A 144179-nucleotide genomic window follows, 5' to 3' on the forward strand; every position below is an offset into this window, starting at 1 on the left:
AGAAAAAGTGGGGGCCGTGAAACTTTTAGGGTCTTCATAAAAACTTCTAAATGTTCTGCTTAAAACCTTTATATATAAGAATTTTAGAAAGTATTTTGCATCTGTTATTTCTGTTTATATATAAAAAATCTGTTTCATATATTTTGTCTTTAATTGTGTAGTTGCTCCCAAAATATCGGCCTGGCTTGAGTACGACGGCAGCAAAACGGTGGCGGTCTGCAGAGCCGAGCAGGGAAACCCCGCCGCCAACATCAGCTGGAGTCCTGCAGAAAACAAATCTGTGATGAGCATGAACCCGTCCGATGGGTTTTTTAACGTTGAGAGTCGTCTTTCTGAAGAGGAATTTCCAGAAAACTTGACCTGTATTATCAGTCATCAGCTGTGGAATCAGGACAAGACTTTGGTACCAGACAGGAGCAAAATGAAGGCTGCAGCAAAAGGTTTTTGCATTTCATTAGCCATTGCTTCCATCTCCTGACTACCATAAGAAACTCTACCATACGAAACCCTAAAACCTACAATTCCCAGTGCTCCACCCCTTCACATGATTAAAAATAATTCCCGTTGAGGTGTGCACAGAAGTCTTAACGGTCCGATGCAAAGTCTGTTCATTTCAGATAATGCTTATCCTGCCTATAACATGGTCACTCATGAAAGAAACGTGTATTCAATCAATTCTTAATACTTTATTCTTGTTATTTTTTTAGGTTTAAATCGATTTTCCACAAAAAAGCGGACTATTTGGTAATATGGTGTGACACTATATCATGTTAATGGCCTCGACTGCAGCGGCAAAGGAAAGCGATATATATGTTAAAAAAAGCATTGGTTCAGAGAGAAAGTTGACCTCTTACCGCTTGTTTTCATCCAGATGATGAAGCCAAACCTCACTTCAAAGAAACAAAGTCTAAATAGTTCAATTCCTCCTCAGATCTTTTTTCTCTCTTTATGTTCTGTGGCATCCCGGTCTCAAAATAATCAAACTAACCAAACAGTAAACTAAAGTAAACTATAAATCACTTGTCTTTTCTACTGTCTCGCTGATGTGATAAACTGTGGAAAAAGGTATGACAAGCTATGTTTTTTTTTTATGTATAACATTTGGGCTACGTGACCGGAACATCTTTCTTGGGTGTGCATTATCACTTTTTAATCAATCTGCCAATCAGAATCAAGTATTCACCAGGACCACGCTATAATCAGGTCTAGAAATATTCTTTGCAGAGGACAAATTTGCATTACTGGTAGTCAGGATGTTATTTTGAAACCAATAGTTTGTTTATTTCTTTAATGACATCACGGACAAATCTCTCTCCAGCTCATTTGGCCTTGACATGTACGGGAGCTGTTGGGGTCGCACTTGTAATTTTGGGAGGATTAGTATATTTTGCACTAAAGAAACCAACTTTATTACCGTGAGTAGATCATTCAAATCAGTCATTGCATGTTTCTTTTCTCTTTTCCGTTCACTTACAAAGCATGTTTGTGTTGTTTCCCCCAGGTTCTGTCAACAGACAGACACCTCTACATCTAAACCACCTATGGTGAGTCACCGGATCTTCAGGTTTCCTTTTTTTTTCTGTTTGCGTCCTCATTTGTGACAATCTGTTCCTTTGTCTATGTAGACATCAGAGGATGTGGAAGAAGTGGAGCCCTATGCTAGCTACGTTCAACGCGTGAACTCGATCTACAACTAATTTCGAAGACGCGTTCGCACGAAAACCCTGCACATTAACCAAGGTCACACATCTAAATGCACTTCTTGGATTTCTTGAGAACCTGATGGCTGTGAAACTGAGAAGAGGTGAAGTAATACAGAGAGGAAGAGACGAGGACAAGATCAAAGGCGGGTTTGATATCAACCCCGCCTTGGAAAACTGCACAGACACACACGGAACAGGGGATGTACAAAACGGCACGCTTCATCTCTGTTCAGGGCACAGGCTGCCCACGAATACTACAAATAGCATGAGTCATCAATCAGGACGGAGAATGTAAAGACTACAGAACTGAAGACTTTTACTGTTGAGGAAGGAACCAGTACACTGTATCGAGAAAAAAGTATTTTTCAATCAACGGTATAAAAGATGCTCATCAGAAAAATTAAATTAAATGGTGCAATTCATGCAAGCAGTTTCTTTGGGATAGTGTAAATAATTATATTGCACAGTGTAATAAAGGATATTTAAACAACTTATCTCTGCTACTGTCTTTGGAAGAAACATTGACGGTACAAGAAAATGGGAAAAATCAGATTGAATTCAAACTCAGATGGTGTTATTTGTGTTTTTTTGATGATCATCTTAAGTATGACTCTAACATGGAATTTGGATAGAAAGAAATAATCGGGCAAAAAAGACAACTGGCTACAGGCCTTCTTTTAATCACCTGCTTGATTGTTGACAGTGTGAAACTCAAAAAGGTAAGCTTGTTCTGCCCTCTGCTGGTGGACAACATTACTGTGACTGTCCTACCGTAGAAAATGTCTATTTGGTTTGTAAATTTAGTTTAAAGACATCAAAAAACTAGATTGTAGATTATTTATTTCATTTATGGTGATATGAACTTCTGCTGAGATATAATGAATGACTGTTTGCTTCATCCATGAAATACTGTAGTCTGCCATGAAGGTGATCACTGGAAATGCTGAGGTGCCCTTATATTCCTAATCTGGGAGTTGGTGCTTTGTAGCTGTGAGAAGAACCCAAGTCCTGCTGGAAAATGAACCACATCAGCGGAAGGAAGCATACAATGCTCTTAATTAAAGGTCCTCATAAAGTGCTGTTTGTTAATCCTTGTGCGATCTTAACAGTCTGTTTACTCCCTCTTGTTGTATGGGTCACCAAAGCCCCAAATGAAGCCCTTTATGTTTTTTTGGTCACCCAATACAAAAAGACGATCACCAATGAACATTTATGCACTTTTTACAACACAAACTTCCTGTCACAAAGTTTTTTTTTTTTAAATTATCATTATATAAATGTGTAGTAATTAGGGTTCGACTCCGGGTTGCTCCCTGTTCCCTTCTCTACTTCTGTGCCGGTCCCAAGTCCGGTTGCTTTGAGAGGGTTGCGTCAGGAAGGGCATCCGGCGTAAAACATTGCCAAGTTTACCATGCGACTCATTCGCTGTGGCGACCCCTGATGGGAAAAGCCGAAAGGGAAACAAATATAAATGTGTAGTAATTACTTGCAAATTATTTGTATCGAAATAGAAAAAAACTGGTAAACAATCTGGAATTTCGTTTAGTTTAGTCTTTTATATGTTGTATGAAGTGAATAATAAGTCTCAGTGCCCCACCCACCATGTACAGTAGGACCACTTGGTGGGGGGGATGTGTGGACATAACTGCCAGCAACCCGAAGATTTCCGTTCAATGCCCTACCTGCCAATTTTGACTGCACCTTTTGTTACATGCATCCCTTACCCCACCACACTATATACATACACACACACACTCACACCCACACACACAAGCACACACCCACGCATGCACGCACGCACACACACACACACACCCACACACACACACACACACACACACACACCCACACACACACACCCACACACACACACACACAAACGTCACACAAGGAAGGTGGGGTCTCTCATCTTTTGTCCACTACCCATCCCTGATGGGGACAACAGGCCCTCAGTAGTGATGGCAGTGTCCCTTGGGTGCTGGCTCTGGTCCTTGCCTCTGGTGATGGGCCTCTTTAAAATTCCAACAGTGGGGGAGCCCGGTCTGCCCATTTTTACCACGCTCCTTGGGGACCCCCACTTCTCTTGGGCGTCTGCCTCTTGGGTCTGGGGGAAGTGCCCCCTGGCTTGCTCTCTACTGGACTTCCAGTGGATCGAACAGGTGGCTGCCTTTGAGCGTGGGGTGGATCCCTCTTAGAGGACCCCTGGTTCACGCCTGGAGTTGGGGTGGACGGATGGTCTGGATTCCCGGGTGGTGGTGGGCTGCTCATCTGGTGTTGGGGGGGGGGGGACTTTTTCAGGTGGAGCCTTGTGTACTGGGACCCCTGGCACAGTGGGAGGGCTGTTCTCTGGCTGGGCTGGAGCTTGCATTCTCCCTGCCCATGTGCCCCCCTGCTCTCTGGCGCTGGGGGACCCTGTGGGGGATCCTTTCGGCCCTGGCCTGGGTGGTTGACTTTGGGTTGCCTGGTGGGCAGATTCCCTCGATCTGCCCCAATGTTGCACCAATGTCGCCTGAGACACCAGTGCTGGTGTCTTGGGCGCCCTGGCTGCTGCTGCTGCTTTTTTGGCGAGGGTCTTGCTGTGGGGGTGACTATGCATTCCCCCTCTTTTTACATTTCATCAACCACCATAGTAGGACAAAAACACACACCTGAGCACAGGTGTCAGCTCACTGTTGCACTAATAGTATGTGTGAGAAAATGATATACTGTATGCTTTACATGTGTTTCTTTGTATGCATAAGTATGTGCGCGTGACCTGTTTCGTGTACATGCTGACATGCTTGTGTGTGAAGGTTTTTGGATTCAACAGGTATGCCTGTAATATTTGAGTGTGTCTGTGGACAGGCCCCGCCGAATGGACTATAATTTACAACTGACAGTAATGATGATACCCCCCCACATACACACACTTCTTGAATTATCCTCCAAGTTCCTTGACCCCCTTTTTCTCCCCTTTCTTTTGCACCCTTATCCCCATCTTTAACACACACCCCCCTCCCGTCTGGTACACAAATATTAGTAAAATAATTGAAGTTTGGCCTCAAATACAAAAGGGGTTTATACAAATATGCACCACATGTGTCTGAAGATTGAGAACCCCCTATTGCAACCCAAGAGGCCTTCTGCACTTATCCGTTTGCTCAGCTAATGCAAATTTAAAAAAAGTAAGGAAGTGGATAAAAAAAGTACCTTTCTCATAACACAACAAAACAACAAAATGTTGCTGTACTTTTTTGAAAAAGTTTTAATATCATGCATTTATCATAATGACAATAGATGTGGTGTGTGTTTTGAGATGTGTGTATGTATGAATTGGGGAGAGTTTGTGTGTGGTCTTTTTTTCTGGTTTTCAAATGCTTTCATGATTCATGGGTCAAATATAACCTAGAAGACAATCTTTTTACCACATCACATCCACCTGTAAACATAAACAAGAACATCCCTTTTTCTAATGATGCATTTCATCATTTCTGTAATGTGTTTGAAACACCTGTGTGATTTTTTTTATTGTATTGACAACAGTTAATGATTGAAATATAAATAAATCAAATCAAATCAAAGTCTTAAAATTTCAAGAAGGAAAGATAGATTTAGATAATTTTCTACAACTAAACACGGTAGTAGGTCACTATTTACAGCACGATTACACACAACGATTAATTAAATCAATCAAATAGCTCAAATTCTTTGACAATATTTTTATATAGGTTATGTTTTAAAAATAGGTTATGTTTTTTAAAAATGTTTATAGGTATTTGCCATCTGCTACTTTTAATGGCATTCATTTGCAATGGGTTGTAGATTTGTTCCAAAACCACAACGGTTGTCATAGATGTTGTTCTGGGTAAAAACTGTAGATGTTTTGTGGCTTTATGGTTTACTTTCGAATTCACCTCTCATTTCTCGCCAGTTAATTTGAACGCGTTCCCATCGAGTTTTTATTAGAGTTTTCAAGTAATTTTAGCGATGCAGCTTTTTTTTTTTTTTTGCAGTAAATCAATCAACAACAGTAGTTTACACACCTTTAATTATAATTAAAAAAAATTCCACAAGGAAACAAAAACAAATTCCTAACGTCACGGGATTCAAATGAATCCATTTATAAATATTTCTAAAAATATAGAAGTAGCACACATAAACATTAGGAGCCATATATAACCATAATACATTTACATACAGGAAGAGTATGTGGTTTCTGTTACGCCTAATAAATAAGGGGGCTGGAGTTTACGTGAGTTCTGACTGCACAGGTCTTTCTTTTTAGTCCAAACGTGTTTATGCTACATTATAAACCATAAGTGGAGACTATGGGCTACGATGTTGTCAAGGCAACTGATCATCAAACTGCTTAAAAAGGCCTCAAAACTTTAAAAGAAAAAAAAGCAAAAGGCAGAAAATGATTTATCTTGAGAAGCCGCAGAACGCGGTAAAGAAACATCAGGTGCAAAAAACATGGCAGTTATCTTTTGCGTCGTCTTACATGGTTTTCTCCAGCTGTTAAAAAATTTATTTTCCCTCCAAAAGAAATATTATTTCCTTAAACCAAACAAACTCTTAAGCATTCAGCTATCAACATATTTTGTTATAAGCTTTTCTGAGGAGTATTCCAAACAAAACAGACCTTTTTAAAAAAAAAAAAAAAAAGAAATTTGGTACATTCGAGTTCACACATTTGTTTTTTAGGGTTTCTCTGCCTCCAGGTTGCACATTAGACGTCATAGTTTCTCAGGAATTACAATCATCCAACTGAAAAGGATTTGGTCCAAGGGTAGAGAGTCTCTTGAAAGGCCCTGTCTTGTTTTCATGCATCTTAGTGGCCACCTATTTCAGGTTTTCCAGAGTTACTTTGAACAAAGTTCAATCTTGACTCAACTGCAAACAAGCTCTCTTGTTGCATCAGACAATGTCAGGCCCTTTGGTCGGACAATCTCTTCGTCCAAATCCACTTTCCTCTCGTGCGTTTACTCCATGAGCACATAATCATCTGTGCATTCCTCTTTGGAAGAGCAGTTGGACACCGTTTCCGGCACAAGGTTTTGTGGAGGGCCAACAGTTGCATAGTCACAGTTATCGTTTTCTATAAACCTTCTCTGTGCTTGCATGTTTTCATGGTTAATGGAGGCATATGTTACATCCTCATTAGGCTGTAAGGAAACAAGTGCAAGCTGTTAGAGCAAATAATTTTATCATCTACAGTGTTTCTACTGTCAACATGTTTCTGGATGGATCCACGTCATTCCTCTAAACAATGAGAGACTCACTGTTTGACCAGTATGCAAATCTAGTCTTTCATTCAAAAATTCAGATACACAAAAACCATACAAGAGAAGCTGCAGCCGACGCAAACTGAAAGTAAACAAAAAAAAGAGAGGGGGAAATCTACCTTGCCATCGATGCTTTTGTGAGATCGAGTAGAAGCCCCTGAAAGTAGAAAAAGTCAAAATGTCAAATGCTCCCATGCTTTTCAGTTTGTTTCTTCTTCTTTAATAGGAGTGTTCGTGCACTTTTACCTTTCCTCTTCTTTTTTGCTCTGTCACAAAAAAAGGAAACTGCAGTTAGAACGTGAATCCCCATGATGCTGATAGAAATATAATCAAATTCAGAAAGAGTAATTTATTCAAAGAGAGATCTTTTTTCACTTTTTAATCTTTTGTTTAAGTTTGAAATAACAAAAAAAAACAAAGAGAATGCATTTGAGCGATTATTGCATGAACTTGTCAGAGGTCTCTTTTACCCCATGTCTGCATTTCCTTGACAGATGAACAGATGAAGCAAACGTTGCAAGAGGAAGCAGTTTAACTACACGCAACTTTTGACTGTGAGCCGCGGCCTAATGAAGGTTTAACGTTTTCTTCATCGGGACCCTAGATAAAGATGGAATCAGCGATACAAGAAAATGCGCATTTGACTTGGCGCTGCCGCACATACACACACAAACTGAAACTATGTCTATTTTTATCAACCAACCGCTGTTTCCTTGTTAAGGAAAACGTTGAGCTGCTGCAAAACTAACGGGCAACAACATTTTATTAATTCAGGGTTTAAATTATGCTGTTTTGGGTTTGATGTTAATTTGAAAAGTTTTTGTTCCTCTAAATGCTTCACTTCAGCTTAAAAGTACATTTTGCAACTTTGAAATAAAAAAAAAAACAGTTATGGAAGATCAAGTGCACACCTGTTGGGTACAAAAACCCTACCTGGAGGTCAAGCAGTTTCCCATAGTGATCCCTTAGAGTTTGTGAGATGTGTGAGGAAGAACCCCCAGGAGCACCGCTGTGGCAGCTGATGCCTCTGATCACTCTGAATCAAAATGAGGTGGCGGCAGCGAGGAAGAGCTGACAGAGAGAGAGAGAGAGGAAGAGGGAGAGGTTTATGCAGGACTGTTGGCTGCTATTTTTACACCTGTGTTTGTGGGAAGCATTGCATTCATTGAACTCTCACACTTCATCGCAGAGATGTTGAGTGGAGAAATTAAAAATTTGGGATAAAAATCAAACCAAACAATACATATTTACATCTTTAAATTACCGTGTGATGATATGTCCTTTTCTCATTAAGCTAACCTAAGCATCTCACACCTCAGGCCGACCTAAATAAAGGTGTGATCCCCTGTTCTGAGGTGTTTACATCAGGTGTTGGACAAAAAAAACAACAAGTTTGGTCTTCAAAACTGTGCGGTTTTGCAACTCTAATCCCTCAAATATCAGGTGGTACAAAATCTCTCCACTACGATCTTCTTCCTCGTTGTCAAAGATGCAGATGGTAGCAGGTGTGACTCATTCCTGTAAGATAATATTTTGACCTTGTTGCTAGAAGGTCTTATCTGGACGTGTGTGCAAATTTTCTCGCTCAGGAACTAATCATTTGTCGTGCAGTCGAGTTTTTTGCAGTAGTTGCAGGGAGTTGCTCTCTGCATTGTGTGTTAAATATGACTGAGAACAGCATTTTTGTTTAGTTTTTTTAGCAATATCATGTTGTAGGAAAGTAATGTACCAATACAGGGGGCTTTTAAAAGATTTTCATTGTCAGTTAGAGAGGCATTTCCAGAAATGGCTGTGGCTAACCTTTTATTAAATTGTGGTAATTTTACTAAAAGTACTTTTTAAGATTGTTGCTGCCTCTGATGTAAAAACATTTTAATAACGTAAAAATTGAATGCATTAATGTTTGTTAAATCTCATGTGAACTGGCGCCCCATAAATGCAAATGTTGTTGGGAGCAGAAATTCCAATTTGTAGATCATTTTGTTGTTCAGACACAACAGTTCCAGGTAGTGATCTTCAAATATGCAAATTCTATTTGCATGGAGGCGGAAAAATGTAAGGCTGAGGTCATAAAAGTTTTTTTTGGCGTCAACAGACTACACTTTATTGTCTTGTAAAACTTACGAGTCACGCGTGCTGTAAGACGCGTGTTTCACAATAGAGTAAAATGCTCTTGTGTGCAGGATGTCTTTAAAAGGCAGGTTCGAGAACAGGAAGTGGTGAGATGGCCACAAGAAGGCCTCTGCAGCGAGTTTCCCAAAGCAAAGTATTGCCCATGTAAGATAAAAAACCCAAGGAAAGGAATAATTTGAAAAACATGCGACGGTGTATATTGCTTTATGTTTATAAGTCTTCATATCAATACTTTGAAAGTCAGTACTTTTAAGCGAATAAATGATGAAACTCCTTTACTTTTCAACAAATACAACAGCAACCTTCTATCTATGATTATGATTAAGAAAGTAAAAAAGTTGCAATTTCACAGTCATCTCAAGCTGCTGTAGTAAAAAAAAAACACAAGCAGTGTGATATGGCCTGCCGCCACCATACGTCTTCGCCCTTATGACCCCCTTTCCCCTACCCTCACTGGCTGAGCAGCCGCTCTACGACCCTCGTGACCAACATTTGCTTTGTTTGCAAATATACTAATATTGCTAAACATGCTAGCATCACATGCAGCATCTCAGAGAAAACTTTACCAAAGGGGCTAATAATGCCAACTTTGCTAATGTTGCTAAAAGTGCTAACATCATCCAATATTTCAGAAAAATGCTAGTTATGCTTATGTGGCTAACATTGCTAGGATCGCATTCAGATTCATCAGCTATGTCAAAAAACACATTGCTGAAGATGCTAAATTTGCTAGCAGCTCTAATAGTCAGTATCACATGGTGGCGCTATTGTGTTGTTCATAAAACACGTCTCCCAAATCATTGACTTTCCATGCCACGTTATGTGAGTTATGTGACTTGGAAGCCTTACTGACTCCACCCCTTCTGCCTTCGCCACCCTGGTCGCACCTGCAGGTGACAAATTTATGTAAAAACACTTTTTTTTTCAAAATGGCAGCTTTTCTGTTGATTTTATCTCTTTTATCTCGTCTGGTGGTGACGAACAGGTCTATGTAATTTTTTTCCTTGACAACAGAGGCTTTTTGTTAACCACACCCATATTCCTAATTTAGTCATATTGTATGTATATATTGTTTTGATCATCATGAGCTCACAATTCATGTATTAAACTCATACAACATTCCAGCCAGAAATGCATGAGCAATAGATGTACGCCACTTTTGCAAGCTCGCCATGCAAACGTTGTTCAAAATCCACAAATTTTATATGTATTTATTACATTTTTTCCCAAGTAGCTTTCCAATGATGCTTGAGGAGTTATGAGGCGACAGATCAGAAGGTAATATTTTAGAAAAAAATAAGATGGGCAGTCTCTTTCTGAGGTCTAAGGTAAACAAAATGTTGGTTGTGGTTGTGGACATCAGCTGTGGGCGTGTGTCCTGGGGCCATTCCATAATCATTTTTAAAACGCCCTCTGGATAAATGTGCGTTTTGGTGTCAGTACTTGACTTTGATCTGTCTTTCTTGAGCACCATGAGAGATTTTGGCCCCATTAACAAGCTTATATTTTTTAATAACAGTTATTTGGCCTCATTATTTACATCTACGTGGAAAGGAACTCCAGAAAGTAAGGAAATAACATAAACTTCTGTCTTGAAAATAATTTATTTTACACTAACTGAGCTACATCATAAAACCTGAAGTTAGGTTTATTTCTGTCCTTCCCCCCATGAAGCAATCTACCAGAGACTTTTAGAGACTGCTGTGCAGATGCAACCTTGAAAAGCCACAGATAAAAGTGGAAACCACAAACCAGTGAGCTCTGAAGTAAGATGCTCTGTAAAAGTCTACAGGTCATACCTTAACATATAATAAACTGCTAGGCTGTTGTTTAGTCATCTCAATTGATCCTTTCTCTTTATTCTTTTATGTCAGAAGTAACTTCAGATTGAAATGTTTAAAGTCCCACTCTGATCATCTTTTTACGGTGTTAAAAGCATTCTCAGTGGTCTTTTTTATTCTGATTATACCGTTTTTAGCCAAAATAACAGAAAAAGATGTCATTTTCTTGGACCTAGATTCTTCGGAGCTGCAGGAGTTCATTAGAACTCATTGGAACCTCTTTCACACTTCCCATCATCCATCTGTTCACACTCTCTCCCGCTAGCTTACAACCCCTCACACCCCCAACCTAACGTTACCAGTGCAACAAAATGGCGAGCAAAATTGGAGATATCCAGCCAAACAGCTTTGATCCAGATGAATGGATCGTGGATCCACTCCCCTAAAAGTGGAGGCCTCATAATGAAGCAGAGCAGGGAGCTTGTGGGCCGCAGATTGTAGTTTGTATGTATCTTTTTCAAAAGGGCATTTTTTGTCTGCTCCTGGTTCACAATGATTTAAATTAAGAAATATATTTATTAAGAAGCTTAATCTTTTTGATAAATGTCTGCCATCATGAGAAAAATGGAAATAAACTCTGTAAATAAAAAGAAAAGCTGCAAACAAAAGAAACACTGCTGCAAATATATGCTGCAAGCAAAAAAACATGGGTAAAAAAATTGATATGCAAAAATAAATAAATAAATTAATAAAAGTCTCGGCAAAAGTGAATTTTTTTTTTTTTTTTTTTTTTTTAACTTGTCCTGTCCAACAGCTGGGCAGACAGATGAGAGCTGAGGGCCTCTTGTGTTGGACATATTTTACTTTAACAAGAGGGGTTATTAATCTTCAGACAAACCAAAGGTATGTCTGGATAAACCCCTTTTGTAATTGAGGCCAAACTTTATTAATTTCAATCATGTCTGAAAATCTTTGGTGTTGGACCGGACGGAAAAGGAAAGAGGGGAAGAAGAGAGAGGGACGATAGAGAGAGGGGGGGTAGGGGGTGATAATAGGAGGGGAAGGGGGATAAGACCATGAAGCAGCATAAAGCAACAAGTTTACTGGTTGTTAATCATTATGGTAAGGTTCAAATGTAGTACAATAAGGGCGGAGCCTGTCCACACACACACTCAAATGTTATAAACACATCTGCTAGCTGCAAAAACTGTCCACCTGTCGACATGTATACAAAACAGATAGTGTTCACACGCATACTTATGCCTTAAAACCAACTAGTGTGAAATATTTCAGTCATTCAGTCATGCAAACTGTTAGTGCAAAGGTGAGCTAACACCTGTGCTCAGGTGAGTGTTTATGTTCTTCTAAAATGGATGGTGGAACGTGGAAAGAAGGAGGGAGAGTGCCCAGCCATCCCCACCCCAAGACCCCCACCGCAGCAGCAGCGGCAGCCGGAATCCCCCCAACGCCACACGGGAACCGGCAGGGAACAACCGCCGCCCGGGCGACCAAGCCCGCCGCCCAGGCCAGGGCCAGCAGGACCGCCGCAAGGCCCCCAGAGCCAGAGAGCAGGGAGGCACGGAGGGAGAGAGAGCGCCGCCCCAGCCCAACCAGGAGAGCAGCCCCCCCGCCGCGCCGGGAGAACCCAACGCAGGGCCCCACCGGAGAAGGACGCCCACAGCCCCAGACGAGCACCCCACCACCACCCAGGAGTTCCGGGCATCCCCCCGCCCCAACCCCAGGTACGAGCCAGGACCCCCCAAGGGAGACCCGCTCCGCACTCCAGGCAGCCATCCGCCCGGCCCACGGTTGGTCCAGGGAGGAGCGAGGCAGGGGCCCGCCGCCACCGCCCAAGAGGGGGGAACCCCGGGGAAAAAAGAGGGCCCACAAGGGGTGTTGTAAATATGGCCCGACCAGGCTCGGCCACAGTTGGAAATTTGGCGGGGCCCAGCGCTCAGGAGCAAGGACCAGAACCCACCCCCCAGGGACACGAACACTCCCGGCTCAGATGTAATGTGAACCCCCCCGCCGTGCGGAGAGAGCACCGCCGGGCCCAGGAAGCCGGCACCCCGGGGACACGGCCGCCGTTGCAAAGGGGCCCGTACCCCCCACCAGGGAAGAGGCAGGGGACAGATGGTCCTAGGTCCCACCTTCCTTGCAAAATGTGTGTGCGTGTATGTGTGTTTGAGAGGGTGTGTGTGTGTATGTGTGTGTGTTTATGTTGGAATGTATATATTGAGGGGGGAGGGGTGTGTGTGCTAAGGGGGGTGCAGTTAAAATTGGCGGGTAGGGCACTGAGGGGACATCTCCTGATTACTCACAGTGACGTCCCCTCACCCTCCCCACCAAGGGACCCTAAATGTCTAAGGTGTGGTTAAATTTGGCGGGTAGGGTGCTAGGAGGACATCCGCTGCTTGCTGGCAGTGATGTCCAAAGTGAAACTTTTTAGCCGTCAATTGTTTCTACTGAGGTGTGCTTCTGCTCCAGGCTCTGCGTACCTGTTGTTAGTTGTGTTTGTCTGGGTAGACACTGCTCTGGAGTGAGACCGTGCAGTGGTTCATGTAATTGTGTTTTGCTGCATATTGGAGTAAAGCTACAAAAGTTGATTCTCCTCTTGTTAGTGTCTCTGCACACTGAGCTTCTCCTTGTTAGCCGAAGCAAACAACAAACCGGCATCCTCCAGTTTACCTCCTTTACTTAGGGCTGCATGGCCTAACCAAATACCACATTAAGAAGCACACAAAGTGACATTCCACACTAATAACTTCACGTGCTTTCTCATTAGTTTCCTAATTCGTACTCCTGCTCCGTTTTTCTCCTTCTCACACCGGTACATCAGCAAAAACATTCCCTGATAACCCACTTCCGTTGGGGCTGTTTTGATTGTAGCTATTCTTTTTCTTTGCATCCGCATTTCTGTTTATTTGCAGTGTTTCCTTTATTTGCAACATCATTTTTTAAACTGTATTAGTGTTGCATTATGCAGCGTTTCCTTTATTTGCAACTTCATTTTTTTTTTAACTGTATTAGTGTTGCATTAGTGTTTCTTTTTTATGTTAGCTTACCTACTTATTTTGCTGCGATGGCTGGTCATATGTAGAAACAGAGAACTCCCTGATCAGAGTGCCGGTCTGTTCCAGGGCCACACAATCACATGCACACCTAAGAGACACCTTAGAATTATTAATAAACCCTGTGAGGCATGTTTTTGGACTACAGGAGGAAGTGCCTGGAGAAAACCCATACATGCAAACAAGAGCACCAACTACTACACCACTGTGCAGGCACACTGTTAAAAAAGTTAGATCTTCAAGCCCCCGTCATAAAGCTTTTACCAAAAAAGAAACCCTCTGAAATTCTGCAACATCTTAAAGTAAAAAACAGACTTGGGGTTGTTTTAAAAAAAAAAAAAGTAATAAAACCAAGCAACACATGAGTAAAGTGCGAGCAGAATTAAGGCGATGAATGACAAAATGACAACATCACACCTACAAGTAACTTGTGAAAACAGCAGCGTCCTGTGACAAGTTACATTTCACTAATGTAAAATATACATTTCACTGCATATTATATTATGTTTGAATTTGGACTCATCCATAAAAAATAAAATAAAATATTAAATAAAAAACAAAAAATAAATACATTTGGGGGGAAAAAGGAATTAAACATTTTGTAATTGTGTGCAATTTTTATTCGGCCCATGTTTCTTCTTGCACTGTACCAGTGGTTTCTGCCCTTTAGAAAATAACACAACAGTTTAGAAAACACTTGAGGAAGCTCTAGAGCAGAGATGAAGTAGCTTTTAGCAGCACCTCTGTTTCTAATTCAGAAAAAGGAATAAACCTTTATGATGATTTAGGTTGGTAAAAAAAAAAGTGTCTGTCCAAGGAAACTAATATAACTCTTTCTGGGATTTTCTTTTTAAATGAAAAAGAAATCAACTGGAATTCCTCTTGAGGTTAACAATCTAAGAAAGATCCTGTTTGAAAGATCCTGTTCAGGTTTCTATGCAATGGCTGCCCCTGACTTCAAGCACCAGATGGGGCTGTTGATCCAATCTGACTCGGAGAAAACAGCGAGGCATAAAGGCTTCAGCTACTGGTTTCCCAACAGGAAGGAAAAGAACAAAATAAAAACAACTTGACAAACAGCATCTGCATCTACTAATTATTAAAAAAAGTCATTTGATTTCCTCCCCTTTGGATATTTCATCTTAGTTTCCTCCAAGCTTTTTTTTTAAAGTTGGTGTGAACCTTTGTGTTTCTACGGGCCTTGCGATGGACTACCGCACCCTTCAGGGTGTACACTGCCTTCGCCCAAGAGTAACTGAGATAGGCTCCCTGTAAACTTTCATCTACCGTAACTCTTCAAATGTTTCTGAAATTAATCTGATTCCAGCTGATTCTGAATAGAGAAAAGCAGCTTTGCGCTGATATACAACACTCTGAATTGCCTCTAAGTGTGCATGTTAGTGTGAGTTTTTTATAAAAGACAAACCTTCTCCCAATAGAAATGCTGGACTTGGGTTCAGTCTTCTCTCCGTCCACAACCGTCTCTGGAAACAGAATGAACTAATTCAACCCAGAGGGGTAGACTAGGAGGGCTAATGACCGTCTCCCTCACTCCAGCTAAGAACAAGAGAACTTTCAACAACCCAAAACCACTTAGACCTGTTAGATCTACAGCACTTAGACCTATAACATGAGAGGTCATGTCTTCAAGTCCCACTTCAATTATCTTTTGATCTATTTTAAAAGCGTCCCCAGTGGTGCTTGAAATATATTTATGCAGTTTTCAGCTAAAAACTTGTGTTGTTTTTTTGGGACATAGTTTCTGCAGAGCTACAAGAGTTCATTAGAGCGGTACTGGAACTATCCTGGCGTACAGTTTTGAGCCAGATGCCAACTCAGACAAGGAAAGCAAAGACGGACATCAGGGATGTCAGAATCCGGGCCTCCAGGATCAGGGTCCAATATGTTTTTCAAACCATCCATAGAAGCTCCTTATTGGTTAATCCCACCTGATCCAGGTAATCGGCAGCAGGAGGGATTTCTGGAAAACCAGCAGGAGGCCAGCCTTTGAGGTCTGGAGTTTGACAACCCTGACGTACATGGATCTAGTGGATGCATCAGAATGGAGCAAAGGGAGCCTGTGACTTGCCGACTGTAGCAGCTGTGTCACTAACACAGCTTTTTCAAACAGTCTTTTATAATCTGCTCCTGATTCACAGCAATTTAAATAAAGAAATTCTCAGAAAGGCTATTTTATCCTTAATTTTATTTATAATAAACAATAAATAAAAAGGAATGGACAGACTATTTGGAATGATTTAATGAGTATGCATAGACAAAATATGACTAATACATGATTCAGATATTTTTTAGGCCTTGAAGGCCCTGCATCACTTCAATACGTGTATCTTGGCAACAAATAAACGCTTGAGATTCAGTTTTGTTGAACAAGAACATAAGCTTCGTTCTGCATGCCCCTCATGTGAAAGTACAGCACTCTCTGAAATGAGGTTTGCATACAGGAAATGTTCTCATGACAAACAGACAAACACACGTGTGCATGACGACTGCACAGATTATGTGGGACGTCGGAGGTGGTTGACTTCTTAAGACCCAGAAAAGCTGCTGTTGTTGCTCATTTCAAAACCTTCTGAAGATAAGATCAAGCCAAATGGATAAACAGAAACGGTGCTTTAGATTCATCTGTCTGGTGAGGCGATGAAGGTAATCGTTTGTGTTCTTTGGGAAAGCAAACACATCAGTGAGTTAATTAATGAATACTTGATTTAAATGTGTAGATTTGCCCTTTGTTGGAGGGCAGGAAGTTCACCACTAATGTGTTGATGTTGCCTCAAATAATTTTATATTTAATGTTCTGCAGCCGTTTGTACAGATTCTTGGTTCAATTTTGCATTTAGGTGGATTTTAACAAGAGTATTAAAAATAGAAAAAAATATAGTAAAATATTGTTATGAAAGTTCACCACATATAAACATGGTAAACTGTGACCATCAATACTACTGGAAAGAAAAAAAACATACAAAACACAAGTTTTTTAACTTTTTCCATAACTGTTTTGATTCAGCATAAAACAAAAAGTCTTTAACTGTAGACCTTCATGTCAAAAAGGATAAAGTGTTTTATGGACCATAATGTCAACCAAAATGAACTTTTATGACATAAGGATTTTCTGTTTTCCTCTTTGTCGTATGTTAACATGTAGTTATTGATATGTTAAATGACAACATATGCTTTTATCGAGGGTAGCCAGCCTGTAGATCAGGTATAGATTTCTGATGCTCATCATATGACTACTACTACTAGTGTTCTGAAATGTTGTGGAAGTGGAAAAATAAACTCTGTACTATTTACAGGCTTTTACTTGTGTCTTGTAGAATGATCAGCTGTCCTAACATTGTGGACAGATGCTAAATATTGCAGCTGTTAAAAGTCAATTAGAGAATTACACAAAGGAAAAAAAAACTGTCATGTTTGATTTTTAAGCATGTTTCCTTCATGATGACGGCTTAATCAGATGTGAAAAACAGCTGTAGAACTGTCAGACATCCCAACAATTTCTCACTCTCAGGTATGCAGTATATTTTACCCCAAATATCCAGATATTCATGTATGATACCACAGTGTTCATGTTAACTGAGACTGCTTTTTGTTTTCCAAAGACATGCCCCAAGACATCGAAGAGAACAGCTTTAACAATGAAGGTACAGCTTTTTTCCGTCATTCAGATGTGTTTGATTCAGCTCGGGATTGCAGATCTGGTTTTTTTTTTTTTTTTTTACACCAGACTGACTCCTGGTCCTGGCTGGCTTACTTTTCCATGTGTGTCAGCATCGTTGTTCTGCTGATCTCTCTGACACTGATAACAGTCCTGTGCTACCGGTCGTGGGGCGGTAAGATCCTTCACCTGTACAGCAGTATATTTTGAGTTTTTAACTGATCAAAGAAATATTGAATGTTTTTTTTTTTGTTTTTTACAGGACTACAGACCTGCATACATGCAAAAAGAAAGGTGAGATGAAAACACTCAGATTTTGGATAATTTTCTAGTTTTAAGAAATAGGAAGAAGATAACCAGTTTTATTTTCATACGATGCTGGCCAACAAAACAAAGTTCCAGTCTGATCATCTTTGGATCTATTTTAAAAGTCTTCCCATTAGCTTTTTTAATGATGATAATACCAATTTTTAGCCAAAAAAAAAGTGTGAGTTTTGCAGTGTAAGCCCTTCCCTTCCCATTCCCCATCTGTTCACATTCTCTCCCGCTAGCTTACAGCCCCAAACAAACCCAAACAGTAGCGGTGCAACAAAAATGGCGAGCAACAGTGGAGTGATCCAGACATACAGTTTTGATTCAGATTCCATTTAGAAATAAAAAAAAATAATTTAAAATAATAAAATTAAAATAAAGACGTTCATGGATCTATTTGTCTGCAAGTGGATGCATCAGAATGGAGCAAAGCAGGGAGCTCTGCTCTCCATGACGTATTTTCTACGTTACAATTCAGAACAATTTGAATGCAATTTTAAGCTTCATTTCTGTAATATTTGTCCTCAAGCATCAGTCAAAAAATTCTGTTTAAAATGGCTTGTAGCTATTATTTAGGTGCTACAATCAGACAAATAGATCTATTAATGTCTTTGTTTTCCTTGTCTGAGCTGGTATCTGGATCAAAACTGTTTGGCTGGATTGCTCAACATTTTTGTTGCACCAGTAATGAATGGTATGTTGAGGTTGGAAGGGGCTGTAAGCTAGCAGGAGAGTGTAAACAGATGGATGATGGGGAAGGATTACTCCTGAGTAACTGTTCCAAACAACTCAGAGGTGAATTTTTAATAATCTCTTGCCTCTCTGCAGACACTATGTCCTAGAAAACGACACAGGTTTTTTTTATTTTTTATTTTGGCTTAAACTTGCATAATCATAATTAAAAGACCACCAAGAATGCTTTAAAAATAGATCAGAAATGATCAGAGTCTGACTTTAAAAACACCAAAAACACAATTTTCATAGGAATGGGTTTTGAACTAACACAATTAAGTTGTGTACTTATTTTGCAGCAGGGGATGTCAAATCAAATGATACCAATCCTCCCAAAGATGAGCTCTCCTCCAGGCCTCCATTCCAGCTTCTCACTTCTGTATGACGCTCACTGTTCAAACTCTGCAAGAGCAACCACTGTGTCTTTCAGCCCCACGGAGAATCAGCCCGCTGCTGCAAACAGTGACGGTAAAACCAGAGTGTCAGACACAGTGATCTACTCTGTCATCACCATCAGAGGAAGTGGAAAACCTGTTGCCGCCTCACAAGTCGAGAGAACAGAATACGCAGCAATCAAAGTGACAAACTTCCAGGAAAGCTCGTGATGGTTCTCTCATGAACACAGTTCTCCTTAGAGCTCCTTAGTTCTCTCATGAACTGTGTTCTGCTTAGAGCAGAGTTGTGTGCAAATTTCCTGTGCCCCAGTTTCAAGACAAGACGACTTTTGCACACATATATTGTAAGCTTTACACATTTCTTGCATGCATATTGATGAATAGTGTAATGACTATGTTTTACTGTATATTAGATCAAATTTATTTGAAAGTAAACATATGTACCAGTTTTTCTTAACTAATGTGTAAATTTTTTTGTTTAACGCGACTCCCACCAACGCATTTCCTAGTCATTTTTTAAACAATTCGTCACTTTTTCTTTCTGTCTTACTCATGTTTCTATTTCGAGTTATTGTTTCCTTTAAATGGAAAAAACGCCAGCTCTTGTGTGAGTCAATACAGAACGAGTTGTCTTTGTTTTCCATGCAGCATTCCCCCCCTCAGTGTGATTTAATATCAAAAAGTACAAAACCAACTTTACCCCATTTTGGAAACATTAAATGCGTTGTGATTTACAGTGATTTGGATATGATTTAAGTTTAGATAAAAATGTAAAAAAAATCAGGCCTAAAATTTATTATTGAATATATTATGAAAGGAAAAAAAGACCACTTTCCTGTCTACCCTTCCCCCAGACCACAATGGAAATTTCCGAGATGACATGACAGAGACGTGAGGCGGTCAGGAAGCAGAAAGGCTCAACAGATGAACTCTGGCTCTTGAAGCGTGGGGATTCTGTTGGAATGAAAACGCACAGTCGGGGATTTTCCAATTCAAGCCAAAGATTTATTACCCTAACAATATTTCTAATACAGATATCCAGGCTCAATCAATTTCCCTGAATGCCTGCTATTCAAACAGGGCTCACAGCAGGAACACAAAGATAAGAGTGCAGTTTCTTTCCCTTCCCAGGGATTTATACAATGTATTGATCAATATGTACTGTAAATTAAGATAGGAGGGTGAAGAATTCACCTGGTCAGTGGTCTTCCGTTACGTTGAACCCAAGAACGTTAGCTGATACGTCACCATCTGCCCAGAAAGAATCCACAACACATCCTGCAAACAGCCTCCCCCCACATCATGAGAGCCTGGCATCCACCTCCACAACCTATCCCCCCATGTGTCTGCTCCTCTAATCTGCAGTGGGGCCTCTCACATGTATGATGTATGATCTGATGAAAATGATTCTGAACCAGTTCTATGGGTTGTATAGTCTTCATTCTCTAGCTTCACTTTTTTCTTTTAGTTAACGCAAGAGGAACAAACTGTTTATAACTGCAACAGAAAACAGAAATTTTCCACTACAGATTTATTATGTCTGTGTCACATTGTATAGACAGACAGACAGACAGACAGACAGACAGACAGACAGACAGACAGACAGACAGACAGACAGACAGACAGACAGACAGACAGACAGATGCTCTTAGGTCAAGGCATCATTTGTTAAAACTAAATAATAACAAAATAAGAAAATAGTGCATCATTTGGTCGCTGAAAGACAAAAAGATACAATCAATTGTTTTACAAAAAAAGCATCATTTGTTGGGTAGTTGCCTCAGTCACTGAAATCAAGAAGTTACAGGTAGAAAAGAGTGGTTACACTTTTAAAACAAGCATATTAATAATAATAATGAATATGAATGAACACTAGGCAACCCCGACACCAGCTATTATCCAATTATATGAGCTAATACAGATGTGAAAATACAGATAATACAGATGTGACCAAAGCAAAGATCAAATATTTCATGTCATGATGGCAGCCAAAAGTATCCGTAGTTCTGACTCTCCAAAACAGTTTCTTCTTCTCTCCCAGCGCAGACCCAGCTAACAATTGCAATTTAAGATATATGTTGTTTTTTTCGAGTTTTTCTCAGAAAACTCTTTCATCTTCCTTTCATTTGAGCGCTCCGCCTTTTCCCATATGGACCTGTGCAACTCTAATTGAGAGACGGCATTAAGTGTTGCTGATCGATGTGACGTGAATAAATTCTGTCTGACAGTGACTGGAATCCATGTCTAAGAGGAAAAGGGTGAAAAGTTTAACTGCTGTTGAGCAGGAATCCCCAGTCAGGGGACCACAGCGTGTTTCTGAAAGGACATTTTTTTATTCAGCCAGTTGGAGTTCACACACAGTTTATGGGCTCGTATTTTTTTGCCTAACATAGGGAGAATTGCATTATTTTTCTTCTCTCTGGTGGACAAAGCCTTGATTCAGATGGCAGAGTGACAGCATGGAGGCGTGAGCAAAAAGCCTGATTAGATCAAACCCAAAGTGTCTTGGAGATTGAGTTAACCTGCAGCACTGTAAAAAAAAAAAACTCTCACAAAGGGATCTGAGCGCTCATTGGCGGCACCAAATCTCCATCTGTAGATAGATGTAATCCACCTGAAGTTTGTGTTATTACTTGAGTATAAGTATAGCAAGTATACCAGAATACCATGTGTATTTCGTGTAAGAAGTAACTGAATACTTCTTCAGACTAAGTTGGAACATATTAAGTTTAAAATACATAGAAAGTAAAAAGTAAATGTCCAATACACGGTCACTTTTCGTATAAGCTAAGTTGTTACACCCCTGTCTAGGGGCTTGTAAAAGGATGAACAAATTAAATACCACTACGACTCAAAAATTCTCACAAACAAACCCAGGCTTAAAAATAAGCTGGGAATTTATACACACAAAAACTCAAAACTATTAAAAAAAAAACAATAGACAAGGACCATAGCCTGTAGAGAAAAGTGTGAAAATGTTTGTCTGAGAAAAGTCTATAAAGTGTGTAGTGAGGACTTTTACAACCTTAAAACATCTCTAATCCTAGTTTGCAGATTGAATCTATCTGGGTTACTTTTAGAACGTAACTCCAGCGATAAATGGGGGAAACACTGCAATCGGGCATTTTGCATATACCTTAGGATATCAGAAGAGCATCAAAGATTAATATATAGCCATAATATACTCTGTGTAACCCTTGTGATATCCTAGGCACTTTAACGTGGGGAGTTGGGTCATCTAGACCCACTAGACAGTGCTCTGAACCTTTTTTTCTTCAATGAGTTGTGATCTTCACTGGTGTCCATGGATTACATAAAATCTTTCCACCTTTATCCCCCTTTGTCATGGTAGGGAGAACACGTCAATGTAAGGGTGGGGTCATCTAAGATAGCACAAGGGATAATAGTATTTTGTAGTACCCCTCAAATTTGAAGACTGCATTTTGTCCATTAAGATATTGTTGAGGCTGGGGCAACTACAAATATCATATTTTGTAACAATTAAGCGAAAGGCCGCTATCTTTAAAACTGGACGCCATTTTGGACTTTTCTTGTGGCAAGTGTGCTTTTCTGAAAGTGGGAATCCTGAGGTACATCCATGTCAAATTTGGTGTTTGTACCACAAAATGCAGTATTCAGTTAGTATATTTCCTACACAACATGTTCATGGTCTATTGTATACTTGTTATACTTATACTCAAGTATATTCAATACTACAGGATAAACGTCAAGGGTTTTTTTGTGAACAGGGGATTCTTGGGGGATACTTGTCCTTTTCCACAATATATCAACATTAAATTGAAATGTCTTTATTATCCATCAGAAATATGTTTCAAAACTTTCACACTTTTTTGACACATTTTGTGCCCAAATAAATCAACATTTTTAAAGAAATTTTGTAAACATCTTTTAGAAAGACATTTAAAATTTGAAGCCCAGGGAAGAACTTCTACATCTAAATGTTTCTAACTCATTAAAACTGGGTTGGGCTTGAAATAAACTTTGTTTTCTATTGCTGTATTGATAGTAATGTTTGTCTTCTTGCTGTGTAACCCTTGTGCTATCCTAGGCACTTTACCATTGGGAGTTGGGTCATCTAGACCCGCTAGACAGTGCGCTGAACCTTTTTTCTTCAATGATTTGTGATCTTCACTGGTGTCCATGGATTACATGAAATCTTTCCACCTTTATCCACCTTTGTCATGGTAGCGATAACACGTCAAAGTAAGGGTGGGGTCATCTAAGATAGCACAAGGGTTAATGGCAACAGCATTAACACTTCCATGGGAAAATATGTGAGCCTCATGTTATCCCATAGCTTAAAGTAGAGCCCAGAGCTGATGAGCTTTTATTGTCTCTGCATGAAGATATGAGCATATTTTCCAAATCTTCTTTGAAGCTGTTTCTCGTTTGGCTGGGAATGAAAAGGCCCCCAAACAGCAAACATCTGGCAGGCAGATTTGACGTATTTCAGAGGAATTTACTTTAAAAGATGATATTGTTAAAAACTATTAAAGTTGTTTTGATTTTTTTTAATTTAATTTAAAGATTACATCTCTATTAACTTTGAATACAAAGTTAGCACTAAAAAATAACCAAATTTGATATTGATTTTAAAATTTGACCGGAATGCAGCCTATTGAGACGACTATTGTACTGCGTTGTAATATAATGCTATAGAAATAAAATTGAATTGAATTTTCTTGTTACATTTTTCAGGACAATAACAACTATTTGATTATTTTAGTGTGTTTTGATTTGCAGTTTCTAATATTTGACTTATTAAATCATTATAAAGGTACATATTGTGCCTTATTACATCATTTTGGTTTGTCTCTTTGATTTGAAACTAATGAAATATCAGTGACAGGAGCTCCTCTCTGATATATTAAACCTGCAAACCACTGATAGTTTTTCCAAGTATGAAGAAGGAACAACCAGTAACAGGACGTGCATTCTTCTCCGGGGCACCTAAAAGGTTTCAGCGTTGCTTCGTTAGCAACTGATTCAAGCCATCTGACCGTGGAATTTAACCTCCAACCAAAACACACAAGGACATCAGAAAGTAACACACAGAATAAGTCATGCTAAAATATTTGCAACAATCATGACACAAACAAAGCCCTTTTAGCTTGTGTAAGAACGTCTGTAATTTCCCCAGTGGTACAATAAAGTTTTATTTCTTGTGCCAATCAAGTTGGTTATTAAAAGGACACATCTTAATTTTTCTTGCTGTTATTTTACACAAGTTCACAAACATCCCAGTTCATGTCACAGTTTTTATGATCTTTAAACTGGATTCAGACAAATACGAAAAATATAAAACCAGTCAGGACAGACAAAAAAAAAAAAAGAGTTTTCCAGACTCATAATCATTTTATAAACCTCCGTAGAGATCCTGCTGTTCGGAATGCGTGGCCCTCATCAATTACAGAGTCAGGAGAAAAGGAAAGATCAGCCAAAGTGCTCCACTTAGACACCATGTGAAAGCCAGAGCCTGGAGGCGATGCAAGAGTCAAAAACAGCTGCAGCAGAGCAGAGGTAAACGCCGCCGTCCAGGTTGGGCTCATAAATAGGATTGTAGTGGACACCCCGTGGTCGTGCTTCATCTTCCTCAGCTGGTCCTATGCAGCCTCTAGAAGATTAATCATCTGAGAAAAATGTGTCAGGGGAAGATAAGTTAACAAAAACCTCATGAGATCACATGAAAACATTTACTTATAGGAGCGTTCGAGGAGCGTTTGCCAATTTCAAGCAACAGAAGATTCTGCCGGCTGAATGATGCAAAGGTGGAATCACACATGACTGTCATCAGGGAGGCGTATCCGTCTTCACGTCCCGCAGCAGCCCTGGACTGCAGGGACCAGCTTCTTCTTTCTTACTGCGCATTCAGGCAAAGATTTAGCTCTACCAAAAAAATCTAAAAATTATTTTCATCTAGCATCTGGTGAAAAGGAATTTTGGGCATATAAATCAAGTAACGAAACCAAAACATGCATCAGGGATATTCAAAAGAAGTTTTGAAACGATTATGGGATGACTACAGTAAAGAATATCTTTTGTTTGAGCAATCTTCATGAAATTTCACACACACACCACCAGCTTTAGTCTACAATAACAAAATCTTGTTGACCTTTTCCAAAAAAAAGACTTTTAGTACCAGATACAAATTTTAACTGCTCCAGAGAATTTCAATCTATCGTGCCTAACTCGTTGAGCATCTTTGGGAAGGTACTTGGGACAAATGTTAATTTAAAAGTTTGTGGATTTTGAACAGCGTTACCATGGCGAGGTCGTGAAAGTGGCGTTTCCTGTTGCTCGCAAATTTTTTACTGAAATATTGTCCAAAAAAAAAAAATACATGAATATCTACCTCAAGCTGAACAAACATACAATATATAAACATGTTAGGAATGTGGGTGTGGTTAAAAAAAACCTCCGTTGCCAAGGAAATACAAAAGTTTACTTTAGCAGATTCTTCTAAAAATGACAAAGACCTGTTCGTCACCCCCAGGCAACCAAACCATAAAATGGTTGCTATGGAGATAAAACTAACAGAAAAGTCACCATTTTGAAAAAATGGCTGTAGCAGCCGCTCAGCCAGTGAGGGTGGATTAAAGGAGGTGTGAAGGTTGGGTGACACCTGCAGGCAATACGGCTTTTATATTTACAAAAAGGAGGATATTTGTGTCTTCAGCTCTTGATTGAGATGTGAAAAGACCTCTGGTATGGGGCACATGTGTAAACAGCATGACTCCAGCAAGAAGGCATCCAACTCCTGAAGAATAACCATTTACTGGATTAAATCCAGTGAAATCAGATTCATAGGGAAAATTGAACAATCTAAAACTTAGGAATCTGAGGAACAGAAGCAAACATTAAAGCTCAAACTAATTTTGGATTTGCAAAAACTAATTTAAATGTTTATTATTTGCTTGAAGGTGATTCCTCTTAAACCAGCTCACAGAAGAATGAATCCATCTTGGATTGGAAACACCTTCAGTGACCCTCCTTGACCTGCCACACATAACGCCGGAGTTTTACAGCAAATCTGCTTTTTCATTGTGTTTTCAGCCTTAAAGCATCTCACCAGAAAACACACATTACTGATAAATCATTCAATACCAGGGTGTTGACTCTAAAGTCAGCTTCGGATCTGCAAAGCATTTTGGGCCCTTTTAATTTTTTCTTCTACATTTTCAAAATATTTACATTGGACAGTTTAGCAATAATTTTATTAATGCCGTCACAAAGGTTCTGACGAATTGGTGGATAAATACCGGGGTAAATGGTTAAAAAACAAACTTTGACAAAGTGAAATCATGAAATAATACCTGAGACTCAAACTTACTTTCTTTGCGCAGGAAACATTTCCAAAGGCAGAAGCAGAGCGACATAACCAGCAGAGCTGCTACGGTGGTGACAGAGATCAGGATGGTCAGAGCTGTGCCAACTGGGAAGGAGAAGGAGACGATTCTGATCAGGAGAATTTATTATTAGACAGTTAAAAATGGAATATTGGTGCCAATTTGTGTGTCAATCTATTGCACACTGCTTTGTTTTCTCAACATTGCTTCTCCGTTGTCCTTGTAATCTACGATGAAGTTCAGTTGAGTGCGTTATGCTCTAACTTTTTTCTAATCTAATTGATGATTGAGGAAAAGTCAAACCTATATAAAAGCAAAGTATTGTGTACCGGTAAAAGACATCCATGTCTCTTATATTGTGAAACTGATTGTAAAGTATGAATAGGGGCAACCTTTAAATATGGACTTAGCTTTTTACCACAGATCTGGATTCAAACATTTGGAGTGAAGTTTTACTCCCACTGCGATAGTCTGTATAAAGTATCAAAGTCAAAAGCCTTAAATAACACATTTCTAATTCTTAATCTTGAGTGAAAACTTAACTGCAGTCATTGCTGAAGAAAATCACAGAATTTAAACTAGGACTCTGTTTGGCAGAATAACTAAATAAAGAGCAAAGTAATGGTTTTATTGGGAGGAATTTCGGCTCTTTCATCTTTATTACATTGAGGTTTTGGTGGTGCGTATGGTTTTGCAGCTCTTTGAAGATCTCAAAATACAGTTTTTGTCAACTTGAGATCCACTTCTTTTGTTTTTTAGCCATTCTTGTGTAGATGTGTGGCCATGATCACTTTATCATTGTGCTTTTGCATGATCCAGTTTCCAGTGAAGAGCTTTGCTTCGATGTTTGCATTTAGGCTCTCCTTAAAAAAGCAACAGAAGGAAAGCTGATAGTTTGTTACATAAAAAAGCCATGCCCCATATTTCTGTTTGGATCCACTTCATTATATTACTTATTTACCATATTTTAAAGACAACTTTATAACTTTTTAAATATCTGCATTTACTTGATCTTTTGAGGGACAGTCAACATTTGATTGTCATATTTTTTCCAAATACAGCTGGTATATAAGACTTTTACCTTTTACCTTGGAGACCAAGATAATCGTAAATTCATTTACATTGCACTGTTTTTTCCAGACCATTGTAGGAGGAAGATTAAAATATTGATGTGAATTCAAGCAAAAAAAGTAAATATAGTTTTAGAACAAAGTATACTTTCATATTTAGAGACATGGAGGGAACCTAAAGATCTTTAAAAAGTTTAAGCCCACCATCTTGTGGGGTCTAGATGACCCAACTCCCAATGTTAAAGTGCCTAGGATAGCACAAGGGTTAATCCAGCGGGGTTATTAGGGCACATTTACACTGCAGGTCTTATTCCCATCAGCAGTTAAAAGTCTTTGATTTACTGACTTTACTTGGATCCAGGGATACAAGAGTGAACCACAAATTAATCTGAAAACATGCAGATGCTTCATTAGACACTAGCCAATCTTTTTGTAAAATTTCCTGGCCAGAATTTGCCTGGTGCACCCAAGAGAACAGTTGATGGATCACATCGCCTTTTTCCCCCAAGGTTTCAGTCTTAGGTTAGCTCCAATTAGCATCAATTGAGAAGTAAATCCAAGTTAATTAAAGGTGTGAAAATTCCCTCCTGATTTTAGCAAAGTTGGACTGTGACAGTCCAATCGTGCAAACTCACTCTTAGTGTTCATGGATACAGCAATAGGCGTCTCGAGTCCTTTGTGATGCACCAAACATTTCACGGACACGTCCTTCAGTAGCCCTGACCGAACGGTCAGCGTGCTGACGGTCAGGGTGGTCCCGTCATCCTGGAGAACCTGCGTGTTCAGCGGGGCGCCCATGGTGCGGTTGTCTGTTTCCACGTTCCACACAATCTCCACAGGTGGCCGAGACACAGAGGTGCAGTTGGCCTCAATCACACCTGGGGAGGTGGTCTTGTAGCTCACTTGAGGTTTTGGAAGGACTGCAAAAAGTAGAGCGAACCCTTTTAGTGTTTATAAAATGCACAACCTGAAAAGATCTAAAAGTGTTGAAAGTGAAAAATCGTGATTAAAATAAAGCCGCAACCATAAAACAGAAAATTAAACCTTCGGATTTTCTTGGCAACAAAGGATTTTTGTTAACCACGCCCACTTTTTAAGATGTTCATACCGTATGGCATATCATTTTGTTCAGCTTGACTCAGGGATTCGTGTATTACATTTTTCAAAATAATCCGGAAAAAAATCTGCAAGCAATAGATGAACACCACTTTTGTGAGCTTGCCATGCTTTTCTCCGAATGATGTTTGAGGAGTTATGAGGAAATGATAGATCAAAATACATACCATTATGTAAATCTGAAGCTGATGTATGAGGATGTTTTTATTGGAAAAAATGTAATCTCCCTGAGGTCAAAGGTCAACAACACTTTGGTTACCGTTGTAGACTTAACCTGGTGGCGTTTGTGTTAAAAAAGATCTTTTCCCCATGTTGCTCGAAAATTTGAAAATAACCAAATTTCCCACTTAGCCACAAAATGGTTACCAAGTCATAGATCCAGAGGCCATCCCATAATGAACCCATAACTTTTAACCCCATAAGACATTTTGTCCCCACTCATTCTTTTGATGGTTTCTCCCACTGTGATTGCTTTTTTTTGGGTGGTGGTGGTAGTGTAAAGTGTGTGCAAATATTCGCTCAAAGGCGCAGTAAAAAAAGAAAAATTGCCAAAACAATGTGGTCCGGCTGTGGCATGGACTGAAAGATGAAGCGTGGTGTTTTTCTGTAGGGCGTGGTGAGGAAAATGTTTCAAAACAAACAAATCAAACCCCTTTTTTTCAGGAAACGTTATTGTATCTGTATGCTGATACTTGGGATAATATCTTCAGTTCCCCAGACTAGTTAAAATATGTGAATTCCTGCATTGATGCATAAATCTGTTACTGTTTAATTCCCGGCGCCCTGACAGGAATGCGCTGCACTGGAACTAAGAGGATTTTTGTTGGCAGGTTCACGTTTCGCCACAGATATTTGCAGATATTTGGTGTTCATGCTTTCATAACTTCTCAACAGCTTTTGGGATTTCAGCCCCCCCTGTACTGGATCATGCAGGATAGTAACAATCCTCAGCTCATAACAGGGTAAAAGTACAAGGAAATACTTTGCCTTATATAACAGTAGATTCCAAAGACGATGCACACACAATGATAGGAATTTAATCTGTCGAAATAAAACGTTTTTGGGAAGCTTTCAAAAATCACATTTTTTCTGGAAGAGTTAAAAATGTTAAATTATAAAGAGGTTCTAAAGGAAAAAAAAGTCCTTATTTGAGAGTTTAAACCTTTAACAGTAGTAAAACTGAAATATTGATGCCATTTCAGTCAGACAACTCTTGCAGTAAGAAATATTTATTTGACATTTTTCCACATTCTTTAAGTTGGCATTCACATATTTTCGTTTGGCATAAGGCTCCGTTCAATTCCATAAAACTTCCATAAAATTCCATAAAATTTCCATAAAACTTTCGGGTAACAAAACCCCCCTTTACGGAGCCCACAGGTGGAAGCCGGGGAGGAGGGTGGGGCGAAGAATGAGCGCTGAAGGTAAGAAAGAATGAACAACTGCGCACCTGGCTTAAATAAGACGCTGAGCAGGTGAGTTAATTAACTGAACCGCCCTGGGGTATTTACCTGAAAACACTGCTTCGAGTATCTGCCCGAAATACGATAAATCGTCATTTCAGTCAGACAACTCTTGCAGTAAGAAATATTTATTTGACATTTTTCCACATTCTTTAAGTTGGCATTCACATATTTTCGTTTGGCATAAGGCTCCGTTCAATTCCATAAAACTTCCATAAAATTCCATAAAATTTCCATAAAACTTTCGGGTAACAAAACCCCCAACACTAAAATCATCCAGAAGAAGAGAAAATGTGAATGTATAATCAGTGTGTAATAAAATGGGGTGTGTTTTCGGCAGCATTCCATTTTCATTTCATTTCCCAGTATGACTGCTATGTGTGACCCGGCACCATTGACCGTTTGGGCCGCCCCCGTTCGAGTACAGCGCCACGAAGGGAACATGCTATCTAGTGGATCTGCTATGTGTGACCCGGCACCATTGACCGTTTGGGCCGCCCCCGTTCGAGTACAGCGCCACGAAGGGAACATGCTATCTAGTGGATCTGCTATGTGTGACCCGGCACCATTGACCGTTTGGGCCGCCCCCGTTCGAGTACAGCGCCACGAAGGGAACATGCTAACTAGTGGATCTACTATGTGTGACCCGGCACCATTGACCGTTGGGCCGCCCCCGTTCGAGTACAGCGCCACGAAGGGAACATGCTATCTAGTGGATTTGCTATGTGTGACCCGGCACCATTGACCGTTGGGCCGCCCCCGTTCGAGTACAGCGCCACGAAGGGGACATGCTATCTAGTGGATCTGCTATGTGTGACCCGGCACCATTGACCGTTGGGCCGCCCCGTTCGAGTACAGCGCCACGAAGGGGACATGCTATCTAGTGGATCTGCTATGTGTGACCCGGCACCATTGACCGTAGGGTCGCTCCCGTTCGTGGAAACCACTAGAGGAAGATACTATCTGAAAGAGAGAGGGAAAGAAATAAAAGGGGAGCCAACATAAAATTACTTATACGTGATCTTAGAACGTAAGCTCACTTCCGCAAAACGCTGTGCAGAACTATAATTTAAACCGCCAAACAACCCGTATGATACACTAACTTAACATCCAATCCAAAGCTTCCGATGGCGTATGACATGCTTAACAGCCATTATTGGAACTTCTATTAAACCAAGAACAAGTTTGATGGCCATAAACTCTTCCATTTTTGGCAACTATATATACACGCGCTTAAGTAACATCCATTATTTCGAAGCTCCCAACGACAGTACCACGAACGAGCTTAATAGCCATAATTTTCTCCATTTGGCATACCAATTATAAGCGCTCAAGGAACATCCATATAATGAGGTTCCATCCCAATATTAAGAACGAGTTCAACGCCCATAATTACTATGCTTCTTTGGCATACTACAAACAAATGAGCTTAAGAACCAGATTCGAGCTCCTCGCAGACTATGATACAACTTAGAGCAACCTAAATTTTGAGGCTTCCACCTGGCTATAATTTGCTTTTAACATCTATAATCGAAGAATTTACATTCATTCTGCGGTTGACATTGATTAATTAATTCAGTCAGAAGGGTTATTGGAATGCAGAGGAGGTCCAACGCCCCGTCACTTTCAGTGCAGCAATAGGTACGTCGAGCAGTCATCGTTGCAGCACCAGATCAAGGGAATGCATGGGTGACATCATTTCCTGGAAACGGAGAAGCTGATCGGGGCGTAGGTGTTCGCAGGCTCAGGATGCGATGCATAGATAAAAACAAAGCAGTATTAGTCTTGACAAGAATATATAAATAACCCAGAAACTGATCAGTTTCAAAATGATTGAGATAAATTAAATAACAGTGCTTTTAAAAAACAAATCTGAGAAAGTGAAATTTAGTAGATAGTAAAGGTAAAGACCCATTGTGGATTTATCGCACCCTAGGAACCACCATAATTACAAATTCCAACAGTGAAATGATAGTGAAATATATAACCTGCACGAAATCTTAACACCAATTTTTTATATATTCCAATGATGAGAAAAGTAACCTTTGACAGTTTCAGAGGGACGCACCTTCAGGAGGCCATCGAGGAGTAGTAGATGGGAAGAGTAGCCAAGGAGATTTGTAGATGAGGAAGGTCAACATCCCACGTGGCAAAGGATTACAGCTCGGCTGGATTTGATGCCTTGTAATTGATATAAGTGGTTCTCAAATTTTTTTAATTAGCCAAGGGCGACTGGATACTGCAAAAGAGAACTTGAGAGCCATGAGGGATCATAGGTTTTGATAGTATTTTTTGCTAGACTGAACCTTAAGCATTTAGAGGCGGAGTATAACAAGCCTCTAAATGGGGATGCATCTAGCAGAGTGCCATCTGCTTAAAAAAAAAAAAGCAGATAGAAGACTGACTTGCGGACACAAGATTTAACTCTTGAACTAAGCTTGAGAGCGCAAGTGATATATATTTCCTACGGTCAGGGTAGAAGTTGCTCAAGGTGTTATTTAAACATTAACCAAGTCAACCGATGACACAATACTATCATTTAATATTGAAACAGCCTTAATATAATCTCCAAGGATGAAATAACCAGACGACCCCTTAAGAACCATCAGAGCCGTAGGTTCTGGCGGCCGGACAAACACAAACCACTCTTCTTAAATCCTTTTCCCCCAAACCAGAAGGCGCAGACTCAGGAGAACAAGTGGAGGGAGCCTGAAGACACAACAGGTATCACAAAACCACTCCAGGCATGGAGAGGGAAAGATCAAACAAAACACGAAAATCCAGAACAGGAACACGTGGCCCAGGATCGAACAACCCAGAACAAGAACACAAGATGAACGGATGACCATAGGACCAAAGCTACAGCAAATGTCAGGTGGCCCAATCATTGACGAATCATATCCAACCAAAATTTGAATAAACGACATGCTGCACAAAAGCTAGAGATGACATAATGGGGAGAGACAAGCATCAATGAACCACCCAAATCTATAGAAGAAAAAGAAATCCGGACGGGTGGAGGACCGTACATTATAGATAACGTGGAAACCCAATTTTTGAAAATAATTTTAATTTTTTTTTTTTTTTTTTTTTTTTTTTTTTTCACAGAGATTCAAAAGACCAGGGATACAGAGGAAAGTTGGCCACCAAGAAATCATCGATAACATGCAAAATGAAGGGCACCCATCGCCTACAAATATCCAGTACAGGGCGATAAAGTCGATTTTATGAGGACTGCCACGACAACGGAAAGGTAAAACCGGCAAACACCTCGAGCGCCAACTGAAGGCCAAGAGACGCAACTGAGAGGCATAGAGGCAGAACAGTGAGACCATCAGTGACAGTAATCCTCAGCCTTATATCGCGTTCGGAGGAAAATCGTGGAGACAGCATGGGGAGCTGAAGAAAATGTATACTAATCCTGAAGGCGCATGGGGAACCAGGCCACTGATGCCCAGAAGATTAACTGCGAGGCGCTAACAGGTCCAGATCAAGTCACGTCAACCTGAACACTTCCTAGGGGCCACCCTCAGTGGCGGCTTTGAAAACGATGCCCCGGAAGAATCCATCACATAGCCCCCACAAACCTCCAACCAAACTAGAGAGAGAATAACAAATTAACTGTCCAGCCGAGAAAACAAGGCCGCGACGAGACCGACACACTCACTAATGCGGCCGACGCAAGTCCCTGAGGACAGGGCAGGACCCACTGGGGTACACAGAGCGGGGAAAAAACAGGCGAAGCAGAACCAGATGCAGAACGTGCGGGGGCAATGAACGAGGAACGCTGAGTGAATAAAATGAGCCATAGACGCTGCATAAGAGAGACCAATCATAGGGAAAAATGTCCACAGAGCAGAGACGGGTCCAAGAGACACTGATTCACATTCTAACTAACCAGCAGCTACAACAACGAAGAAAACAAACAGAAGAAACGCCATAATAATAAAGCCAGCATCAAATTAAAGATAAGATTTACACACAGCTCCCAAAGAACAAATGAGCAACAGAAAACAAATGCTAAAAGCCACGATAAATTCAGCCAGCATGAGAAACTTGTCCAAACGAGGACTGCCAGCCTTCACAACCACAGAAAGGACCCCACAACCCCTGAAAAAAACAACCGGACGACACAGAACTACGCAGCAGAAAAGGAATCAGAAGCGCATCATGAAGGACCCGGAGTCAAAACCACAATTCCCAGGGTCCTTAGGGGCGTGACGTCACCGAAGTAAACAGGAAGTGAGACGCAGCCATAGAAAACTACACGGGAAAAGTATTGCATGACGCTCACCGTGGATAATTGGGGTGACCACGGCAGACGAGACGACCCGGACTACCCCTGATCGGGGGGCACGGACATCCAGAACATCGCGGAAAGCACACCCCTTGCAGATGCACGCGACTGCGGCGAAACGAACGCGCTGTGCGCCGTCAGCCGCCCGCGGATCGGAGGAGAAATTAAGGAGAGCAGACGCGGCGAAACGAAAACCCCACATCAGAAAGATGGGGATCATCCATCCGAAGGACGTGGGAACACAGCAAGACGCCGAAAGAGACGGAGACCCGAGGCCTCGGAGACCGGCGAAGAATGAGCGCTGAAGGTAAGAAAGAATGAACAACTGCGCACCTGGCTTAAATAAGACGCTGAGCAGGTGAGTTAATTAACTGAACCGCCCTGGGGTATTTACCTGAAAACACTGCTTCGAGTATCTGCCCGAAATACGATAAATCGTCATTTCATGTAAAACCATCACCACAGTTCAAATGGGACATCTTGTCATGTCGTAATGTGTTGTTGCCATCAGTGCTAATGCAGGGGCTGCAAAAGATTTCACTTGCTTTCATTCAACCCTATTGCAGTAACTACCTTTATGTCCTCTCACATCCGAACTTTAGCCTTCTTTTAGGCATTGTTGCTGGGTTTTCCTCATGTGAGTTGACTGGTTTCTAGCTTTTTGTTAGCGTTCTGATCAGGTTCACCTCTTAGGTCTAAAACGACATGATTCATAATTAGCAAAGTCGCCCTCTGATTTGGCTTTTATCATTTGTACATTTTTACTCTACCTCTTCAAAGTATTAGCTACAGCATTTCCTTCCATTTCATGTCTGTCCTTTGATTGTTGTTGCTTTGAATCTATTGTGCTTTATGACTTTTTATTGTTTTAATTCATGTTTATGTCAAGCAGCTTGTGTTCTACAGCATGTTGATGAAAGGTGCTCTACAAATCAAGTGATTGGTTTGATTTGATTCGTTTGATCGATTGATTTTAATGACTGATTTGATTGAGGATGAGATTCCAGTGCAGAAACCATCCTGTTTTTTCAAAAAAGGTTCACTATATCTGAAGTCCACAAAGTAGGACTACAGATGTTTCAATGCAGTAAAATTCATCGCTACACACATTTTTAAGTTTTTCTATCTTGGTTGAACTCTCAAATTTCAAACTTTTGTGGAGAAATTCATCCAGTATTATAGAATGAAACCAAATATCTGCTCTCGTTCTAAGATTTATGTAACTTTGGCGAGCTGGTGCTGCATACACAGCGACTGTACAGGAGACGCAGCATAATAGAGATTGATTTATAAGATCAACAGCCAATCAGGATGCAGAACACAGTGCACTGTAGAGAAAGAGAGAAGGCATTTAAAACTGCACGAAAAAACAAACACACAAAACAGTTAGACCACTAAAGGTGAACCACGATACAGCGAGGGAACGCTTTCCTGTGATAAGAAGTGAGACTATAGACCGCTAGAGTCTAAAGTTAAGACCAAGTTTAACTGCTTCATTGCTTCTGAAGCAACAAATCTGACTGTTTGAAGCTATTTTGAGATTGAGAAGATGCAGATAAAGTCACTAAATACTTGTAATTTATCTTACACAGTCAAGATTATTTATTGAAGTTTTCTGTTGTTCGATGATGTTGGTGGAAATGGGAGGGGCTTAGGAGGGTCACCGGAAGCGGAGGCGAGGAAGGTGAAGGATTTTTAGTACTTGGGTCAACAGTCCAGAACAACGATGTTAACAGGCCGAAACAAGAGAAAGACATCAAGTTGACAACAAAACTAAAAGAACGGTGTAGAGGACTGTGATGGGAGCAGCCATGTTGTCGGTTTAGAGCCTGCAAGCTGAGCCAGAGTTAGAGCAGAGATGATGCTGAGGTTCTCTCTGAGAGAGAGCAGCATGGATAGAATCAGGAATGGAGCCATCAGAGCAAAAGCTCCTGGAGCATGTTCTGGAGATAAATGCAGGGAAGCAGACTGACAGACAGACAGTGATGTTCCTAAAAGAACGCTGAGGTCGGAGCTACCGAGAGACCTATGGATGACCAAAGAGGAGCTTCATGGATGTAGAGGAGGAGGACACGATTATGGCTCATATGAGTGAGGAAGATGAAGAGGAGTGGGTTGAGTTGAAGCAGATTTTCACTGTGGTGACCCTTAAAACGAGAAGTCAAAGTTTGAAAACAAGAGCACGAGCAAACATGGAAGCAAACCCAAAAGCATGACGTCATTCACATAGAAGGTTGTGGAAGATTCCTGCTGAAAAAATTAAATCTGTTCCTGTCTTAACACATGGGGACACCTATAGCACTGTGGAGTTCAAAGGCAAACAAAAGCACATCTGTTTCTTGGAATTACTAGGATAGAAGGGCATTAGGAGAAAAGTGAAAACGCAAAAAGGAGAACAAAGAGCAGCAGACAAAGCACAGAGGAAACCCTGTCTGCTGTGGACACTGCCACAGTCATGAAGCAAGATCTCACTCCCTGCCTCCATCATTCTTTCTTTCCAAAGCTCCATTCTTCACATGGACAAACTTGCTCTGTGTTTGTGTAAATGGGCTCCACGGTCTTGGTGCTTTAAAACATTAAACAGCTAGAATCTTAAGAAAACATCAGCATTCCAGTTTAAATCCTCGGGTTGCCGGTCTCTCCTGTCTGCAAAGTCCAGGTTAAGGCATGAAAATCAGACACTTGTGTTTTTTTCCTCTTGTTCTGATAGATTAAATCACAAGTTCACCAGTAAAAATGCACTTTTACACTAAATTACACAAAAAATGTGAGACTTGATCACTGTTTTAAAATTTGCTGAGGCTTCCTCCTATTTTCACTGATCACTTTCAAGAACTTCCAGACTGCCTGCAGTAAAAATAAAGACTTGTAATGCAAAATCAAACATAGTTTGGTGAGACTAAAGTGATGCAGTTCACGTGTTTTAAAAATAGTGGGGGCAGATTTTTTTCTCTCTCTCGTTTTTTATACGCTTAGTGTTTAACATTAAATCTTTGTGTAAAATCACAGATAAAGTGGACTGTAGTAGAAACCATTGTGGAGAAAGATCAAAAAGTGAAAATAAAGAAACATTGATTGCTAAATTGAGCACGGTTTGTTTTTGTAGTTTTGAGATTTGGAGGGGGAAAATGCGGAGTAAAACTCCAAAAAAACCTCCTGAAACTCTTTCCATTTGACACACTGCAAGTCAGAATTCTGATAAATAAGTCAGAATTCCCTCTTGGTTTTATTTATAATTTTGTCGTTTGTAGCCAAAATCCAAAAAACCTGTGTTGATATTTAAGGAAATGTCAGCAGTTTATTAGAAATTTGTCTCTGAGTTGCGTGCGGGACCCTTAATGCAGACAAGCCCTGCCTCCCCTTTCCTCTCCCCACCAGTGAAAGCACTGAGCACGGAGCTATCAGCCTGCCCAGCGAATATTCAATGACAAAAATACGCTCTTTTTAAAATGTTTTTTTGTTTCATTTATTCCTCATTCACAAGGATTTGAATAAAGAAATGCTCACAAATGCAATTTTTATCTTCATTTTATTTTAATATTTGTCCTCCATAATCAGAAAAATGCCATAAGAGCATGTTAACAAAAACACGATTTTCATAGGAGTGAGTGTAAGCTCATAATTGTCTCTCTGAGGATTTATTGATATTGTTGTGAATCAAGGACAGATGAAAAAATACAGTTTAAAAAGAGCTTATCTGTGACGCTCCCTGCTCTGAGCTCTCAGCAGTGGGGAGGAGAAGGTGAGACGGCGCTTGTCTTTATCAAGGGTCCCGCCCACAACTCAGAGACAAATTTCTAATGAACTACTGACAATCTGCAGAAACTATGTCCTAGAAAACAACAGATTTTTATTTTTTATTTTGGCTAAAAACAGTATTATCATAATGAAAAACGCTTTGAAAAGAGCCCAAAAGATGACAGGAGTGGGACCGTTCTGTGTGGAGTTTGCATGTTTTCCCCGTGCATGCGTGCGTTTTTTCCGGGTGCTCTGGTTTACTCCCACAGTCCAGAAACATGCTTCATAGGGGTGGTTGGTTACTCTAGTGTCCCTAGATGTGCATGTGTGAATGACTGTGAGAGTGATTGTGTGACCCTGGGACCAACTGGCAACCAGTCCAGGGTGTACCCCGCCTTTGCCCAACAGTAGCTGGGACAGGCTCCGCCCACCCCATGACACCAAAAGGGATATGGCAGGTTGAGAAAAAGAGGAATGGATGAATGCATTCCTCAAATCGGACAAAATAATTATAAACTGGCAGTGTGCACATCAGCCAACACAGATAGGAGCTTAAACGTGAATCAAAATAGACATTTACCGTAGGTGGAGAGACAAACAGTGGAGCTCTTTGGTCCATCAAGGTGTGTTTCAAATAGGCAGGTGTAGCAGCCCTCATCTTTGATAGTAACAGGCTGGATGGTGAGCTCACTGTCTGACAGTGATGCAGTGAGCCACACTCTTCCCTGATACTGCGGCTCGATCATGGGGTCGCTCCGCTTCGCAAACGATGCCACGTCTGTGAGGTCGCCAAGCGCAGAGGTGTGTCGCCACACGACCTGCTGCACCTTTTCAGGCAAAGCATAGGAGCATGACAGAGAGGCCTTCTTCCCACTCACTGCTGTTTTGTTTCTCTCAGAGGTGACTTGGGCTGTGGGGGGGTGAAAGAGAGTACAAACAATGAGGAGGGCTGGGTGATGTTATTCAGAAACACGATGAGGAGAGCAGCCTGTGGAATCTGCAGCAGCTGTTTCTGTTTAGGAGGACAAGCGCTTCTCTCTGTGCCACGGCGCCCTTTATTAACATGACTGGCGGAGCCTCAGCAGGCTCATGAGGTTAAGTTCAGAATTTAACTGTGGTCAGGGGCAGCACATATCTTCAGTTTGAGCGGTTGGGTGCAAAGGGCAGGCATCCAAAAATCAGTCATGAAACAGAAATGATTTTTAAAAAAAAGCAAGTTTGGAGGAAAAATGTGGAAACATGGATTTCACAACCCAATGTGGAGAAAGCAGAACACAGGGATTCCCATGTCTTTCTGATAGCACAAGTCATGACCCTAGAGAAGTACTTCAAAGACCCACTTTGATGATAAATGTCTTTTTTGGTGTTTTAAACATGTTCTTGTGGCATTTCTCTGATGATGGAGGACATTTATAAGCTAAAAATGTCATTCAGAGAATATCTTTATTCAAATTGTTGTGTTTTAAGAGCAGAAGATAAAATGTTGTTCGAAAAAGAGCTTATTTGTGATGTAGAAACTACGCTGGACGGGTCACAAGCTCCCTGCTCCGCTCCACTCCCAGCTTGCCAGCTCAGACGAGCTCAGACGAGCTGGCAAGCTGGTTCGCTCAGATATTGGCTTCCCCTCCCTCGGAAGGGGGGCGGGGTTGCTCTGTGCCAACAGTCCCGTCCTCAACTTAGAGGTGAATTTCTAATAAACTCCTGCCACTCTGGAGAAACTAGGTCCTAGAAAACAATAGAGTTTTTTTTAGATTTTGGCCAAAAATGGCATAATCCTAATTTAAAGACAACTGGGAATGCTTTAAAAATAGATCAAAAGATGATCAGAGTGGGTCTTTAACTTCTAGGAGACATCTTGACCCAAACATTAATGCATTTTTTTCAAAGAAAAAAGATGCTTATGCATTAGGGCTGATCACTTTCTATTAACAAAAGCGTGAAGCATCGTTAACTTTAGTAGGTGTCTAACCCTTAGAAAAGTTTCTGGTATTAATAACATGAAAATATATTTTTTTGACTCTGTGGGTTATCTTACACTTTTACTGACAGCTTTAAACATAATTGTCAGGATTTTTAACCTGTGAAATAGCAAAGGCTAATTGATATTTGTATAATGTAAAGCAGAGGTTTAATCTTATGCTTTAAATAGATGAGGGCTCTTCAGCTGTTCTGTCTTTTTTCGCTCAGTCCGGCTTCATGTCCTTCACTGGCTTTAAGATTTCTACGTCACAATAACAAAGATTTTCATGAGGCAGAAAAAAAAAAGGTTCATGTTAAAGCCCCCCCGCCAATCCTCTTTTGATATATTTTCAAACTTTTTTTAGTAGTCTTTTAACTATAATTATGCTCTTTTGAGAGAAAATCAAAAAACCTGTGTTGTTTGCGTCTGAACTTTGGGTGGGACCTTTGATGTGGAGCAAACCTGACCCCACTTCCCCTCCCTGATGCTGAGAGCTCTCTGTTTACATTCTCTCCTGCTACCTTCCAGCCACACACAACCCTAACCTTGCATTATTGGTGCAACAAAAACGGTGAGCAATACTGGAGCTACCCAGCCGTACAGTTTTGAGCCAAATGCCAGCTCAGACGAGGAAAACTAAGACGTACTTGGATCCATTTGTCTACAAATTTACAGTATGCATCAGAATGAAGCGGAGTGGGAAACCTGTGGTCCACTCAGTGTATTTTCTACATTACAAATATGCTCTTTTCAAGCAACAATTTTTCTTTTGTTTCTGATTCGCGATTTGAATGAAGTAATATTCAGAAATGCAATTTTAAGCTCTTTTACTTATTATTTGTTCTCTATTATCAGAAAATGCCACAAGAACATGTTAAACACGTCAAAAACTCCATTTTTATCAGAGTGAGTCTTCACAATTTTGACTCTTATTTTTAGGTTAACTTATGGTTTTAAATCATCCTAAACAGTGGCAAAATTACAAAATGCATGTTTTAATTCCTTCATGCTGTATATCCCAAATTGACAACGTACCGTTTAATCCACCTTGGATGGAAAAACTATCTATCTCTCTATCTCTCTATCTATCTATCTATCTATCTATCTATCTATCTATCTATCTATCTATCTATCTATCTATCTATCTATCTATCTATCTATCTATCTATCTATCTATCTATCTAATCTATCTATCTATCTATCTATCTATCTATCTATCTATCTATCTATCTATCTATCTATCTATCTATCTATCTATCTATCTATCTATCTATCTATCTATCTATCTATCTATCTATCTATCTATCTATCTATCTATCTATCCATCTATCCATCTATCCATCTATCCATCTATCCATCCATCCATCCATCCATCCCTCTCTCTCTCTCTCTCTCTCTCTGTCTCTGTCTGAAGTTGTCTGAAGAAGCACAATATATACATAAGATACTTGGAACCAAATTCAGGCATTAAGGGGCTAGACCTTGAACTTTGGTGGATGAACTTAATTTAAAAGAATAAAAACAAAGTGAACAAAAATGTCTAGTTTCCAGACACACTGCCTGCTAGCAAAACCTTTATAAACAGTTATAGAGAGTAATGGCACACTTTTAATTATCCTATCTGATTAGTTTTGATTTATGATCTTATGATCTTTTTTGTTTGCTTGTTGATTCTTAATACAAGAACGCTTGCTTAAACTCTTGGCTTCCCCATCATGTGTGGTTTGATTGCTGACAGACCCCAATTTAGATGGAAACCTGGCAGAATATTGATCAATAGTTTCCATTGTTACCTGTAACGGTGAGGCACGTCTGTCCCTGCTTTGAGCCAGAACGCTGTAGCTCGAATATGCAGGTGTAGCAGCCTTCATCCCGGAAGCTCACCCTGCGGATGATGATCGTCGAGACGTCCTTGGGCGAGGCGGCAAGTTCCACATGCTGCTGTCCACTCACACTGTCCTTGTTTCCCGGCTGATATTCCAGCAAGGTCTGGTTCTGGACGTCCAGCCAGCGTACCTGCTTTAAGACTTCAGCACGATCCCTGGAAATGGTGCAAGTCAGGGTGAAGGGCTTTCCCACAGGAGCGTTCACCTGACCAGGTGCGGTTACTCTGCCTGGAACATCCACCACTATGTTACATAGGACAGAAAGCTGGTCTAGTTTCATATTTTCCCTCTTAGTTGGATTTAGGATACTCACATTGTCGCTGCCCAACCAACAGAAGGAGTAAACACACCTGCAGACTGTTCCAACAAGATGCCGGGATCATCTTCTTCTCTGCTCAAGGCCAAGACCAAGAGGAGATTTTATGATTCTATTAGCCTTTCCAAAGTGAAATCATCAGCTTCTTTGACTGGTGCTCCAACTCTGCATGACTTCTGAAAAGCTAACCCCGTTTCACCTTCATGCAGAGTAGACTTTGCTCCTGAAATAACCCAGAAATGCACCGAAGGGCTCCAAAAGACAATTTTCACATTGTTTTAAAATAAAGTTTGGATTGGATAAAGAATGTAAGACTGGCACAAAGTGTTTTTTTTCATAAAATTATTAAACAAATAAAACAAGTATAAATACGGTATATTTTCCTTTGGTTTCATAATTATTGGTTGCAAAACCCCATAAAACAGTTATACTGTTTTACAATTTAGGCTAAGAGCACAATTTTGGCAAACAAATAGTTATTTTTAAAGACAATTATCAATAAAATATCACTCAAAACACTTTACAGGGTGTAAAGCTACATTCAATTAAAAACATACATGTAATAACAGGATAGTTTACCAAGCTAATGATTAAATATCAGATTTTACTTAATCTTCTTTATTAAAATTTTAAGTAAGGATACTAAATCCACCCAATTTTTTTCTTTTGGTTTTAGTTGAATGTGTATTCAGTAAAATAAAAACTCACCTTTTAAGTTCTGAAAAGTTAAAGCCAAAAAGAGTTTTTGAGATGATCTACCTCCTTAACATCTTTTGCATCCCAATGATTATGATCCAGCAGCCTTTGGGCACATGAAAAAGGCAAGAAGGCAGTTGCATTCATCAAATCTTCTCTTCTTTCCACGCCACAAACTCAAAGAAGGCTGATCTGAACGGAAGGAGCTGAGAATGAGGACAGAATGAGTGTTCACAGCACTTAGGGGACTTTTTAGCCCTCTGCTGGTGACACGTAGACACTGCGTCCAGAATGAGATGAGTCTGTGGAGCTGCAGTGGATTAACAAGGTTTTGGAGGACATGATCTTAATTAAAAATGAGAAATAACTAAAAAAATAGAGAGGTTGTTCGTTTTGAACTACAGCCATTACTATGACTCCAAAACAAAACATTTTCTATAATGAATACAGCAATTTATTTATAGGTCGTAAGCTTATCTGTACAAGAAAAACAGAGGTCAGCCACATAGAAAGATTGCCAAACAAATATAATGATGACGCAAGAAGGAAAAAAGCCCAATAACGATTCATTCATATTGATATTTTTTATAGCATACGGTCTATTTGAATGGGCTAAAGATAGCTCAAATAAAACAAACAAATGTGAAAAAAGGCAAAATGGATGTATTAAAGCAACCAAATAAAATAATATTTATATTTAATATTATAAGTAATAATAAAAAATATTTATCGTAATATTAGTAATATTTGTTTTTAGATATTTATAGATATTTATGTTTTTTTTTTAATTTTTATCTTGGTATTTATTCTTATCCTTTTTTTATTTTATTTACTTTTAATTACCTATATACTGTACCTCAAATTGTGTATTCTGACTGTAATTTTTAATAAAGTGGGGTCTGTGTACTCCTTTTTACCGATTGGATCATGAGTCTGGAATAAATTCTATTCTGTTCATCTATTTTGATTCGATATTGCGATGACGTCAGATTCATGCGCCGGAAATACTCGTTGGTGACGCATTTAGTTGCCGCGGTTGTAGCGAAATGCTAAACTGCATTAAACTAATTTTAAATGAAAATTTCACAATATTTGTAGCAAATTGTTTACTTCTTTTGGTCAGAATGCACTGAAATGATCTTCGTTCTTTCTATTCGCGGTTTATAAACGTTCGGCGTTTATTCATCATGTCGTTTCTGGTGGACTCTGTCATCATGTTTACCTCTCAGGTAATTTTTGTTAGCATTCACTTAATTAGACCCGTTTTTATTTAAGAAGTTAGGACGTAAATAAATTAGTACTTAGCAGTACGTAAAAAACTGCGTTCCCAGATCACATTGTTGTAGTACTTAGCAATACTTTTGTGTTGTTAGCATGCTTTATTACAGACCTTTTATCTAACAATATTTTTAGTTCTCATTCTTTGGAAATGAAGTACACAGAAGGTCCCGTAAAGAGTTTTATTTTTAATATTCCTGATGCTTTTGAGTTTGTTTTTGTAACTTAAAAAAAGCAGAAGATCTTGGAATCCAATGATTCAAATTCCAATAGGGAATCAATAATTAGTCACTGAAGCAAGCAGATCATAAACTTATTTCTTTCTGTCAGGCAAACTTTAAGCTAATAGTAAAAATTGTAAACTCAAATCAAAATGAAAAGAAATACATGCAGTTAACAGGCTTTCTTACATTCAGCTTAAGGAACAGTTCTAAGCCTGGACTTCCAGTTTTTTAGTTATATAAAACCCTGTTTTGTTTTGACTTTAAGCACCAGAAGACTGCCTGAGAAGGTCCATTAGCTTCTTATAGAGTGGAGTAGAGTCTTATAGAGTTCTTATAAGTGGTTGATATTAGATCTATAATTTTAAGGTGTACTTTGGTGCTGAGCCATGCAGAGACCTGCACACTAGCAAAACTGTTTAAAGTTTGTTCTCTGAGCAACAGGAAGTAATACAAAACCGCCAAATGTAGTGAATATTAATGGAGAAACAGCCTGATTCACTGCTCTTTGACCATGCAAATTATAGTTAAAGTTTGAGATTCAGTTTTAAAATTTTCCTTAATAAATGTAAAACCTCTTAGCAGAAAACGACATTAAATATGTTTTTGCATCGCTTAATGAATTTGTTTTTCTGTGGTATTAGAAATGAATGATCTAATTTAATATGGATTTTTTTTTTTTTCTGAAATATTTCTTTTTGAATAAAACAGGTTCTATTCTTTGGGTTCGGTTGGTTGTTTTTTATGCGGCAGCTATTCAAAGACTATGAGGTAAGCTTTTTGTAGATTTTGCATTAAATGCACTCATCATTCATTTTGCATTGTAATTTTTTATCATACGTTGTGTTGATCATTGGGTGAATCCCGTACTGACTCTCTGTTTTTGCTTCAGGTGCGGCAGTATGTAGTCCAGGTGGTTTTCTCTGTCACATTTGCATTTTCATGCACCATGTTTGAGCTCATTATCTTTGAGATCCTGGGTGCCTTAAGTAGCAGGTGTGTTCTGTAACTATTCAATTCCAATGTGCATGAAAAGCAATGTATAAATTATAATTGTTCTCTAACAGTTCAAGGTATTTCCACTGGAAGCTGAATCTGTATGTGATTCTGCTGGTTTTAATCTTCGTGGTGCCTTTCTACATCGGTTACTTTGTTGTCAGTAACATACGCCTGCGTGAGTACATCCTGTTTTTGAAACTAAAGTAATGGAATGATGTTGATGACCACATCCCATAATAAGTGCTTTACTGTTTGTCCATCTAGTGCAGAGGCAAAGACTTCTATTTGCGTGTATGGTGTGGTTCACTTTCATGTATTTCTTCTGGAAGTTGGGAGACCCGTTCCCCATCTTGAGTCCTAAACATGGTAAGAGTTTATTCATTTTTATTTTTTAAGCTTCTTAAATTTAGTCCAAATTTAAGTCGAATGTTTCACAATTAATAACAAATCATTCAGACCTCAAATATAGGTGATTAGAGCATCATTTAAAAAATAAATGATGCTCTTTTTTATGAAAAAAAGAAAATAAGTATTTCTGGTTTTGCTAAATCCTTACGTTTAATGAAATTTGAGTATCTCCGGTTAGCTGTAAATGATCATTTTTGTAAATAGTCAATAGTTGAGGTGGATGCAGGAGGAGAGTTAGAAAGAGGTGTGTGACTCACTGTTATTTTGACCCCTGAAGGAAGCAGCAGAAAAGCAAAGAAAAATATGAAAAAAGCACAGCAGACTTTTTTTTTAAAGGTTTCCGAAGTGACCTTTTGCTTCGTTCTGCTTTAGAAAAATCTGCACTAAATCAATTATTCTTATAGTCACAAACAATAAAGGCTCATAGAATCCATTTAATTTTTCTACTGCAACATTTTCTGTGGGCTCCAACTAAATCTTTGCATTAATGAACTTAAACTAACTTTATTGACAAGGACGATTGCAACATATGAACTAGCCTCTGCCCAACAGTAAATGTAAAAATAATAACTTTAAATGTTGACAGGAGTCAGGAGAGGAGATGTTAGTTTTAAATATAAACTATAATTAAATAAAACCTTGGTCACAGCCGCCCTTATGGGTGGATTTGGGCTGTTTGGGCGTGAAAAACGGGCAAACTTGCACAAAATGTCAAGGTTGCAGAAGGCTTTGTGAGCCCGTAGAGAGAAAATATTTGAATGCATATTTTTTCCTATGAGCATGCTGCGAGGGACAGGTTGTAGGAAATATTCAAACAACACAAAGCGCAAGTAAGGCTGAAGTAGGCGCAGATGTGTTGTATTGATTTTTCATTTTTTCACCCCCCAAAATCCTGCGCTTTGTCCAAGGCTCCCGTTAGTGCTGCTCAGAATTTGAAATGTTTGTGTGGGACGAATAAAGGGGTCATCTTTTTTAACCCTCTCTTATCTCTCATGTGATAGGTGCGTATTCATTAGACAATGTAGTTTATGTGGGCATCCCACAGGGGTCCTAGGGGCATTTATTAATCACTTGCACATCTCATGTAGCATTTGCACACAGTCAGTGCAGAGCTAGCATGCGCACCTTGGGGTGTGGTGTAAGTGCACCGTACGACATCATCACCCGTACGTCACTAGTGTGGGGAACTTAAATTGTCCTTATTAATGCCTTTTTTTTATTTTTTTTTATGAACAAATATTGCAGATACAAAATACCAAACACAAAACTCCACAGTGTGCAAAATACAATTTTCACGTACGCCAGGAAAATGAACAAAAATTCTAAAAAAGTCCTTATAAATACCTTATGATGCACTTACCACACGCATGGCAATGGTACGTTCCATTTTCATAATGGTCCTTAAGGTGAAATGCAAGAAACACCTTCAATCCCCTTGAGACGTGGCTACTCTTCTCTATGACCCTCCATGGGCCCTGACAACCAAACAAAAAAGCAGTACCCATGGGGGTCAACGCCTGTACGGTGCATATGACTAAGGCATTAAGTCTTATTGTTTATCTCATAATTCTGAAATTTTCTTATCCCTGGAGAACCCACAGGGTCAAATTTTGATGTTTATTTTAACAAACAAACAAACAAACAAAGGTCAAATCAACTTTAAAAAGCCCTGAAGAAAACACACATTTATGCTGTTGAAAAGTAATAGTAGTAGTAAAAGTAGTTTGTCGTATCAGAAAAATGTGTGTTTGCCTTTGGGCATAGGAACCTTTTCATGTGGAAGTCAAACGTCTTTTACTTTCTCAGGGATTCTGTCCATCGAGCAGCTGATCAGTCGTGTGGGAGTCATAGGAGTCACTCTGATGGCGCTGCTGTCGGGGTTTGGTGCCGTCAACTGTCCATACACGTACATGTCCTACTTCCTCAGGTAAGGCCAGCTGGTTCTTTTTGCTTTTCTCTCCTCTGTTGTCATCAGGAGCCTGAGCACCAATGGGGTTCTGTTTATTATTCAGTTAGAGTTTCTGGGGACACTATGATGGCTGAGCTGCTTGCTTTTGTTTTGCAGAAATGTAACAGACGGTGACATCCTCGCTCTGGAGAGGCGGCTGCTCCAAACAATGGACATGATTGTCAGCAAAAAGAAACGGTGGGAAGCAATACTTTGTCTTTTCAGTCGGTGAAGGTTTATTTTTTTTTCTTATCGCTACTTTTATAATTGTGCGGTTTGTGAAGAATCGCCATGACGAGGAGGCAGATGTACCAGAGAGGGGAAGACCAGAACAAGCAGACGGGATTCTGGGGGATGATCAAGAGTGTCACCTCTACACAATCGGGCAGTGAAAGTATCCTTTGCAGTTTTGATTTTTTTTAAAAACATTTCCAAACATTTTGAAGCTACCTGAGGATTTATCTTGACTCCGCCCCCCTAGATCTCTCTTTGATCCAGCAGGAGGTCGATGCTCTGGAGGAGTTGAGCCGACAACTCTTCCTCGAAACAGTAGACCTTCAATCTACCAAGGTAGAAGATGCAAGCACACGCTAGGCACAAAGGCATTGTGGGAAATATCTCTATCAAACTCAAAACATTAAAATCGGATCTTATCCTCAGCATTCCAGTCTGTCTAGCTTTTTAAAATTCTATTTGTAAAATAAAAAAAATCATATTAAGGTATAAAAGTTAGCTTTTTTGGCGTAATTCTAAACAGCTATATTTGAACTTCCAACCACCACTCATAGTTTAATTTACAGGAACTTTCATAATTTTTATTTATCTTTCAAGTCATGGTACATGATTATTTATTTTGGATAAATAGCATTTATTTCAATGGTTCCAGATTCAAAAAGGTTTCTCTCCACTTAAAGTCCTTCTCCGATGAAAATCATGTTTTTTCAGTTTTTGGCATACATGCTGGGTTTTTCTTATGAAAGAGAACAAATGTAATTTCATTTTCTGAGTATTTTTCCTTTTTACATTGTTGTCAAACTGTCACAAAGACGCTCTTTTTGAATAAATGAGCCATTGTGATGTCACAACGGCCCAGGAGCGCACGCACAAGCTCCCTGATCTGCCCCGCCCAGCGTGCACATCAGCTCAAGTGCGGAAGAAGAGAAGAGGGTACATCACACATTTTAAATGCGTCCCAGGCCGCATTTTGTTTGTTGGCCGAATGTATTTAAAATTACAGGTAAAGTCCAGTTAGCTGTCCAGCTCCTAGGTGAAATATGTTCCCCGCATTTGATCCATCCACTGGAGGAGCAGTGAGCTGCAGAAACAGCTGCGCTCAGGAACCATTTGATGCATTAATCCCAACCGTTACTCATAATCCTAATCTTAACCCCCCCTCCTCTGCGTCGGTGTGGCCAAGAAAAAAGTTCAGCACTGGCTGCACGTGTTTGGAAAATTACTTGTGTATAGTCTCTTTCTTTATGGTATTTTATTTTCTTTGCTGTGCAAGTTAATTCAACAATCTGCATGTCTGGCATCAAATCCCTTCTGCTGCTTGCAGTTTCAAATTAGCCTAAATTATAATGTAATTCATAGCATTTTTCATGTTCTTATCAAAGTTCTTTTTGTAGTCTTGTTAAACAGCATGGTCTGATACACACATTTGGTTTTTTTATTCCACACATTGTTCAAAAAGTGTCGATTTGGAACCAGAAATATGTCACTTTTCACCGTTTTTTCATGGCTAAAGGTGACGTTTTGAGAATAGAGACTGTCAGTCTGTGTCGTTTGAGCCCCCCCCCCCCCTTGTGTCAAACTCTGCACTCATGCAAGACACAGCTGTCATCATCAGAGAGGGGGGATCATGTGAATGAAATATGTTCCATACATGTTTAAAACACCACTGTTGTTTTTTTTTGGTTGTTTTTTTGACGTCATAGAGGGACTTTAAGACTGTTCGGCCTCTAGAGCCGATTCAGCTACAGTGAAAGGGAAACATGTTTATTATTCATACAAACTGTCTTTCCTTCCCAAATCTAGTATCTCATAAACTCTTTATTAATACTTTTCTTGATTTTCAGGAGCGAATCGAATACTCAAAGACATTCCAGGGGAAATACTTCAACTTCCTTGGCTACTTCTTTTCTATTTACTGTGTTTGGAAAATCTTCATGGTACGATCGTTCACACAACTTTTATGAAGCTCATGTTGTTTGTTAATGATGTGTGTTTGTTGTGCGACATGTTTGCTAAAAAAAAGTAATTTTTTTTTGTTTTTGTTTTAGGCTACGATAAATATCGTGTTTGACCGGGTTGGAAAGACCGATCCAGTAACCAGAGGCATTGAAATCACTGTGAACTATTTGGGCATCCAGTTTGATGTAAGACAATAACCCCCACACACATTTGAAGCCTTGGGTGACAACTGCCCTTAAGGGTGGATCTGGGCTGTATGAGGACAGAAAAATGGGCAAACTTTTCTGGGTCATGCAGGGCTCACCAAATTTTAAGATGGTGGAAAACCCACACAGTGAAAATGTTGATGCACATTGATATCCTGTCTTCCATGTTTTTTAACAGCATTTTTTCGTCTGCTCCCGATTCACAGCGATTTGAATAAAGGTAGACTCAGAAATGCCATTTTAAGCTTAATTTTCTTAACATATGCCACCCCCCTCCCCCTTGTACCAATTAAAAAAAATACAATCAGAAGACATCAAAACAGAATTTTTGTGGTGCTACTTTTGCCTACGACCCTCCACGGCCCCCAAACAACCCAAACAGCAAGCAGCACCAGTACGGGTCAACCCCTCGTATGGGTGCATGTCACATCATAATTACTTATGATGCTAACATTTGTAACCTCTTGTTTAAGGTGAACATTAAAAGCTGCCACTCTCTGAGTTTACAGACAGTAAAATCCCCGCTTCCTGTGGCTTATTGTTTTTTTTTTTCTTTTTTTTTTTTTTTTTTTTTTTTTTCTTTCTGTGGCTTATTGTTAAATGTTTTAACTTAATTGTTTTTTTTTCCCAGGTTAAGTTTTGGTCTCAACACATCTCTTTCATCTTGGTTGGAATAATAATCGTAACGTCCATTCGAGGCCTGCTCATCACTCTGACTAAGGTAAGGCTCTCACAGCATTTTTGTTGGTGTCGCTAGCAAAAGCTTTCTGAATCATTCGTGGGAAAGCAGTAAACGTTCAGCTGATCGCTGCTGAGCTGTGGAGTTCAGGGTCGTCCCACGAAAAGTGCTGCTCACTCAGTGTGTCATCACAGCCATGGGGGACTGTTTGACCGTGAACGTTTTAGACACGAAACGTGTTTTAGAAACGTACTCTTAGACTCTGAAAACACAGTTTCCATGGAAACCTGCCATCATGTTTACAACTCGTACTGTGGACCATTTTCCATTTCTGCTTGGTTCTCCTGTACAACATTGATCCAAAGTGAGACACAGACATCAATAATCTGCATTGACTGTCAGATTTGACTTCTGTTGTAAATTTGCTCAAAGGCTGCATGGCGGCCCTATAAAAGACTATATAGAGCGAGTCTATCTAGTGTTCAGGATTTGAACGCACTTTGGACACATGGTCACTTCTTTTATAACTTTTTTTCAAACATCAAATATCACATCAAGCATTTGCCAAAGTAAAAACCTAATAAATATGAATATTTTATGAAGACTATTTAGAAATCCTTTGGGTTCTGGTGATGAAAACTTCATTTATGAAAATAAACTATAGTAGGGGTGTTTTTCAAATTAAAAAATAATTCAAACCCAGTGATTTGTGGTTTATATTTGCTAATCTAATGAGTAACAATGGAGAATAATTTTTCACAGACTTCTAGGAAATTTTGTGGTGCACTGGATTTTGGAATTGTAGATTTGGACACACCGAAAAAATGATGAATGCCATATATCAGAGGTCTGCAACCTGATGCTTTTCGATCCCTGTTGGCTTTGAGGAATAATGCTGACAATCTGAAATATTAATATTAGTAAAGTTTTGTCATATATTTTTAGATTTACATGAGTAAAAATTAACTTTCTATTTTTTTAAACAGACTTTAAAGACATCACTGTCAACTTTCCCATTCCTCCTAAATGCACACATGTTTGATAACCAACCAACTTATGGTAAAGAGTTGGATTTACTGTCAAAAGGGTCCATAAATTAAACATGTTTGCAAATAAATCTACAGCAGCAGGATCTTGGTTGACACAGGATGTGTTTTATTTTGAAAGAAACTTGTATGTGCTGCTGTTAATAAATAGAAATATAGCACTGTCACATCTTAACCATTGTATATATTTAAAAGCTACATTTTATAAATGTTTTTTTTAGTTAAAGGCCGCAGACTCCTGCCTGATATAGTGCACTAAGCAGTGAGTAGTGAGGGAATTTGGATCCAACTTAACCTGTTTAAACTTGTTATTTGTCAGTTCTTTTATGCAATATCAAGCAGCAAGTCCTCCAACGTCATCGTGCTCGTCCTGGCTCAGATAATGGTGAGTGTTTCCTCACATTTAAGGAGTAACTCTTCATCTTTTCTGTTGGATCTGAAATCGTTCTCGTGTTAATGTAACAGGGAATGTACTTTGTATCATCTGTGCTGCTGATGCGCATGAGCATGCCGCTGGAGTATCGCTCCATTGTGACCGAGGTCCTGGGAGAACTGCAGTTCAACTTCTACCACCGCTGGTTTGACGTCATCTTCCTGGTCAGCGCCTTGTCCAGCATCCTCTTCCTTTATCTCGCCCACAAGCAGGCTCCAGAGAAGCACATGGCCCTCTGACGTTCTCCTCTTCATCTAAAAGAACTCTGTCTGGAATCTACAGAAATCGCTTTATTTACAAATGCATTCCTGAATCAGGAATGGCAGACTCTAGTTCATGAGACATTTGATTAAATGATGAAGATTTTAGTTTTACACACCATAATAACATGGACATGTTTCTTCTTTTCTTCAAATTATTCAGTTTTTTTCTTAATTTTCATAAAAACACGTTTCTGTTTTGTCTACACTGGAGCAAAAACATTTTTTTTATCCTGTTTTTCATTAAAACAGGAAATAACAATGGATACCATGTTCATGACTGTCTGTACTGTCCGGCAGACGTCTGGTTAGAAACAAATAAAACAACGTGTACTTCAAAGTTAGTCAGTTCTGTTTATTTGGGTTGCTTCTAGTAAAGACAGGAGCAGCTGAAGTCTTGAGGCTTTTTGCAGGCAAACATGAAGAACTGTTGATTGCATGGATAACATTTAGCTGTTTAAATAGCTTTTTTTTTTCTTCTTCTAACATGAAATGAAATGAAGTGAGATGAGGTCATAGGTGGGTGGGGCCTGAGTGCAGATCTCAACTGCTTAGGTATGGTGACTAAAAACGCACAAAAAAAAAATTGACCTTTGTGTTTTCTGACTATAAACCTTCATTAAAGACTCGTCATGCGACAGTTTCTTTGAGTATCTTTCATCCCATCTTCTTAATAATGTGATCTTACTGAATGTTTAGGTCTACCGCGTAGGGAAGAGAAGTCCTGCTGTCGATCGTCTTAGGAATGTTATAATTTTTTTTAATTGTCTATGTTTGGAAGTCCATAGTAATGACTTTAGCTGGAAGTGTGAGCCTGTTCTTAAACATGGCCTCATCGGGTGGGTGGGGGGTTCTCAGAGTCTCTCATCAATGCTTTCTGCAGATGAAGATGATGAAACAGATGGAGTCTGGAAGAGGCAAAAAGAAAAAACACTTATTTAAAGCCAAATTCTCAACATGGACAGTAATGCTAGAATATTTTGAACATTTGGTCATTTTAAGAACAGCGTGGAGCAAAAAGACAGGAAGTCAGCCAATAATGGTGTATATGTTTACCCTGTTATTCTATGTGAAACAGAAGAATGGGATTTTCATATTTCCTTTGTGATGTGATTAAAATTCAGGGAATACGATCTTACAATTCTTGCGATGAAAAATGGTTTCTTCCCATGTTTGTCTTTGGACATACCAGAAAATATCTAATGACAGATTCTTGGTCTCAGTTGTTTTTCAGTTCATGTCAGGTTTTAAACGGTTTGAAGTTTTTTTTTCTTTTTAGGTTTTTAACCCTTGTGTTATCTTAGATGACCCCACCCTTACATTGACGTGTTCTCCCTACCATGACAAAGGCGGATAAAGGTGGAAAGATTTCATGTAATCCATGGACACCAGTGAAGATCACAAATCATTGATGAAAAAAGGTTCAGAGCACTGTCTAGTGGGTCTAGATGACCCAACTCCCAATGTTAAAGTGCCTAGGATAGCACAAGGGTTAAAAACTGATAAAAATGTCTTAGTTTAGCAGATCCTAAGCCTGAGTTCAGATGAAGAAAATGGACAAATTGTAGATTATTCTGATCTTTGTTTCAAAATCTAATCAAGATCCTGCTTCTCACTTCATCTATGTTTCAGGTGCTGTAATAGGACTGGAATTATTATTTTCTAGGATGTTATCAGGTCATGTGGGTGGATCTCTAACCCTTTTGCTGTATTGTGGGGTCCAGATAACCCCACCCTTACATTGATGTGTTCTCCCTACCAAGACAAAGGTGGATAAAGGTGGAAAGATTTCATGTAATCCATGGACACCAGTGAAGATCACAAATCATTGAAGAAAAAGGTTCAGCGCACTGTCTAGTGGGTCTAGATGACCCCAACTCCCAATGTTAAAGTGCCTAGGATAGCACAAGGGTTAAGGATGTGCAGTTCTAAATTCCAATGCTGTTATACCTATCGGACGTGGATTTCCAAGAAAGTTCATACAGGAGGCAAACACCTTAAAGAAATCTCACAAGTTCTCGAGAACACCAAAACAATACTGGTGGCCAAAAGTTGACGGTTAGCTTTTAAATAAAACACTAAATTTAAAGAGCTACAATGGGCCAAAAAGCAACAACGACATTGTCAGTCATCCGTTCCACAAATGTTTCCCACGTATTTGCGGTGGGTAGGGACCAGATACATCCCCAAATACCGAGAACCTGAAGCTTTTATTATAGATCATTTGAAAATTGCTCAACATAGAAGATTTTTTTACATTTTTTTATTCAGAGCTATTGACTGTACTGTTGTGTACTTTAAGCCGCACATTAGGAGTGTTACTCTGTGCCTTAAAACCAGTAGCCTGTGCTTCCGTCTTCATCAGTGCGTAATGGAGCAGATAACAAGTATTTGTTTGATAACAAAAGTTCCCCTCAGCACTCTGTGATGTAATCCTGGTTGTCCATTACATTACATTATCAAAGGTTTCCTGTGGGTCTTCGACATGTTGCTGTTATTTTGGTCCATTCTTCCATGCAGATCTTCTCAAGAGCCGTGATGTCTTGATGCTGTTACTGGAAAACATGGACTTTCAACTCCATCCGCAGATTTTCTTTTGGGTTAAGGTCAAGTGACTGCCGTTCCAGAACCTCTAAAGCCTTTTCATGTACCGGTAGTCATGCCTTTGTTGTGTTTGGGATCATTGTCCTCCTGGAAGATCCAACCATGTTTCATCGTCAAAAACTTGATGGAAGGAGGTTTTTGCTCAAACTCATTTTTCTTTTCCTTCAACAGATCAGGTATCCTGTTCACTTTGCAGAAAAGCAGCCCCAAAGCTTGATGTTTCCACCTCCATGCTTCACAGTGCTTCACATTCTTCTTGGGGTGTAACTCGTGGACCATTTTGGTTTCATCTGACCACAGGACATTCTCTAAACAAACCCTGCAATATCTATTGCAGAGTATGTTTATCCAATAAGGAGCTTCAATGGCAGGATGGTTGGAAAACATGTAGGACACTGGCCCTCAAGGCCTGGATTTGGGCACCCCTGCTCTAGACGGTCTCTGGAGAACTTTAGATGTTCCTGGACATGTGCTGACTTAAACATGAGTACCTATTGGGGCTCTGCAAGATTCGAATCAATGGCTATGTTGTCCGTTACTATGGTAACCTTTATTACTGTGGTCCTAGTTCTCTTCCGATTATTGACCAGCTCCCCGGTGTAGTTCTGGGATGTTTCCTCACCGTTCTCAAGATCATTTAGTCTCCACCAGGTGAGATCTTGCTTAGAGTCACAGTTTGAGGGAGATTGTCAGTGGTCCTGTATTTCTTCAATTGTTTTTTAAAATTGTTTCAGCAGTTGATCTTTTCTCATCAAGTTGATTGGTTCATTGCAGTTTTGTTCAGGTCTACAGTCTTGTCTCTGGTGACCTCTGACAGCTTTTTGGTTGGAGAGACAGGTGTCTTTTGTACAGATAACCAGTTCAAACAGGTGACAGTAATACAGGTAACCAGTGGAGGACAGAAGAGCTTCTTAAAGAAGCAGATCAGGTCTGCGAGGGACAGAATTCCTGCTTGTTTGTTAGAGTTAAATCTTTATTTACCACACCATTAAAAAATACAAGTAATTTAAAAATCAGACAATGTCATTTCATGGATTTCTTTTTTCATTCTGCCTCCTACAGTTAAAGTGTTTCTATGATGAACAGCACAGACTTCTTTCAGCTTTTTAATTGGGACAAGTTGCTAGAATTGGTAAATGAAAAACACAATTTTCCCTTACTCTATAGAGTCTACATGTTCATTCAATTGACATGTAGCATTTTTTCACACCAAACAGCTCAAGTTTTCATATAGACTGTTAAGTATGATGATGTTTTGTAAAAAAAACTAATTTAGAATAAATAATAAAAGGTAAATTTACATTAATTTGTCAATCCTTTTTTGTTATTTATGAATAGATTCCCTTGTTTGTAATACAATTGGCCCATTTCTATTTTAGGGTTCTTTTTTTCATCAAATATGGATTATTTTCAGTCTTCCAATTTATCTGATACAAAAGAGCAAAGAAAAAATTATACCGCTACATATTTTATACAATTTAATGAAGATATTAAAACTGAGAGGGACCCCTCAGGACTTAAGTTTGACCTATTTGGACCTAAAGGTTTGCGAAAAGAGAAATAATTGATGTTATTTGAAAGCAAATGGATTTGTATTATTCTCTGAAATGCTACAGTGATTCAGTTTTTCATTGTCTTGTTTATTCAGCAAATGTTACCAAAGTCGTACCACTGGATTCATGTTTCCCTGTGGAAACTGTGAGTTTTAGAATCGAAGGCTTCAAATAAATGTGCATCTAAATTTCACCCAAACCTGATGAAAATATACAATTTAGTGAAGACAAATATTTTGTCCTAAATAACATGGCTTCTTCAGCTTTTGCTGCTAAAAAAACATCTAAACCAGGTTCTTGGTTCAACATTTACGTTTCTTAGCGCCAGGGAAAGAAAATCTTGACCCAGTTTATTTGCTTGACGCTACGATCCTTTCAGATTAAAAGTATTTTTTCTCATGGAGTATAAGTAAATCAACATGATCTCTTCTTTTTAGATGTTACATAGACTCACCCTCTGTTTTGCAGGTTCAGCTGGACTCTCTGGTCTTTCTATCTCTTTCTTGCTGGTTTCTGGACTGTGTTCTTGACTCTTGGGTTCTTGACTCTTGGGTTCTTCCCCAAGCAGCATGCGTGTGATGCTTACTCCTTTGGCTTTGAGCTGGTCATAAACACTCTTCCTGGCCACCAGCATCTCCAGTGAGTTGCCACTCCTGCGGATCATTTCCACCACCTCCTGGTGTCCACTTTGCTCCACATTCACTCCATTTACCTCCACGACCATGTCGTCGTCCTCCAGACCTGCTCTGTCAGCCGCTCCTCCCTTCACCACCTAAAACAAGGGAGGTTTTATCACCTGGTTTTTTTTATTAGTCATGGAGGAACCTTCTTGTTAATCTCACCTCCTTGATGAACTGTCCAAACACGCCTTGAATGCCGTTCAGGTGAAAGCCATAGCCGTCAGAACTCTTCTCCATCCTACACAACTTTGGCTTCAGGTCTTCCTCCTCTTTTTCATCGGGTTGGGCCGGTGTCGCTGTGTTCATAACCTCTGTGTAACTGGGGGGTAAGTTGGAATCCTTCATCTCCTCCCAGAAGAGCATAGGAGAAACTTTCCCCTGTGACACACAAAGCATATTACTAAAGCAGTTTCTCTCACAGGACAAACACAGTTGAAGATGGAGAACAACTCACCAGTTTATACATTTGGTCTGTTTCTTGATCCACCACAAGGAGGCAGCACTCACCACCACCTTGCCTGAACATTTCCACCACCTGCTCATGGCTGCAGTTGTCCACCTCCTTGCCGTCCACTGCAACCAGTCGGTCCATTTCTTTCAGTCCTGCTCTTCCTGCTGGACTGTCTCTGTCTATGTCCTTTATGAAGTGTCCTGTATGGAATCAAGGAACAAATATCAAACCACAACTTCCTTCTTTACCCCTTAAACTTTAAGTTAAAATCCAAAAGGTAAACCAAAGTCCATGAAACCAGAATATACAATGCATGTTCTGGATGTCTAGGTATCATTTTAGGACTTTATTTATTAAATTTTTTTTTATTGGGGATGATTATTTCTGCGGTTCTTTGGAAGCACAGGCCGGCTCATATGGCTTAAAGGATTAAGCTATAAAAAACATTATATTATTGTGGCCTTGCCTGCTTGTTTGGGCTCCTCTCTGAGCACGAAGCCAAATCCGTCAGGTCCTTTAGTCAGGTTGACGAGACGCGGTTTGTGAGGGAGAAACTTGACGGTGGCCAACCGCGACCCCATTTTTGCATATTGGCTCCTGCAGACCTTGTCTGCGTCCTCGTCGAGCAGCAGAAACATAAGGGTGTTCCCGGCTTGTTTGATTTTATTCACCACCTGTTCGTGTGTGCAGTCTTCCACATTCTCTCCGTTAACCTCCAGCAGGCGGTCTTTGGCTCTGACGCCTGCCTTGTGTGCCACGCCTCCTGGGCTCACTTCTGTAATGAACAGACCCTCCTCATCTAGAAATCAGTGTAAAAACAACAACAAAAAGCAACATTTTAGCCACCATTTAGACAGAAAAAGACTTGTTGGGATGCTAGTGATACTTCACAGTACATTTCTCTTTCCACCTTCCAGCATGCTCTTTGACCTTTTCAGGTCCTAAAAATGTTTTGCAGCAGTTTGACTTTCATCATTAATACAGTTAGAAAGGCTATATGTGGATTCCCTCTCTACCCCCTAACTCAGGGGTGGACAAACTATGGCCCGGGGGCAAATATTTAATCTGGAATAAATTATTTGGATAATCCCAGGCCTGCCCAATCCTGTTCCTCAAGATCTACCATTCTGTCTGCTTTGCAGCTCGTTGCACTTTCTCCCTGGCCCAGGTGTTCAGCCAATAAGAATAAGGTGACACCTGAGTCAGCTAATCAGCAGAAAGCAGTCAAGAGAGAACTGGAAAACACGCCGAGTGGTAGATCTCATGGACCACCATTGGGTCGCTCTACATGGTGCACAACAACTTCATTGACCTTTGTTCAGGTCCAGAAACCTATTACTTTGCATTCATGTGGTGTTGGAAAATTGGTTGTTTCTCTGACATTCATGTGTGTTATTTTCCGATCGTTCCAACACGACTTAAACGCAGCATTTTTCTCAGTTTGCGTTTTCCCCTGAGGGGCATCGACCCATTGGTGCAATCACCACTAAAATTAGAACAAATAACTCCAAAAGGCTTTGTTTAGAAAAACATATACACTGAATGTCAATCATGACAAAAGCATGTTTTTGTTCAGTTTCCATGTTATTTCTATATATAATTAAGTGGATCACCAAAACACTCCATGCATCTGCTCCTGCTTCGGCCCTTCTGTCAAATTATACTGTAGAACACTTTGTGGCCCAGGGGTGAAAAAGTTTGCCCACTCATGCCCTAACTTCTAAAAAAGATGTCATGCAGAGATTTCTTGTGCCCTGGATTTGAAAAGCGATCCGAAAACCATGTGTACTGAGTAACGACTTCCCGAAGTAAAAACCTAATAAATATGAACATTTTACAATGAATCCACTGTGTTCTGATGATGAAAACTTCTTTTGTTTTGAAATGAAAAATCTTTCAAACGCAATGCATTATGGTCTATATTTGGCAACCTAGTAAGAATCGATCTGCACTAGTTTTTTGCAGAGACTTCTGGGAAATTACTAGAGCACTAAATGATGGAATTGTAGATTTGGACACCCCGAAAAAATGGCGAACACAACTATACAGTTTACTAAATAGTGAAGGGACTTCGGACATAAACATTAGCTTTAGGAAAGGCACTTCCCAGCAGTGGAAGACCTCTTTTACCAGCAAACACTGACACCAGCACAACTGGATGTAATTTCGAGTGATCACATGGAGGAGAAATGACAGCAGTGTGGCATGAAAGCAGCAACAACATCTGCTCATGAAACTCATCAAACACATGACCCACATGCAGCACTGACACCCCCTCTACTTGTTTCAGTAATTTACCTTTTATAAACGTAAAGTTATGTATCTACAAACAAAAATGTTTGTCATTTGTTTTTTTCCAGTTTATACAACAAATATTTCCTTTTTTGGCGTCTTTAGTTTAGTTTGTCTGCAGATGGTTATTGGTATTGTTCTTATTGCATTAATTATGCGTAGGAACCGGGGCAAATGTTTTAAAGATCATCTTTTGAGTTATTTTCAAAGTGTTCCCAGTGGATTTTTAATCATGGCAATGTCCAAATTCTTTCACTACTCTGTTCTGTTATTAAGTCTGTTCGCCATTTCGTAGTCTGTGAAGAAAATGTATTCAAATTAATTTTTGAAATAAAAATGATCAACGTCTATTCTATTCTATTCTATTCTATTCTATTCTATTCTATTCTATTCTATTCTATTCTATTCTATTCTATTCTATTCTAATCTAATCTAATCTAATCTAATCTAATCTAATCACCACCATGCACCTAAATTCAGAAAACTGGATTTCTTTCTAACAGATTAGATTTCTTTCTTCAAGTTAAGGTAAAATTTTTCTATTTACATTTTCTTTGGTTAAAAGTAAAAATTTGTTTCTAGAAAAAAACTTTAAGTATAATTAAATAAGATCAAAACAATTTACATTTTTATATTTTTCAAACTTTCATTACCTGCTGTGAAAAAATAAAAAAGGACTAGATGAAGAAAGAATTGCATCAAAGTCAATTCTTTGTGTTTTCTGCTGGTGGTCATGAAATGTGTGGACTATTACTGTGTTATAATGAAGATCAATAACATGGACCATTTAATACTAGATGATTGGAGATCATGCTTTACTCAAGCTAAAGATGTTTCCTACAGAATCACCCTTCTGTTACCCTCACTGAGGATACGAAGGGGATTTATCTGAAGTTCCTGATTCTGAGCTCACCGTTACTCGTGAAAAGAGAAAACTCGAATCCTGAAGCCGATTTCACCAAGTAGCAGAGTTTAGGTTTTGGATCCCCTTTGGCCACTCCGTTGGCAATGACCTTTGACCCCACTGTGCTGTGTTGTTCAGAGAGGTTGACCCCTTTTGCCTTTGCTTCCTTATAAGTTGACTCGTCCATAATGTGGAATGTGACTGATGTTCCGCTGTTTTTCACCAGCTCCACAACCTGAAAATAAAAAAAAAAGGGACAAAGGAAGACGTGTTTGATCCTGGATTATCAAGGAGACGTTACGAGGAGCTCACCTCCGTGTGGGACAGCCCATCGACAAATGTTCCGTTGACTCGGATGATGCGGTCTCCGTCTTTGATGCCCGCCAGTTCGGCTGGGCCTCCCATTTCCAGAGAGCGGATCAGGTGACCCTCCTCGCCAAGCTCCATCCTCAAAAAGAAGCCGAAGGTCTGTCTCGGCTTTTTAGTCAGAGAAATCACCCTTGGCTTGTACGCGGCCATGTCTGAAAATAAAACAAAAAACATCACTCATCAATTTAGGAAAAACATAAATCGTGAAACCTAAGCACATGAAAACAAACTTTGAATCGACATTTTTAGTTCATTGAATGCTCTAGCATTATGAAAAACAATAATAACAAGTTTGGTACAGCTAATTATTCATCTGTTTTCGTAACCCTTGTGCTATCCTAGGCACTTTAAGAGTGGGAGTTGGGTCATCTAGACCCACTAGACAGTGCGCTGAACATGTCAATGCAAGGGTGGCGTCATCTAAGATGGCACAAGGGTTAAACTGCTATATCCCTTTCGGGGTCATGGGGTTGCTGGAGCCTGTCCTGGCTGCTGTTGGGTGAAGACGAGGGACACCCAGGCTTCAGAGTAACCAATTAACCTATGAAGCATGTTTTTGGACTGTGTGATGAAGAAAAAACCCATCAAACTCCAAAAAATAAAAGTGCAAACTCCACACAGAAAGGACCCAGCTGGGATTTGAACCAGTGCCTTCTCACTGTGGGGCAAGAGTGCCAACCACTGCACCACTACACCACTGAGGAGCCTGATCTGTCTTACTGATGCTAAAATCATCAGTTTTTATCTGCTCCCACCCATGTGTCATTGGTTTAGTCTTGTAAACATAACTAAATTACCAAATAATCCTGGACATAAAGCTGCCACAGAAGTGCTGATAATTCCAGATGAAGAGTTAATCTTCCATGAAAGCTTTGGAGCGCCGGTTAATAGTTAATGGGAGGCACAGCTGTCTACGGAGCATGCAGCACTCACATGGACATGCATAACAAGGACTGTCAGAGTCATTCCCTTTGTGTGCTGCTATGTCTGTTTGGACGGGTAAAGTAAGAAGTTCACGCATGCTAAAGACAGTCATCGTCACAAAAAATGTTTCCTTTCATTTATACAAAAAATTTTCAATCTTTTGGGGTCAAGATGAACATAAATGCATTTTTTTTAAATAATATAGTATATAAAGGAAAGTTGTGGCTTACAATACTTATCATCTATCATTTTTTAAATTAATCTAAGGACATTTCTGAATAGAGTCAGTGTACAACACATAAAATGTACCAAAACAAAAATAATCAAACAAAAAATCGGATCCAGATTCGCCATACAAATTACTTTAAAATGCATTTTTTAAAAGCGTGCTCACTCACCAGCTCTCACCTGTTCAGTGTCCAAGTCTGAAGAGAGATTCCACCTGTCACCGATTACCTGTTATTGTTCCCTCGGCCTGTCCCCGACCCTCCTCTTCATCTCTGAGCGGGGACTTTGGCGGGCCAAAGGTGGACCTAAAGGTTGAGTTATTTAACAGTGTCTTGTGTCGTGAATGTCTGGAGAGGCAATGGTGCTGTTCAATCTGCGCCTGCAGAAAAGGCAGTCACCTGCTCTGTGGTCAAAGGTCCACCAAGTGGGCGGCAATTAAGCAATTACAGTTCATGCATCACAGAAAACATGAAGTGCGTGCCATCCGTTTATAACCATAATAAAAGATTCTTTTTTACCAGCTGTTTTTTTGAATGCGCTTTAGGAACATAGTTTAATCCCTTAATCTATAGATTACTAGTAGGTTAAATATAAACCATAAAAGTTGTTTTTGTTCTTATGTTTTTAGTCAGAAAATAACAAAAAAAACCACATTCAATTCAATTCAATTCAATTTTATTTGTGTAGCCCAAAATCACAACAACAGTCGTCTCGATGGGCTTCAAAGTAAAACGTGAACTCAAAAGGATCACGAATACAAAGCGTTCAATAGGAAAATACTAAAATGAACTAAAAAAACTGACTAAGCTAAACTGGCATCCCTGCCCTTAGACACCCCCCACATGGACTCAGCCCTGCAGCAGCTCTATTATAAATCCTTGTTTTTGTTTAACTTTAACTGACTAACTTCATTTTTTGAGGAATTTCTTTAAAACACCATTTTATTTTATTGTTGTGTTTTGAGCAACTTTGCAAAGGACAAAGCAACAAAAAGCCACATCCTCCCTTTTTATTTTTTGGAAGAGTTGGTCCTCACTTGCAGACTTAACCAGATTTTGATCTTTCACAGAAACAACCTGCAGCTTAGAAGCAAAGGCTGCACTTAGGACTTCACTCTGTAAAGTCAGGACTTTTTCAGCAACATTAACATGACGTCCAGGTGAAGCTTGGGTGGGGCCTCCTGTTTATATGGTTATTGCATTCCGACAACAGTGTTGTGCAAGTTACTTCCAAACTGTGTTACGTAACAGATTGCTCGTTATGTAAAAGTAATTACTTATTTTTATACTGTCTCCGCATTGTATTGTGTGCATTAAGTTTGTTTCTTTGTAAAATCTTGAGATGTGGAACATTAAATCTGAAGCTAAAAATGTATAGCAGAGCAATTATTTTATAGTCACGTAAGGAGCAATATGATTTAATCATGAATAATGATCATTTATTTTTGGTCCAATAAAAGCACAGGAAAAACCCTCAGCTTTAAACATCTACATTGAAGAATGAGGGGGAAAAAAGAGACTAAAGGGAGAATCTGAGGCTTTTTTCCCTCAGAAAGGCTCAAACAAATTCTTCCTACTTAAGAAAATTGAAACAAAAGTGGATGAAGGCCTCTTGTGTTAGACATATTTTACTGTTACAACATGGGGTTATGAATCTTCTGACACACAAGGTGTATATTTGAATTAACCCCATTTGTAATTTAGACTAATTTTTATTTATATTAATTATATTTGTGTTCTTTTGTTGGACCGGACTGAAACCTGATGTTCTGTAACAACAGGACAGACAGATGTTAGCTTGGTGGAAAAAATCAGAATGGTCGACGCCTATACAGAGCACATATATGAAAGAAAGTGTCTGGGTCTAGTTTAGATAACCCTTGTGCTATCTAAGATGACCCCACCCTTACATTGACGTGTTTTTCCTACCATGACAAAGGTGGATAAAGGTGGAAAGATTTCATGTAATCCATGGACACCAGTGAAGATCACAAATCATTGAAGAAAAAAGGTTCAATGCACTGTGTAGTGGGTCTAGATGACCCTACTCCCAATGTTAAAGTGCCTAGGATAGTACAAGGGTTAATCAGATTTGAGAGGGACCATGTACAGGAGCATCAGTCAAAGAAAAGGGACATGGTACCAGACCATAGCTCTCCATCTGCAGTCCTCAAGACGTACAAATACAAGAATTAACAATTAGCATAAAACAACACATGGCAATTACCTAAAAGGTACAATCATTTCGTAATATAACAAGACAAAACAAAAACACTACTTCTCATAATACATTATTTGAGATCATTTATAGTTTTGTAAATACTGTTTTACTTCTTAAAATACTACATATTTAAAAATGCTGACATGTCTGTTTGTTAAAAATAATTGCTTCATATTCGTGCCAAAGGGAAGTTTTGAATCATTTTAAGTGCATTGGTAGTTAGTAATAAGAAAATGCTGATTGGCCTGGACAAGAACAGTCCTTCTTTAAGGTATCCTGCACTGGATCTTGTTGTTCTGCTCATTTCTTCGGATGTCAACCTGGCCAAGGTTTTGAGCGCTGGAGGAGCCGTTATCTAAAACAACAGCCGTAAATTTGCTGTTTGTTTTTTAAAGCTTAACATTTGAAGTTTGATTAGTATTTTTGCAATGATGACGTTGTCGTGATTCTCCATCAAGAATCCTATAAGTGCTTGTTTATTGATGGATGCTAGAGGCTTAATCGTTGTTTTATTTGCTGTCTATGAAACTTTACAAGAAATTGGGTTCAGTAAGTTTGGCCAAAATGAATAAAAAGCTTGAATTGAATTTAAGTGATTAAATACAAACTTTGAAAAATTGCCTTTTGGATGGTTAATCTATTGTAACACACACAATAGTTAACCTTTACTCAAAATGCATTATTAATACCCTACAGTACTTTTCTACAGCAAAACTGACTGTAGTATGTTACTTTTGTAATGAGTTGCTCACAACAGACTCATCTGGTGTCATTAGAAAATAAATGAAGGATGATAAAATCTATAAGCATCACATAGAATTGTTCCAGAAATATGGGTTCTTTTATTGGAACATAAAAAGTATGTATTACAAAAAAAGTACTATTAATTTAGAAAATGCAGGCTATTTCTTTGCTCTCAAATGAACTTGCACATGACATCTATGTCACAAATGGTAAGCATATCCATGATCTCTAATGTTTCCATTTACAAAACCTTTTAACGTATGCATTGAATCTGCGTGAACGGCCTTCACTTTTCTGCTTCTTTCGTGGCACTCTGATACTTTTTTATGGCACAAAAATTCTCAACAAGAATAAATCCAAATACTGTAGTTCAGGCTGGAGATGCATAGATTCCTTTCCCTACATTGGAGACGTGAATCATCTGTGGCAGCAGCTGGAAGGAACGTGAATCCGGTTTTCCCCACGGATCTCCTGGTACTTTTGATGGAGAAGTTGAGCTCCAAACAGCAGGAGAAACATTTGGTTGCATCAATTACCCTCACAAACACACAAAAACATGCCTGAGCTGTATGATAAAAATGCATGTTAGGATATTATTGCACAGAACTTACATTATACGAGCATAAAAATCTGAGAAAAAGGTTAAAACACAAGTTATTTAAATTTTTGGGGCCTTTTGGTACCTAAAAAACTTTTTTTGAACACTTATTCTATTATTCCTTTCTCAGCATTATATATATATATATATATATATTTTTTTTTTACCATTTACAGTTGATTCTAATAATGTACCTTTACATTTTTTTTTATTTGTGGTGATGCATGATCCCCATTTTTTTGAAGAGTAAATCCCAGCTTCTTTTTTACTGATGATTATTTTGTTGTTCACAATAAATCTGAATTTGTGCCAAAAAAACCTCAAACAGTCAATTTCGAGTCATGCATTTTGTCATTTACCTGCAAAAATTACAACCATTGAGATCAAATAGTTTTTATGTTTTGTCACAAAGATCAAACGTGCACAGACCAAATAAAAGTGATCAAATCCAAAAACATTGCAAAGAACAAGTGAACAATGAAAGTAGAAAACTTCCCCCGTACTATATTTTCTAAGGATTTCCCCCAAAGAGTGTCATTATAATGTGTCATAAAGCTTGTTGTGTTTATTTTAAAACAAAATTTTCAAAGCCACTAACCTTTTTGAAACCTTAGTGTTAAGAGTCAGTGGAGAGGAGTCAGTGCCTCACCAGCCGTCAACCTCACCACACGTCACTGTTTTCTATTGCTCAACTTTTTTTCCCCAAGACATTAACTGTTTATTTTGCTGTTTATTTTTGCACAACGATTCTTTGAACTGATTTAGTGAGTACTGTAATATTAGTGTGTCTCTAAGACTAAAGATTTACTTGATCTGCTTTTCTCAAAAGTTCAAAGGATTTTCTAATAATTAACTGCATTTTTTTCCCATTGTCATGTGACGCTCTGAATAATGCAGGTTAGCAAGATCTAAGATAAATGCATTTAAAGTGTGAATAGACTAACAGCAGGATAAAGAGGCATTCTGAGCTTGCTGGAGGGCATCTGTCTTTCTGTTTATCAGATATCAGAAAGCTGTGTGCACCTACAGAGCAGGCACTTTAGGGCTGTTTATGGGTTGGTGTTTCCCCATTAACAGGCACACACACAAACTTTAACTTTATTGTTGCCTCACACTCACTCTAGGCTCGGGACAATGCTCCAGCAATCAGCCCCAGGGTTCCAGGAAGCAGAAGAGAGAAGAGTGCAGGAAGACTGAAATCCTGGACAGCTTGGCTTAGCACTGATGCATTACCATCCATTACCTGCAGTCATCAGCGTTTTAATGTCTTTCCACTACAAGGACCGCCTATTAATGAGCCCTCTGGAGCCACTGTTGTTTTCTAGAATCTATAGCCTAATCTCAGCGGTGATTACAGAAAAGAATGTATAGCTCTAGAAGACATTGACATGAGCTGAGCAGTAACCGTCCCCGAGGTGGCAGTCTCTAATTTGTTCTCATCAGCAGAGGTGCATCAGTAATCAACAAGCTGCAAGTTTGAATTAACTACACCCAACGGGGAGCGCAGGTCTTCCTCCTTTTCTTCTTGTGTATCTGGGTTAAGTGGCTCTACACATGACCTGCTGAAGCCCGAAGAGGAGGCGCCTGAAGGAAATGTAGATCTTCACTTTAGCTCTGATGTAAGGGGAAAACTTTTGTTTTTGAAATTATTGAATTAGTTTGATTTGCTAAAACGGCAAAGGCGCTCCTTGTGATCACGCACAGCACAATTGGGACACTCCGATTATCTTTTAATTGTAAAAGTGTTCCCAGTGGTCTTTTAACTATGATTATGCTGTTTTTTTTGCCAAAATCCAAAACCTACCCTCCCCCACTTCCCAGCTCTGTGTTTAAGTGCTGCCCCACTAGCTTACAGCCCCTCACACCCCCAGCCTAACATCACTGGTGCAGCAAAAATGACCAACTTCCTTTGTTTGTACATTTTTGTCTTAACACACAAATATACATTTGAACAAAAGTAATGTTTGAAATAATTGCTGAAAGTTTCCGTGATCTCAGCAGCAGTTGAATGAGTAATCACATTACACTAGATGGAGATTTGCCAGCCGCTGCAGAATCTACGCACGATCTAATGATGTCTTTATGCAGATTATAAGACCGCGCATGATGGACTTTATGATTACTTTATGGCACAAAGTGAAAGTTAATCACTAGCAAAGAGGGGCCAACCTTTACTCTGTGGCGCTCCTTCGCCCTTAAGCGGAGGATGTTCTCTGACGCACCACCAGAGGGCGACTGTGAGCTGTTTGTGTCCCTGTTTGGAAGGGCTGACTCTTCTCCAGTTCCGCGTAAAGAAGCACACGTCTGCTTGTGCAATTAGATCTGTAACCATCAGGAAGTTCTTGAAGTTCGATCCTTACATCAAAGGGGTTGTTTCGGAATGAAATATCCAACCATGACGATGACAATGCAGTCCATCTCTTTGCTTCTCATTCATGATGCTCACAATGTTCTTAAATAATAATATATATTTTTAAAATGTAATCGGAGAAAATACATTGGCGGCTCTGAGTCCTTCTGGTTCGTTAAAAAGTGAATTAAATCGATGCGTAAAGGAGTGCGAATCGGCATTTTACCATTCATTGTATAAGCAAGTCTCTGTTTCTCTCTGCCCTCACCCTCACGCGCACACGCATGCACCATTCATGACATTAGAAATCCACTTTCCTCTCTCTCGCCCTCTTCTTTGGCAAAAGCGCAGCTGCGCGCTTCGCTTCTTGTCTCTCCTGGAGCGCAAAGATCCACATGACGACAGAGCGGGACGCGTTTGGGGGGATATAAAGACGGAGAGCCAAAGACAGCCTGGACAACAAAGAAAAGAAACTGTCTTCTCTTTCTATTTTTTGCAACGTAGTTTGTCAAGTGTGATGGACCATGGCTGCAGATCTCACCTTTTCCCAAAAAACTAAATTGACTTAAATATTTACAACAAAATCTTTTTTTTTATTCTTACAATAAAACTTAAAGACATGGATACTTTGAGAAACGAGACAGCATCAACCATCGAGTGCGTCGCCGGCGCGCTGATGGAGCAGCTTCAGAGCAGAGCGGCTTACAACGGGAGCCTGGAGACTGAGAACATCTCCTGCGTGAACCCGTCCACGCTTCCAACGCCGCAGCGCGTGAGACACAGAGGTGAGCGTGCGCAAACACGACAGGAGAAGCGCAGCAGTCAAGAACTGGTTTGGGAAAATAGCGCAAGAAGCTGCGTAAAAGTGTTTCTTGGGAATGATATTTTATTGAATCCAGTGGGCTAGAGGGGGTGATCCTTTGGTGGGTTCTGATAAAAGTATGAACCTTTAGAAAATCACAATGAAATATGAAGAAACTGACCATAAGAATAAAGACTGATTTCTTTTCTTTTTTTAAAGAATAATCATGAGTTCTCAATGAGATCTTGGAGAAAGCTATCTCTGCAAATTATGACACTGAAAAAATCTTGACACTTTGTCACCTTTTTCTGTACAAAATAATACTTATTCTATGAGATTCTGATCATCATCACCCTCATCTTCCTCTCCCATCATCTCTATTGTCGTTGCTTCCACATCATGCGCACCCAAACCTGCAGAGAACTCGGTACCTAATTAGGTCTATGAGGTTACTGTTGACTAATTAACATTCCGAATGAGGAACGAATTTTTTATACCTGCCAAACACGTGGTCACGTGACTGGCAGAAATGAATTGCCCCTCGTTCTCGCGCATCATTACATCTATAGAGCGCAGGGATAATTTCCCACGCTGAGACGCCATTGTGATGAGGTTTCCAAATCTGACTGCATCTCAATTAATCAAGCCATTGTCCCATAAACACAGATGCAAATACAAGCAAACGTGAACCACAAATTCTGAAATTTTTAGATCTTTTTCTCTAAAGTTGATGGTTTGATAGATTGAGGAACAGGAGACAAAGCGATCCGTTTATTATCATGAAGGATAGTTTAATCAAAAAAAAATGTTATTGGAGAAATGGTAAGTTTGTGAAATAAGTTATTGTTGGCAGTTGTATGACATGTCCTCTCATTCTTATTAGTTTAAACCTTGTGCTATCCGAAGCACTTTACCATTGGGTGCTTGGGTCATATAGACCCACTAGACAGTGCGCTGAACCTTTTTTCTTCAATGATTTGTGAACCTCACTGGTGTCGATGGATTACATAAAATCTTTCCACCTTTATCCACCTTTGTCATGGTGAGAACCCGTCAATGTAAGGGTGGGGTCATCTAAGATAGCACAAGGGTTAATACTCAAACAAAAAACTACAATATACATATAAATATAATATGTAACCCTACATATTTACAAATTTGGCAAGTAATAAAGAAATCTTCTTTCAAAGGGGATTTCTTTTTCCCCTACAGAAGATGTTATGATGGATGAGGACCACATGCTGTAACCTCTGCATGCAGTACATTTTGGGTTTTCATTAAAAACGTTTATTACTGCTAAAGTCTTAAGGTGGTAAACAAAGACTTTAGACTGAATTTTGACAAAATGTAAAAACAAAACCAAAACAAACTTTCTAAACCAGAGTAACATCATAAACTTCTGCTCGGCTTTAAAAAGTAAAAATAAACACCCGCAGAAGCTTGATCAAAGCGTCTGTAGGAAATTTTCATTTAGAAGTTGGAAATCACCCAAAAAACAGCAATATTTGATGGTAGAGTCATTCATTCATTCGTTCATTTTCTAAACCCTTTTTATCCCTTTCGGGGTCACAGGGTTGCTGGAGCCTATCCCGGCCATGCGTGGGCGAAGGCAGGGGGCATCCTGGACAGGTCACCAGCAGGGATGGTAGAGTTATGTAGGGTGCAATAGGAACTTTTGAAGGGTGATCAACAAAAAGCAGCTTTAATTCTCAACTAAAAAAGAAACAGATGTGAAATATTATTATTTGAACTTTTATGGCCATTACTTTGACAGAGTTCATTCATAATAAAGTCACTAGAGAGGGAACTTCTGCGCAAGGTCACATTATCAATGAAAACGTAGACTATAGCTGTAATTTTGAGATGAGATTGAACATCTAAAACTGTTACATGTGAATAATTTTGAAGACATGATTACAAACTGTCTGTTTTTCACTAAAACCGCTAATCTTAGTGAGGAACAGAGGAATTATTTACTTAAATGACTTTGGTCCGCCCTGTGACAGACTGGCGATCTGTCTGTCCCCTGCCCTCGACCATGAGTGGCTGGGATAGGCTCCAGCAGCCCTGTGACCCTGAAAGGGACAACATGGGTTTAGAAGATGAATGAATGAATGAATGAATGAATGAATGAATGAATGAATGAATGACTTTGGTGCTATTGGCAAAGGAAAAGAAAAAAAATACAATACAAATCTTTATGTTAACTTCCACATGACAGCATGAAATGAAAATATTGGATTTTCTGTTATACTGACAAAAACATCTAAAAGCAGTTTAAATCAAAAAATAAATTCACGATGACAAAATGTCAGATATTAATGGCATGTGTGAGCAAAAAAAAGGTTGAAAGCATGCCGATCTTCATGCTGCCTTTGCATTAATGACTTTCTGACCCTTTTAAAACTGAGACCGCATTTCCGTTTGGATTTCATCACTTTTCAAATATGTACAGCGTTCCTGAAGAAAAAACAAAAAGAAATTCCAAGCCTTTTATTTGAGCATTAAACAAAAGAATTAGACTAAACAGACAAAATACTTCTTCGTGCCACATTTTGTTCAAACACAAATTTGATTTCTCAGTTGCAAGAGAACAAAAACAAATTTCTAAAGCAAATTATGTTAACAAGAAAAGGACAAAAAAAAAACTGTCTCACAAGTTTTTAAGACTTTACAGAGTTGGAACAAACAATGTCCCAAACCCAAACAGATTTTCCTCAAAGACATGTCAGAGGAGGGAACCAAATACAGAAGAACTGTGCTTTGGTTTCTGATCTGCCCCAGTCGCTACTCACATATTTACACAGATGAGGGACGAGAACGGTGCTTCTGTCTTTAACTTAGAAGTGAAAGCTTCATTTATGGCTATGGATCATGGTTGTGATGGTATTGATCCTCATAAGGTATCATTCCCGACACAACAAACAGGGTTTAGGGGAATGTCGTCTGAATGTGCTTTAACGTCAGCTTTCATCAAACAGGGTCGATCCCTCCCCATGGCCATTGACAAAAGGGACGATCCAAATCACACAGGTGCACTAAAGGAACCGGATCAGCGTTTAATCTCACTCAGACATCCTATCCAAACTCCATCACATTTTCAGAAACGTAATCCTTATCTTAAAAAGATCAAAGCCCACGGATGCATTATTTTCAGTCAGAGGCGGCAGTATAATCCAATCGCTTTCTCTGTGGAAAACAAACACTTCTTCTTTTCGTGTTTGGATGGAGTGAATGAGACGTTTTAAAAGAATATACCTTTAAATTTATTAACACCAAGATGGACTGATTAAAAAAAAGAGTGCAGAATGATTCGATTTTCGTGCTTTGATTATGTAAATGTACAGATAATGTTGCACATTTAGAGGCAGTGTGACAGAGTGCTGAAAAAGAGGCTGTGTTTGTGGGATTTCGTCCAAAGTGACAAAGTATGAGCATAATAGAATAAGGTGTGCAATAGGAGTAACAAAGGACGCAAAGGTGGAGCACAGATTAGCTGTGGGGATGGACAGACTAACAGATGAGGAGAGACAGGAATCTCTGTGGATTATGATGTTTGCAGATGACACTGTGATGTGTAATGAGAGCAGGGAGCAGGTGGAGGAACATCTGGAGCAGGTGGAGGTTTGTTCTGGAAAGATGGGAAATGAATAAAAGACTCATGGAGAAAAACAGAGTCCATGTGTGAATCAATGTGAATGACAGTGAAGAGACAGGTGAAAAAGATGGATTGTTGGTACCTGCAGTCAACAGTGCAGATCTCTAGAGAGTGTCAAATAGATGTGAGGAAAGATGTGCAAACATGTCTGCATGAAGGAAAGGAACAGGAAGCAGAGTTGGAAGCAGCACAGCACGGAGATCTGCAATGAGGCAAATTTTGGAGAAAAGAACTCAGGCTGAGATTATTGGGACAAGAGAAACAGGAAATACATTTTTGTAACAATGCAAGAGTCAGAACTACAAGTATATAACATCCAGGATAAGATTCAGGGATTTTGGGTAAAGCGGTGAGAGAAGAATTTGTAGGAATAATGATTTACTGGCAAGTAAACTGTGAAGTAAAATTCATTACAGTGGCTGATAATTTAAGTTGTTTCTAGTCAATTTCTACGAAAAACAAGGCATTTTTTGCCAAAATCAAAATAGTGAATTTTTTACAGTGCATTTAAATGCAGAGTCAGACTGAACACTTTGTAAAGGTGAACATAAACATTTATCCAAATTCATGCTGTTTGGGTAAAAACGTACACTTCTTTACACTAAATGCACTTTACACATGGGAGGCCTGCAGGCTCTCTAGAGTTTCATAGTTTTAACGAGAATGAGAGAAACTCTATGGTGGCCCAGAAGTGCAAATCACATCAAAAAACTTGACAAAAACATTTCAGAGATAACAAAAAGCAAAACAAACACTAAAAACCAGCATTACATTAGAGAAAAAAATTCAAAAACGTACAAACAAACAATAAGCTAATATATTAGAAATTAAAATGAAATGTTAAAAAAACAAACACAATGAAAAAACTGGAAAAGGTAGGTACTATGGGACATCTCTGATTGGATGACGATGTCCAGAATTGCTTTATATCAAATAACCTTCTGTTGAAATGATGGACAAACGTCATCATCCAATCATCGGTATCCCATGGTGCCTACCTTTCCTGGTGTCTTGTTGTGATTCTTTTTTTTTTTTACATTTCATCTTAAAATTACTTTTGCTTTCTGAAACGTTTTTTCATTTTGATTGGTGGAATTTTGCTTTGTTGTCTAGAATGTAATGCTTTTTTTAACATTTGTTTGCTTTTTTATTGTCAGCGTGATCTTAAAACTGTTTTTGGTTTGAGGGATTTGTTGATGTGATTTGCACTTTGGGCCCACCACAAAAAGCAAAAGACCCAAACAACATTTGTCGGAAGTTGGTGTCATATTCATCCATTGATTACAGGAGTTTGTCTGCCCTCTGGAGGAGGACATTGATAAACAATGAAGGTGCAGTATCTGTCGCGCGCAGGAGCCCAGCTGGATTCGTTAACCTGCTCACGCTCAGAGGTCATTCAAGAAAACTGGCTCCTAAAAACAAAACCTCAAACTGTAAGACCCTTTTTTCTTGGCTGCTGACTTGCCCTCTCTCTAGCTCCATTCTTTGCACTTTCCCTACTGGTACAACTCAGTATATCCATCACTCGCACCCTCTGGTGTCTCATGGAGCCTATGGAGAGCTGAGGTGTAAAAAAAAGCTTGCGCGGAAGACAAAACCTCCAACAGAATGTTAACTTTGCTGACTGCTGTGACCAAAACCTCAGTGGATCATGAGCTTTGGTCTACGAGTCAGTAGAAAAAGCTTTTGTTCGTTGCCTCCATCAACTGGAGGAAGCAGGTTTGGCTTTTCCCTCATCTGGATGGCATCACAAAAGCCATGTGACAGATACCTCTAAGGCATTAACCCTTGTGCTATCTTAGATGACCCCACCCTTCCCTTACATTGACGTGTTCTCCCTACCATGACAAAGGTGGATAAAGGTGGGAAGATTTCATGTAATCCATGGACACCAGTGAAGATCAAAAATCATTGAAGAAAAAAGGTTCAGAGCACTGTTTAGTGGGTCTAGATGACCCAACTCCCAAATGTTTAAGTGCCTAGGATAACACAAGGGTTACAAAGAAGTGGCGGTGGGCGGTTAATTTGTAGTTAATGGTGGGGCCAAAGTGGAACCACTTTGCAGCCTGAGAGGATTATGTTGGAAACTGGCCCAGTTGTCTTCAGCGTGGATAAAACTGGATTCAGAAAAAGGCTTTACTCGTTGCTACTGAGTAAATTTCTCCTTTCTAAGAAAAATGACAACATTCACAGTAAATAATCAACATAATGAAATTCTTTCAAGTAGAGAAATCAGAGGGTAACCATGTCCACTTCTTAAAAACAAACAAAAAATAATAATTTCATATTTCAAACTTTTCCTAAAAAAACAACAAACAATGTATATGACTTGGTCCATGTTCTTTGCTCTGTAGTTCATCATTGTTCTGCTGCTCGCTTTCGTAATTTTTTTCTCCAATCTTCTGCTGTCGTGTTTTGCCGGCCGGAAGTGACCCAAAAACTTTACCTTGCTAAACATTGTTGTAATTTTTATTGTAGTAATACAATGAAAAAATGCTTTTGGACTGTTTCATGTATTGACAATGTCCACATAAAGAAAACAGTAGTAAATAGCATGATTGGTTTTATATCACGTCCCTCTCTGTTAGAAGCTTTGTCTCTGCTTTTGTTCTTGTGGTTCTGGATTTGGTATAAATGGCGTATACTTATATCGCGCTTTACTACCTACAAGGCCCAAGGTGCTTTACATCATAGACCCAGTCACACACACATTCACACACTGGTGGAATGATTTGTGATCTTTACTGGTGTCCATGGATTACATGAAATCTTTCCACCTTTATCCACCTTTGTCATGGTAGGGAGAACACGTCAATGCAAGGGTGGGGTCATCTAAGATAGCACAAGGGTTTTAATACTCAAACAGAAAACTACAATATACATATAAATACAATATGTACCTATACATATTTACAAATTTGGCAAATAATTACGAAATCTTCTTTCAAACGGGATTTCTTTTTCCCCTACAGAAGATGTTATGATGGATGAGGACCACATGCTGTAACCTCTGCATGCAGTACGTGTCTGGCACCTCTTGGCCTCCGTAGATTAGGGTGGGAATTTGGGCACAGCCAATATGTAACTCTCCAAGTCTCCTCAAACCCTAAATGACTCTCCATGTGCATCCATGTTAAACAGATTAATGTAAATGTATTTACTGAACTGTCAGGCTGAATCATTGCAAAACAGCACATTTGAAAGTGTTATGTTTTTTTTTGGTTTTCTCATTGCAGGATGTCTGTGGTCTTCATGACTGGTCACAACTGCCTGCAATTATCTCACTTTGATTCATTATCTGAGGAAGCTCCTCACTGTGTTTGTTGTCGAAGAGTCTTCTGTGTTTGGTTGTTATGATTGAAAACCTTGAACTCATCCAGTCTGGTCGAGTCTTTCTGCTCCTGGATTAATCTCTGCAGGATATTGGTAACAGAAAGTATGATATTTAATAAAAACACAATCCGAAAAACGGTTTCTGCTTGTCTTCTGGTTGAACTTTGGTTAGTTTAAGTGGTTAAAAAAATGATGGGTTCACACAAGCAGGATAAATTGCCTCCATCACATGAAAATTTGAATTTAAAATCTCAACCAATCTTTTGGTTACTTTTAGGGACAGAGAAAAACGTTTTTTCTGTACAGGAAGACCTAAACTGAATAAAGAATAGTTATATACGGACAATGTAGATAACATTGTAAACGGGAGCTACTGACAATGTTTTTTGATTTAAATGCTGTTTAAACTTTGCTTTTTGGCGATGATGGGTTCAGGACAGACACATCAGGACAAATCAAAAATACAGTAAATTAAAAATATCAACAAAGTCAATCAATTGGAGAAAAAGTAACATTTCTCCTCCTATTTGATGAGTTAGAAATAACGTATTCTCAAGCAGTAAGATACTTCTCACAACTTGGTTTGAGATGTTTGAGCTACATAAGGGAAAATTCAGATGGAACACCATATTAGAACCTCTCAGCTCTCACTGTTGGTCTGTTAAATCATTGGAAAAATATTCGGTTGGACCTTGAACCTAAAATTAAAGATGCCTTCTTTTATTATACGTGTTCTAAAAAAGGTCTTCTGGGGAACTAAAACTGCTGCTTTTTCTCTCTTAACCTCCCTTTTGACCTGTTACAGCTCCATCTCCTTTTAACTCAATCTGCCTGTGTAATCGGAGGCACATCTGTTACTTTAATATTACTAAAGTAAACATTCTGTAAATATATAAATGCTTCTCTGTATAAGGACTTCTATAAAAGTGGGTTCAGATTGTAAATCTGAAGTGGTGACTTGTTGATATTCAGCCGGCTGATTGTGAAATTGGTGACACCAAAGTCTGGTTTTTATTCTAAAACACAAACACTCTGACAGAGTGCTGTCATTTTATGGCTTAGAAGTGCTCAGTGGCAGCAAGGACAAGAAAGTGATGAGTGAAAAAATAGAAGGAGTGGGTTTCTCCACGACCAGCTGCTCAGGCACTGATATCATAATCTTAACAGTTTAACCCTTGTGCTATCCTAGGCATTTTAACATTGGGGGTTGGGTCATCTAGACCCACTAGGCAGTGCTCTGAACCTTTTTCTTCAATGATTTGTGAACCTCACTGGTGTCCATGGATTACATGAAATTTTTCCACCTTTATCCACCTTTGTCATGGTGGGGAGAACACGTCAATGTAAGGGTGGGGTCATCTAAGATAGCACAAGGGTTACACCAAGAAAATAAATAAATAAAACATATAAAAACAATTGAGGCAGGACAACCAAAGTCCTGAAGATTACTGAAAGAGTAATTCATGAAATGGGGAATTCATGCAGCTGAGGACAACAAAAACGTTAAAACAATCAACTGGAAGATGACAAAAAAAAGGTTAAACCAACATTTTGAGCAGAACCACACACATACTAATTAAATAAATACTAATTTATTATCTACATGAAAAGCAAACCCAACAAAAACAGACACATGTTGTGACATTACACCAAAAAGCGAATGTCAAGCTTAGGTTTTCATCCAGGATTCGTACTTTTGTTAGGTAGTTTTTTGAACTTCCTCCCACTTGTTCTTCCTAAATTTGAATTAGTAGTACCATAAGTTTAGCTACTGTCAAAGCTACAGAGTGTAAACAAAAACAACAAAATGTTTGCTGCTATTCTATTTAACTCTGCAAAGACTGAAGTAATTGTGACAACACAACCCAGAAGTCTCATGGAACTTTCACCTCATGTGCTTTCTTTACACATGTGCAGAAGTAAAACTGCTAAATATATCAAAGATGGTGCCATGAAATATTGTTTTTCCTTTGCATTGCAATAACAGTCCCCCCTATAGAAAATCAGCCAACAATTCTTCAAATAATAAAAAAAAAAATCAAGAAAAACAAACAAACAAAACAATCTTCATTGGGATATAAGAACAATGACCTTATTCTTATTTTCTGTTCACTAAGGCATATTTTCCTAAACTATGATTGTTTTGCTGTTAAAAATATTGCTGATTAGATTTTATTTATTTGCTGTGTGGGGAGAAATGGCATGTGATAAAATGACACTTCATTATCAAAAGACTATTGTTTTTGCATTAAAGGCATTGAATGATCTCCATTATGTGGTATTTACAAATCTGATGACTAAGTAAGTTTGATCCGATTTTGGCTCATGCAGAGATCTGCTGGAATAACTTGATGCAGATGCATAGGATAGCACAAGTGTGCAAGTGTCACATTCCAACAGCTGTAATTTTCTAAATAAGATGATGTGCAGTTCTTAAATGGTTGGATGAGTTTTCCGTTGCTGAAGGTTTGGCGATAGCGTCCGTGGTGATTTCAGCTTTTGAAGAGGTGCAGGTTTACTGCCTCCATACCTACAGTTCATGATTTATGGTATGTTAGCCGACACTATGAAGCCCAAATGTGCCAGAGCGAGAAATGATCAGGCATTCCCAATCACATAAAGAAGCCTTTCTTTACTGACTATAAATGTGATCTAGCTAATAAACATTATGACTCCTGCTGCTGCTCCTGCCTCTACATGACAAAACCCTCTATGGCTTGGCATCTGCACCTATACCAACTTTATTATTTGAAATACCAACATTTGATTTTATCTGCACATCATCAGGCTTTTAAAATGTTACCAACGTTTTTTCAGTGAGATGTTAAAAACTCATTAAACAATGTTAATGTCTGGTCCCTGGGCTTTTTCAGATGAGGGATTTGTCTGTCAGTTCAACTCCACTGGAGGTGATCCAGATCTCCAAGCAATTTGTTATTGGCTTTCCAGAATTTATGGACTCACAGTTCATAAATGTTACATTTGGCCCAATACTCGCATTTATCACTTGACACATTATTATCTGTTTTACTGCAAAGGAGCATTTTGAAGCTTTTTGGCTAAAAGTTGCTTTCAGCTTTCACTGTGAAGATGTAATGAGCCAGACGCATTTATTCCTGAAGAATTCCTCGCTTCATGTCACAGAGCCACTATTTACATTTAGCACATAATGCACGGAGGAAAATTGGTCATACACAAAAAAAAGTGAGAAAGGTTGTGGTCTTTTAATTACATTTTCACAGATGTACTACGAATGACTACAAGAAAACCACAGAAGTACAAACAAAGCACGCAAAGAACACATAACTCAACGTAAAAGCCACACAAGATGCAAATGAATTGAGCGCTGGTAATATGCAGTTCATTAGGGATTATGTGCCAATTACGTCATTTTAACGTGACATGTGCGCCGTATATGTGACATCAGAGTTATACATTGGTGGTACTGAAACCCTCAACGGACATCTGTGCACATCGATGAATGCAAGAAACACTCATGAATTATCACGCATATACCATGAAAGAGCAATGACTATATAAGTATTAACACACTCATTTGTTTAAAGGGCCTACACCATGCAAAATCAATTGTTTGAGCTTTACTGTGTGTTAAAATCTTAATTCCTCACAAAAACCACCCCAATGCTTTAAATTTTTTTGCTCCATTCACGCTGTTCTGAGTTTTCCTCAAAAATCCTGAGTTTTGAACACCATCCCCTCCTAATCCAGGAAAACTACTGATCCATTTGCATTACTTCGGGGTTGGAAAAGAACTCAGCAAGAACTAATATTAAATACAACATTTTTTCTTTTGTGTGCTAAAGGTTAACATGGATGTTGTTTAATACAAATGGCTTACGAATAGCATGATGTAGAACTTTTAAGTCTTTTTTCGACTAAAAAAAGCACAACCCTCTGTAAGTATGTTGAGTGTTTTTCCTTTCTGATGTCTGATGAAAATCGTTTTTTTGGGTGTTTTTAACATGATCTTGTGGTATTTTTCAGATGATGGACAGCATATTTTAAGAAAATTAGGCTCAATATGGCATGTCTGAGTATTTCTTTATTCTTATCATTGTGAATCAGGAGCAGATGAAAAATGCCTTGTTTCGTAGAAAACATGCAGTGCGGATCGCAGGCTCCCTGCTCTAAGCCATCAGGAGGAGGGACGTCCAAGGGGACGTCCTTGGACTTTGTCAGACATTACATCAGAGTCTACAGGAAAACTGAAATCCTGGTGTCAAGTATTTCAGAATTTTAGGGCAAAATGGAAAATAAAAGTTTGTAAAAAATCACTTTGGAAAGATTGGAAAAGATTTGGAATCGGTTTATTTCAAGCAAGCAAAACACAACAAAATTAAAGAAAATTAAAGAAAAGGAAAATGAGTCTTGAATTGATTGGAAAAAAAATTCATAGAGAGATGCACACATAGCAAAGATAAAATAATAATATCTGCATTTGAAAAAAAGGTTTAAACTAATTATCTTGCATGTTTTTAGCTGTATTGAGTACTTGAATAAACTGTTAATGAAAGCAGGTTGCTTTATTGAATTGCATTGTGAAAAATGGTAATAATTTAGGTTTTTAGTGAGAAAAATTAACAATAAAGCCTCAAATCAACGCACATAATCCCACATGTTTATACGTTCCAGACAAAGAGATGAGGGCAAGCAGATTAGCACAGAGGAAACCACAAGGAAGCCTCCACAGACTGGTAAATATGCCGAGGGAATTACAAATAAGCACACAGAAAGCTAATTGGCGTCACGCAGCATGTTTCATCAGGGTGACACCAAAAGGAGGAAAATAAATTTTGATTTTTACACCATTTTTTTGCACATGTTCTGCATTGCTCGTTTATATTTTCAAGCACCAGTATAAACACAGTAAAAAGGCGCGTTCGATAATTGAAAACGCTGCCATTTCTGTACTTCCTCTGATGGGAAAACCCGATGTTCTGACAGCAGTGCACACAGAATATTAGAAGTTTTTATTTGCAGAGGAGTTTGTGTGACAGATGGCGAAGCCACATGTCAGTAGACGTGTGCATGTGTGTGTGCATGTGCATGTTTGTGTGTGTAGAGAGAGAGAGAGAGATGAAAGAGACAGCAAAAGACTGACTTACTGACTTTTACTGACCGAATTGAGGCTAAATCTATCTTTGAGCCTGCAAGTGATATGAATGTATTTCATAACGGTGTCCCTGGGCAACAGCCGTGGATCAGTGAGTTATTTGGGAGCTACGTTCACTTGCATTGATTTTTGAAATACTAAATAATGCATTTAATTTGTGCTGAACTTGATGGGGGCTCTCGGTGCAGCTACGTTCCGATGCTGCTTCTCAATTGGAACACGGTGCTGCTGTCCGGTAAGCGAGGAGATAAATGGAGCTGGGATTAAGTCCCAGCCAGCTGTGCACAATTCACGTATTTACAACCCAGGTGGATTACTCAAACTCAATAAAAGTTTGGCCCTGGATTACAGGGCCAAAGGTCACCAAAAAATGCAACTTTTAATTTGACTCTCATGTTATATATGTAAAATAAAAAGGCAAATTCTCTGTTCATCAAAAATCTGTAGATCCTTGGTAAAACTACTCATCCCAAACAAACTAAAACAGAGATTTAAGTCAGGAATTGTCAGATTTTTTATCATAAATTAGTTTATTTCTTTTAAACTAAAGACTTTTAAAGATATTCCTGTTAGCATAGGAATTTTTAATCCTTGTGTTAAACTCTTTGTTTCTTGATTGATATTTTATTAAATATATTTATTTTAAGAAAAAATGACTTTCTGCATGGATAAATCATTTTACTACTTTTCTTTGGTAACTTTCCTCTTAAAATTAGGATTCTGTTTGTATTTTTAGACCACCTCTTTTGCATTTTAAACACACGACAATTATGTTGAGTTGGCAAATGGTCATATTGGTACATAATCATAAAACACAATAAATAAAGTAAGTGATGTGTGTTAGATTCAGGTTAACGTAACAAACACCAAATTTGCTCTTTTTGAGTGTAGATATGCTACACAAACGACAAGCGACGCTCAGACAGAACAACATTGCACTGTGAGTTACCTAAAAGTTACATTGTTTGTATTTTTAACACTGAAGCAGTCTCAATAAAGTTGGAGCTCATTGACAAGTTTTCATGTCCCCACCTGCTTTCAGCTGGACCTGAGAATCTCATATGAACTTGTAACAACACCTTTCCTGTTCTCTGCCATTTTCTCACTATTTTTTTCTTTTTTTGACAGACAACCTCTTTGCAGGAAAGTTAAAATAGCAAACACCTCTGCTGACAGCTTCATCGTCTTTGTCCATCCTGCACTTCCTGATGGGTCCCAGAAATAGACTTAAAAGAATATCTATCTTTGCAAATGATTGCAGCGAGAGTTTGAAGATCAAAACGCGCAGCAAGAGCATTTTAATAGTCGTTACCGGATTTTGAATGACAGCTTGGTGATGTCTTATAAATGTGTCCTTTTTTAAATTTTTTTTTTACAACCCAAGACAGAAAAAGAAAACTGAGAAATATGCTGCTGAGTGGTTGAGATAGAGGAGTTCCTGTGTGCATGTAGTGGAAGTTTGGAGTGATTGCAATTTTATGCTGCTCTGAGAAGCTGTTGGGGGTACATTTCATGTGGAATAAGAGTCTTTCTGCGAGTGTGGGTGCACATGCCTTCAACAGAGGGCCTGCCACTTTTGATGTGATTTGTGTCCTGCAGATCTGGCACACATGGGGACCGCTAATCCCCAGGATGCAGACGCAGTGGGCAACCTGCAGAAAAAAAACAACAAAGTGTCGCCTCTAAGTAAACCAGGGAGGCAAAGGAGAAAAAACACAGACTGTGAAGGATATGACCCAATGTCAGTGGCTGGTAGCACAAAGGTTTAGGATGCAGTTTTTTTTCTTTTTCTTAATTACATCTGTCTTTGAGCTTCTGGGCTTCTTCTTTCTTTCTGAAAATGGCACAGATGTCAAAGACTGAATTTTCACTGATTGTCGATGACAGCTTTTCAACCAGAAAAAGAGTATGTTTAGCACAGCTTGATAAGAGTATTTTTCTAAGTGTTGCCGTCGCCAAAGATAGATCAAAAATGTTTCTAATTTTCCCTCATTTGACAAAATGACAGTACTTCTGAGATTCTATAAATGGCTGCATCTTCATAAATTCAGCTGCTTTAAAATCTAAATAAATAAAATTTGAAGCTAACCGTTGAATGTGTCCATGGATGTTTTTCTTTTTATTCTGTGGTCAATAACATTGAAATGAGTAGAGATTATGGAATTTATTATTTTCAGTCATTGAAAATGTTACTGTTGATAATTTATGTGTCCTGCTTTGATAAAAAGGAGGAGGTTTTGGTTCACTACGACGACAGACCTCCAAGACATGAGTATGAAAAATATTTAAATGGAAAAAAAATTTCTTTAAATAAGCAAAAAGAGAAAAAGTATTTGGTAAAACAATTTTCCTTTTGAGAAAAAAAATTGAGTCACTTAGACATGTTTTCTCATGATAAGATATTGACAAACTCACTTGATAAAATTATTTTTCTTGCAGAAAATAAGTCCTTTTTTTCTTAAATAAAGGGGCTTTCATTTTCTTAAAATTCAGTTTTTTCAGTGTTCTGTTTACACACTAGTTAGGTATTTTTAGAATGGTAAATGGCGTATACTTATATAGCGCTTTTCTACCTGCAAGGCCCAAAGCGTTTTACAGCCACAGACCCATTCACTCAGTCACACACATTCACACACTGGTGGCGGCTCTGCTGACGAACACAGGCGCCAACCTCCCACCAGAGGCAAGGTGGGGTTCAGTGTCTTGCCCAAGGACACTTCCACACATGGGTGTGCAAGGCGGGAATCGAACCGCCCTACCGCTGCACCACAACCTAAGGTTTTAAAAACTGTACCTCAGCAGCTCTTAAAAAAGAAAAAAAACATTGACCTGACAGCAGGAGGTCCAGAGGTCATGAAGGTTGCAGACTATAAGTTGGCCTTTTTTGGGGACTTTCAAACTGGGAACACCACTTATAAAGTTTTATTCTGAATAGTTATGAGACAGAAAAACATGTCAGTTATTCTGGCATAACATTAATTTTAAATTGCACGGATTAAAAAGAAAAATCAACCATTATAAGGGGGATGATAGCTGTAGGACAAATATTAGCAGACCCTGGACATATTGTGTTGTGTGGCATCATGTGACGCTTGTTATTAAAAAGATTTATTTATACTATCTTAAACTATATACACACCCACGCAACGTGACTTGTGCCACAGGTTGCGGATCTAAGGTCATGCGGCATCAGGCCCGGCGGTCTAGCGGTAGTGTGTTTTGCGCAGTGCGGCAACGCGGAGTTTCAAAACTTCTGACGTGCCGAGCAATGTTTCAAATATCTGAACTCTAGCGAATAATTCATGTCACATCAACCGTTCAGAAGCTCAGTTTTGGCTCATGATGCAATGTTCTTCTCCTGGACTTAAGTGACGTTCTTGCTTTTTGTGTGGAGAAAATTAAAAAAAAGTCCTCTGCTTTTATTCTTTATCATTAACTTTTTCCTCCTGGGACTAATGAGGGACAAAAAGTGATCAAACTGGGTCACAGAGAGATGGAATCACCGCTGAAAGCGTCCGTCACTCAGAGGCAGCTCCTGCAGTAGATGGTAAACCTGACCATACCGGGAGAGTCTCTGAATGATGTCATGAACACAGACATGGAGGCGTGATTACAGACTCTTTTGTAGGGTTCTTCATATTAGATAAACCCGATCTCTCAACATCATCCGCGTCTTCCATGCACTGTAAATGATTTATACGGTCAATGCCTAAATGGGATAATGAGGCTAAAACTTGTGACGGTAGCTCCTCCAACAAACAGAGGGGGGTGTCTGGTTGATGAACGCATTCTGACTTCCATCAAAAGCAGCAAATTTGAGGCAAGTCAAAAGAAAAGGGTGACATAAGACATGTAGTATTTTAATAACTGATTTTGGAGTTTTTCTGCACATTAATTCCCTTTTATGGAAACAGTCCTATTTGTGGTTTTCCAAATGTAGTATGTTAATAATAAAAAAAGGGTTCATTTTTGACTGAACTAACTTTTCTATAGGTAAAATAAAATGTAAAAAAAACTAATTATTTGAGAAAATAGAACAAGTTGTGTTTCTGATTTAACTCCTTTGCAGCTATCATTGAATTAAAGCAGTTTTTTGAAAAAACATTTCAGCTTGTTATGTTCATCTATTCCTTGATAAAAAAGGCTTGTGTGGTTTGCCCACAACATGGACATATAAATAAAGAGTGATGAACCTGTATTGTCATCATCAGATCACAGTGATCTCTGTAATAAAGATCAGCATATATAACCAAGGACATTTACTCATTCATCCAGTCAAAGGCTTTTATTCTTTAATATCCTGCCTCCTTCTCTTCCAGAAGAGGGCCACACGCTCCGGATCCTGCTTTACTCGCTCATCTTCTTCCTGAGTGTCTTTGGAAACCTGCTCATCATTGTGGTCCTCACTGTCAACAAGCGAATGCGCACCGTCACTAACACCTTCCTGCTGTCTCTCGCTGTGAGCGACCTGATGATGGCCATCTTCTGCATGCCCTTCACCCTCATCCCCAACATCCTCAAGGACTTCATATTTGGAGCAGCCATGTGCAAGATCGTGTCCTACCTCATGGGTGAGTGAAAGGGCAAAGGGGGAAATAAACACTTGAGAATAAAGTGTTGTGAATTAGCTAAAATACACATTGATGAGCTTTGTGCTGCATTTGCATGAACATGTTTTAAGCACCGAGCTCGGCTCCTTCTTTACATTTTTGAATTCCAGGTACAGGGGACCTTTGTAAATCCATATTGCAAGAAAATGAAATACATTTTAGGTTCTTACACCTAGTTTATTCAGGTGCTTTAAAAACCATCTATAATTGATTTAATACATTTTAATAAGTTCATGCATGTGAAAGAATACTTAGAGATGGATTGACTACTTTTGCCTGAAGTAGATTTTTATGTCAACGTTAGGTACAGTAGCGTGAATTGCTGAAAATATAAAGTCTTAGTCACATCCACCCATAGGGGGGGTCGACCCTTATAGGTTCTGTGGGTTTTTGGGTTGTCCGGGTCCGTGGAGGGTCGTAGAGAGGAGCGACCGCATCTTAAGGGGAGCCGCGGTACGCCTTACAGTTCCCTTGAGGTTTGTCCTACACTTCTAGGGACATCATCACCTTCTGACGTACAAGTGATGCTGTCTCTGTCATCACTGTTTTGCCCAATATTGCATCCCTGAACCCCCTTCCTTTCCACAAATGGAAGATTATGTGGGGCAAAGATGCCTGTTGAAAGTTGAACTACCGGTACTTCCACCAAGTAAGGTTGTTCTAGAGCGGATTTTTTCACGATTTCCAGGCCAAAGAAATGGTTGTACAGAATACAATAAAGTACATTAAAGTCAGTTCAGTGGTTGGTTGTGTTTGATATCAAATTCAACCACAGATGTTGGAGCCAGTGTGTGTTTCTTTGCTTCTGCCCTAAAGTTGGGCAGGTTCACAGTGTGGTGATTGGTGACTTCCTCGCTTGCGTATATCTAGCCGTTACAGGATGAACTCTTCTGGCTTCAGTTACTTTCACTTTCATACCAGGATTAAGGAGTGTTGCATCTTAATCAGGTGAACTTTTCATGTGGATTAAACACACCAACTTTGGTAGGACATAGTCTAAAGTTATCTTTACTTTTACTTGAAAAGATTTAGCTGCATTTTGGTAAGTAAAACACAAGCGGGGTGGGACTATGTAAATGTCCTTCCTCCCATGTTACTTCAAGCAAATAACCCAAAACATAAACATAATAGGGGGTGGGATTTTTATATATATTCACGTATTTCATTTGTTTTCTATAATTCTTTTCCATTTTGACTGCCCAAAGCAGGTCAATTCAAAAATAACAATTCTAAACCCTCTTCCTGGATTATTATATGATGTTTTACTTGAGGGAAGCTTGTTTTTGCATTCTCTGATTTACATCGTCAGAAATCATCTATATGAACTTAATATGTTTAATGCTGTCGATTCAACCAAATATTTTACATCCTTAGACAGGATTGAAAAGTATATTGGATGTAAAGGATTGAGAAAAAGACGGCATCAGATAGAAATGGTAAAAAAAAGAAAGGTAGCTCTCTTGCAGAACTAGAGCGTGGTTCTCCCAGGAGACTTACAGCTCCTGCTGCCCACATGCTGCATTACAAGTACTTTTTTGTTTCTTTATAAAAATGACTGTGACAAAAAAAAAAAAAAAACCTAAAAGGCAAAATCTGCAATAAGAAGAATATGTTTATGGTCCGTATTACTGATATTTTCATTAACAAGTAGAGGGCCAACATGTTTTCTTGACAGTTGCCTGAGGCCGTGTGAGCTCTGATCTTTGCATTTAGATTGAAAACCTGAAGAACTTGGCCCCAAATTCCCTCACTTACCACCGCTGAGACAGACTGCAGCCCTGCCGGTGACCCGGCCCTCACAGTCTTGCTGTGCTTTGGCTTTTGTAAGTTTGGCTGTGACACAGTTGTTTGTGAAAGGCTGCACGCGGTGAATGGAGTGACTCTACTCCCTGAGTGTGTTATAATGCTGCAAATTCTAATAATACAACTGTTGATCATGTAAGAAACTGCTGATTATAGATTCTTGGACATTTGGAAAATTTACCACAACTTCTTCCAGCTCACTATTTCCAAACCAAACACTGTGATAAATAGAGAGGAGGCACAATAATATAAAAAAATCTAATTGGATGTATAAACAACAGTGGCCAAATGAGTCAAGTACATTTACACACAGTTAACTTCTAATTTGATGTACTGTATATTTTCTTTAGAAACTGCCTCTAACTACGCATAGATTTTTGCATGAAAATACTCTCTGGGATTTTGTGGAAGAGTTTTGCAACACTTTCAAATCTGTTTGTGGAGAACACTGATGAACAGACGTGTAATAACAGCAAAGAAGTCAAAAATGCAAGAACAGAAAACAAAAGCTTATATTCTGTGTTTTAATGCTTTACAATGACCTAAAAAAGTAAAATAAGAAAGGCTCTCTTGGAGGGAACAAAGATATCTCACTAGCTTGAAATTATGCCAAAACAAAGGGGCGTCTCTGAAACATTACTACAATAAAAGTGTCCGAACAACTCATTGACTTTAAGAACTGAATCAACTCAGTATGACGTCATCCATACAAAACCGAAATAAAGCCAATTGTGTTGCCGTTTTATTTTTATTTTATTTTTTTACAATATGGCCATGTTGGAGCCAGAGGTTGTCAGTAAGCAGTGATTGAGTCTGAGTCAACATTTCTATGGCAACCACTCTCACCAATCAGGAGTGAGCTTGATGAAAGTCCACACCAACACTTGAAAGCGTGCTTCACAAACTCTGACAATCAAATGTTTGATGAACGTTGGACGTGGGGGCAAGCTATTGACTCTATAAGAGAACTGGGCTGACTGACCCCTCCCCCCTGGCGTATCAACCGGGAAGTAACCACTGGCTCCAAGAAGTCCCATAGACTTCTATAGAGAAATAAACAGCTATTAGTCAGTCTAGTTCTATTTGTCAGAACATGTTCTTGCTGATCCTATTTTTTCATAGTTTTTATTTATTGCAGGTTATTCACGTTGCAAACTGACCAATAAGATGCCTCAATTAAAGTGTGTGGCCACATGTCGAACATTCAAAATGTTTCATTTACAGATTCCTCGGAGCCTGCCTTCAAGTGGCAGGCAGGCTCTGGCAGCTTTAAGTCATCAGTAAATACTTATATTGTCCTGATTTTGGACTTTTTGATGCTACATCACAAAACTCTTTTAGATATTTCTCCAAAATAAGAACTAGAATCATGGCATATTTGTTAGATGTCTTAACAGTTGGGAATCACTCTGTTGCTTTCCCACTCTTTTCCCACCCAGACACACTGAATTCAGTTAGGATAAGAGGAGACATCCTTGGACAAAAATCTAACTATAATAGGAAGAAAATATTCCTTTGTCCAAGATCAGAATCTGTGAAAAGTGAGCTGCAAAGACACACATGTGGACACACAGACAGACAAACAGGACCTTTTCCTGGGGACATGAGTTACACAGGTAAAGAGTAATTTCCTATGTTGTCTTGTGTCTGCGGACGTGGCAGATTACATCTTCCTCTGAGGCCATGATTTCCTTTCCTGGAGATAGATAACGTTCACACATTTGTTCCTCACTCTATGTTCTTGTCCAAGCATCATTTTACAGATGTTTTCTCATAAAAAGATTGTGCATGTTATTTTTTGTAATTCATAGTAGAGTATCTCAGAGATAGTGTTTTAATCTTGGTGTCCTAATCTGAGCTACAAGATTAAATCATGTGTGTGTTTTTTTTGTTTGTTACAATTGTTAAAAAAACACCTGAATATAATGTGCCAACCTTAAGTAACCTTTGATTACTGTGTTTTCAAAAATCTCATTTTGCTCTTCTACAGGCATATCAGTGAGCATCTCCACGTTTAGCCTGGTTGCCATAGCAATCGAGCGCTACAGTGCCATTTGCAACCCCCTGAAGTCACGGGTGTGGCAAACCCGTTCCCATGCCTACCGCGTGATTGCTGCTACATGGGTGCTGGCCTTCATCATCATGGTCCCCTACCCAATTATCAGTCACCTGGAGCCTTTTCAGGGTTCTGCCAACACCACAGCGCACAAGTGTCGCCACAAGTGGCCCATCCAAACTGCTGAGCAGACCTGGTAGGTGTTAGGGCTCTAAATGGTGTTTTAGGTCAACAAAGAATAACAGGATGGAGGCTGTGGATTTGTCTTCATAGTGCCAGTCTGCTGCAATAGATAATTCAAGCATGTGTTTGTACTTTACAGAAGTCAAAGACCCACAAGAGCTACATCTAGTTTCTATTGATAGGTGATTGTTCTCTTTCGCCATGGCCAAACGTTTCAAAGAACATTTTAAGTCCAATTGCCATGACTCAATTTCTGGACATCAGTTTTCCATATAGTTATTCTCTTGTTTTGTGATGTACACACCAGGCATTTGTGGAGTGTGTGTACAGTATTTACACAGGTCTGTTGCTGCCCGATACTAGCACATGCACTTAAAGTTGAAAGAAGCTTTGTGAGAAATGTTGAAGTGGTGCAAATCTTGCCCCCGGGGTTTATATTTAATTTTTTTTAACTAGTTATGTCCAACATCTGGGCAAACAGATGAAAGCTGAAGGCCTCTTGTGTTGGGCATATTTTACTTTAACAGGGGTTGTGAATCTTCTAACAAACCAGAGGTATGTCTGAATAAATCCCTTTTGTACTTGAACTTTGGGCTGACATGTTTTCCAAGCTGATATGATCAAACAGCAGATTTCTGTATTGACTTACTTTAATATTTTTCTTGTTTTCCAGTTTATGAAAATTGTTTTTTATGCTATACAAAGAGTTATGATAATGATAGATAATAATCCTCCTATATTGATGGCACTCATGTCACCAAACACACAAAGTGACGGTGAAGCCGTGATTGAAACCTTAAGCCAGACTGATAGATCGGCACATACCTGCTGCCAGAGAGCCTGGACACGTGTGCATAACCACAGTGCATGCATGTAAGTGTCGGATAGATTACTATCTCAAGCCCAGGCTTTTTCTTTCACAGCTCTATCCCGATATACAAAAGACTTGGTGTCACATAATTCCATCCGGGCACACCACAATTATTAACTTCTGCTTCATGATCAATTTCCAACCTATTGACACTTCTGTAATTTGGAAAGGACACTACCCATATGTCAAGACCAAATCTGTATCCCTGATTGGTCAAAGTTCAACTGGTTTAACTTTTGACATGCATTTTGTATGCAGAGCTCAAAAACGAACTTAAAAACGTGCGTAGCGACGAGTGAACACAAGAGTTTTGAACATGAAAGGCCGAAACTGTCATGGTGGAGGGAGGCTCGAGAGCCGGTTGGACCCAGACGCAGAGGCGGAGGCATGAGGATCAGGGCTAGTGGGTTTAATTCACAAAAAAACAAAAAGCGCTGCAGAGCAGGATGTCAGAACAAAAACAAAAACTCACTGTGGCGTGGCGTGACGAGGAACATGGCATGACATGAACACCAGACAGGAATAATGGACCAACATAGGAGGAAGGCAGAGACAAGACTTATATACAGACAGGGCAGACAAGACACAGGTGAACACGATTAGGGCAGATGGGGACCAAAGGAAGTAAAACTCAAGAAACATGACAAGACAGGAAACTTTTCAAAATAAAACAGGAAACAGAACCAAACAAGGCAGGACAAGAACTAAAGCGAAAAACAAGACACAACAAACTGAAACCATGACAGTACCCCCCCCTCAAGGAACCGCTCCGAGGTTCCAAAAAGTCACTTGAGGGGGGGATGCCCGGAGGACAAACTTCGACGGGCAACATAGTTGAAAGAGTCCGGAAGACGGCCGGGGGGGCCGAGCGGTCAGGCGTGGAGTCGTCGGGCTCTGGCGGGTCGGGCCAGCAGTCGGGCTCTGGCGGGTCGGGCCAGCAGTCGGGCTCTGGCGGGTCGGGCCAGCAGTCGGGCTCTGGCGGGTCGGGCCAGCAGTCGGGCTCTGGCGGGTCGGGCGTGGAGCCGGCTGGAGGGTCAGGAATGCCCTTGGAAGCGGGGACCTGTCGGGGTGCAGGCGGCACCCCCCTGGGAGCCGGGACGCGTCGGGGTGCAGGCGGCACCCCCCTGGGAGCCGGGACGCGTCGGGGCGCAGGCGGCACCCCCCCTGGGAGCCGGGACGCGTCGGGGCGCAGGCGGCACCCCCCCTGGGAGCCGGGACGCGTCGGGGCGCAGGCGGCACCCCCCTGGGAGCCGGGACGCGTCGGGGCGCAGGCGGCACCCCCCTGGGAGCCGGGACGCGTCGGGGCGCAGGCGGCACCCCCCTGGGAGCCGGGACGCGTCGGGGCGCAGGCGGCACCCCCCTGGGAGCCGGGACGGGTCGGGGCGCAGGCGGCACCCCCCTGGGAGCCGGGACGGGTCGGGGCGCATCCAGGAGCACCACAAGATCAGGCTGTGGTGTGTTCGGGACCACCACCGGAACAGGAAGGGCTGGGGTGCATCCAGGACCACCACTGGCACAGGATGTGGTGCATCCGGGACCACCGCCGGAACAAAAACAGGACGGGGACGGTGGCGGCGACGACCCCCCCTCAGGGCAAGACGGCTCCCAGTAAAGTCCTGGTGGCTCCCACTCCAGGGATATGAGGCAAACTGGGCCTGGTCATACACCCAGTATTCCCTGGTCCGCTCTGCTTCTTGGCAGAAAGCCTCAAGCAGCTGCATGTCCCGCTCTGCTGGGTCCAGAAAATTAGGTTGGTCCATTCTGTCATGATGGAGGGTGGCTCGAGAGCCGGTTGGACCCAGATGCAGAGGCGGAGGCATGAGGATCAGGGCTAGTGGGTTTAATTCACAAAAAACAAACAAAAAGCGCTGCAGAGCAGGATGTCAAAACAAAAACTCACTGTGGCGTGGCGTGGCGTGGCGTGACGTGGCGTGACGTGGCGTGGCGTGGCGTGGCATGGCGAGGCGAGGAACATGGAACATGGAACATGGAACATGGAACATGGAACATGGAACATGGAACATGGAACATGGAACATGGAACATGGAACATGGAACATGGCATGACATGAACACCAGACAGGAATAATGGACCAACACAGGAGGAAGGCAGAGACAAGACTTATATACAGACAGGGCAGACAAGACACAGGTGAACACGATTAGGGCAGATGGGGACCAAAGGAAGTAAAACTCAAGAAACATGACAAGACAGGAAACCTTTCAAAATAAAACAGGAAACAGAACCAAACAAGACAGGACAAGAACTAAAGCGAAAAACAAGACACAACAAACTGAAACCATGACAGAAACCCCATATACATGCGTTTGCAGAGGCTGGCATTGGCTGTTGATTCAGTAATTCAATTCAATTCAATTCAATTCAATTCAATTCAATTTTATTTATATATCCCAAATTCACAACAACAGTCGTCTCAATGGGCTGCAGAATATTGCTTAGATTCAGTAACAAAGAGTTTTGGTGTATATTTGGTAAAAGATCCCAAAACAGCTTAGCCTCAGGTCTAAATGCTGATGTAACTGCAGGTTACAGGACTTTAATATAAGAAGACAAACGGTCAAAAAAGGTTATTTTTTTCCATTCACTTCTTCTGTTTACTGTATGATCAATTTTCAAATAACTACTCATTTAACAGAGGATTATGAGTGATTCATATCTTAAGCACAGAAATAGACAAACATTGCAAGATGTGGGAGGAAACAGAAAAAAAGATGATTTGTGAAAAATAGTAAATTTAAGTTTTTTCATTATGTAAGCTTTAACTTTAAGGTCAAGGTCCAGTCATCCAGTCTTTAAGAATACTCTTTATATTTGTTTCCATCCACGATTTATCTTTTTCTTTAAATATGTTTTTTTTTACATTGATTTTATAGTCATTATGATTAGTTCATTTATTTTTGTTGTCTCTTGCAGGTATGTAATGCTTCTGCTAATATTGTTTGCCATTCCTGGAGTGGTTATGATCATTGCCTACGGACTGATCTCCAGGGAACTTTATCGAGGAATCCGGTTTGAGATGGGCCAGAAAAAAGACTCTACTGGTGAGTTTATGCACGGAAAAAGAGCAGAGACACAGGAAATTTTGAAGATTTGAGAAAAAATAAAAAATCACCTTGTGCTTTTTCTGTAAACACCCAGGTACTTGAAATTTTCAAAATGAAGAATAGAATTATTTTAACAACTCTTTAACTGAACAGGAATAGGTGGGTTAGAATAGTAAAAAATACACTAGATTTATATTTTTCACAAGTGTCTGTACGGTGCACATGCACCTGCGGGTTTGAAAGTGACCTTCTGTAAATAAATTTATGTTTAAACGCATCTCTTAATGATGTCAAAGGCCGACTGCAGCAGAGCAAAAGAGCGGAAAGTTGCAAACAAGCAGTTTTGTTTGTAATGAACAACCTACAATTAAGCAGTGACTCAAGCAAAGTGTCTTTCCCGTTGTCACCGGCAGAACATCAGAGCTGAATGTCACTGGCTGCACACAGGCCACCAGGTTTTCTTTGGAAAAGGTGAATGGAAAATGTTAAGCTGCTTTGTAAATAAAGTTTTTTAGAAAGTTGAAAGACTGTCTTGACGACTTTCAAAGTCAAAGTAGCCGTTTTTTTTTTTTAATTTGCTGTACAGTGTTTTCTTGTTTGTTTTAGGGATCGCCTACAAATTTTATACATGTATTTCAGACAGATTTCAATCAATTTTTACATTTTTCTTTATTTTGTTTAAACTCTCAAACTTCAAACTTTTCTAGAAAAACAAGTCCAGTGTTATAGAATGCAAAGGTCGGCTCACAATCAGCGATTTATAAAGATTTAGTTGGCTGATTGCATTTTGTGCAGGAGAAACGGCCCAGAGAACATTGATTGACAAGGCTTACAGCCAATCAGGACACAGAAGACAAAAAATAAAAAAGCAAAATTGCAAATGGCAAATAACTGTTCAGAACTGAAGGTGAAACATTCTAGAGAAACTACGTTTAAAATGACAGTTTGTTCTCATTTATCATTTGCTTCTAAACAAGAAACATGCAAGATGGGATCAAATGAAAAGATAAGCCATTAGAAAAAAAAACCCACATGTTTTTTATTTGACTTAACTAAAAAACCAAAAGTAAGCACAACCCTCAGCTCCCTCAGGACTGGAGAATTTTGTTTTACAAAATCTTCAAGAATTTTTTTGGTCTGCATGCAGCTGATGTACAGAAAAACTGCAATAAACGAGCAGATGTTATCAAGATGGATTTATGTTAACTGTGTGAGATAGTGTTTTTCTAAACCCTTTAAAGGAAAATAAAACAACCTATCGAGTTCTTTTTTTCTAATGGTTATCTTCTAACTAAGATAAAAACATCAATATTTCAGTAGAAATCTGATAAATCAACATGATAAACAAGTTACCTGTAATTATGGAGATTTTCAGAATGCTTTTTGCACTTCAGATAGGTGTAAAATCAAACAGTAAAAGAAAAAAAAACATGAAAATTATTTGAAATTCATAAAAAATGTAGCCTTAAGTATCTCAGTCTCTCAGTCAAGGGTTGCCTTGAAACCCTTAATGTGTGTTAATTATAATTTTCGTCATTCAAAGTCAAGCAGGATTATGAAATAATGACAACACACAGTAAAGTCCCCTGATGGATAATTACTGCAGCTCGGCAGGAACAGTGAGTCATTTTGTCTTCCATTAGGGAGAATGGATGTTCACAAAAAACGGAAAAAAAAAGCAAATCAGCTTTTCTTAAGTTTTTGAAAATAGTCTTTTTAGCAGAGCAAGCCCAAATTTACCGTAATTTCCGGATTATAAACCGCTACTTTTGTCACACGCTTTCAACCCAGCGGCTTATTCAATCATGCGGCTCATTTATGCATTTTTTTCTTTTTCTTTTTTTAATGCATTTTTTCTAACAACCGCGAGGGGCGCACGAGCAGAAAGGGTTTGAGTGAGACAGGGGGAATACGGTATATGTGTCGATGAAGATGCATGTTTAATGTAAATTCCTGCTTTGTGAATGAATACCACGAACAGACCCTCATCATGGAAAATGCAAGAAGAAATGCATATGACGCAGATTTCAAGTTAATTAGCAGTGTGAAAAAATCCACCATGACCAACGGGTTTGGAAAAGCCGGTCTGCTGCTTGACGGAGAGGACAGCGCAAGCTCAGGAGAGAATTTGCCTGGATGAGGATGAGAGTGACACTGACAGCGTCAACGAAGGAGACACTGAAAGAGTGTGTGGCGAGAAATGTTTGACGCTATTCCACTCCAACACTGAGGAGGAAGACTTCCATGGTTTCAGTGCACAGAAGGAACATGAAGAAAGTCTAGGTGACTTTTACATTTATATTTTGTAACCCTTGTGCTATCCTAGGCACTTTTACATTGGGAGTTGGGGTCATCTAGACCCACTAGACAGTGCTCTGAACCTTTTTTCTCCAATGATTTGTGATCTTCACTGGTGTCCATGGATTACATGAAATCTTTCCACCTTTATCCACCTTTGTCATGGTAGGGAGAACACGTCAATGCAAGGGTGGGGTCATCTAAGATAGCACAAGGGTTAAAGCAGCCCTGTTAGTGCTGTGTTACGGTGTGTCACTGTTGTGGAAGGAAACTTCCGGTGTCTATAAGTTACTGCTGCTCTCTATGACTTTTACTGGTATGTTTTTTTTAACCAGCCCTGTTAGTGCTGTTTCTACCATATTGCTGCCGTGTTACTGCCGCGTCACAGGCACTGTTTGGAAAGAAAAGCTCAGGTATATTATTCAAATTTAGAAAACTCTTTCTGTGTACCGTCTTTCTTTGTAAATATACCATGTGTTGAACCTTTCCTGCGATTACTATTTTCTTTCTGACGGTGGTTGGAAAATGCAGGGAGATCCTCTATCTTCCTTCGGGTTTCACTTTAGCGTTCGGACCCTCAGAGCCTCCAGGGCGGGTTAATAAAGAAGACACTTCCGCTGCGCACTCTCGCTCCCTCTTGCGCTGCACGAGCTCTCCCCTCCTTCAGCTCCCTCCTCTTTCTTACACTAGCGCGCGGTTTCAGCACATACACATCCTCGTTCTACAACACGTTTCAATGTGGGCACATGCGGCTTATAGACAGGTGCGGCTAATGCATGTACAAAATGGTTTAAAAATGTAATGGGTGCGGCTTATAATCAGGTGTGCTCTATGGTCCGGAAATTATGGGTACCAATATTGCTTAAAAAAAGGGAATAATATAAGCAGTCCAAAGTATCCCAAAGTTCTTGTCACTCGGTGAGATTGATTTTTTGCTTTTTCTTTTTGCTTTTAGAGTAAACTTGTTTTTCTGCTATTCAAAAATGAATACGTAAATCTTATTTTTATCATCAGCATCCGGGATTGGTGAGTAATTGAATTATGGTAGGACAGAGCTCATTGTGTTCTGCCCTTTTGTGTTTTGTGAGTTTTCCTGTATAGTGCAAAATACAAGAAAAGCAGAGCTGGTGTTTGATATTTCAGAAAAGCCTGTTAGCTGTGAGAAAAATCCAAAATTGGAAAGAATTAGAGTTCCTCAATTCTGTAGACGACTAGATCTGTGTACATCTTTTGTTTAATCGTCCAACCTGGAATCTGGCTCTAATCTGTAAGCCTGGATGGCTCCAATATTGCTCGCCATTTTTGCTGCACCGCTAATGTTAGGTTGAGGTTGTGAGGGGCTCTAAGCTAGCGGGAAAGCATTTAAACAGATGGATGATGGGAAACTTGGGCTTACTCCATGCTAACAGTTCGGCTCACAGTTCAGAGGCAGTTTTCGATTGAGCTACTGCCGCTCTGCAGAAACTATGTCCTAGAAAACAACAGCTTTTTTTTTTTTAAAGAAATGCCATAATCAAAAATAAAACATCACCGGGAATGCTTTTAAAAGAGATCAAACAATGAATGGAGTGGACCTTTAAAGGTTATGGTTTGTGTATTTGTTTTTCGTTTTTTTTTCATACCTGTCAAGTTTTTAGAAGGCTGAGCACATTGTGTAGTTTTTGGTCTTTTTTTGTTTCAGTAATGAGATATTAGTTCCTGGTTCATTAAAATGAAAATCAGTTGATTTTCCTTGTTATTCTTTTAGGGAAAAAAAGTAAATAATAAAAAAAATATAAAATAAAAACGTTGACGCTTCTGAGTTAGTAGGTCAGGTTTTAAACAGAATGTTGAAGTGCTCAGTAGTTAATTCGCACAGAAATAATTTGTGTTTTCCTGCTGTTCATGCAGATGTGAAGAATGGCCTGACCTCAACCGTGTCTAATGTTAGCGACGATGGAGATGGCTGTTATGTTACTGTGGTCCAGAGGCCCCACTCAATGGAAATGTCCACCATGGCTGCATCAATCAGGCAGGTAAAAGCGGACAGACCACGCAGCAACACGTCAGAGGCCAAGCTGGAGGCCAAGAAGCGAGTCATCCGTATGCTTGTGGTCATCGTCGTCCTTTTCTTTCTCTGTTGGATGCCTCTGTACTGTGTCAACACCTGGAGGGCTTTTGATGACAGCTCCGCCACCCGTGCTCTCTCCGGAGCACCTATTGCTTTTATCCACTTGCTGAGCTACACCTCCGCCTGTGTCAACCCCATCATCTACTGCTTCATGAACACTCGCTTCCGCAAAGCCCTGCTCTCCACTTTCTCGTGGTGCGGCGCTCCCTGTCGTCACTGCTGCCGCCGTCGTGGGCTACGCGACATCGAGGAAGACGTTATGGCAACGGGGGCCTCCATGTCAAAGTTCAGTTACACTACAGTCAGCACCATGGGAAACTGCTGAGAGAGATGTGGACACAATCCAGAAGGGACAGTTACCACGGCAACACAGCATCTCACAACCCTTGTTTCAGGCCAACACTGTGCTCATTGGGACAGTAATGTGAAGAGGGGAAAGGGACCATTTATTGTAGCATTAAAACAGCATCGTCTATTACTGTGAGTGAAGGTATGTAAAGATTATTTGACAAAAGTCCATTTTTGAGTGTAAATACCCACATATATGAAGAACTTTGTGTGACTCATCTCTGTTGACCAAGAAAATTCTTGACTTGAATGTTTACAGTAAGGTTCATGCGTGTCTGTGTGGGAGTGTGTAATGGCGAGGATGTGTTTCACTGCATTCTATGCTACAGGTTTTCTTAATGACGTCTATATGTTGCTATTTTAAACTTATGTGTTGCTGTTAGTTGCTGGAGTGGCTCTGTGTTGATGTAGGTAAAGCGGCTGCCTTGTGGACTAAGTGCCTGCCTTTAAATACTGTTGCTGCATTAATCTCATATTGATCTGTTGCATCTGTTCCTTGTGTAATAGCTGCTGGGACACTCTTGCTTTTTGAGTTTCCTCACTACAGCTGGTTGGTAGGCCCTGTTACAGATGTTTTAAAGCTAATTCCAGAGACTTTTTATGAACATGCTCTCCTTATTGAGGAGATTTTTAAGCAATTAGTTGAAGGGTTGGCATGAACTTTGAGCTACATCTGCTTAACTGCAGTTTAGCTAAAGAAGTTGGAATGTTACCCTTAAAAAACACTTTTTTTTCTTTGCTGCTCTGGAAATGTTGTCTCATGCACTGACCTCGTTTCTGTACTCCATACTTTCTCCTGCATCCATGGAAATGTGTCTCAAATAAAAAAGACGAATCGACAATGTCAAATGTATTGACCTTTGAATGGTCAAATTTGATTATAAATGCATAAAATTAAATCATCTGATCCAAACCCATTGACTGTATATGAGACCTGGACCGAGTGAGCATGACGTCACTTACTTTTGCCTCCAACAAAATTAAGTAAATTCAGTCCCCATTTTTTTGCCAAATGAATGCCACCATATTGAAGCCAGACATCAGTGTGAGTCAACATTTCTATGGCAACCACTCCCGCCAATCTGGAGTGAACTTGTTGGAGGTCCACACCCTCACCTCTTGAATTTGTCAATCCATTGTTTGGTGTGAGAACACATACTTTTATTGAGGCATCTAATTTGCACTACAGAAAAACTATCCTGAGTAGAACTAGAATTGTTATTCTGACAAATAGTTATTTCTAAATAGAATTCTATGGGATTTTGGCTTCTTCGAGCCAGCAGGTACTTCCTGTTTAAAACGCCAGGGGGGGAGGTGTCACAAGTCCATTTCTCTTTACAGTCAATGTCCAAACCACCTTTGTGAGAAATAATTTGAGTTCACATCAGACTGAAGAGTCAGTTTCTGTGCATTTGAGACGTTTCTGAATAGAAACTTTAAGCTCAGCCTCAACGCTTGTGCAATGCGTGAACTGCAAACGGCAGTGTTCAAAACCAAATTCATCATTGGTTTTGCTGTGGAAGCCAGAATAGAAAAAAAAAGAGAAAAATACATGGAGATTCTTAAACTCAATCTTTCGTTCCTGGCAATTTGCATTACCCTAAGGTGAAAGAAAAATGCACGCTATAAGCACGTTTTTGTGTAAATAAACTTGGTATAAACATATCCTGGAAAAAAATAAATATTTATAAATCTGAGGTTTCTGAAAATTGAAATACAATTTTTTTTTCTTTGATGCACGAACCCAATATTTACATCTAATATTTACAGGGCATTTAGTGCACTTAGACAGTTGAAAAGCGTCGAGCTTCATTTTAGAGCCAGCATACGGCTGGAATGAATGGGTGTCAGAGTGGAGCCCAGCTATTTGTTCTGGGTTCACCTGCAGAGCAGAAGCCTGAATTTAGGGTCCTTTCTTGTCAGCTCTGCTTGTCGTGGCTGTTATTCTTGGGCCTTGACTCACTCGCACACTAATTGTGTTAAAAAGTCAGCCCTGCCAGGTGCAACAAGTGAGGAGATTTTTCTGAGTGCAGCAAAACACAGTGCTGTCAGTGTCGCCGTTTATGATGAATGACTTGCTTTTGTGGGTTTTTTTTCCTAGGCAGTCATAAAATGATTTTCATTTCTAAAGTGAAGCACAGACTTTGTGTTTAAATAATATTATTCTTAATTACGGTAAGGATGGCAAGGACACACGCCAAAACCTTCATTAACAAATGCAAAATTAGGAACATTAACATCCTGTTAATGCTGTCAAACACAAAAATCTTACATTGATGCCCTAATCAATTAGTATAACGCCAAACCTACACTGGTCTGCCTGCAGTGCTCCTCTGTTGCGTTGTGTGGGGAGTCCGTGTCACAACTGTCAGTCATTTTACACAAGCTGCGTTTCCATAACACATAAGCACTTTGGGTAACACTTTATATTAAGATTCCTTAACAAGCTCTGTTAACACATTAACAAGCATTATAAATGAATTTATAGGGTGTTAGTAAGACATTTATTAGTACAATAAGTCTAATAAGGTTTATTAAATTACTTAGTTAACACATTTACAAGCATTATTATTAGGATGTTTTCAAGATGCTAATGATGCATTTACTGATATTATAGGTGCCTAACAAATGTGTCAGTGTTAATAAGCTTAATAAGATTTATTAACAACCTTTGTTAACAAATTAAGAAGTATTATTATTGTTTGGGGTTCTAGTAAGATATTTATTAGCATTATAGATGCCTGACACAAGCCGAAGTGTTCATAAGTTTAATAAGTTTTATTAACTAACTTAACAAATTAATAGGCTTTATTAATGTGTCAGATGCTAGTAAGATACTTATTAGCATTATAGATGCCTTGCAAATACCTGAAAGTGTTAATAAGATTTATTAACATCTAAAGTCAGACCATTGTCTTCTAAATCCATATTACTAAACTGCTTATAAGCTTTACAAATGTATTAATTAACTCTGTTAATAGTTTATTAATTGTTTTGCAGCACCTCATCTAAAGTGTGGACGTATTTTAGCACAAACAACCACAAAGCATAAAGATTGTAAAAAGAACTTTATGACATTAAAACAGACTAAACATACACAAATCGTTCTGTAAAAGATATATAATAATTTAATTCAGACAAATAATTTTTTAAAAAAAACATATATACTGGTGTTGGATGACTAGCATCATAGCTAATAAGGATAAAGTATTAGCATCTATCCTGAGTGAAACATTCATTGCAAATCCCATCACCAGGAGACAATTCTCTGCATTCAATGCCAACTGCATTCAACCACTGTTGCCTTGCTTCAAAGTCCACTAGAAAGTTGCACAAGCCAGTCATTTTTGAAGAACGAAGACAATAAACCTACAGGAGCCATGCTAAAGCTAACACGCTAACCTGCCCATCTATGAATCAAAGATGGGCAGGTTAAGCAATGTCACCATTGGCTAATGAATCTGTCAATCAAACTCATCAGCAAAACAGGCGTGCTCACTTTCAGCCAATTGAATGGCCTCTTAGACTTTGCTTTCACACAGGTGACGAAAAAAGCCCCGCCCATCTTTGATTCTGTACCGGTCGGTCGTTAGCGTGTTAGCTTTAGCATGGCTCCTGTAGGTTTATTGTCTTCGTTCTTCAAAAATGACTGGCTTGTGCAACTTTCTTGTGGACTTTGAAGCAAGGCAACAGTGGTTGAATGCAGTTGGCATTGAATGCAGAGAATTGTCTCCTGGTGATGGGATTTGCAATGAATGTTTCACTCAGGATAGATGCTAATACTTTATCTTTTTTTTTTTTTTTTGCTAATACTTTATCCTTATAGCTATGATGCTATAGTCATCCAACGCCAGTATATATGTTTTTTAAAAAAAATTATTTGTCTGAATTAAATTATTATATATCTTTTACAGAGGGATTTGTGTATGTTTAGTCTGTTTTAATGTCATAAAGTTCTTTTTACAATCTTTATGCTTTGTGGTTGTTTGTGGTAAAAAACGTCCACACTTTAGATGAGGTGCTGCAAAACAATTAATAAACTATTAACAGAGTTAATTAATACATTTGTAAAGCTTATAAGCAGTTTAGTAATATGGATTTAGAAGACAATGGTCTGACTTTAGATGTTAATAAATCTTATTAACACTTTCAGGTATTTGCAAGACATCTATAATGCTAATAAATATCTTACTAGCATCTGACACATTAATAAAGCCTATCAATTTGTTAAGTTAGTTAATAAAACTTATTAAGCTTATGAACACTTCGGCTTGTGTCAGGCATCTATAATGCTAATAAATATCTTACTAGAACCCCAAACAATAATAATACTTCTTAATTTGTTAACAAAGGTTGTTAATAAATCTTATTAAGCTTATTAACACTGACACATTTGTTAGGCACTTATAATATCAGTAAATGCATCATTAGCATCTTGAAAACATCCTAATAATAATGCTTGTAAATGTGTTAACTAAGTAATTTAATAAACCTTATTAGACTTATTGTACTAATAAATGTCTTACTAACACCCTATAAATTCATTTATAATGCTTGTTAATGTGTTAACAGAGCTTGTTAAGGAATCTTAATATAAAGTGTTACCGCACTTTGTGTTATATTTGCATATTAAAAGTGCTTTATAAATAAAGTTTGATTTGATTTGATCTGCAAAAACTTGATTGAAATTATAGAAATGTCAAAAAACCACAAATTTACAATTACACTGTTCCCATGAAATCCTAATAATGCAAATAAACACAAACCAACCCAGGCGATAAGCCATTCAAAAACATGGCAACGGATGTGAACAATACTTTGATTGACAGCAGATGCATTCACATTCCTGCCACGGCAATAGCGCTCATCATCATCTATCAAAGGAGACGTCGGGGTCTTATTCAGGCCATGGAGCAACGATGGATGAAGGATTTTGGGTAATCGTGGTTGGGGATTTTACAGAGGAGCTGTGGATCTAACATTTCCACATGACAGTCAAATTTTGATGAGCTGTGTGATTCTGTGGGACCTCCTGTGGCGCCCGATGTGCAGTGCCCAAGGCAGCCGGTTCCTACCAAGTAGTACACTGCCATCCAGTTGTTGGTCATGTGACTCATTTAATTCAGAAAAATGGTTTCCATTGTAGTTTTTACAATTTCGATACGCCTCAAAAACTCCCCCCTCCAAGTGCAAAAACCTTGTTGCAATAAATGCAAGTTTTCTCCAACTTTATTAATGCAAATCCAATTTGCGTACTTTTATAGTCAATAGAAATACTTCTAGTGTCTTAGTTGCATCTCTGGTCTGTCCCCCTCCCTGCTTGGCTCCCAGAGCAGTGGTTTATCCTGCCTCCCCTGTACAGAGTAGTTCATCCTGATATCTTCACCTCTACCCAGTCAGGCTTCATGTCCACTCCTTCCTCACTCATTTTTTGTCGTCCATGACAAAAATGGACGTCTGCATTATCTTTGTTGTTAATGTGGGTTATCCCGTGGGCATGTCACCTTAAATGTAAAACAAAATTTGATAAGATTTGTTTTGAAAGTACAATAGAAGTTTCTATTTTGAAACCTGGACCCGTTCCCTGTTTTTTTTGCCGCAACATTGATGTGTCAACGGACTGGAAATGAAACTCCTTGCGGTGCAGAGAGACGGATGTGAAACGCAGACGTGATGCAGGCGAAGTAAACATTCTGATTGTTTAACGACTGGTCTACTTTCTTTTTTTTCTGTCAACGGAACAAGACACCACAGATTAAACCAGTGGATCAGCCTTTAGCTGCTATTGCATTGATTTGTGAGAAAACCTTTGCATCACAAAGATATGAAAGTGCAAGCTGGTGAAATGATGACTCTCCCTTTGCGTCAACTTGCACACAAACAATAAAGATACAGACATTTATTTAGCTGTTATTAAAACTTAATGACCCCTGTCTCACTAACAGATAATAAGTGTTAAATGTCAGAGAAGGCGACATTTTTTGTTATGAAAGGAGATCTTTCGACGTTGCAACTCACTGCTGGGAAGAATTTCAGTCTGCAAGCGGCATTCTAAACATTATTGTTGCACACTGTAATACAGCCATCTGTGCTGCTGTTTATGAGCAGCTCTTGGAAAAAAAAAGAAAAAGAAAAGAAGAAAACACGGGGCTGTAACTGTGATTTCCCTCAGGCTTTTGCAGATCCTGTTAAACATTTCCTCCCAAGTCACGTCACCTCATCCCCACACATGCAGAAAACACACAGTTCACCGGCTAAAACTACTCATAATACCCTCGCTGACACTCAATCTGAAAATGATTTGGATAATTGACGCACTCTTAGTTACAAAAAAAGAAGGGTATATGTTGCAACTTCTGTGTACAAACAAAAACATGCTGGTGTGTTTAAATTTACTCCCACCTCTCCTGAGATTAACCAGTACACCGCGCCTCCTTCAAAGTGAAAAACTATCCGCCAGTGATTTGATGTGAAACAGGAGGATTGTCAGAATCCTTCATGATTCCACACTGTGAGCAGTGTACAAAAGAAAATCATTCAATCATTCATTTTTAAGAGTACAAAAAGGTAGTTGGAGCTTTTATTTAATGGGTGAAATAATGGAAACACCAGGGGCAGGGTGCCAGTCAATCACAGGCTGGAAACGGCTAAATATAATTTGGCATCATTTTTTTCTGCAAAGGGGAGCAGTAGTAATGCATCATTCATCTTTATATTTGGAGTGTAGCAGTACAGATGGCATGAATTTTAGACTTCCGGGCCTGAATTGAATTTTGAGCAAATCACATAAAAATGGCAACAAAAGAAGAGCAATGTGTCCTCCCCAAAGAAATGGACTGTTTATTTACTGCAGCAATGGCGGAGCCAAAAAGAAACAACTGTCATAATGACAGAGACCTGACTGATGCTGACTTATTCAGAGGAGAATCGTTTTCTGCAAAGAAAAATGAAATTTTCTTTTCGATTTCCTACCAATCGACTGGGAAAAACCTGTTTAGAATAATTCTAATAGTCTATTATTCCTATTTATTCAGCAGCGCAAATGTATTTTTGTAATAAAAAAAGAAATTAAGTTGACTGTTGCTGTCCTTTGCGCCAGGTAATGAGCAATGTTGAGTTCAGACAGTAAGTTGGCCTTTATATAATGATTCGCATCTCCGACTCCCGGCACCTTTGGTGACACAAACCTCTTATTATTGGAATTGACCCCCCCAGTCTGTGCTGCTTCCAGCTCATTATGGACCTCCTTGCTAATGTCACTTTTTGAGTTTTTTCCTCTTACTTCCTGCTTCTCTGCCTCAGTAACCCCCCACCTCCACCCCTACACAACAGGTAAGCCTTCGCGTAAAGCTATTCATCACAGTAAATGGCCCAATATTCTATTCTGCTGCAGGAAAGTGCTTTCCTGCTGGAGACTGATAAGAGAACAAGTGCAGAATGATGGGGTTGATGGTCGCATGCAGGAATTTTTTCCGCTGAGCAAATGGACATGAGTGGGCAGTAACTCACTGGCTTTCATAAAAAGTTGATCCTAAAAGGTTTAACCATTTTTTTGTGTTTCAGTTACTTGCAGTCTAGAACACGTACAGAATAAAAACAAAAGGCAAAAGCAAAGTTAGACTTATTGTACAACTGTTGCAATTGATGTATTTTAAAATGTGGGCTGAAAATTAAAGATGTCATTATTAGCAAAAAGAAAATGGATCTACACACATTTTCTCATGTTAAATTGTCATAAAAGCTCACTCCGATCATTTTAATAGCAATGTCTATTTATTGAGATTATGCCATCTTAAGGCAAAATGAAAAAAGCGTCGTTTTAGGTTTCTGCAGAGCAGCAGAGACCATGCAGTCTTTAAGCTAACCTGTGGTGTTGTGTAAGTCTGTAGTATGTAACTACTGAAAGTGCCTTTGCCTCTGAGTTGTGGGCGGGGCAGCAACTGGGAGCTTGTACCCCGCCCAGTGTATTTTCTACGTCAGAAATACACCCCTTTTGCAAACAGCATTTTTTTGCATCTTATTTGAATTAAGAAGTACTCAGAAATGCATTTTTGAGTTTAATATATGACCTGCAATATCAGAAAAATGTCAAAAGGACATGTTAAAGACAACAAAAACATAATTTTCATCAGAGTGGGTCTCTAAAGACAGTAAAAATATATTAACTTTAGCCACTTCTTTTATTTATAAAAAAGTTATTTTTGTGTTTTTAACAATTTTGTACAAAGTAGAAAACTAAAGAATTTCAACAGCTGTTTCCCAGTGCTCGCACAAAGCAAATAATCATGAAGAAAAAATAAACAATGTTTTAAAATTGTGTCCAGTTAGTTTTAATAGATAATCTTTATTTTTTTTTAATCTTTTTCGGAAATTTACAACATTTTCTGGATCTTTGTTCATAACAGCCTCTAAAACGCGACATGTTAGCAGGGTGCTCCTCTTGTGTTGCCATGTCGACCTCCTTCTTTAGTGCTGATGTGCCAGTCCTTTCTAAAGCCTTTGGTGAAATATATTTTAGCAGCACTAAAAGGCTTAATGATGACAAAGCTTAAGTGAAGCTGCTTGAAAATATCGCGTTTACCTGTGTGATGCTCTGGAAATCTGTGCAATATATTGATTATCTGACAACTTTATTAGTCATTTGTATGGTGTCAGTATCTATAAAGTTTTTGTGTTGCTCTTTTACAATTATGATGAGGTGATCATCAGACCAAGTTTGCTTTCAGAGGCATAACATTGTGATCGTCAAGTGCCCTCATTTTGAATTTGATATGACAAAAGCCTAGACAGAATTTTGTTTTCAATGATAATATTTAGGAACCCACTCCAATAAGAATTGTGTTTCTGGTGTTTTTAAATTGATCTTGTGGCCTTTTTTTTCTCGTGAGGACATTTCTAAAATAATTTAGGATTAAAACTGTGTTTCTGAGTATTTCTTTATTCAAATCGTGTTCAATCAGGAGCAAAGAAAACCTGTTTGAAAAAGCTTTCAGTTGGAGACGCGGCCCATAGTCTCCCTGCTCCGTTTCATAGTGATACATCCACTTGCAGACAAATAGATACATCAACATCTTCTTTTCCGCGTCTACGCTGGAATCTGACTCAAAACTGTACGACTGCATAGTTTTGACATTGCTCGCCGTTTCTGTTGCACCGCTAATGGTAGTCTGGTGAGGGGCTGTAAGTAAGCGGGAAAGAATCGAAAACAAAGAGACAAAGGGATATGAGCAGAAGCAACAGTCCCACCCACAACTCAGAGGTGAATTTCTGATGAACGTCTGCTGCTCTGCAGAGAATATGTCGTAAAAAACGTCTTGATTTTGGCTAAAAATGGCATAAGTAGAAGAACGATTTTACCGTAGATAAAAATATAGCTGTACTGGGACTTTAAGCCTTGTATGAGCAAAGAGCTGTACATCACATCAGCTGCTTTAAATAAACAGAGCACACATGTAAATGACTACTGACTAACGCTTGTTGGTTGTTCAATCCCCCATCTATCTCTGTTGATCCACATGCAGCCCCTTTGCATTGCGTCTGCTTCATGCATGAGGCATCTGGCTGTCAGGTGAATCTCGGTTGACTTGGTGCCAAAAGCTACATCTGTAGAGCCTAATGCTGCAGTACAGCAGCTCTGCTGCAGTGACAGACAGAAAACAATACTACCAAATATGATAATGTGAAATGACCCTAAGGTTTTGGCTTCATGAATTTCCCAAATATAGGCGTGCTTGGTAAGAGTGAACAACACAACGTGCATGCTTTGAATGATATATCCGTGTGCAGCTTGGGGTCCTCCTGTTATATTATTCCTCAATGCTGTCGACATTTTACAGTTTTTATATCTGCTGTAATGTCAGAGTTTTTTTTGGTCACATTTCTGTGATAAAATTTTGTTATCTTCATTTTGTCTCTTTTTTTTAACTCCACTGCCACTTCCAGTCACTGTTTCTTCTGCAACTGCATCATTTTTTTGGGAACATTTTGTTTGTTCTTTTCTCACTGAATTATCGGGACTTTGAAGCAAACTCAGTTTTGTTCATTTTATTGGCTATTTTGGCAAATTTAGACATTATATCATTCAATAAACTTGAATAAAACCCGGATAAACCTATTACAACTGTCTTATTACACAATTTATTGGTATTTAATAGAATAAATGTGTTTCACTTTTGCTTGTGTTGCACTGCACAGCCATAAAATAATTTCTTTGGCGAGCTGGTGCCCAATGCATTAAATCAATTTCAACTTTAATTCGATTAAATGTTTTTTTGTTTTTGTTGCAAATTTATGTAGGGTTGGCATCGTTCCTCAGACTTATCATTACTAAATCTTTCAGTTGTAACTTTCCGATGACAACGATAACATTTCAATATATATTATGTATATGTATATATTTTTTGGTCTGCATTACATTAAATAAGCTGCCCCCCACATGTAAAGCAAAAAGATCACCCTATAGCTATATTTTTCAGGCAGAGACACTGAGAGGGAAATGTAATACCACCATTTCCTGGGTCAATGGGTCCTTTTTAGCTTTAAGAGGCTTAAAAAATAAAAAAAAAATAGAGTTTCTTTCTAGAAACGGCTCCTTTTTTCTGAAAGAACAAAGAAAATTCAACAATGTTTTTGCTCAATCAGTATGGCAATTACACGTTATTACACAGCTAACTTCCTTTTGCTGCTGGTCTTGGTTGTCTTGCTATAAAAACACTTTTATTATAAAAAAATAATTATTATTATTTTTCTGGCACAATGATAAAAAATTAAAAAATCCCACAGTTGCCTTTTTAAAAGTCGTCTTTATCATCTTTTCTAATTTCCTCCATATAAACTGAATGAATTGAAACAATAATTACCATCAGGTAATGTTTTTGTGGTATAGTTGAAATGTTTGTTTAATATGGCTGCTGTATCATTAATGGTTCTGAAAATCTTTTAAATCCAGATTTCTTCATGCCTCTGCCTGTATCTACTACTCTTTATTGCTTTTACTTGAAAACGGTGCACAAATCTGCTGTGAAATGCGTATAACAGACATCCTCTTGTATATTTAGGTCGTTGAGCTTTGTAGCGGAAACGTTGTATTTTGATTAATTATGATGGTGTTTTTTTTTTCTCGGCTGCATGTTCAGACCGTAAATGTTTGTGCTACGAAACATGAAAAACTTTCAAAAGCATTAGTGGCATGTTTAGATTTACTAGAATGGTCACAGTTGCCAGGCCACCACTGCCTTAAGAGTGTTTCCAGTGAATAACTGTACGTCTGAGTGAATGACTACTAGTTCTTTTTGTATCTCTGTAAAGTGGTCATAAGTCACAACTGACTCAGAAAAAAGACCTTCAGAAATAGATTTCAGTATTCGGTTTTTCATCCAAAGAGGGAAGTTGGAGTACAGTGAATGTATTTGTTTGTCATAAAATTAAAGTCAATAACAGTCTGCTGTTAATCAGTTATGTACAAATACTTAAGGTGGATATATTAGAAATGTGATAATATATTTAGGTGTTTTATGCTGCTGAGGGAATGGAAAGAGCTGTTCAAATTATTTTTTATATACATGATCCCGTAGTGGATGGAATTTTTCTTGAAGGGCCTATTTCATGCAAAATCAACTTTTTGAGTTTTTAAGTGTGTGATAATGTTAATTCCTCATAAAAACAACCCCATAGGGGTATTTTGATCCATTCACGCATCTCTGAGTATATCTCTTAAAACCTGCGCTGTGAGCCCCAGCCCCTCCCAATCTGCGAAAACGAGTGGGCTCTCACAATGTGACGTCGCAAAGTGAGGAACCGCCCCTTCCAGGAAGAGTCTGCCCTGCCAGTACCACCCTCAGGTTAACACGAATACACAATATGCACATCCATCTTTCCAAAAGTTCGGATGTTGTTTGTTTTCGTGGATGAAACGCAGAGATGCTGCCAAGGCCGGTTCTAGGTTGACGTCGTGAAATGGGCGGCAGCCACAAAGAGAGATCCAGTCATCTCACTTCTGGGTAGGAAAATTAACAGCGAAAACAACAAATATTTCATTAAAAATAGTTTAGTATGACAAGGGTAATTTATCGTCATATATTGATATAGTTACTCTGAAAGGCCAAGTGAAAAGCATGATATAGGCCCTTTATTGTTTGCTACAAAAATGAAGCAAAAATGTTTTAAGTTTGGTTTTAAAGCTTAGACGGACATTTGCTGTTAAATGTTTTCTCAAACAATTATACAGTTTTGGATTAGTTCATGCTAGGAACATTTATTTAATACTGATTTAGAATATTCAGGAAGAAAATTGACACTTTAAGTACACATAATAAAACACAGTTGGTTAAAAGAAGAAACATTTCACAAATGTCTTACAAATTCTAGAGTAAATTACCTTTAAATGATTTGGTGTTCAACCACAAAATAAAAAAGAAGATGATGGAAGAAAGGAAAATCACACTTTTTTTTTTCCCTAAAGATTTTACGCGATAAATTTAATTAGTTTGCATTTGGTAATAATTAAAAGATTTTTCTTTTTTTTGCTGCTGTTCTTTTTTTTAATCTAAACTTGTTATTTTGAAGCCTAGATTAAATTTTCGGTTTTGTGTTTAGTAAGCAGCATGCAGCTCTTGCTGTGCCTCAGTAAACACCACCAGAATTTTATATTTGATGTCAAATGTTATTAATAATTTATTCATATTTTTGTGAACAGTCTGCAAGGTTCTAGAAAATCTTCCTATAGTTTCCTTCAATCTCCTAGACCCTGGTTAAGAGGTTAATTGTGTTAACCTTATTGATGGACAAAAACATCATGATTTTACGATCACTTGGCGAGCATGATGAATGCGCTTTCTACCTGAATGAAGACTGTCTTGTTGATATTTCTGTATTCTTAGTGTTTAAAAACCATCTGCTTAGATGTCATTGAACTGTGAATACAATGTCTTTCTTGTTTTCATGTCTGTTTTCTCTCAGATGAAGTGTTTCTGTACAGCTAAATGCATTGCAACATGATTGTAAATGGCCTCGGACGGTCTTGTGCAAATTACTTAACTGTAATAAAATACTCACACAATCACATTGAAGGTCTTTCTTTAAATTTAAACAAAGAATTATAAATAAGGAGTCACTTTAATCTATATTTTATAAATATGAAGAATGAACAGCTTTAAAAGGATTTCTATAAAGACAATAATTTCATTTCCTCCGAGCGATTTACCGGCAAAGCTTTATAGAGTATTTTGACACTTAAGTAGGAAAGGTGCACAGGCATGACTCAGCATTTCGCCTACTTTGTTGTTTGGTTTGAAAGTTCTCTTAATGGGTTAGAAAAAAGCAAAAGACAGAAAGTTGAGGGTTGCTTGGTTACTAGCTTCAAGATACAACCCTATATAAAGATAACTCAGTAGCCCTGATGGATTATAAGTGCATATAGGCTGTCAGGTGAATGTTCTGTGACCTATTCCAGCCAAACACTTACCATACTGTTAACATTTAAACAATCATTCCTTCACTTCTTTTATAGTCAGGAATTGTGTGGTGAAGAACACCTGCAGCTACCGTTCTATCCTTAAGTGAAGCTTTGGCACAATTTTAATGAGGAAGATCAGCCTCACTTCCATGTAAGCTGGGCCACTCATTCTACATGCCACCCATCCATCGATTAATGCTTTCAAATTCATGGATGCTTATCTCTCCACATTTCAGACGGTTTTGTCCGCCCTCCTCCATCCCACTCTCCAACTGGACCGTCTAGGCAGGCTGTTCCATCTATGGTCCGAGCTTGTCCAGGATAAAGATGTCCTCTGTCCAGAGCCTAACCGCCATGACTTTGGACTATTTAATTCACACTTTTGCATCACAAATAAATCTTTATTATTTACATTCCTAAATTCTCTCCATCTTGAAATTTAAGTGCCAATACCTTGATCAATAAAATATCAAGTAAAAGCGGGAGGTTTAAACAAAAAGTGTTTTTCTTTCCAAATTGGACACAAACCAGGACATGCTAAAGGTTTCAGTCAAAGGGAACTGGAGGCAGATTGAAAAGTCAGCATTTTTCCATTGGGTTACATGTTGAATAGTCAGATTTTACACCCAGCCATGTGTACAGTTGGATTTCAAAAAAACACTTGCTATAGTTTGCTGACAGCTGATTGAAGAAAACATTAAACGAATTCAAATACATCTAAAAAAAAAAAAAACAATAATTTTGACATGATTATAGCTCAAATTTGTTTCCGTTTGATTTTTTTTGGGCTATCTGTAAGTGGTTGGAACCAACCATGAAATGTGCCAACAGAGCGTTAATCTTTAATAGTTTGTTCTTAAGTGGCATTTAAATAATACTGTGTCAAACTCGGTATTATAGAATTGGACTGAGTAACTGATTGGCAAGCGTGGTTGCAATAGAAACGTTGAATTAGACTGAGTCAGACCAAAATCACTGCTTACTGACATCATCTGGCTCCCACATGGTGATGTCCCGATCATGAAAAAATGGCGACTGAACTCACTTCATTTGGTTGAAGCCGGAAGTAAGCCATTTTTTGTAGGTGACGTCAGAGTCAATCGGTCCGGTTCTCATTAACAGTCAATGATCAAACCGAGGTCAACATGCTGGGATTAAATAATTTTTCCTCCAGTGGACATGAATCTTTGTGGTGAATCAGGTGTTAGTGAGTTGAAAGAAAAATAAAGATGTTCGGGGAATAGTAGGCTACTTCTGTGCAAAAATCCAAGTCAACATAACCGGCTCAGCTCAAAAACAGAAATGTTGTTTTTAATAAAAGAATGAAACAACAATTTTAGTTTAAAATTAAAATACTTTTGAGATTTTTGGGTGCAAATTAATCAATAGTGTGCAAGGAAAAATCAACAATCTCAAAAAACTCAGTCTTTACCAACAGGAAATAAACAATATATGAAGAACGTTAAGAGGCGCAAATCATGTAAATGTTCATCTATTATCTCTAACGTCTGCAAGACATGATAGGAAATTTCTTTGCCATCTGCTAATCATCTTATAATTGGAGCATATCTGGGTTCTTGATTAGGCAATTGCTGTAAGATGGATTTTATTTATATTTCTGGGGTGTATACCACGAATGACATGCAGGATAGACAAATTGTCCTTATTGCTGTATCTTTGACAGTGCATTTCTTTTTTGGTTTGTCTTTTTCTACGATAGTTTTAGGCTCAAGTGTCAGGTTTGGACGGCTTCCATTTAATTTTTACACTGCCTTGCCAAAGAACACAATAGTCGTGACTGGATTTACTTAGGTAAATAAGTGAATGGGTGCACGTTAGTAAAATAGTTGTCAATATATTTCACCCAACATCAATTGGGCTCAGCAGACTGCCTGCATGTAATGCATAAGAACCTTGTTAAACCGATTGATTCCTGTCCTCCCTGATGACGCAGGCTTATTCCTAAAAATGACAGAATTGATTGGGATAAAAATACGAAGGAACGGTTTAGGGAGCAGGAGATGTGACAGAGTCAGATCTCAACCTCAGTGAAAAACTGAAAAGGTCACAGTAGCAATCTGACTCGCCCATCACTGATATGATTTAGATAAACCTATGGGAACAAAATCATATACACTTGCATACACAAACAGACCAGCAGGTCTCCAGACTTTCTACTGTTGTTCCTTTTCATTCATTTTTTGCCCAGCCATCTGAACCAAAAAAAGGATAAAAAAGATACCAAAATGGAAAATGTATCAAACAATCAATTTTAAATCTTCTGAAGATTTGGAAGTTCAAGGACTGGGCTGGAGATGAGTGAATAGGCAGTCTGGAAAACTGCTGCTTGAGACAAATCTGACCTGTGGAATGGAGAAAGCGGACATGAGTGGCATGAAAGGCTTTTGCATATTCATACACTGTAATGTCATTCTAATAAGATGATAAAAGCTGGTTTTTAGAATCAATTTGACTTGTGTCCTCCTTAATCTGATAGCTAATGAACAGGTCTTGGATTTTTAAGTAAGCTTTTTAGTATTTTTCATGTTTCATTATATTAGTCACTGCAATCATAACACATCTGATAATAGAGCAAAAATGGTACTTGTACTGTATAAAATATTTTAAACTTATTAGATTGACACTGGTCACAAAAAGAGCCAAACACCTATAGTGGATAAAGAATAACTGAAAATGAATCATGGAAACCAGGCATTGATTTTGAACGGTTATTCAACTAAATAATAATAAAAGAAATTAAACTTTCTTGAACAAACCTATATTTTGTAGCACCATCGGATCATTGCAGGTTTTCCTGTAATAAACAGAGGCGTAACAATGCATTGATATATGAGAGTGTCCCCCCGTGTTTTCCTCATCAGGATGAAGCAGGCCCGGTCTAAGTCATGGATTGGAATTGATAACAGTCCTCCTGCTTGGTAAATGTAAAGACACAGTCCTGTGAGCCATTCTCTTACCTCCCCCTGTCCACATCCCCGTCATGAACTCCGCCTAATCCACAAATAGATGATTATAGATTAAAGGGAAACGACACTGAAAATCTGTGTCTTTGTCACTGTACATCATTAATATAATACTGCTTTAAATAAATGAGACTGAAACACCACACCACGGACACTCTAATTTGAGTTTCACACATCAAAAGAATCATCAGGACATAATTGAAGGACTTCAATAACCCATCTAGATAGCTCTGTGATTATTCTGTAAAGACAGTTTAGGGACTAAATGTAGATTTAAAAATCCTCATATCAGCTCAGAGTCGAGCTGCCCTCACAGTGACTTCCTCCTGTAATCAGCACTGACAGGAACAGCTGTCACAATATCAGAAAAAAATGAAATAACAATGAAAAAAGTCATTTACTTGTTCATTTTGTGCTTCCCTAAATTACTGAACTTTTACTTTTGGCACGAGTCATTTCCTATAAGATCCAGATAATGGAAAAGCGGTACAAACAGAAAGTCTTTCCTGAAGCTACTAATACTCCCACACTTCATTCTTTGATAGATCTAATGGAATTAATGTTTCATGTTTGCAAAATTGTTTTCTTTTTTGCTCAAATTTTAACCAGCTTTTTATTTTTATTTTTTTTATTTTAAAGAGCTGCAGAGGAGATAATAATAATAAACTCAGTCATAAAGAATAGGCTTTAATTGGATTTATCTAAGAGTTAGTAACCTTACAACTAGGGCTGGGCGATAAAATATATATATCGCGATATAACTTTTTCACGATAGAAGAATGAGTGTATCTTGACAGACTTTTATTTTGAAGGGTCTGGAATTAACACTTGTCAGTTGCAAGCGTTTTCTCGTTATTTTGTAAAAGTTAGAGGGTTAAGTCGCTACATGGCGAATAACCGTTTGCTTAAACATAGTCATGTTAATTTTTCTCTGCTTCCGGTGAATTTCTTTTATCCTTTCCCCCTCTACCATCTGCACTAATCACTGTAACTTTAAGTTGTGCCGTTTCTGATTACAAAATTAAAGCTTTGCAATTTTATTTACTACCAAAAACTGAGTAAAAAAAGTTTCTTGTATGTAAAAACAGTTAATTGACATTTAAGAGTAAAAACATGTTTTTAGTTGTATGTTTGAGCTACAAATTTAGTAATAATACATTTCAATATTGTTGAACATAATAGTGACGAAACCCACATTTTTACTTTGCCAAAAAGTTTATTTGTCCAATTGAGTTTAACTTTAAATGTTATTTGGATATATAAATCTAACTACAGGTGTCTGCTTTTCAAACTCCATCGGTCATTATATATTTCCCCATAAAAGTACAAGTTTGACTTTTTCACCACAAAAAGTCAAACATTATATTTGACTCTTCTCTGACTTTTTTTTTTTTTTTTAACTTGTCCTGTCCAACAGCTGGGCAGACAGATGAGAGCTGAGGGCCTCTTGTGTTGGACAGATTTTACTTTAACAAGAGGGGTTATTAATCTTCAGACAAACCAAAGGTATGTCTGGATAAACCCCTTTTGTAATTGAGGCCAAACTTTATTAATTTCAATCATGTCTGAAAATCTTGGGTGTTGGACCGGACGGAAAAGGAAAGAGGGGAAGAAGAGAGAGGGACGATAGAAAGAGGGGGGGTAGGGGGTGATAATAGGAGGGGAAGGGGGATAAGACCATGAAGCAGCATAAAGCAACAAGTTTACTGGTTGTTAATCATTATGGTAAGGTTCAAATGCAGTACAATAAGGGCGGAGCCTGTCCACACACACACTCAAATGTTATAAACACACCTGCTAGCTGCAAAAAATGTCCACCTGTCGATATGTATACAAAACAGATAGTGTTCACACGCATACTTATGCCTTAAAACCAACTAGTGTGAAATATTACAGTCATTCAGTCATGCAAACTGTTAGTGCAAAGGTGAGCTAACACCTGTGCTCAGGTGAGTGTTTATGTTCTTCTAAAATGGATGGTGGAACGTGGAAAGAAGGAGGGAGAGTGCCCAGCCATCCCCACCCCAAGACCCCCACCGCAGCAGCAGCGGCAGCCGGAATCCCCCCAACGCCACACGGGAACAGGCAGGGAACAACCGCCGCCCGGGCGACCAAGCCCGCCACCCAGGCCAGGGCCAGCAGGACCGCCGCAAGGCCCCCAGAGCCAGAGAGCAGGGAGGCACGGAGGGAGAGAGAGCGCCGCCCCAGCCCAACCAGGAGAGCAGCCCCCCCGCCGCGCCGGGAGAACCCAACGCAGGGCCCCACCGGAGAAGGACGCCCACAGCCCCAGACGAGCACCCCACCACCACACAGGAGTTCCGGGCATCCCCCCGCCCCAACCCCAGGTACGAGCCAGGACCCCCCAAGGGAGACCCACTCCGCACTCCAGGCAGCCATCCGCCCGGCCCACGGTTGGTCCAGGGAGGAGCGAGGCAGGGGCCCGCCGCCCCCGCCCAAGAGGGGGGGCAACCCCGGGGAAAAAAGAGGGCCCACATGGGGTGTTGTAAATATGGCCCGACCAGGCTCGGCCACAGTTGGAAATTTGGCGGGGCCCAGCGCTCAGGAGCAAGGACCAGAACCCACCCCCCAGGGACACGAACACTCCCGGCTCAGATGTAATGTGAACCCCCCCGCCGCGCGGAGAGAGCACCGCCGGGCCCAGGAAGCCGGCACCCCGGGGACACGGCCGCCGTCGCAAAGGGGCCCGTACCCCCCACCAGGGAAGAGGCAGGGGACAGATGGTCCTAGGTCCCACCTTCCTTGCAAAATGTGTGTGCGTGTATGTGTGTTTGAGAGGGTGTGTGTGTGCATGTGTGTGTGTTTATGTTGGAATGTATATATTGAGGGGGGAGGGGTGTGTGTGCTAAGGGGGTTGCAGTTAAAATTGGCGGGTAGGGCACTGAGGGGACATCTCCTGATTACTCACAGTGACGTCCCCTCACCCTCCCCACCAAGGGACCCTAAATGTCTAAGGTGTGGTTAAAATTGGCGGGTAGGGTGCTAGGAGGACATCCGCTGCTTGCTGGCAGTGATGTCCAAGCACCCCCCCTACCAAGGGCCCTACATGTCTGACTTTTAAGGCAGCCCAGTGGGTCCAATTTAAATGATGCCTCAGACTAATCACTCCAGAAATATGGATGTAAATTTGCATATCTGGAGTTCACAGAGGTGTGAAATGTTGCTGTTCGGTATTAGACACTTCAAGAACGTCCGGTGAATACTAATGGGCAAAACTAAGCGCAAAGATCTTTCTGGAACCATTCAGTGAGTCCTCGCGAACGGAGAGGCTGAGGCAGAGCATGACATTTAAGAGCTATGCCTCAGCTGTCAGGACATTCCCTCATTTTCTCTTTCAGCGTTTTCAGGGTCACACAGGTCCAACAGAACCTCATCATCAGCTGTGAGGCAGGGTGGACATTTATTAGGTCACCAGTCAAGCACACTAAGACAAACAACAACACACAGACTCATCCTATCAGGCATTTCAGAGTATTCCTGTCATCTTAACATGCAGGATTTTGGATTGTGGGAGGAAGCTGAAGCAAAACCAACATATGAACATGAGCACGTACCCCCAACTTCAACCAAAATGTCTTTTCCGGTGGATGTTTTGTGCAGTTTTAGTCCAAAGTATTTAGGTGTTTGTAACTAACATGCATGCATCAATTTCTGCCAGATTGACCTGCTCTTCTGCTATTATAGATCTATGCTGCTCCTCATTGCTCCTACCTTTATTAACCCTTTGTGTCTCAGTGTTGCAAACAACTAATTTTTCTTTCATTTATCCTAAAGCAGATGCTCCAGAAATTTGTTTTTGTGTTTGTCTGACTCTTTCCTGACCGAAACCACCAGCAGAAGGTTTCTTCCTATTTGAATGTTTTCCTCAACGTCCTTGTTCAGCACAGGAAGTGTCATATTCAGCTCTTTGAAACATTAGAGCATTCCATTTTTGCTAAAATAAATTGATTTTATTGATATAATGTGGATAAGATTATAGATGAGATTATAACTAAAATAAGTGTATTTGTTTTTGTTGAATTTAGTTTAAAATGTAAATTTGCTTTTACATTGAGGACAATCAAGCTCAAAATTGCCTCAGTATTTCTTTATTCAAACTGTAAAAACATCATATATGTTATTTACAAAATATGCTAGGCTCCTTGCTCCACCCTACAATGCCATCACTTTAGCAAAGGGAATGCATTACGTTGATATTTTAGGCAAATAGTGCTTTTTGTTGCACAAGCACCAAATATGGCATAGACGTACCTTACGAACTGTCATAAAAGCACGTTAGCCACAAGAAAAATCCAAAAATGCCGGCCATTTGTAAAGATGGCGACCAACAACAACGTGCACAAAATGCAGTCTTTAAAGTTAAGGAGTACCTACGGAATACTATTATATGAATATTATGTATATTTTTTATTTATATTATAATCTCGTTTATTTCTTATGGCTGACATGCTTTTCTGAAAGAGAGGATCCAAATGAAATCTGTGCCAAATTTGGTGCTTGTGTCACAAAAAGAACAATTATTTGAATTTCCTGCTCTATGGTAAATGGCGTATACTTATATAGCGCTTTCTACCTTCTTACGAAGGCCCAAAGCGCTTTACAGTCACAGTCCCATTCACCCATGCACACACACATTCACACACACATTCACACACTGGTGGCGGCTCCGCTGCCGAACACTGGCGCCAACCTCCCACCAGAGGCAAGGTGGGGTTCAGTGTCTTGCCCAAAGACACTTCGACACATGGGCGTGCAAGGCGGGAATCAAACCTGCAATCTTATGATCTTGGGTCGACAGCCCTACCGCTGCACCATGGCCGCCCCTATGTACTCCTTCGTTTTCCTCGTCCAAAACATCTGGCTCAAAACTGTACAAATGGATGGCTCGGATATGGCTTGCCATTTTTGTTGCAGCGGTTGTGTTAAATTGGGGGTGTGAGGGGTGGTTCTGGGACAGCGTGTTAACAGAGAGCTCAGGGCGGCGGACTTGCTCACAACTCAGAGGCAAATTTCTGATGAACCAGTTTTTAAAGCTAGAAAATTGACTTTCTATTAATAAAGTTTTTTTTTAAAACAGGATATAATGTTGTTCCAGTACTGGTTTCCCAATGTCCCTCTGAGTGTGGGTTTGACACCGTCTGTGCAGTCGAGGTTAATGTTGTCCTGACCTTTTGACACAGCTCATTTCAACCAAATTCATCTCCATCTGTTAGACGATAAAGGAGAAATACATCAAAAGAATCAAATAGTGAATGCTCTGTGGCTCCCCCATGTCCTCAGTAAAATGGATGGAAAAATGAAAAAAAAAATATCACTAAGAGCCATGGAGTTGGACATAAGAGCACATTTTTAATGCAGAGTACGGTGATTCCTCAGACCTGATGGGGCTCAGAAGATACTATTACAGCGTGGCTAAAAGCACGCCATTGAAGTCAGAACTCCCTCATTTTATGAGCCCCCACTGTAGAATCCATTATGAAGCCATTCCAGTCCTTTTTGTGGAATACAGATGTACCGCAGGGATGTTAATTTGTAAAAATTGAGTGATAGCTGTGATGTGGACAACTTCTTGGCAAAATAAGAGTGTCTGCAATAGAGGAAAGTCTGGAAGGTTGTAAACTTCACGTTTTAAATTAATATTCTATTAATGAAGCAAAAACAAAAAAACTTCACCCAATGGTTTAATATAGAAATAGATTTCTATCAGACAGTCACATATACAACTGCCACCTGGCCATGGAGAAGCATCTGCAGAATCTTCAAGATTTCATGCCACTGCCCAATTTTTTCGAAAACCCTTGGCGTGGTCATAAATGTAGACGGTAGCAGTCAGGCAGCCGTCAGTCAGATGGGGACAATGCCATTACGGAATCAGGCGACAATGGGTGTCCACAGAGCGATGACAGCCAGAACGCCAGCCGGCAGCAGCTCTCAATGTGTACATTTCTTCGGATAGGGCCCGTCCACATCAAGTGCCCCGGTAGTGTTAAAAAGTGGGCCATTCTTCAGCATTGGTCATTCACAACTCAGATTCTTCTTTGCCCTTCTTGTGCACATTGCTCTTCTTGTATGAGTAGTGTAGCGAACAATGTTCTCTCTTCTCCGTATTCTTCTCAGCATCAACCGCAATTTGTCAATACTCACGACACAGAGTGGCTTGAGTGCTATCAACGCCATCATGAGTTTTGTGAAGCATCAATGCCGTCTTCCAATTTGGACGCATTGACGTTGACGTTCAGTAAACCCCCCACAGCCCATGTCAAGAGCCCTCATTGAGTGCCTGCGCCGCAACCATACGATTTTTCTGACAATCTGACGCTGGCAATGGGACAACAGCACTTGCAGCGGGTGGCAGGAGCGTGACAGTCTGAACTCAATCGATCAACTAACTTTTTTTGGGACCTTGGAGACCCAAGTCATTTAGCAATGACTTCCTGCATGACTTTGAAGCTCTTCTCTCAACGATTATTTTAGAATACAATCGTATTTTATTTGTTGCTGATTTTAACATTCATGTGTGTTGCAAGTCCAAGCTCAACAAAAGACTTTATGGACTTTATGGGTTCTTTTAACTTGAACCAGTTAGTGCATTCTTCAACTCATGTGAAAGGACACACATTGGACTTGATTTAAGATCTTGGTTTATATGCAGAGGTTCAAGAGGTTTGTGAATTCAGAATTTCTTATCTTATATTTGCCCCTTCTATTTGAGTTCAAGTTTTTGAAGTCTGCACCAGGGTCATGAGCCACTGCGGGCCCCCGCCGCCTGATCAATGCACAGACAGCGTAGCACTTTTTTAGCTGGTCTTAATGACTTTAAATTTCTTTTAGATATACACCAGCTTAGAAAAGTTGATCAGCTCCCTTACGATTTCAACGCTGTGTGTGGAGATCTTAGACGTCAAAAAGACCACGTATGGATGTTGAAGAAATAAACTTTTTTACATTGATCTAACTTGATTATTTGCTTCAGTTAAGATAAATCATTTTTTTGAGTTCTGTCAACCTAAATATAACACTTAGTTATCAGACAGTTATTTTACTTTCATTCAAATGAATTCAATTAAGTAGGTATAACTTTGGTGCTGCTGTTTGATTGGCATCACAAGGAATTGTGGGATACCATTCCCTGGAGAACCAAACTGCTTTGTAGTGAAACAACAAATAAAGAGAAAAGATCATAAACGTTATCTTGAGTTCTGAACTGTTGTGCAATGGCTGTTTTTAAAACTGCCAACAACAAAAAAAGCTGCTGTTGGCAGTAATTCTGAGTTTAGTTGCATGTGGCTCCTATGAAAAACCGTCCAGCCGACCTTTTGTGGTTAACTTTCATCGTCTCGGTAAGTGAGTTGTCTTCGCAGCTCAGCATGTTGTTGAGACTTTATAGAATTATGCCATGTTTTGTTATTCTTTCTTATAAATGTGTCAAATATACTTACGACATCAAAATGTGTAAAATCTGTAATGGTGGCATTGAGTTTATGAGAGACATAAAATGTAGACCTTTTCATGCATAAATCCTTTGTTCAGTCTGAGTAATGGCTGGTTCGAACCTGCGGCTCGCTGGTAAACAAAAACGTGACTTTGCTGCCTTTTGTGCTCACATTGTAAATTGCAATATACATGAAAATTATACATTTACCCTTGTGAAAAGAACGAGGCACAAAGGATTTTACAATTTCATTTCCTTGTCTGCTTGACAGATTTTGATACAGCCTTGACGTCAGCAAAGAGTTCAGCTTTCACTGCCGGACTTTGTTTGTGGCTCCTTTATTATTGGGGGGTGTAGATTGAATGAGGGTCTCTATGCAAACCAATGAGAGAAACCGGCGACCTGTGGGTCATTTCATTACATCAACAGCTCCACAAGGAGAGGAATGGATTTCATCAGAGTTTTTTTCTGCCAATTGCAGCAACACGGTTTAATGATCCAACTTAAATACATTTTTGATTGGTTATTTGATCTTACATTCACAACAAGTTAGTTGCATAGATTTAAAGGTCAACTTTTGTAATTGTAAAATTGTAAGATTGATAACCTTTTATTGTAACAGTGAAATCTGTCCTACAGCTGCTGGGCAGGACAAATAATAAAATAAAAAAATAAAATAAAAAAAGATCTAGAAAATCTCACTATCAGATCCGTACTATTAAGTGAAAAAAAAAAAAACTATTTTTATTGTCTTTCTGAACCAACAACTTTCCTCATGCCTCAAAATTATTGTCAGTATTTTTTGTTCACCTCTTAAACATTTATTGTGTCTTCTTATTTTCTTAGGTAGGAAAAGTTGCATGCAAACACTGATCAAAGATCTGCAAGTGAAAGCAGCTCAGGGATCTCAGCTGTTCCTTCGCTAGTTTTGTTTCAACTTTTCTTGCTGTTCCTGCCACTAGTGTCAGCTACGAGGGTTGATGAAAGACCCAAGATGCAGAGACGGGCTGACACAAGATTCCAAGGCAAAGGGGTTTATTTCAAAACAAAAGGTGCTGCTGAGCAGGGAAACCAAACATTGGGGTAACCAGGCAGACATAGGAGAAGCCAATCAGGGAAATGACAGTATGGACCAGCACAGAGAAAGGCAGAGACGAGACTTAAATACAAACAGGACAGAATAGGCGCAGGTGAAAATGATCAGGACAGATTGGGACCAGGGAAGTAAAACTCAAAACCATGACATGCAGGAAACCTTCAAAATAAAACAGGAAGCAGAATTCAAATCATGACAGAAATAAAATGAAAGCAAAAACTAAGGCAAAAAAAACAAACAAAAAAAAAAACAGGACAACTAGAAGAACAAATTTGGTACAACAGGGAAAAACTATTAGACTAGTTTTGGGAAAAAAAATTAGAATAACCTGGAACAACCTGAGAACTCCTTAAAAATGTATCTGTACCTGCACAATCACAATAAAGGTTGATTGATTCAACACGGAACAGAATTCTACAATTCAACTGGTTTGGTCATGGAGATTTCAGTTGGCTCATTAAAAAAAACAACAACAAATAAATAAATATATAAATCTGTCTTTAAATTGGTGAAAAAAACACGTCAAAACTGTTCAAAACCAAGTGAATGAATTCTTCCGTCAGTGTGGAAGTGAGCTCCACGCCGCAGTTAAAAGATGATCAATGGTGCCAATTACATGAGGAGCTCTAACGATGACGGATGTTTTCCAGAAGGATGAAGCAAATTAGGGAGGTGGAGAATGAGCAAGTGCAAAAGATCTTCGAGTTGTTCAATATCGTGTTTGCCTTTGGGATGTTGACAAATTACAGTGAGAAAATTGAATTCTGAAGAGCTAATTAAACATTGAAGCAGCTTTAGTCTGTAGATAATTTTGACCGCAGCAAAAACAAACCAATTTTTCATCTCCGCTTCCTAATGGGTGGTCACCGTCTCCCAACATGTCTGAAAAAATGGACTGGGATTTTAGACATACATAGAAGTGGAAATCTATCAAAGGAAGAAAAGGATGTTCATGTTAAACTCATTATTAGGTTACCGGTCACATTGGTCACATGACCAATGAGCTTTACAAATGGTAAATGGCATATGCTTAAATAGCGCTTTTCTACCATCATCGAAAGCCCAAAGCGCTTTACAGTCACAGTCCCATTCAGACACAAATTAAAAAATAAAAAGAAAGCTATTTATAAAATCATAGGAACACTTAAAGCAGGGGTGTAAACACACCTATCCCAGTGAACGACGAGAATTTCTGGAAAGCCAGCAGGAGGCCGCACTCGAGTCCCAGAGTTTGGCATTCCTACTTTAAACCTTACATTACATTTTATTTGGTTTATGTTGAGGATTTTTATTATTACATGCAAGGACAAGGTAACACGGCTGCACATGCATGGTATGCTAAAAAGTTAAAGCAACTCTATATGATAATCCCCAAAAACAATGTTTGAGACTGAATAGTAAAAAAAAAAAAGGCTGATTAAAAAAAAAAAAAAAATGTTTCTTAACAGTTTGCCACTGAAACTGTCCTACTTTTTATTCATCAAAATCAACCTCTTTTGTCCAAATGTCCGAAATAATTTTGTAATTCTATATGACCTGATTGACTTTAGAATCAGTGTCGTGTTTTCATGCTTGTATTCACTGTTTATAATAATAATAATAATAATAATGGATTGGATTTATCTGCGCTTTTCAAGACACCCAAAGCGCTTACATTGTGTCCATTATTCATTCACTCCTCATTCATACTTGGTGACGGTAAGCTACGGTTGTAGCCACAGCTGCCCTGGGGCAGACTGACAGAGGCGCGGCTGCCAGTTCGCGCCTACGGCCCCTCTGACCATCACCGGGATCATTCATACACATGCACATGCCAGTGGAGCCACACTGGAGGCAAGGAGGGTGAAGTGTCTTGCCCAAGGACACAACGACATTTTTGGCTGGTGGGAGCGGGGATCGAACCGCCAACCCATTGATCATTGGACGACCCGCTCAACCACCTGAGCCACTGTCGCCCGAGGCGTGTGTGTCATTGGACGGGAAGGGGAGGGCAAAGGGGTTGGTTTTATTTTAAATTTTAATTTTGCCTGTTTGTTCTCAACTGTAAAGCACTTTGAGCTGCGTGGCACGAAAAGTGTTTTTTTTTTTTATATATAAATAAAGCTTGATTTGAAGCTTGACTGCATAAAGACCAGTTAGTGAGATCAAAGCTGTAGCTCTCAACTTAGACAAGTTTGTAATTAGTACTGCCAGTACTTTCAGTACTATAAGTAACATCTTCCTTGGATCAGCATTTTTGGCTCCAGTTAAAGGTAATTTTGCTGCCAGTTAAACAGCAGCCAAACCTCCTAATGCAACTTTGTGGTCTCATTGAAAAAAAATGCTTTCCCTAAAGGACGTTAATAAAACAAACAAAAAAAAAAAAACACCAAACGTTTTATTTAAAATTTTACTTTTTTGTAAATTTTTTGTTCTTGTTTTATCGATTAATTATTTTTGTTATATATATTTATTATTTTATTTTTTGTTTTCAAATACTGTTTTCTATTATTTTTATCTTGCTGCATCTTTATTGTATTGCATTTGTGTGAGTTTTTTTTTTTTTTTTTTTTTTTTTTTTTTTTTTTTTTTTTTTTTTTAACTTGTCCTGTCCAACAGCTAGGCAGACAGATGAGAGCTGAGGGCCTCTTGGGTTGGACATATTTTACTTTAACAAGAGGGGTTATTAATCTTCAGACAAACCAAAGGTATGTCTGAATAAACCCCTTTTGTAATTGAGGCCAAACTTTATTAATTTCAAACATGTCTGAAAATCTTTGGTGTTGGACCGGACGGAAAAGGAAAGAGGGGAAGAAGAAAGAGGGACGTTAGAGAGAGGGGGGGTAGGGGGTGATAATAGGAGGGGAAGGGGGATAAGACCATGAAGCAGCATAAAGCAACAAGTTTACTGGTTGTTAATCATTATGGTAAGGTTCAAATGTAAAAAAAAAACAAAAAAAAAAAAAAAAGGGCGGAGCCTGTCCACACACACACTCAAATGTTATAAACACACCTGTTAGTTGCAAAAATGTCCACCTGTCAACATGTACACAAAACAGATAGTGTTCACACGCATACTTATGCCTTAAAACCAACTAGTGTGAAATATTTCAGTCATTCAGTCTGTTGAGCTGACACCTGTGCTCAGGTGAGTGTTTATGTTCTTCTAAAATGGATGGTGGAACGTGAAAAGAAGGAGGGAGAGTGCCCAGCCATCCCCACCCCAAGACCCCCACCGCACCAGCAGCGGCAGCCGGATTCCCCCCAACACCACACGGGAACCGGCAGGGAACAACCGCCGCCCGGGCGACCAAGCCCGCCACCCAGGCCAGGGCCAGCAGGGCCGCCGCAAGGCCCCCAGAGCCAGAGAGCAGGGAGGCACGGAGGGAAAGAGGGCGCCGCCCCAGCCCAACCAGGAGAGCAGCCCCCCCGCCGCGCCGGGAGAACCCAACGCAGGGCCCCACCGGAGAAGGACGCCCACAGCCCCAGACGAGCACCCCACCACCACCCAGGAGTTCCGGGCATCCCCCCGCCCCAACCCTAGGTACGGGCCAGGACCCCCCAAGGGAGACCCACTCCGCACTCCAGGCAGCCATCCGCCCGGCCAACGGTTGGTCCAGGGAGGAGCGAGGCAGGGGCCCGCCGCCCCCGCCCAGGAGGGGGGAACCCCGGGGAAAAAAGAGGGCCCACAAGGGGTGTTGTAAATATGGCCCGACCAGGCTCGGCCACAGTTGGAAATTTGGCGGGGCCCAGCACTCAGGAGCAAGGACCAGAACCCACCCCCCAGGGACACGAACACCCCCGGCTCAGATGTAATGTGAACCCCCCCACCGCGCGGAGAGAGCACCGCCGGGCCCAGGAAGCCAGCACCCCGGGGACACAGCCGCCGTTGCAAAGGGGCCCGTACCCCCCACCAGGGAAGAGGCAGGGGACAGATGGTCCTAGGTCCCACCTTCCTTGCAAAATGTGTGTGCGTGTATGTGTGTTTGAGAGAGTGTGTGTGTGCATGTGTGTGTGTTTATGTTGGGATGTATATATTGAGGGGGGAGGGGTGTGTGTACTAAGGGGGGTGCGGTTAAAATTGGCGGGTAGGGCACTAAGGGGACGTCTCCTGATTACTCACAGTGACGTCCCCTCACCCTCCCCACCATTTGTGTGAGTTTTTTATGATTGATTGGACTGCGACTCCAAAATAAATTCTGTCTATTCATTTTCCCTTAATACAAGTGAAAATTTTTTGCCATTACAGCTATTACAATTAATCTTGGTAACATGTTCGGACCCTTTTAGAAAAATGTAATCATGAATATATCAATAAACTCTCATACATAGGTCTATTGCTCTGGTAATTGGAAATATTATCTGTTAGAGTCGGTGTGAATTACGTTTTTATATCTTTGAAGTAGGTACATTTCTATGCGTAATTACATTTCTTCCCTATTTCAAAAGCTACACTGGTCCAACTATACTCATTTCTAGACCAATTGGAATTACAAATTTGAAGATCAAAATTCTATGTAAATTATTAGTGAAAAAAAATAAATCACCAGAGATAATCCTTGAAGTAAGATGTTTTCAAGATCAAATGACTCAAGAAGATGTTCAAGATTTATTGTCTTGAAACAAGTCAATACATCACATTAAAAGTAGGACCCTAGTGTTTTCTTAAATCAACAGTAATACGATACTTGAAAGTAGAAAGTACACAGAAATGCTTGGTGATATTTTTGGGAGAGCTCTTTTTCTACAGTTGCACTGCAAAATCAGGCCCAGTAGAAATAGGTACAAAATTCTTACAATTCTTTGTTTTACTTAAGCAAAATATCAAGAATTTATTTTTTAGGAAAAGAAAATACAGTCAATAAGAAACAAGGTTCTTTTTACCTTCTTTGATTTTTACTTTCAGCAAATATTCAGGTTTTGTAGTGTAATATTTTCCATCATTAACAGATGAGAAGGGAAAAACAAAACCATCTCTGAAAACACAGCTGCCATTAAAACGTGTGACAAAACTCAGCTTCACAATGACTGTACCAAGGTGTCTTGATTTATAAAACATGAAGGTCCTCTCTGCGTCAGACATGAAACAACTCATCATCCTTCCATTAACCTTGTGGCTCTTCCTCTCCTCAGCACCGATCCTTTTGAGCTCTGGGGTGTGAATGACCAGAGGCTGTTTTTACAATTGCACAGCATGCTGACAACTCATGTAATCAAATATATCAGTACAAATTGCTGGCTCCCTCTTGGAGCCTCTGAGGTTAGAGTTAGTGTTGAAATAAAACAGCTAGAATGATGCTGTCCGGTTCCTCCTTTTGTGTCTCTTCATGGATGTGTTTTTTTCAGAAATTATCCTGTTTATCTCTGCTACCTGGTTTTACTCAACTTATAAATACATACAAAGAGGCTGATAAAAGGACACTGTGAGTACTTCCTGTTTTAGCTTAAGTAAAGAAATGTACACACTTTAAATGTCAACTTGCTTATCTTGCAGTTAACATTTGGCTCAAATTACAGATAGATTTCAATAGAAGTTAAAAATTAAGAAGAAAAACATTTAAAGGGAATCGATTATATTAATAAATTGACTGAAATATAGATGGACAGTAGTTTGATAGAATAACAGGAACAAAATTTGAAAAATTGCTGCATTTATTTTTTTTTAGCTGTAAAAAAGGATCTAGATTTGATTTATTGGCAAGATGTAACCAAAAGACTCGTTTTTTGGTTCAAACTTTTGGTTTGCAATCAAAATAATAAAAACAAAAAAATTATGTGTCATAATTTACTTTTAACCCCAATATATTTTACAAGCATCTATCTTATATGTATGTCCTTGGGTTTTTGTTGGTATTTTTTAGCACTGTGGTCTTTATCTGTGGAATAAATAATTTCTTTTAAAATCATTGGCCACAGAGTTTCCTACCAGCTTATCTTCATGCTTTGATTGTTTTTTTTCTTTTAGTCTATTGTGTTCTTTGGGAGCCGGTTTAGCTCGTGCTGGTTTGCGGCGCCTTCCGTTCGTAAAACCAGGGTTCAAATCCGGGCTGCTCCCTGTTCCCTTCTCTCCTTCTCTGTGCCGGTCCCAAGCCCGGTTGCTTTGAGAGGGTTGCGTCAGGAAGGGCATCCGGCGTAAAAAAAACATTGCCAAGTTTACCATGCAACTTGTTCGCTGTGGCGACCCCTGATGGGAAACGCCGAAAGACAAAGAAGAAGTCTATTGTGTTCTTTGTAACTTTTTGTTGTTTAAACTGATGTTTATAGGTGGCTTTTAAGACAAGCACCCCGTGTTCGACCAGTGTCGATGAAATAAAGCGATTAATTGATTTTAATAGATCACTTGCTTCTAAGCTGGGTTATAGGCTGCCCCCTCCCTAATGCTCCAATTGTAGGGGCATTTGGAGCTGTAGTGGTGTCCAAAAGTGTTTTCAATAGGGAGCTGGTGGGGGCGTTCTGCTTCGCACTTGTGGCACGGGGCTGTGCTCTGAAGCACAAGGTTTACATTTAAATGCAAGTATTGAGTTTTGTTTTTCCTTGACTTTTGTAAGGTAAAAAAACGACGTTATGTATTTCCTGAGGGCTGGTTTAGGTACCATGACTATATATTTGGCTTGCAATAACCGTTCTGAGTCCTTTCGACTGAGGATAACGTCACACTACGGTAACCCCACTTGGACAAACTACGTGGCGTCAAGATCTGCTCGGGTTCTACATATTTTCATTTCACGTTTCATTTTGTAACCTAAAGTTCGGCTGCTCTGTGTGAGCGAGCTGCCGGACTCAGGAAAACTGTGTCTCCTGAGAGATTTGTGCAGCAAGCAGAGAAATGGCCTTGGGACGTTAGCGTGTGTGTGTGCTAGCGGAGGTGACTTTTGAATGAACAGTCTTAAGAGACAGTGCAAAAAATCATGTAATTTTGTGTTTCCAGTCGGGTTGACAATATACCGGCTGAGGTTATTCCAGTTTAAGTTAATCCTCGGGTAACCATTGTTAGCACGTATTGACCTAATCCTAACTCTTCTTCCGGGTCCGTTCTGCCAAGAATAAAGCACTGGCCGCACGGATTAAAAAAACTATAAGCGAACATGCACTTAATAATAATCATAACAATAATTAAAGCAGGTTTAGAAGATAATCTCACTCTATGTCGGGGCTCTGTTTGTTTACAACGAACTTCATAATATCTTCTTCTATGGATAGTATAGTAATTTGTCCAGACCAATCACTATCTGACACGTCATCGGACCAACAGACAGCCAATCACACAATGTGACTTCAGCATTAGTCCCAGGACCCCGAAGGACCCCGAACGGTTATTGCAGGCCGAATAGGTTTGGTACCTACACTGGCAGCTACGCGCCAACATAGACGACCGGCGACTAGTGGTCACGTTATTGAGTGTTAGTATCGTCCCAATTTAAAGACGCAATTTTTCCATATCTCTCTGCTTGGAGACTTAAATGTAAGGGTAGGGAGAAGCTGTGGGGGTAGGGAATGAAGTTATAAAATTAGTTGTCTTCTCTCTGTGCCTTTAATGGATTGAGAACCACAGAACCACTTAAAATACTGTCTTTGACTTGTTTGGCAAGAGAAGCATAAACCACTGGACAAAGTTTTAAATTACAAATCTCCCTTTTCAGATGTGGATTCCATGGAAAGTTTTTTGTCATGGTTGAGGATGTAACTCAAGTGATACGTAAACGTACCTTAAAGAACTAGCCCACTCGGACAGCCTCCTCACATGAACCTTTCAGCCTTTCTGATGAAAACTCTGATGGTCACAGAGATAAAGACCTGATAAACGATAGAGTTTCCATTTCAGGAGGGAAACTGTTTGCAGGGATTGATGCTCTAACTAGACAAGTGGGCGTTCACTCATAGCAGTTCAGTAGACATGAATCCCCTGCTGATACTCGGATGATGCCGGGCACATTCAATAACACGGCATTTGGACAAAAAAAAAAAAACATGCTTACTTGTGTACCTAGTGCATAATCAGCACTAGAAAGTGCTTTTAAAAAAATGTACAGAAATACAGATCATAATAAACTAATATAATAATAATCTATATATCCATAAAAACCTTTCAGGATTAATATGCATGCATTCATTATGTAAGCAATATACCAGACTGAAATGACTCAATAGTACATAAACATTCATTCAAAACCCCCCCCAAAAAAATAGCTATATTTAGAAAATCTACAGACTGAGAGCAGAAGAAAAGGTCCTGAAGCTGTGAAGTTAAGAGAGGTTAAGATGGTTGCCGAGCAGGTGTGGGGGTGGGGATGCTGTAACAGCAAAACAGACAACTATTTCAATTTAACAACAGTAAATTTACACAGAGAAAACAAAGAAAAGGACTGGATGTAGGGAGGACAAAAGTCATACAGCATCTGAGGGCCTTGGTGTGTAAAAGTACATTTTGACTATAAAGGGAACAAAGGAAGTGAAGGAAACTTGCTGGTTCAGCTAGGGAATTGTAAGAAAGTTTTGTTTTCACTCAATACTACAGATTTAAGTTTTTTTAGTTTTCTTTTTCCAACTTATCCTGTCCAGCAGCTGAGCAAACAGGTAAGAACTGAAGGCCTCTTGGGTTGGACAGATTTTACTGTTACAATAAGAGATTATGAATCATCAGGCACAAGAAGCGTATATTTGTATAAACTACTTCTGTATTTATATGAATTATGTTTGCATACAATTCTTCTTTCTCTTGATCATTAAAGACACAATCAGTGTTTTTTAACAAGTTCTTCTTGCGGTTTTCTGAAGATGGATGACATATGAAGATAATTAAACTCAAATTTGTGTTTCCGAGTATTTCTTTATTCAAATTATTGCAAATCAGTAGCAGATGAAAAAAATACAGTTTGAAACAGAGTTTTTTGTGACGTAGAAAATATGACAGGCGGGCCACAAGCTTCATTCTGATGCATCCACTTCCCGATGACTACTGTAGATCCATCGTCTGAACTGCCATTTGCCTCAAAACTGTACGGCTGCATAGTTCCAATATTACTCGTCATTTTTGTTGCATCGGTATAGTTATGTTCCGGTTGTGAGGACCTGTAAACTAGCGGGAATGCGTGTAAACAGATAGGTGATGGGAAGTGGGGCGGGCTTACAGTCCAGCCCACAACTCAGAGGAAACTACCGTATGTTGTAAATTCATCTTAGATTTTGGCAAACATTTTCATTATAATAATTAAAAGACCACTGGGAACACTTTGAAAATAGATTAAAATATGATTGGAGTGGGTCTTTATAAAAATCTCAAATCTCAATTTCCTGTCTAATCTTTCCTTTTGCTTTATTTTCATGTGTTGTCCTCTACGATTTATTCATATTTTCTTCAGGTAACTATGTCATCAGGTATTAGAGCTAAATAAATCTAATCACATTATTGCTGATTAATCACGAAGTAATATTTTGGGTGTTTTTTTGTTGGGTCTGGTGGTTTCTAGATGACTTTTAATCCTCTTGAGCTGGAAAATCACGACTCTAGCAACAGAGATTAAGAGATGATTCAAAAAATTTTTTCAAAAAGTGGTCGAATGAAGCAAAGGTATCCGAGGGGCTGTAAAAAGAGGAAAAAGCAAAGAGAAAGCAGGAAATGTGTTGCCATACTTCAAAAAGTGCTGGTCAGCTTCCACTTTGATTCTCCACGCATGACAGGGATTAGGGATTTAACATTAGTATTTGTGCATACTTATGCTGTGAAATTTTAACATTTACTGTGTAAATATGTGAAAAATGATGATCGATGGTCAGATTTAGAGGAGATTTGCATAAGTAGTTGATGTGTGCCAGATAGGAAAAACAAGAACAGAATTTAACTGTTTCTTTTGCTTTTTTTTAGTAAAACCTGACAAATCAAAGAAGACAGAAAATCTTCATTTATTCTTTCTAGAAAGTGGGGGAATAACAAATTAGTGCGTTTAATAAATGTAATAGGGTTTTTTTAAGTAAACATAATGTATACAATATAAAATACATGTCCTCACAGTTAAATGTGATTTCAGTTTTTATATTTTTTATGAAAAAGTTGGAGTCTAAAAATGGTCCAATGTTTTACCCTTTTTAAAAAGAGGGCCCCATTTTATTGCTCACCTGGAGCCCCCAAACCGCTAAATCTGCCACTGGTTGCTGCAGTGATGTTTACCTGATTTTCAGGTTTGCTGCTGCAAAGGAGATTTCAGCACAAAGGAAGAGTTCTTTAGAATCAAAACTGCAAGCAGAGTTAAGTGGCCCTGATTGCAGCCTGCAATCTGCAGCTCTGACTCCTGTGACCTGTCAGGGCCAGCCACTGTTAAAGATGTCTGGCATACTAATAATAAGTATGGGGCACTGCATGAAAAAAGATCAGCCAGTTATAATAAGCTCAAATTTTTTGCCCTCTTTTCTCACTTTGCCAGATTTTCATCAACATTCAACCTTTAAAATGACCTCTTAAACTTAATTTTAACATCTGTATCTACGTTGTACATTTAAGTTTACATATAAATGCATACTTGTAATTTAAAATCAATAATATACGTTTCTGCCTCATTGCAGAGACGTCATGTGACAGTTTCCAGACCCCCTTCATGGTTAAATAAGCATCTTTGTGCTAATTTTTTTCTAAGCCATCTAATAAAATTAAAAAAAGAAAACCCTAAGTTTTACTACTTGTAAAAGGTTTTATATTTTTAACAAGAATAAATGAGGCTATTTATCCAAATTAAATGTAAAGAATCAACTTTTTTCAGTCCATCCATGTCTTCTTACAACCTTTGTAGTCAAATAGCCTTTTCAAATCTCAAGAATATAAACAAAAATGCAAATTTTTTCAAAACAATTTCTGTTTTATAAAATAAATACAATGATGTTAACTGATTGAAATGCCACATCTTAAACTTGATTAATTTGTTTATTATGTTTATATATATAGTATTCCAACATGAAGAAAATATTTACAGTTTTATAAAGCTCAATCTTGCCATAATTAGTGTGTCAAAAGTTAGTTTTTTGTGCTGAAAAGGATTCCATATTTTAGAAAAGAATAATAAACCTTAATTTGCAGAAATGTTTCTGGTAAACAGCCTCAATGTAGAAGTGATCATCTCATTCAGGTTAAAAGCAAAGGACGTTTGTGGATTTAGAGAGAAAAAATGGCACAGAGTTCCATTATAGAAAAAGAGAAGGTCGATGAGCAGACTGTAAGAACAAAGAGCGTTGCCTCCAATTTAAACGAAAGACACATCCTATAATTTTGTGCATCAGAAACTCCTCAAAAGGGGAAGGAGCAGCTGTCACTGAGCGGAAACTCCAACTATATCTCTCCACTGCAGTCATTTACCTATTTTATCCATTTTCTTTGTTTATGGTTGTGTCTCTTATGGTCCTTTATGTCCTCCCTGAAATACAAAAGGGTTCTAAAGGTCATTCATGCTGATGGACAAAAAAAAAAAGTGTTCTTTTGTTCAAATAAGAAGAAAAGCGCAATCAAGTTCCTTTTTGTATTTTCCTTTCATCTACATTCTTACACGTCTTTTTTTAAATAGTATGTCATAAAAATGTAATTTTTGGATCACTAAAATACCCAAAAAATGAAGTTAATTCAGCAGTTTTTATGTCTGTCACATTAAAAGGCTGCTCCTCCAACAAAAAATGTGGAAATTGCAGTAGCTTATAAGTTTGTGCCATCTATCCATCTTCCTTATGTTTATCTGATATCCGTATGATGCTTCAATTTGTTTTACTTTTTAAGGGAACTATTTTAACACGAATAATAATAAAAAAAACTGATTTCTAAAAAAAAAACAACATTTTTTTTGTGAGGACAGAAGCTTAAAAAAGGTGAAAGTCAATAAAAAAAGTTATTTTTCTGAGCGCTGCTTACTATATATGGAAGAGATTCTGTAGCATAATTAAAAATAAAAGTCAAAACCAAAAATGCTTTTTCATTTTCAAAATGTAACTGCATTTTTTGACTCAAAATTAAAATGAAAAAGCAATCCGCCAAAATGCTTTTTCATTTTCCTCTTCACCACCGCTTATTCTGTCACTTAATCAAAATGATAAAGAGAAGGGTATTTGACATTTCATTTTCAAAAAGTTATCTGGTAAATGTGTAGCAAAATTCATTTAGAAATGTCTAATTTGACAATTAAAATGAGTTAACAGAAATGCTTTTTAATTTTCAAAATGAAGCCTCATCAAATCTTTCGAAGAACATCTCCTACAGCTTCCCGCTGAGTGCGTGTTGGTCCAACCAGCAAAGGTTTAGCAAGGGGAAATCTGCAATAGCTGTTGATGGGGCTCCAGCTGTCATCGAACAGCAAAATCAGCGCAAAGCTGTAGGAGACTATCTTCTAAATGTGCTTTATTACTGTTGTGATTATTATTAAGGGCCTGCTCGCTTATATGTTTTTTTTAATCCGTGCGGTCAGTGATTTTTTTCTTCGCTGCAAGGAGGACCCGAAAGAGGGGTTAGCATTATGCTAACCCCATTAGCCGTGGAGGTACTTAAAACTCCGAATGGGCAATGAGCATCTTGGATGTAAATATGTGGGAATTACATCATCCTTTATTTTGTTCTGGACACCACTGGAAACACAAATTCATTTGATGGTTTCTCAGATTGTAGCAGCACTTCCGCCTTCGGCAATGGGGAGCTTCGGATCGCGGGGAATCGCGCTCCGCTATGCGAAGGCGGCTGCCGGTTCGAATAATCAGAAGTTCACAACCATCACAAAGCCCTCTTCTCTGCCGCTAACAAAGTCTGCTCCTGGTGTGTCTGTGTCTCTTAACAGCCGGACACACAGAGAAAGCAGTGACGTCATCGCCCCGCCTCCTCTCTGGAAATGCTTATTCAAATTGAATAATGCGACAATGTTCGCAGTGTGGATGTTAAAATGAAAATGCAATCACCTCTTTGCATTTTCGTTTTAATTATGACACAGAATAAGCGGTTTTTAAGTATAAAATGAAAAAGCATTTTGACGTATTGATTTTTAATTTTAATTTTGAGTAATTTGATGCAGTTACACTTTGAAAATTAAAAAGCATTTCTTTTAATTCATTTTAATTGTCAAATTAGACATTTCTAAATGAATTTTGCTACACATTAACCAGATAACTTTTTAAAAATGAAATGTCAAATACCATTTTCTTTATGATTTTAATTAAGTGACAAAATAGGCGGTGTTGAAGTAAAAAATGAAAAAGCATTTTGGCGGATTGCTTTTTCATTTTAATTTTGATTCAAAAAATGCAGTTACATTTTGAAAATGAAAAAGCACTTCTGGTTTTGACTATTATTTTTATCATGCTACAGAATCGCTTCCATAACTACAAGCTGCATGTTAGATGCCCAAACAAAACCCATTACTTTAGAACCACAAAGTATTGTGTTTCACAAAAACATTGGCTTGAAAAAAAGAAACAATCAAACTGATGGAGTCAAATCGTATTTATCCACCTGTGTTCAGGAGATCTGCTTTCTCTATTAGATTTAGTTTGCATCCGAAAACAGTTTGGATGCAGAATGATTCCACATCGGCATTAAAGTGACAGAAAAACAAGGTTGATCGAAGTCATCTTATATGTGATTTCATTTTCCTCCTCTGTCCTTGCATTCATCTGAAGCAGATGTCAAATAGACGTTCTCCAACACTGATCAGTACTTTTCTTTTTGGATGCAGACTAAATTAATTTGATTTAACCTGGCTTGTTGTATAACTTTCTATTTTATCTTTAAAAACCTAAAAAACAATACTATTGCCAAATTTATTTATAAACTTTTATATTATACTTTTGTTCTTTTTACCATTTAGATCATCAAACACAATAAAACCCCTCAAAAGTGGCTTGGAAACAAAAAGGCTTATTAAAAACATAACAGTAATCATGTCTTCTAAAAATAATTTCAATGATTAAAATACATCAGGGCATTTTTGTCTTTGATTTCGTGCCCATGGCAACACGTCCACAGTGCCTTCGCCCAGCTAGGTCAAGTTGCAGCAACCCTACGCAGATAGCTTGTTACCCCGAATTTATGGTCCGTCTGCGGTGCGTCTCCGTTGCGTTGTGTGAAAGTCCGTCTCATGACCGTCAGTTAATTTAAATCGACTCAGTTGCGTCTCTGGTCCATCCCACCTCCCCCTTGGCTCCCAGAGAAATGGTTTGTCCTGCCACGCTTGTGTGGAGTAGCTCATCCAGCTAATCAGCCCTCATGTCCTGTCCTTTCTCACAAAGTCCTTGTAAAATTCATGCTTTGTGTCATAAATTATATTTTTGTATTTCCAAAATTAAACATCTTGGTGTTATCTGCATTGTTAAGGTGCGTTATTGCGTGGGCACTTAACAATGAAATACAATTTTATAAAATTCTATTTTCAAAGATACAAAGGAAGTTTTTATTTTGAGACCTGGGCCAGTTTCTGGATCTCCTGCAGTGCGTAGTTTGTGTGGCACCGGCACTTGCATAACGTGTACATACCGTCTGTAAGCGTTTGTGCGCAGTAGTAAGGAGCCAGTGTGTGCACCTCACTAAGGGCTAGAGTGGCGTGAGGACACTGTACAACGTCAACCGTACATCACAAGTGCGTGGAATTTCCATTGCCCTTGCAAGTACTTACCATGACAATGGTACATTCCATTTTGATGACATCCAATTAGGTGGCCGTATGAGTCACAAGGGAACTGCAAAACACACCTTCTCTCCCTTGAAGATGCGGCCGCACCTCTCTGCAACCCTCTACAGACCAAGGCATTACCGGTAAGTGTAAATGGAAATCTTCATGAAATTACTTTGAGCTGAATGACTAAAGGTAACCACAGGGGCTAATCGTTTCTACACAGTTTTGTAAACAGCTAAAAGTCTTCAAATTTTATTCATTTCTATGACAAATTAGTGACACGTCTGCAACATGTGAAAGCTAGAATTTAAAGGTTTGGAGTTTATTACTTTGAGGTTACAGCAGATGCAAAATGTTTTTTTGTTTCCAAATTGTCTCTTTGACTAGAAATGAGCTTGACTCAGTTTACCCACATTTACCCAATAAAGACCATAACCGTCACAATTGGTTTGTCGTAAGATTCCTCTGTTGTTTCACTTTATCTCCATTCATACATATAATTGTGCTTCCTCTGCTTTTAATTTCTGGACTAAATCGGTTTCTAAAGCTCTTGATGTAGTACCAACGTAGGAACATGAGTATTAAAAAATATTGTGCTCTGACTCGGGTGACCCAGCATGTCACGATGTTCTGCACCAGCATCATGACAGTTTAGAGCCTAAACTGACTTCATTTGATTTTCTGTGTGTTCACAATGCTTTTGTATCAAATAATGCTCATGCTTAGATGGAGAAAGGTTTTATAATGTAAAAGCCAATTTATAAGCTTACTTATGACTGCAAGAATCACCCTTTTGAAACTGTGTATGAATCAGACCAGCAGTGTGGAAGAAGATGATAACATTTTGGCTTTTACTAAATAATGAAAGGGATTTATCCCCTGTGAGAGAGGCTCTACCTTATATCAAAAATGGTGTCTTTCAGGAGCCGCTATTCATCACCGTAGCTGCCACTCTGGCTCAAATGTCAGATAGGATGCAATAAATATTGCGTAAATTCAGCTGCACATTCAGGTCAACGCATGTGTGAGAACGACACTTTAAAGATTATCTTTAACCTTTAAGAAGCAGCTTTTACTAAACTGTTTATTTTACAATATGAAAACTGAGTCGGTAAAGAGTCAAATGAGGAAAGAGACGTCTTTGACGTTTGCAATTTGAGCATCACTACAAATAGATTTTCATTTGGCGTGATTTTCCATGGTAAGAAGTGTTTTGACGGCACCAGTGTAGCCCGCATGCACAGTCAGTCCATCATCCGCCAGTGACTGATGTTTGCAGCAGATGGCATTTGGAACAGATTCTTTCGGGCAGAGTTCAGCTCCATTTGGGTTTAATCTTTGGTGCTCTATGTAACCTATAAACTGGTATGTATTCGTGCGTTAATGCATGCAAAACAATTCAGTTTATTCAAAATCAACAGTCTCTGTTGATTTTGACATTTGCAAATGAAGCGATCGGTAAACACTTTCATATCTGAAAGAAACGTAAAAATGCTATTACTGTTTGTGACAAAGTAGTTTTCTACTTGTCACCCGTCTGTCATAACTCGTCACCTTTAAACATATAATGCATAATCACCTCTTTGATTTTTGTAATGTTTCTCACCTTCTCTTCCTGTTGCCCAAGGAACAAAATGGTGGCAAAGGCCTTACTTCCTGTTTAATAGTTGGGCACAGGAAGTGGAAAGAATTTGGATTTCTTTGTATATTTTGTTGTAATGATTTCAGTTTGTTTATTTATGTATGTCTTTATTTGCAGGACTTTAACTGTATTATTTACAAGACATTTCTATCTTTTGTTGTAATTATTTGAAATGTTTGTTTAAATGTGACTTCCTTCCTGGGTGTGGCCAGCCAATCAACTGGAGCCCATAAAAGAGAAGGAGCTCAGTGTGGAGGGAGGTGTGAGCTGTGCAGCCAGAGTGTGAGACCAGAGAATAAAACCTGTTCCTGAACTTAAGAGTCATCTGCCTCCTATGTACACCAGGCCGTTCATAAACTACCCATTTACTGGTATATAAAAGAAGAAAACAGAAGAGCTTTATCAGTATATTCACCACACTTCTCCATGGTGTGGTGGTTACAGTCTTAGTCACAACTGCCAGGTTAAAACAGGCTGTTTGAGTGAAATACGGGCAAACCTATACGAGGTCCGCAGAAAAAAGCAATCAAGATTGTAGATCGATCTGTGAATTCGTAGAGCAAAGATTTTCACACAGATTCTTACCACGGGCATGCTATAAGGGTAGGTAAGAGTGAAGTTAGATGCAGGAGTGTCGTATGAATTGACAGGAACATGTTTAGGCTGTTCATGTGAGTATGAGCTACTTGTGGGCTCCTTGTGTGCTACCTGATTATTAAAAATAAGGGAATCTATGGGCACTTACGTATCACCTGCACACCCGAAGTGAGCGACATTTGTGAGCAGTCAATAAGGAGGCAGTACTTGCACCCTACTGAGGGCTAGAGTGTAGTGTAAAAGCACCGTACAACAACCTCACTAGTACTGTCCGTCACTGATGTGTGCAAATTACCTCAGTCTTACAGTTACTTCACAATACACTAACCACCTGCACAACAATCATACGTTCCAATTTTATGATTTACCCTAAGGTGGTCGTACAAGACTAAAGGGAACTTTAACATGCAGCCACCGCTCTCTATGACCTCCATGAGTCTGGACAACCCAAAAACCTGCAGCACCCGTACGGGTCAATTCTGTACGAAGGCTTAAAGCATTTTTGCATCACAGAGTTTTGTGGGAAGATTGTGGATTCTGGATGTGTAAGGGATCCTCAGACACTGGCTTCCTCCCAGAATTGAAATTATGTTTGATAGGTGGATTGGAAAGAGAACAGCAGGACAGCTCAGCTATTAGCTTAAAGAATATACCAAAATGTAGCCACGAGGGAGTCCGATCCATGGTCTCATGGTGCCGGTCCCAAGCCTGGGAAAATACGTAGGGTTGGGTCAGGGAGGGCAACCAAATATGCAAACCAGTAGGTTGATTGGAGACTCTTAAATTGCTCTTATGGGTGACTTTGTGAGGTAAAGTCTGTCTCTGTTAGTGGCTTTGCAATGGACTGACCACATGTTGGACATGTGGAATAAACTCCAGCAAACCTCATCACTGCAAACAGGATACGGGTGGTTTTTGGATGGATACCATTCAGTTCTGATTTTCAATCTGGCAGCTCTCAGTGATGTTTACCATGAACCAGGAGTGGGATGAGCTTTGGATCCAACAGTTCCTCAGAAAGTGGAGCACACAGAATGAGTTTCATCCCCGAAATAACAGCTGTGAGTGCAAATGGATGCAGTGTTCATGAAGCAGTTTTTATGAGCTCCATCATCAAGGTGAGTCTCCTAAGAAGCTGTTTCGGCACACAACACCTTCGCATTGGCCCTTTAAAGTGCTGCTGTGGTGATGAGATGCTGATGGGGGTGAGAATGGCCTCCTCATGTGCTCCACGTCTCTGTTGGAGGGGCTGCATGGAGGTGTGAGAGGAGGGTTATGACCCCATCACTCCCACTACAGAAGCAGGAACTCTGCTGTATCTTTACTATATCAGTGTGTGACGTGAATGTTAATTTATACATTCATGGGGAGAAAAACTGGACACCGCTAAGAGCCCTAAAGTATTTTTTTGTTTGTTTGTGTGTAATAGGGTGGGTGAATGCTTGAATGTTTTACATTTACGCCTTCAGTCTTTATTAATGTCTTAAACAGCTCATAAGGGGCATCTTTCTAACAGCCTATTAAAAAATATTCCATCTATAATATTTTTAACCCCCATTTCAGGGTCACAAAGCCCATCTCAGCCATCAACGGCTCAGATGAAAGTTCAGAATTGTAACAACTTTGTGGAAAGGAAGGAACACTGTTTTTAAAGCATTTTTTGGGAAGGAAACTCATCTTCATCAATCTAAAACCAGATAGGTTTTATGAGAACAATAAAAAATGTCATTAATATCATAGGATTGGTTCAACCACCATTATCATTCATTATTCTGAAAGCAGAATACGTAATTATCTGAATATAAGTGACTATGTATAATGTGGCGCGTTAGGAATTGCTTAAAATTGCTGAGTCATGCACTTTGAACCTAAATGACGATACATTACAGAATGCATGAAAGTACATTTCTTAAACTGAACTGCAAGCTGTAAAAAATAAATTAGACGTTAATGGATGCAACAACTTTAATAGAATAAACAGTTACATATGGGGCCAGAACATTTGTTTGATCTCGCCTCTGCTGCAAAACAAAAGAATTTATACCAAATTTTTTATATATCGAAACAAGACACAATAACAAAAATGTGTAGCTTCTACATTTGATATTTATCTCTGAAGGATTATTTGAATGCATTAATTGTATCTTGTGCAAAATTGCTGCAGGTAATTCATGATTGAAAACAGTTTCTTGGCTGGAAATAAAAAACACGCTCGCTCCATGACTTTATCCGATAACAAAAGAAGCAGTAAATGATCAAATGCACTGTCACTTCATGCCACATAACTTTCTGATTAAATGATGGACAAACGGCATCATCCAATCAGTGATGTAACATACCAACATTTTCTGGTTTCTCATTGTGTTTCGTTTTTTTTTTTCCCGAAATATTGCTGTTTTTAAATATTTTCTTTGCTTTTTTAATCGTTGTTGTGATATTTAAAATGTTTTTGCGTCAAGTGATTTGTTGATGTTATTTGCACTTCAGGACCACCGTATGTTGGTGGCCAATAACGAAATGTCAAATAGATGTCTGTTTGCATTAACTACAGTTTAAGGTCAGACCATAGAGATTTAAACACTGAGCCCAAAACATCCAACATTATCCATAGGATTCTGTTCTGGAAACTGGTGGATCAAAGTAGCAGACAGACAAAGGTTTAGACAGTTTATTTAGACCAGAAGTCTTAATCAGAGGAAGAGGCAGAGCTGGGCTGGCTGGTTTGTAATTTCAGGAGCTGGACATCAGGACTGGAACTGAGACTGATCGATCGACCAACCGGCCGGACGGAGAGACAAACAGGGACCCTAACAGATTCTGAATAATTCTGAAAAAAAGCTTTTAGTTTACTCCTTCAACATTTACAACTATCTGAAAAAGGGCAAAGGGTGAGACCAAGTAAAGTAAAAGTTTTGTTTGGTTCTCTTTAAAGGTGCCATTAAAAACGTGTCCTTAATAATGTAGAAATTTGAGTTCAAGCAAATATTATCCAAAAAGTCTTTGAAACCAGGCTATGCATTTGGTTTTTACACAGGAGATGATGGGAAGTTGATTTACTTTGGTTTTTTTAGATAAAAATGAACATCCTTGTACAACAAGATTAACCATAACTTAAACAAATAAATAAATACATACATAAATACATAAATAAATACATAAAATGATGTGATGGCAGAGTGATGGAAATCCGTCAGTTTCCGAGTCTTCGTACCGAGCTCGTCATCTTCATATTAGCATTGATTTGATGAGCCTGCTGTGTCTAATTATGTGGACTTTTCCGTCACACAGATCATCACTCTTTAATCCCCTCTTGTCCCAATGTTGCTCTCCTCCCCTCCCCCTTTCTATAAAACCTTAATGCACGCAATAACCAGACTCTACTGCGAAAACGAGTCCAAAAAAAAGAAGCCATGAATGATAGCCAGAACTTGGTTTTATGTAGTTACGAGAGACATTTACATAAGAACTTCAGAAGCTTTAAACTTTGTCAACCATAAAGCTATACGCTGATATTTCTGA

At 39.3% G+C, this 144179-nt stretch overlaps 5 protein-coding genes across 8 annotated transcripts in view; 3 read left to right on the forward strand and 2 right to left on the reverse strand.

The window, feature by feature from the left end:
* Positions 1–2197, forward strand: part of LOC105356854 (cell surface glycoprotein CD200 receptor 1-B) — a 4530-nt gene extending 2333 nt beyond the window's left edge. For both annotated transcript variants that reach the window (XM_020712913.2, XM_011489927.3), the window contains 4 exons: positions 162–440; positions 1319–1415; positions 1502–1544; positions 1626–2197. In XM_020712913.2, coding sequence (XP_020568572.1) covers positions 162–440; positions 1319–1415; positions 1502–1544; positions 1626–1697 — 491 coding nt within the window. In that variant the 3' untranslated portion in view covers positions 1698–2197. The remainder of the gene's footprint in view (positions 1–161; positions 441–1318; positions 1416–1501; positions 1545–1625) is intronic.
* A 21995-nt stretch (positions 2198–24192) lies between these two features.
* LOC101175036 (OX-2 membrane glycoprotein) lies at positions 24193–43289 on the reverse strand. 2 transcript variants are annotated; one of them, XM_004081972.4, is made up of 7 exons: positions 42989–43289; positions 42278–42355; positions 41872–42207; positions 38699–39028; positions 28140–28424; positions 26419–26520; positions 24193–24718 (listed from the first exon to the last, which is right to left on the reverse strand). In XM_004081972.4, the coding sequence occupies exons 2-7, from the start codon at positions 42345–42347 to the stop codon at positions 24711–24713; spliced, it is 1131 nt and encodes a 376-aa protein (XP_004082020.1). In that variant the 5' UTR covers positions 42348–42355; positions 42989–43289; the 3' UTR covers positions 24193–24710. The 2 variants fall into 2 exon arrangements, with proteins under 2 accessions (XP_004082020.1, XP_011488230.1); XM_011489928.3 differs by having other exon boundaries at positions 41872–42192; positions 42989–43270.
* Positions 43290–43937: 648 nt separating this feature from the next.
* LOC101175278 (Golgi pH regulator) lies at positions 43938–53288 on the forward strand. Its single transcript, XM_004081973.4, has 14 exons — positions 43938–44205; positions 45187–45246; positions 45368–45471; positions 45543–45649; positions 45739–45840; positions 47689–47809; positions 47948–48028; positions 48115–48224; positions 48312–48400; positions 49909–50001; positions 50113–50208; positions 50861–50950; positions 52274–52339; positions 52420–53288. The coding sequence occupies exons 1-14, from the start codon at positions 44164–44166 to the stop codon at positions 52624–52626; spliced, it is 1368 nt and encodes a 455-aa protein (XP_004082021.1). The 5' UTR covers positions 43938–44163; the 3' UTR covers positions 52627–53288.
* pdzk1 (PDZ domain containing 1) lies at positions 52982–62985 on the reverse strand. 2 transcript variants are annotated; one of them, XM_004081974.4, is made up of 8 exons: positions 62833–62985; positions 61444–61652; positions 61141–61366; positions 58402–58734; positions 57939–58135; positions 57647–57862; positions 57259–57576; positions 52982–53555 (listed from the first exon to the last, which is right to left on the reverse strand). In XM_004081974.4, exons 2-8 carry the CDS (start codon positions 61648–61650, stop codon positions 53502–53504), a joined length of 1551 nt encoding a protein of 516 aa, XP_004082022.1. In that variant the 5' UTR covers positions 61651–61652; positions 62833–62985; the 3' UTR covers positions 52982–53501. The 2 variants fall into 2 exon arrangements, with proteins under 2 accessions (XP_004082022.1, XP_011488232.1); XM_011489930.3 differs by having other exon boundaries at positions 62823–62985.
* Positions 62986–68910: 5925 nt separating this feature from the next.
* LOC101161683 (cholecystokinin receptor-like) lies at positions 68911–101259 on the forward strand. The gene is made up of 5 exons (XM_011489931.3): positions 68911–69349; positions 85811–86062; positions 89895–90156; positions 93949–94076; positions 98268–101259. Exons 1-5 carry the CDS (start codon positions 69184–69186, stop codon positions 98810–98812), a joined length of 1353 nt encoding a protein of 450 aa, XP_011488233.1. The 5' UTR covers positions 68911–69183; the 3' UTR covers positions 98813–101259.
* Positions 101260–144179: the final 42920 nt, after the last annotated feature.

The sequence above is a fragment of the Oryzias latipes genome, chromosome 21 (genome assembly GCF_002234675.1).
Source record: "Oryzias latipes chromosome 21, ASM223467v1".
NCBI lineage: Eukaryota > Metazoa > Chordata > Actinopteri > Beloniformes > Adrianichthyidae > Oryzias > Oryzias latipes.

Coding starts and splice junctions, on each gene's coding strand:
- LOC101175036 (XM_004081972.4), bottom strand. CDS start 42,347: ATGATCCCGGCATCTTGTTGGAACAGTCTGCAGGTGTGTTTACTCCTT. Junction 39,029..41,871: donor GACGTGCCTCACCGTTACAG/GTAACAATGGAA, acceptor ACCCCCCCACAG/CCCAAGTCACCTCTGAGAGA. Junction 26,521..28,139: donor TGTATCCATGAACACTAAGA/GTGAGTTTGCAC, acceptor TCTCCTTCCCAG/TTGGCACAGCTCTGACCATC.
- LOC101175278 (XM_004081973.4), top strand. CDS start 44,164: ATGTCGTTTCTGGTGGACTCTGTCATCATGTTTACCTCTCAG. Junction 45,841..47,688: donor CATCTTGAGTCCTAAACATG/GTAAGAGTTTAT, acceptor TTACTTTCTCAG/GGATTCTGTCCATCGAGCAG. Junction 52,340..52,419: donor TCGTCCTGGCTCAGATAATG/GTGAGTGTTTCC, acceptor TTAATGTAACAG/GGAATGTACTTTGTATCATC.
- pdzk1 (XM_004081974.4), bottom strand. CDS start 61,650: ATGGCCGCGTACAAGCCAAGGGTGATTTCTCTGACTAAAAAGCCGAGA. Junction 57,577..57,646: donor TTGGACAGTTCATCAAGGAG/GTGAGATTAACA, acceptor CCCTTGTTTTAG/GTGGTGAAGGGAGGAGCGGC. Junction 53,556..57,258: donor CTGAACCTGCAAAACAGAGG/GTGAGTCTATGT, acceptor TGCCTCTTCCAG/ACTCCATCTGTTTCATCATC.
- LOC101161683 (XM_011489931.3), top strand. CDS start 69,184: ATGGATACTTTGAGAAACGAGACAGCATCAACCATCGAGTGCGTCGCC. Junction 69,350..85,810: donor GCAGCGCGTGAGACACAGAG/GTGAGCGTGCGC, acceptor CTTCTCTTCCAG/AAGAGGGCCACACGCTCCGG. Junction 94,077..98,267: donor CCAGAAAAAAGACTCTACTG/GTGAGTTTATGC, acceptor CTGTTCATGCAG/ATGTGAAGAATGGCCTGACC.